The 105408-nt window shown below is 38.4% G+C and overlaps 1 protein-coding gene across 1 annotated transcript; it reads right to left on the bottom strand.

The window, feature by feature from the left end:
- Positions 1–41791: 41791 nt before the first annotated feature.
- LOC145984475 (uncharacterized) lies at positions 41792–96101 on the bottom strand. The gene is made up of 4 exons (XM_083118134.1): positions 95758–96101; positions 74337–74448; positions 57908–58036; positions 41792–42640 (listed from the first exon to the last, which is right to left on the bottom strand). Exons 1-4 carry the CDS (start codon positions 96078–96080, stop codon positions 42626–42628), a joined length of 579 nt encoding a protein of 192 aa, XP_082974260.1. The 5' UTR covers positions 96081–96101; the 3' UTR covers positions 41792–42625.
- Between the last annotated feature and the right edge of the window lie 9307 nt (positions 96102–105408).

Consider the following 105408-nt stretch of genomic DNA (forward strand, 5'->3'; position numbering starts at 1 on the left):
GGTAATTTCAAGACTGGTTAACTTTGAAATGTGCCTGGCACTTGAGAAACTCAAGTCGTGCTGTAAGGTCAATACTGCAGGTTGCGTGCCAACAGTTGTTCAGTTCATTTGAGTTGTGCAAGGCCACGCGGTTATTAACACGGTGCCGGGTCGACACATCCAGCTTGTCGTGTACATAGAAGATTAATGCTACATGAAAAGCCTGTGCGGACACGCATTTGCGATAAATTATTGCTTCTATAGATCAACGTAGTAGATTATTAACTTTACGACCCGTCATAGTTTGTTAGATACCTACCTTTTTTTTAAAGTGTATAGTTTTATTAAGTATATAGTTTTTGATTTGAGCCCCAAGAAATTATATATAAATACCAAAACCAAAAATAGTAACACACTAAATATACTCTAAGTATACAAAGTATACACACTAAATATACAAAGCACACTGCTGAACCCAACTGATATTTTTATTAAGTATATAGTATTTGATTAGAGCTCCAAGAAATTATATATAAATACCAAAACCAAAAATGAAAAATCAGAAATATTGTAATCATTGCAATAAAAATATATCTAGCTCTAATTGGGCTAAGCACCAACGTAATTGTGATCCAGAATAACGCAAAATGCCCACTAAAATATGCTCAAAATGCCATAGAAAATTTAGCAAGGCATACTTCAATAGACATATAGGCTCTTGTTCTGCACAGGCATCAACATTGGGCATCAACATTGCCCCCACAGCCATCTATATCTGGTCTAAAAAGAAAGCTTGTTACATCCGATAATACTAGACCGGCAAAGCGACCACGCAATGCACCTATTCGTAGTAGTTTTGATGGTCAACTTAGTGATTACCGTTTTGTATCAGAGCCAAGATGTGATATTAAGAAATTTTTAAACAGTAAAAATCCTGATATGTTAGCTAATCTAAATGCACAAAATGGCTCTTGTAAGCTGTCTCTTAAATTGTATACTGAATATAAGAAACCAAACGGCACAAAATTTACACATCCCCACATAACAGAAACTGTGGCTGTGTATTCAAATACAAACTTAGACAAAATACAAAGCAGGTTGGTAGACCAATTGCTTGTCAAACACTCTGAGTTTGCTGCTAAGAAATCGGGTTGGAGTCTTTGCGGATCCCCACACAGGCTCTATGTTAATATTTCTGAATTCAGACCTTTACAAGGTTTTACATATCTGCTTTTAACTGACAATATCAAAAACAAAAAAGCCGTGATTAACATAGAAAATACCGACCAGAAATGCTTTTTGTGTTGTATTTTGGCTGCTTTGTTTCCAGTTTTAGATCATCCAGAGCGAATAAATCATTATAAACAGCATGAACATGATTTTGATGATGCTATGGATGGCTTAGAATATCCAATGCTTGTCAAGAATATCGATAAATTTGAAAAAGAGGCCTGAGATAGCAATGGCCGACCATTATCTATTAATGTGTTTATTTGTTCTGCTAGTCGTGGCGATTGCTTAATAGAGCCTCTTAGAATCAGCAACCTTAATGATGACTCTGCTGTCCCGATCGATCTGCTCTTAATTGATAGAGACGGTACATACCATTACACTCTGATACGCAATCTTCAGGCTTTAGTCAGAAAACAACTAGGCAAATCCAATAGAATATACAAGTTGTGTCGAAGATGTGTGACTGTATTTGATGGTAGAAAAATAATAAATGGTGTTGATGAAGAGAATGCCGAAATTGCTAAAAACAAGTTGGCTGAACATTTAAGATACTGTGGCAACCATAAACCTGTTCATATGGCTATGCCTAAACCAAACGAAAATGCCAAATTCAAAAAATTCGAAGCCTTGTTGCGGCACCCAGCATATAGAGTCCGTGATTTTGAATCAAATCTCAAACCCCTTGCATTCTGCAGCCAAATCCTGAAGAATCATCAAGTACACCGTATCAGCTACACGAACCTTCTAGTTTTTGTTATGTAGTTGTACAGGATGGTTGTTCGCGTTCCGGACCGTACAGGACCAAAACTGAATGTAGAACCTGTCCGGCTGTGAAGGACCAGAAATGAATGATGATCCGAACCGGTAGGATCTAAATGTAAGTGAAATTGTAGATAACCACTTACATCTCTCTGGTATGGATTGTGTCACTACAGGGCAAAGTTCACCGCGATCCTCTTGGTAGTTGTAAAGAAAACACAGGCACACACACTGATAACTATAACTATGTATTATAAGGTATATGCACATAACACTTGATTACACTTCCCATGCACTCCTCTCTAGGGAAAAACTGTTTACACGAAGCTGTAGCTGGTGTTACAACAACGCGCCACTAATGAAACGTAGCCACGTTAGGCTTACGTTATCAATAATTGTCCGCGACGGTTTCTGGCTGTGTCCCGAGTGGCCTCTCTACGCACACTGGCTGGAAGTAACTACCGCGCTAAGATGGCGGCAACTAGACACCGCGCTAAGATTGAATTAGCCAATGGGAGTGCAGGTTACTTAAGGCATTTGAAATACACAAATAAACAATTGAAGCTATATGCAATATAAAATATATAAAGAAAGAATAAACATGGTTACTTTTATAGATAAATCTCCAACATACTCCCCCCCGTTGGAATGTTCACATCCAACCTAACACTAGGGGATACATTGTCAATGTTTTAGCTCATGGAGCGTCTTCTTCCCAATGTGGTAAAGGCACAATTTTGCTTAATGCTCTCTTGTAGACTCCGTCTCTAGTACGAACGGTGACTACGCGCACTAGGTTATCCCTTCCCGGAAACACTTCTTGGATGACGCCGACTCTCCACGAGAGTGGTGGAAGATTGTCCTCCTTTAATAGCACTGGTGTGCCAGGCTTCAAATTCGACTGAACGGTTGTCCATTTCTGTCGCTGCTGCAGGCTATGCAGGTAGTCCTGAGACCACTTCCTCCATACTCGCTGCTGGAACTGCTGTATGCGCTGCCATCTGGATAATCTGTTGGCAGCCAGATCTGTAATGTTTGGTTCAGGAAATGAGGTTAGAGGACCTCCAATAAGAAAATGACCAGGGGTAATGTAGCTGAATTCATCATGAGAATCAGGGAGTGTGGAAAGAGGACGGGAGTTGAGGCAGGCCTCTATTTGGCATAGCAGAGTTACTAGTTCTTCGTATGTTAGCACGGCGTTTCCTGCTACTCTGCGAAGATGGTATTTCATAGACTTCACTGCACTTTCAAAAATCCCGCCAAATGATGGACTGCGTGGTGGAGAATACTTCCATTGGAAATTCTCTTCTGCTGCAAATCTGTTGATGTCCTTGTTGAACTCTTGTGATTGAAAGAGTTTACGTAATTCCCGCAATTCATTTTTAGCACCATGGAACGTGGTAGCATTGTCGCTAAAAATACTTGCACACTTTCCTCTTCTCGCGGTGAAGCGTAGTAGAGCTGCGATGAAGGCTTGTGATGTCAAGTCTGAGACAATCTCTAGATGAATTGCCCTTGTGGCAAGACAAGTGAAAACTGCAATGTAGCATTTTCTTGTGGATCTGCTTCTTGCGGCTCCGGTCTTGATGTGATATGGCCCTGCGTAATCAACGCCTACGTGATGGAATGCCTTGCTGGGTCTCACTCTACTGTAGGGTAACTGCCCCATCAGCTGCTGGGCGGCTGAAGCCTTCAAACGATAGCATATGTTGCACTGATGAATGATCTGTTTGACCACCTGTCGTATGCGAGGTATCCAGTATTTCTCACGAAGTGATGATATGAGAAGCTGTGGACCAGCATGCATAAGTCTCTTGTGTTCTGATGCTATCAGAATTTTCGCGAAATGACTCTTCGGATGAAGAATAATTTGCTGCTTGCTTTGGAATTCCAGTTCACTGTTTTCCAATCTTCCTCCGACACGAATTACTTTTTCATTGTCGAGAAATGGATGAAGGTTCCTCAAAATGCTTTTGTTGTGTACTTGCTGCTTGTCAGACAAATCTTTGATTTCCTGAGAGAAGAATGCACGTTGTGTTATCTTGATGCAGGCAAGTGTGGCGCCTTGAATTTCAAAGGTGGTAAGGTCTTCACTCCTTTTCTCTCTTGAGTTTCTGCAATTGCTGATGAACCTTTTGCAGAGTGACACTACTCTCAGCAGCTTGGATAAACTTGAATATCTAGATATGATTTCTTCTTCAGTTGTTACATGAGTGACCAATGTGGTAGCTGCTACCTTACGCTGCTCTGGAATAGTGTTGTCGTCTGGACGGAATGCTAAACTGGATGATGGCCACTGTGTCTCCTCTTCTTGGAGCCAGGTGGGTCCGTGCCACCAAAGCTGAAGTGATCTGATAGTTTTTGCATCGACTCCTCGTGAGATCAGATCTGCAGGATTGTCTTTTGACGGAACGTGCTTCCAATCACTGACTTGTGTAAATTCCTGTACAATTGCCACTCGGTTGGCAACAAAAGGTTTCCATTTACTGGCTGGTGACGCAGCCAAGCTAGGACGATTTTTGAGTCGGTCCATAGGTGAATGGTGTCTATACATAGACGCAGTATGGGCAATACTTTGTGTACCAGTTTGGCTAATAGAACTGCCGCACATAATTCCAAACGTGGAAGAGTGGTTCTCTTCACCGGAGCCACCTTGGACTTTGAACACAGTAAGTTCACACTTATGTGACCCTCTGAATCAATTGATCTTACGAAGAGAACACTGCCATAGTTTCTCTCTGATGCATCAGAGAAACCGTGAATTTGAACTTTATGGATGTCTCCTGGAGCCAAAACGAAGCGTGGTACTTTTACTTCGTTAATACATGTGAGCTGCGAATGAAGACGACGCCATGTTTTCTGCAAATCTATAGGAAGCGGATCATCCCATCCTACATTGTGGAGCCATAACTGCTGCAGGAATGACTTGTATGTTATCACCACTGGCGATATTAGTCCGATTGGATCGAACACTTGTGCAATTATGCTGGCAACTTGGCGCTTTGAGAAGATCTTCAACGAGCCTACATCCACTGTTGTGGCGACCTTGCTGTCCATGAGAAATTCGTCCGTGGATGGGCGCCATGAAATTCCCAATGTTTTTGTGCCTTCTGTGTCGAATTGCACTAGATCCTGTACTGCCTTCAATTCTTCTGGAATAGATTGCAACACTGCCTTGCTATTGGAGCACCATTTACGTAGATTGAATCCTCCCTTCTGGAGTAATTCTGTGAGACTTTCACGCAGCTTTATTGCACCTTCAATGCAATGATTTCCTCCCAGAAAATCGTCAACGTAGAAGTCATGTGTCAAGACATGAGTGGCTACTGTGAAATTTGATGATTCACCTTCTGCCAACTGCTTGAGGCATCTTGTGGCCAAGAATGAACTTGAAGTTAATCCATATGTGACTGTGTTCAAACTGTAAACGTGGATCGGTTCGTCACGTGATGCTCTCCATAAGATGCATTGAAGTGGTCTGTCTTCTGAATGCATGTTAATTTGCCTATACATTTTAGCCGTGTCTGCAGTCAATGCGATTTTGTGACTACGAAATCTGAGCAGGATTGAAAACAATTCTTCTTGTATCGTGGGACCAATCATCTGTATACTGTTCAACGATTCCCCCGTAGTTGTGGGCGAGCTTCCATCAAAAATCACTCTTAAACGTGTAGTTTTGCTTGATTCCTTGATCACACAGTGATGTGGAATGTAGTACCTTGTCTCCTTGTCTCTGGATACATCTTCCAATGTCCCAATTGGTTGCATGTGTTTGAGTTGTTGGTACTCGACCATGAATTCGGTGTACTCTCTTTTCAATTCCATGTTCCGATCAAGTCTTCTTTCTAATTGGTTAAATCGTGAAATCGCTGTTTGCAGAGAATCCCCAAGAACGGATCTGTCTTTCTTCAAGGGTAGCTGGACCGTGTATCGACCTTCTCGATCACGAGATGTAGTTTCCTGGAAATGTTTTTCACAGGCGATTTCTTCTGGCGAAGGCAACTTATCATGGAATTCCTCCAAATCCCAAAATCTCTGTAAATGGAAATTGACTGTATCTTCTGTGCGAACAAAGAATGACTTCGAAGGTCCGTTCGTAGATGGTGCATTGGGAATCCTTCCTGCTACAATCCACCCAAATTCAGTGTTTTGCAACGCTGGATAGTTTCCTGTTCTTGAAAGTTTTTCTGGCTTGAGAATCGTGTAGAACACATCTGCAGACAGAAGTAGGTCAATGTTGCCAGGTGTATGGAAGCTAGGATCTGCTAAATGTATGTCACTCGGAATTCCCCATGCGGAAGTTTCGAGCCTCTGCGCTGGCATCGAACCTGTGATGTTTGGCAAGATGGAACAAGATATATCCATGGTGAATCCACTTATGCTGGATTTAATCTGCGTCTCCATGGTGTGAAAGGCTTGCACTGTAGCTTCATTTATCCCTTGGATTGGAATTCGGCGTTTTTGTTTCTTGATGCGTAGCTGCTGAGCAAGATGCTCTGTCATAATATTACTCTGCGAGGCTCCATCCAAAAGTGCACGACATGGGAGCCACTCGCCGAATGCGTTCTTGATTTTTATGACTGCTGTGGCTAGGAGAACTTGCGAAGTTTCTCTGTTTTTGACAGAACAATATGTTGCTTTAGTCTGGGCATCATTATCCTGAAAACGAGTATCATCGCCTACTGCCGGTTTACTTCTGGATTTACTGGGCTGCTTCTGTGTTTGACGTTCTCTGCTGTTCTTATCTTCATGAAGAAGGGAATTATGTTTCTCGCTGCAATACTAGCAAGATCCTGCCTTGCATCCTGACCTAAATCCCTGGTGATCTGACTGTCCAAGACAATTGAAACAGATATGGTTTTCTCGAAGAAATTTGTACTTCTGAGCTATAGTAGCTGCTTTGAAAGAACTGCACGCAAACAGCGGATGCTTATTATTCTTCATAGTATCCTTGCAATACAGGCATGAAGGAGATACAGTAGAAACATACGATCTTGAAGGAGAAGGATGCGCAGGTTTGTGACTTTGTTGTTTGGTGTTGCCACTAAACTGTGGTTTTAATGTTGATCTTTCATTGGAAATTGGTTTGAATTTCTCTAAAGCCTTGGTTCTGTGCTCTAGAAATTGAAACAAACTGTCAAGAGTGGTGAATTCAGAATCATTCACTTCTAATTCAAAAGCCTTTCGTGTGGTGGCATCAAGCTGAGAAGTAAGATGTTGAACTAACACTATATCTGATAGTGAACTATCTCCTGCTAATAATTGTAACGCTGAGATGGAACTGATTGCTGTGTTTGTGAACGCTCGCAACTCTTCTGCGTTTTCTCTCGACACTGGTTTTATATGCAAAATATCATTGACGTGTGAAGCAGCTATGAGACGCTTGTTGTCAAAACGCTCTTGGAGTTGTTTCCACGCTACACCGTAGTTGGATGCTGTAATTGGTATGCTTTCAATGATCTGCAATGCCTCACCCTTCAGTGCGACACGTAAATACTGGAATTTCTGAATATCTGAAATATCCGAATTATCATGTATGAGCGAAGAAAATGTGTCTTTGAATGATACCCATTGGGTGTAATTTCCACTGAAATGTGGAAGTTCTATTAATGGCAACTTGACTTGAGACTTGCACGAAGCCCTGTGTTCATTTTCCGCGCCGTCTGTATTTGAATGATTTCCCTCAATTAATGTTAGCATCTGCGACTTGAGATCAAAATATGAAAGTTCGATTGTCTCTCGAACTGCCGTGTGTTCATCGTCTGTGGCTTCAAATTCAATGCAATCCTGAATTTCTTCTAGCTTGGGCCATAATGTGTTCAGTTGCTCCAGCCGAACCTTGATCTGTTGAACGTTCGGCGCCACTGGATCAACACTGCTAATATACGACTGCAATCTCGTTATTTGCCCCCTGTAGGCGGCACGTTGTTTTAGAAGAAGTGCTAAGTCTGCCATGCCTCAAGGTGGGAGGGACAAGCAATGCGTATTGAAATGAAAGGAAAAAGTGAGGAAATATTGAACCAAACACTGTTGTACTCACCGATCTGGCATTCACTGGACCATCTGGGCATCTGAAGCCCTGGTTAGGCTGCAACACTGCGGGTACTCGAACAGCTGATGCACGGTTGCTATAGTGATGTCACGTCTGCACGCGTGGGCTGCTATGCACCTCTCCGCGATACGTTTTTTCTCGCTAGGAGTTTCCCGCACGAAAACGAACGAAAAAGCCAGTCCCGCGGGGGAACAGAAAACTGCAGTCTAAAAATAACTCAGCGACACACCACCGGTGTATGACGTCATGTCACTGGTCGCCGACTGTTCCTCACACAGCGGGAGGGGAGAAGGGAGCGGAGTGTGTCACGTCGCTGACAAGCGAACAGCGCGAGCGTTCTCGGTCGGGGAAGTACCGGGCGTGTCCTTCAGCCACGTGGAAAATATCTCGCGCGCTACAACGAATGACGTAATGCTTTCAATAACTTGTCGCTACTGTACTTGAAAATAAAGCTTGCACAACACAATGTCACTAAAATCACTGATGGTAACGTACCTCATGTTCAATACAAAGGAGATCCGTCCCGGAGGACCAAAAATGTTCGCGTTCCGGACCGTACAGGACCAAAACTGAATGTAGAACCTGTCCGGCTGTGAAGGACCAGAAATGAATGATGATCCGAACCGGTAGGATCTAAATGTAAGTGAAATTGTAGATAACCACTTACATCTCTCTGGTATGGATTGTGTCACTACAGGGCAAAGTTCACCGCGATCCTCTTGGTAGTTGTAAAGAAAACACAGGCACACACACTGATAACTATAACTATGTATTATAAGGTATATGCACATAACACTTGATTACACTTCCCATGCACTCCTCTCTAGGGAAAAACTGTTTACACGAAGCTGTAGCTGGTGTTACAACAACGCGCCACTAATGAAACGTAGCCACGTTAGGCTTACGTTATCCATAATTGTCCGCGACGGTTTCTGGCTGTGTCCCGAGTGGCCTCTCTACGCACACTGGCTGGAAGTAACTACCGCGCTAAGATGGCGGCAACTAGACACCGCGCTAAGATTGAATTAGCCAATGGGAGTGCAGGTTACTTAAGGCATTTGAAATACACAAATAAACAATTGAAGCTATATGCAATATAAAATATATAAAGAAAGAATAAACATGGTTACTTTTATAGATAAATCTCCAACAATGGTGTTGTTAGTAAATCATGCTTATACAGTGAACCAGATGCTGTTAAAAAAATTGCACGTGAAATAGAAAATGAGTGCCGTCGCATAGCCGATGATATATTATTAAAATCAGAACCTATGCTACCTTTAACAGAGGATCAAATCGAAGATTTCAACAGAACAGAAAAATGCCCGGTATGCAATTCTATAATTTTCGGATATAAATATCAAGGTGCGTCATCATTGCCATACGGACGGTCGATATAAACAGGCTTTGTGTAGTAGTTGTAATATTAAGATCCAGAGACCAAAATTTTTCCCGATATTTTTCCACGGTGCATCTAATTATGATTTTCATCATCTGATCAGATACGAAGGGTTTGACAAGCAGGATTTAAATATTTTAGCAGAAAATGACGAAAAATATATAGCTATTAGCAAAATAATCAGTGTTAATGGCAGGCCCATATACCTAAGATTTCTAGATTCATATAGATTTCTGTCGGCTAGCATTGCCACTCTGGCCATTCAATTATCTGATGCCCAATTCAAAATTACGTCTGACACTTTTCCAAATTTGGACCTGAAATTGCTTAGGCGTAAGGGTGTATATCCATAGGATTATGTTACCGATTCTTCCAAATTTGACGAGCATGCTTTGCCACCGCAAGAAGCGTTCTACAGCAAACTTAGAGCTTCAGGAATTAGTGATGATGATTATCGCCATGCCCAGTTGATGTGGACCAACTTAAAATGCCAGACGCTTCGTGATTATCATCAATGCTATTTGGCACTTCATGTGACGCTCTTAGCCGATGTACTTGAAGCATTTAGAGCATCCACCCGGTCTATTTTTACAATGCTCCAGGCCTAGGATAGTCTGCGATGTTTCTATCGAACAATGTATACGAGGGGGCATAGTACAATGTTCTCAAAGATATGCCAGAGCCAACAACAAGTATGTTCCCGATTATGATCCTGCAAGACCATAAAATTATATACTTTATGTGGATGCCAATAGCCTGTATGGCATGATTTAAAAACTGCCATATGCAGGGCTTGAGTGGGTCGAAGATTTCAACATTGAGGATCTTCAAGACTTCGAAGACAGTGACTATGGCCTGTTCTTAGAGGTCGATCTGGCAATTCCTCATAATATGCACAGCCAGTTTTCTGATCTGCCGCCAATTGCTGAGTTCCAGTGTCCGCCTGGCTCTAAACAGAAGAAACTGATGATGACTCTAGAGCCAAAACAGGGTTATGACATATACGTACTACAAGAACCTCCAGTTCCTGATGCGTCATGGTGTTAAAATAACCAAGGTTGGCAAAGTCTTAAGGTTCAGGCACTCAAGATGGTTGAAGCCATATATTGATACAAATACCGAGCTTCGAACACGTGCGATAACACAATTTGATAAGACCTTGTTCAAATTGATGGTCAATTCGGTGTATGGTAAGACCATAGAAAATGTCAGAAAACATACTGATGTCAAGTTGGTTACTGGCCCCAAGCCAGAGCAAAAAATTGGTAGCAAAGCCTAATTTCAACTACAGAAGAATTTATGACGATAATCTGGCGCTTTTCAACATGAATAAAACAAAGATCAAGTTTGATAAGCATATTTATGTAGGGGCTGTAATATTAGAATTGGCCAAATTACACATGCTGGAGCTATATTACGATGTGCTGAAGCCTTTTTATGGTGATCGTATAAGACAGATGTATATGGACACGGATAGCTTTATCCTTGATATTCAGACAGATGATGTTTATAAAGATATAGCACAGCCTGCATTGCTTGAACATTTCGATACTAGCGAATTGCCTGGCCATCTGAATATTCAACCACACAACAAAACGTTGCCTGGCAACTTAAAAAACGAGACACTTGGCGATGTTATTGTAGCATTTGCTGGGTTAAGGGCCAAGATGTACAGCTTTGAAACATCCAGTGGTGCTGTCATTAAAAAAGCCAAGGGCGTTCGTAGAGTAACTGTAGACAAAGAGCTCAGATTTGAAGATTACGAAGATTGTCTCAAATCATGTAGCACAATCAGAACATCAGAATGCAGAATCCAAAGTGTGGATCACTTGTTGACCACAAATATTGTAAGAAAGGTTGTTCTGGACCCACATGACGATAAGAGATGTGTTTTATCATGTGGCATACATACTCTACCATGGGGTCATTGCGATTTGATAAGTGGAAATCTCTGCACAATCAAAGAGCATGGTTTGCAATAAATAAACATGCTAATGAACTTATTTGGGTTCAAAAAACAGGCTATTATGGACCTGCCAACACCAGCACTCTCTCCTGATATACAGTCTATGCTATCTAAACTAAGTTATTTTGTTAATTATTCATCTGAATAGCATACTTACAGATGTTGATGTTAATACAGGTAAAATATTGTACATATTTAACAATAACTTAAACCACTACCAGTTACCTGTAGGTGGTCAATTACAATTTATTACAACCCCCGAGGGCAATGTCAAGGTTTCAGTAGGCAGAAATATTTACAGAATTAAGCACTCAAACATGGTTTCTGGCACTGTATATACTGTCTCTGCCGGTGACTGTTTATATATTGAGGTCCTGGGACCTGGGACACTACGACAAGCTTATACCTCTTTTTATAGAATCAGATACTCTATAATAAATAACCGCTAAAAAACACAACGCCTAACGATATATTTGGCCATACAAGGCGCGAAGATCACAGAGACGAGATTCTGATGCTTGACGTCAGAGTCAAAAAATTAAGAAGCGATTTACAAGCTCTACAAACCACACTCAATGCCAGTCCTCAACTCGAGATTACCAATTTACAATCACAATGCATGGACCCTCTTCTTAAAATCGACTCAGAACTTAAATTGCTGCTTCAGAAATACACTGACTTGGCTACACTAGATAATTTTCAGAGTTTAGAGGAGGCCATAGCAGCTCTTCAAGCCAAATTTAAGACTCAGGCTACCAACTCTGAGCAACTAAAACAGCAACTAGAAGAGCAGGTTGGTAGTGTTCAGACACAGCTCCAAACAATTGTCAAAAGCATAAAGTCCCAAGATGATTTTGATCTAGTCATTTCTACTTTAAAAGAACAGATTTAATCACTACAGATACCTAACCTGGACCCCTTAAGCAATGCCATAGCCGAGGTCAAAGAAAAAATTGAGACACTACAAAATTTTATGAACAACCTACCATCTTTGGATGCTCTGAGTGCTATCACTCGTGGTGTTGCCAACATCAAGCTACAATTAGAGACATACGAGGATTTTGGCAAAATTCAGAGTACCATAAGCCATATTGAGGGTACCATAGCAGCAGTACGCAAAGATCTGACAAATGTACAAGAAACTCTGGAGTCCCGTTTACCTGGTATCGTAGACACCCTTGCCAGTGTCCAGCAACAGATCACCAAACTTGAAAATCTTAATACCGAATCTGAGCTATCACATTTTCATCACTTGATCGATGATATTCAAACAAAGCTTGAAATTTTACAACAATCAACACCTACTCAGGCAGACATAGCCCTGCTCCAAGATGCTATGCGTAGTGTGGCTGACGCTAGTGAATTAAATTATGTAAAATTGGCTCTTGAGTCTCTGCAGAATACGGTGTCCAATCTGCCTACATCACAGGAACTTAAAAATATTAAAAGAGCCGTACATTGCATATTGAAATCTGAGGACATCAAGAATCTTCAGACAGAGATCAAACAGCTTACTCAGACAGTGGCTCTTCCAACCAATCAGCATATTAACGAACTGCATGCTCTGTTTGAGGATATCAGAACCCAAGTCAATGATCTTACAGCCCAAAGTTCAAAATTAGCTGTTGTTGAAAATCTACAGCAAATTGTAGTCAACATCAAGCAACAGCAAGGGACCATGGAATCCAACCAAGCAAATGCTCTGTCTGTTTTTGCCACGCAGCTTCAAGAGATTGTGCAACAATACAAAAAACTTGATGTGGACATAAGAATCAAACCAGGCCACGACGGAATTGTTAGGACTATCAACGAGCATCTTGAATGTGTAATAAGTAGATTGCTTACAGCAGAAAAAGAAATAACTGGCCTAATCGAGAATCCTAAGCACACAGTAATCCTTGAATTGTACAGTGTCCCCAACAAAGAATACGAATCACCGTTTACACCAGGTGGCAAACTGTATATGTTGTCCCCTGCACAATTTTATTACCAGTTCTTCGTAAGGGGCACACTCAAACCGGTCAAGATCAAATACTGGTTACAACCACAGGCACACCACTACCCTACCTTGTCAATAGCCAATGCTGACAACTTACCAAAAATCACCAGTGTGGAGTTAGAGGATTTTACAGACCCCGATACACTGGAAACAGCCTATGCTGAAGATGATGGTTCTTTGGAGTTTGACATACAAATAGGGGATAAGCTGTATTTAAAAAATCCTGTAGTATCAGCTGCTGAACACCCCATAGTTGCAATATTCTTGTTTACGTACTATGTCTAGACAAACCATAGATGACGAGCTACACAGACCAGCCAGACGTAACTAAAAGCGACTGCCAGTGATTACAAAAGGCATAGACGATTTCTGGCAGGCTGACTTGGTTGAGATGGCAAGTGGACAGCTGAGAAACATAGACAAGATCAACAAGGGCTACAAATATCTACTTACTGTCATAGATACATTTTCGAAATATGCCTGGGCTGTGCCCCTCAAATCCAAGACTGGAGCATGTGTTACAGAAGCTTTTAGGACAATCATCAATCAGCGTGGCAGATTACCGCGCTATCTACAAACAGATAACGGTAAAGAATTCTATAATTTGGTGTTTCAACAATTTGTTAAGAGCCAGTCAATACGACATTACTCAAGTTACAGCGATCTCAAAGCCTCTATTGTAGAAAGATTCAACAGGACCCTAAAAAGTCATATGTATAAGCAATTTAGGCTTCAAGGTAATTATAAATGGGTTGGTATGATACCAGAACTTCTAAATCAATATAACAACTCGGTCCACACCACAATTAATAAGAGGCCATCTGACGTAACCAAATCTGACGAGCAGCGATTGATCAACACTGTTTACAATCCGAGATATCAGCCAACAACCAGAAGACCTAAATACAATGTAGGTGATCAAGTAAGGATTAGTAAATATAAACACTTATTCAAAAGAGGCTTTACTAGAAACTGGAGCACTGAATTATTTACAGTGGTTCAAGTTATACCTGGGACCCGTAACACATATATAATAAAAGACCATCACAACGAAATCCTCAAAGGCCAATTCTATGAAGAAGCACTTAGCAAAACTAAACAGCCTGACACATAACTCATAGAAAAAGTCATCCGCAAAAAAGGCAACAAGCTACTTTTCAAATGGCTAGGTCATCCGGAAAACAGCTGGATCAAAGCAGACAAAGTGATACTATGAACACCTGGGATGTTATAAAGCGACTACCCGAGCCCGAACAGCAGACTAAGAAAAATGGCAATCTGCTACCTGATAATATTCGTTGTCTTATTGTTGGGCCATCGGGTTGTGGTAAGACTACGCTACTGGTTGATAATTTTTTACTGGCACCTAACTGGTTAGACTGGAAAAACAGGCACTTGTACGTCTTTTCTAAGAGCTTAGAACAATTAAAATATCAGCAGCCTATTATTGATGCTATTAGTGAACTGGGTAAAAATATCAAAACTGTTACAGAGCAGACACCAAAATTTGATCACAGAGATTGTGTCGGTAGCTGCTCGGAACATATTAGATTATCCAATCACTCCCTTTCTAGTATTCATACACCTAGTCCTGTTCGTCCTCGAAGAATCGAAGCTAGTCAGGATCCAATTGAATTGGGCCTTCTTGCTCAAAAATATTTAAGCACACCTAAAGACAACAAAAGCGAGGTCTTCGGTTTATATGCTGACACAGAGCGTGACGGTAGCATCATACATAAAATTGGCAAATTTAGGGTAACGTTTATCGGCGATGATCGGATTGTATATTCAGAATCTCATTTTGGAGAAAGAGGCGGTTTTGTTAAGTATCCTTGAACACCTGGATTGTGGGAACTGATAACTCGTAAACAGCCTGACGACTATACAGATCAAGACTATGAGTACTACAAAGAAATACTAATAAAATCAGATGCCCTGTACCAAAACAACGACCCTACACAAAAAAGAGTCAAGTCTAGCAGTGGAGCAAAATACAACAACTTAATCAAGCCTATATGGACACAGATCAAGACAGGTATCGGGATCAAACAGTACAGCACCCTGCCTAAAGAATTCGTCTGGGTTGATGATGTAAGAAAACTAATAGATAGGCTGCTCGTCATAGCTGGCGAAGAAAATGCCGGTAACCACAATTTTTACAACGAAAAAGTCGGAATTATGGATATGATAGCCACCAAATTGTCTAATTTTATAGTCAACGACACTAAGGGCATTGGATATCTTATAAAAATTATTAATACTCTACCACCTAAATTTTGGAATATCTCTGAGGGTCGGGGGCTGGTTAATGACATCATAAACAAGCTGCCATTTGAGCTACACATACCAGGCTATCAGTATTGTGGTCCCGGTACCAAACTAGACCATAGACTAAACAGAGGGGACCCTGGTGTTAATCCCCTAGACTCTGCTTGTAGAGACCATGACGTAGCATACAACACACATACCAATCTTGACAAGCGACATGTGGCAGACCAAAAATTAGAAGAGTCTGCATTTGGTAGATTAGTGAGCAGAGATGCTTCTTTGGGTGAAAAAATAGCAGCGTTGGAGACCACCATAGCTATGAACACCAAACAAAAACTAGGGTGGGGGTTGTAACAGACTAAATAAACTGGCCCAGAAATAAGTGTTACGACTTAAATTTAAACCACTTAATTAAGCTATGTAATCCTAGAATATGTATATAATAAACCTACGATGAAGGCCAAGGGTGTTATGTATCAGATACCTTATGTAGGTCTTAAATCTCTTGGTTCTATCGATAATCTTCTAACCAAAAAGCAGCGCAAAAAGAAAAGCTCTTGTCTTGCCAAAGGCCATGGTATGAAGTTGTTACTTAGTACCCCCCAATTAAAAAAATTACAGCAATCCAGAAAAAAATCACATGTGGGTGGCTTTATATTTAGTATCCCGGCTATCTTAGCAGCACTCGGTGCAGTTGCCAGCTTAGCTGGGCGATCGGCTGCCATAGCAAAAACAGTAATAGATGCCAAGAAGAATAAGGCCGAATTAGCTGAACATAGGCCTCATAATCTGGCCATAGAAAAACAAGGCAAAAGTCTTAAAAGAGTCATAAATAAGTTTAAAAAAAACAAGCGCCGCTTACCATCCAAGATATTGAAGCTTTAATCGAACCACTGGGCATCAAAAATTTTAGAGGTGTATACATATCTGATTCTTTACCAGAACAACCGCTCAAAAACGAGTGTGGCATAGTCAATTTGGATAGCTACAAAAATCAGGGCACACACTGGATCTGCTATCTTAAATATTCAAACAACGAGGCCTTTGTGTTTGATTCGTTTGGAGGGATTCCACCTAATAATGTAGTAAAATATCTAAAATCTCATAATCTGTATTACAATGACGATCGTATTCAAAATTTTGAAGATATTAATTGTGGACATCTGTGTTTATCTGTTCTTAGACATCTGTCCCAAATAAATAAACCATCAATTGAAGATTTTAAAAAGGCCCTGTGGTATCTAAAACATCATGGGCATATTCCATGTGACCAGCCAGAATTCAATCTTAAAACTCAAACTACATGATGATATTATGTATCCCAAATCAATAGCTCTTACAGCATTCTACGGCATGTACTTGATCTCTAATATTACACACCATAAAAACACAATCACAGTAGGGGATCAAAAAATTGTCATCACTCCAGGGAAGTATAATATATCTACTTTAAATGCTCAGTTACCTAGTGGTGTTGTCTTAACTCAAAATTCGGCCACTCACAGAGTAAAGATTGTGTCTGCTACAGAGACAGTGTATCTGGGTACTATAGCCGAGCTATTAGGCTTCCAGAACAAGACACAAAAATTGAACCAGCCATCAAACACAATGATGTTAATATACCTAAATTCTTGGCCACGGAGACTCTGAATATTCATTGTAATGTGGCCGAGGGTATGATCACCAAATCGGATGGCATAGGCACTCACAAACAAACTGGCATCATCGCAACATTCAAAACTAACTCTGAATTCATGGAGCCAATCATCTACACTCCATCACCAACATTATATTTTCCTGTGTGCCATAATAGAATCGACTACATTGAGTTGGTGGTCACTAACGAAGAAGAAGAATTAGTTGATTTTGCCGGAGCCACAACAACCGCCATCATAGAGATTAATATATAAATAAAATACATACTAAGAAATGGATCATATCGAAAGCTAAGGAGCTACAGTCGTTCCCTCCGAACCGTAGGACCTTTGCCAATTTGAATCAGCCCAACCCAGAGATTGAGGTTGACCTTGACGTAGGGGATGGCTTTATACACCCCCACAGAGCAGACCTATATATCAAGTTTGATGTTGTCAAGCTCGACGGCAAGGGTTTTTCTGTTAACTCATAATCGAGATCCGAAAACATGGTGTTGTCATAAACAGAGTAGACTATCCTGGTATTACTTCTACAGCTTTGGCCACACTGAATTTATCCAAGACCGAGGCCTCGTACTACAAAATCGGTGGATTTGAGGCTGGCGATAAAATAATAACCAAGAGCCACACGGTACTGTTTCCGATGCGCCTGTTACCTGGATTCTTCTCAGATTACAAAGACTTTATGTGGAAGGGTGGTTTAAGAATCACATTTCGAAGAGCCGCCAATGATAATAATGCTTTGATGCGGTACAGTACATTAAACTGTATTGGGGCGGCTCTGCCTAATACCCTACCTGACGAAGGCAAATGTCTTATTCAGACTATGGAGCTAAGAATCCCGATTGTTGAATACGAAGCCAGTTATGCTCTTAAATACAAAACAGATATACTAAAAAATCCACAGGTGCCTTTACAATTTTATACATATCAATGCGTCCAGAAGCCTACTACTGGTAGCTATTACGAATTCGATGCTACGAATTCATTTTCTAGTATACAATATGAAATGCCAGATTTTGTGGTGGTGCTGTTTCAGACTGGTCGAGACAACAACCAGCAACAAAATTCAAGTAAGTTCGATAACTGCAATATCAAGAACATATATCTTAAAAACGGCAGAAACGAGGTGTTTCCTAGAGAAAATTATAATTTAGACATGTCCAAGGATGATTTTCTTAAATTATACGAGGCCTACACAGCATACAAAAGAGTCACTACTGGCAATACCGACATGTATTACTCACCCGATGAATTCAAAGCACAGAGACCAATGTTTGTCATCAACACCTCAAAACACAAGCAGGTTGTAGTTAATGACAGGACAAATATTAAAGTAAGCTGTGAATTCCACAATACACCACCTGCCGACACCATATGCAGTGTTATTCTTATAGGTCAGAAATCATATGTTTATGATATAAGAAACGAAAGAGTCACAGAGCAATTCTAGGAAGCCTCTGCATTGTCTTAGTACTAGATAAACAAGTTGGGCCTGGTGCCGAATTAAAATATTCGGGTTAACATATTAATACTCTGAACTGACTGTCAAGTATTTAAGCACACTTTACAGAGTATTATACTAAAGGCAATAAGCTCATATGAGCATCTTGGCTTAGTTTTAAGTGTGGCAAAAAAAATGCCAAGAGGGGCACATTTTTTACGATCCTATGGACAACAATCTGACAGATGCAGATTTTTGTACGTGTAGCCAAATCAATCTGAGGGGGGGTCTTACTTTTTACAGGCAATCCCCGAGGGCTTTTTACTAAAGTCTTGGATTAGACAGACTAGCACACTGTGAGCAATAGACTCATTTAGGCATCTTGACATAGTCTTAAGTGTGGCCAAACTAATCTGATTGAGGTTCGTACTTTTGTTGTCCCAGTAATATCGTATTTCATTCTACTCCAGTCTATGTGGTGAAAGTTGGCTTGTCGAACGCTAGGCGATTACCATGATGCGTACCTCAAGATCGACGTGACGCTCCTCGCCGACGCGTTTCAGGCGTTCGCGCGACCGCGATGGACATCTATGGCCTGGACCCCGCGGACTTCTATAGTCTCCCCGGATTGGCGTGGTTAACTATGCTCTTGTTTACGAATTTCGAGCTCGAGCTCCTTTCTGACAATAACATATTCCTGTTTGTGAAACGCGCCGTCCGGGGTGGCATGGTCCAGGTGTAGCAATGATTTGCGCGCGCCAACAACTACCACATGGCAACCGGGTACGACCCCTCCCAACCATCGCGCTACATCATGCACACGGACGTAAACAACTTGCACGGACATTCCATGATGCAGCGACTCCCCTCCGGAGTGTTTGAGAGGGTTGATCCTTCCGGTTTCGACGTCGAAGTTTTCTAAAATTCGAACGCTGGTTCTTTGCCGAGGTGGACCTCGAAATCTCCGAGAAGTTGCAGGATGTGTTTCGCGAACTCCCTCCTTCTCCGGAGTTCAAGTATCCACCGGGCTCGGATCAAACCAAGCTAATCATGGGCATGGTACCCAAGATGCATTACGTCCTGCATTACCTTAACCTCCGGTGGTTGATGCAGCAAGGAGTCACGGTCGGCAAGATCCATTAAGTCCTCACATTTGCGCATTCGCCATGGTTGAAGCCATACATCGATGCCAACACCGAGCACCGCACCACCGCTTCCTCTGAGCTTGGCCGTGATTTTTTTAAAGCTCATGAACAACACGGTGTTTCTGAAAACTATGGAGAATGTGTGGAAACGCGTAGACGTGAGGTTGATGAGGAACAAAGCACGGTGTCTTAAGCTTGGAGCGAGCCTGTACTTCAAGTCCAGAACCATTTACAAAGAGCAGTTGTCTTTGTTCCGCATGAACAAGGAAGACATATCTCTGAACAAGCCCATCTACGTTGGCGCCACGGTCCTACATTTAAGGAAACTGCATATGTTCCAGACATATTACAACATCCTTCACAAGCACTACGACCATAGAATTTCGCTGCTCTACACCGACACAGATAGTTTGGTTTACCACGTCCGGACGGTCGACGTCTTCGAGGACATCAAGACGATCTCATACTTGCTCGAGCTCTTCGGCACGTCGGACTATCCCCCAGCCAAATCGGTACGGCATCTCTGCCCGCAACAAGAAGGTGCCTCGTAAACTCAAGGACGAAAGAACGGTGACATGGTTCTCGAGTTTACCGGGCTTCGCGCCAAGGCTTAGGCGATCGGGGCTGAGAATTCTGTAACCAAGAAGGCTAAGGGCGTGAGCAGACAGGTGGTTGAGAAAGATCTTACAATCGAAGACTATGTTGAGTGCTTCCAAACCCAATCGCCCGTTCTGCGAGTGGAGCAGCGCGTCCAGAGTGTCGACCATGTACAGACCACCAGGGAGGTAAAAAAGGTTGTCCTGGTTGCGTGCGACGACAAGAGATGCATCCTCGAGTGTGCGATTCTCACTCTCCCGTGGACCCACTATCGCCTGAAAACCAGCAAGGCTTGCACTATATGTTCGTAGAGCGCACCTCTACACAACTACACCACACACCCATATACATTTACTGTATCATATCTGTGCAAAACTATAACGGGGGAATCGTAATTCGAAAAATCTGACGTCCCAATTTGTTATACAGAGGCACTGGGACATATGGCACTCGAATGCAAACGGGTGGAGGTTTGAGTTATATTTCGAGGGTTCCCCTCTCATTGTCAGTACACACCTTTTTTTTCTGTGAGCATCCTTGCAACATGCAATGTTGTTACAGTGCACTGCTCTGTCACCCGTTCGTTCTTCACATCGTACACAAAGGTCTTTACTGCGATGAGGATGACGCTACACAAGATGTCGGCGCGCAGGGCGTCGTGGAACTCGCACACAATCTTGATGTTGGTGCGATCGTTGACCACCACCGGCTTCCTCTTCGAAGTGTTGATGACGAACATGGGTCTCCGATCCTTGAATTAGCTGGGGGCGTAGTACACGTCCACGTCGGCGGCAATGTAGAGGTTGTAGTTCTCGCGTGGGAAAACTTCGTTGCGACCGTTTTTGACGTACGCGTTCTTCATTTTGCGTTGTCGAATTTGCTGGAATCTTTTCTTGGCTGTTATCACGTCCAGTCTGAAACAGCACAACCACAAAATCTGGCATGTCGTACTGTATGCTTTTGAACTGCGTGGTCACATCAAACTCGTAATGGCTGCCCGAAGCAGGTTTCTGCATGCACTGTTAAATGTAAAACTGATTAGGTAGTTGAGGATTTTCGAAAATGTCCGCTTTGTACTTGAGACCGTAGTTGGCCTCGTACTCCTCAGCCGCATCCTCATCTCCATGGTGCGGATGACGTACTTGCCTGCATCGGGTAGGGTGTTGGGCATAGCTGTACCGTTCGCGTTCAAGGTACTGTAACGCATCAGAGCGTCTTTGTCGTTGGCGGATCTGCTGAAAGTACCCCTAAAACCTCCCTTCTACTTGATGTTCTTGTAGTGGGAGAAGAAACCCGGCAGCAGACGCATGGGAAACAGCACCGTGTGACTCTTCGTCAAGATTTTACCTCTCTCTTCGAAACCGCCTACTTTCTAGTAAGCGGCGTCGACCTTGGAAATTTTCAGCGTCCCTATCGCTGTGGAAGTGATACTCGGATGGTCGATGCAGTCGATGACCGTGCCATTCTTCATAACTTCCACCTGCGAGAACAGGTGCGGTGCGAAGTTGTCCAGGAGGTTGACATTTGCGTTGGGAGGAAACGTATCCCCGCTGTCTCTCTTGACCACATCGAACTTGATGTACAGGTCTGCTCTGTGCGGATGCAGGAAGCCGTCCCCTACGGCCACGTCCATCTCGATTTCGCGATTGATTCGTTGAGGTTCGCAAGGGCGGTGCGACGGTCGGGAGGGAAGGATTGCAACTCGTAACTCTCGATTTGCTCCATGATGGTTATTTATTACACATTGATCTCCGCGACGGCGGTGGTCGTGGCTCCTGCAAAATCCACCACCTCGCCATTCTCGTTGGTCACCGCCAACGCTATGTTGTCTATGCGCTTGCGACACACGGGAAAATATATCGGAGACGACAGCGTGTAGATGATTGGCTCCATGAACTCCGAGTTAGGTTTGAACGAGGCGATGATCCCCGTCTGCTTGTGGCTGCTCGGGATGCCGTCCGAGGTTTTGGTGATCATGCCTTTCGCCACGTTACAGTGCACCTTCAGAGTCTCGATGGCTAGAAATTTAGGAATGTTGGTGCCGATGTGCTTGATGCAGGTTCGAGGTTGGTGCCGTTCTCGAATCCCAGAATTTCTCCGACAGAACCCAAGTCCACGGTTTCCGTGGCAGACACAAGTTCCATTATGTGGGTCACGGAGTTGTGGGTCACAGCAACACGCCTCTCGGCAACTGGATCTGTAAGGTAGACAGGTTTTACTGGCCGGGGGTTACGCTGCTTTTTTCGCTGCCAACCTTGATGGTGTTGTTATGCACCGTCACGTAGAGTATCAGGTACATGCTATACAATGCACGAAGAGCAATGGATTTTAGGATATAAGATGTCGTCGTGCAACGAGAGTTTCAGGACCGAAGTCTCACTGGTGAGATGGAACACTCCTATCGTGCTACAGGTGCCACAACGCTTTCTGGAAATCCTCGATCGTCGGGTTATTTATTCGAGACAGGAACACGAGCATGGTAACGTAGAGATGACCGCAGTTCACTTCGTCGAAACCTTGCATGCGTTCGTCGATGTAGTAGAGGTTGGAAGCACCGAGATACTTCACCAACCCAGCAGGTGGCACGCCCCCGAATGAATAAAAAACGAACGCGTTGCCGTTTGCTTGCTTGTGGTAGCAGATCCAATGCGTACTCGGATTTTCGTAACTGTCCAAATTAACTACGCCGCATTCTATTTTCTTCACAACAGACAGTAGAGAATCGGACATGAAAACTTCCCTGAAGTGCTTGATCCCAAACGGTTCAATGAGAGATTCAATGTCGAGGTTGGACAGCGGCTCTTCTTTTTTTTAAAACTTCTTCAGAGCTTCGAGGTTGTTCTCTCGCTTCCTACCCACACCTTTCCCCGTTTCCTCATGACCAGGTTGTGGATTTTCTGCTCTTCCAGTTCAGCCTTGTTCTTCTTTGCGTTGACGACCGTTGATGACTGTGTTGGTGATGGCGGCGCTTTCGCCGGCCAAGCTACCCACGGCGCCCAGAGTGGCCAGGATGGCCGGGATGCTGAATATGAAACATCCAGTCTACTTCTGGTTCCGCGAACGCTGCAACCACCTCAACTGGGGAGTGCTGAGCAGCAATTTCATACCATCGCCTTTGACTAAGCAGGAACATTCTTCTCCTTCTGTTTCTTGGTGAGCAATCCATCAAGAGCTCTGAGAGACCTGAGGTACGCGTAGGGCACCTGGTAGACGACACCCTTGGGTTTCATGGTGGTTATTTATATATTGCAGGAGAGGAAGATCAAGAAAGGTTCTCGCTTCGAACAACGCAAGGTGGTGACTGAGAATATCATCCTTCTCGCTGTTCGACGCGTACCTGTAGTTGGTAAACTTTCTTCTCCCCTGCATCAACTCGTCAAGTGACTCTGATCTGTCGTCCAGCTTTCGTCCGGCTGCTCGAAAGAGGGCCTCGGGATCGGCTCACCTCATTCCTCTTATTTCCCGGAGGTGATCCAAGAGGATCATTTCGCACGGCAGGCGAAATACTGTAGTTGTTTTGGCCAGCTTGACGAGTCCTTTGACGTCCTCGTGACCACCGTTGAAAGTGCGCTTGAATATCATACATAGCAGTTCGAGTGGTAGATCGGTAATGCGTGTCGTCATTTTCACGTGGTGTTGTACAATTATATTTATAATAATGAAAAAATAAAAACACTTTTTTACAACGTATGGCAATGAGGGGTTCAGCGGGAGACGTCAAATTTTCGATATTTCCGTTTTTTCCCAAAATAGTACGGCAAGGATTGCATGTCCTTGAAGAGTGATCTATTGTCGTGTATCGCTGCAAATGTGATCCATCCAGCGTCCATTGGGCTGACACAAGAAGCAAATTTCCGGAATAATTTCCCGTAAGAAGGCAACACTGCTTTCCTTCAACATTATTATTTTCTTCCCAATAAACATAAGTCTAATTTAAATGCTATTTTACTACATTTTTCTTTCACTTTGGTATATTGTCTTGGGCACAGAAGCTTGGCGAATACGAATTTGCACAAACTTTCGATTTTATTCTTCTTCTCCTCTTTCTCCTTCCTTTAACTTTTGTCATGGAAGGTGAACTGTAAAAATTTTACCTCCGCTAAAAGTCCTGCCACTCCAGAAAGAGGATATCATCTTTTGTTACGATTCTTTATGTACATCGTGTTACATTTGAAAAGAGCGTGCGTGAAAAGTTCCCGTCCGGAGAGGCTCCCGTCACTTTTTAAAAAAAAATGTGTGGACATTAATTACTTATAGAAATGTTACTCACTTGTTTGCAAGACTTTCATAACAATGCTCTTTTAGTTTTTTAATGGTTTTATGTAGTGTATAAATGCATTGAACTTTGTAACACGATAGCGAGGGCAAAATCAAATTCTGTTAATTTTACCCACATCGTATGTTTCATCCGTATGACTCTGTGCACTGTGTTGTAACGGTCTACGATATCCGCCAACAACCCAACACATTTGTAATTGCCTTGCAATGTGCTTTCAAAGTCCAGTCAAACCGTTCCACGACGCTTTCAGGTAGCTGTAGGTTGAGCAGTGCTTCATTTCATGCTGTTGGTTTGGTTTCTGAAAAGTAGAATAAAATAATTTATTTTCCTCTGTCTGCATGTAACGCGGTGTCCTGGCTTGCTCACTAACACGTTTCAACTCATCAGCAACCTGAGTGGCGGATTTTTTTTTTCAAAGGAATCGCCCAGCCGAATCACAAGCTCTTGAGGCAAATCTAATTGCCAGAGATCGTTGATGGCTTTCGTCATGCGTTTGTAGTGCTGTCGGTGAGGTCTGCGAAATTCGTCTACTATTGCCTGCCTAGATATTGAGGGACAGTTTACGCCTGAACAATATCACCAACGTGATTGGATTTTGTGAAGGCGTTTCGTCGATGCTATTTTGTATGAGAAGCTTGCCTCCGCTCTCGAAATCAAAAAGAGTCAACGATATATCCTCGAATATTTTACTGTCATATGAGAGTCATGAGTGGAACAGTGGCATCTATGTTTTAATGATTCCTATTGCTAACACAATCTTCACGTCCATCAAGAAACATGAAATATTATGAAACAAGAAGCCGATTTTTTTCCCGCCGTTTTGGAGTCATGACTTGTATGTCCCAGCATATTTTTTTATTGAGGAATCTGAATCTGAATCTGAAAAAGGTACAAAAAATGTGCAAAGATTTAGTTATTGCATCATAATTACAAGGTCCTCATGCAACTGTCGCATGTACGGAAATAGATACAATGTTCCCAAGAAACCTAAAAAATGGGGACAACACAACACAGAACATATATCTCAGAAGAGCGTCGCCATCGTCTGAAGATGTTGGAAGCGTGCTTCTGGATCGGTGAAAGTTCGTAGATGATCTAAACCATCCACCAATAGTTGTGGCGCACTGAAGGTGTCGGAGTTCCATAGTTGGCAGCGTGCACCAACGCCGATTATTTCGAAGTTCAAATGAACGAGATCAATTTTAGTCCACTTAAAATGAACTTGGTTTAAAGATTTGCATTGGACCAACGAAAAACCACGTTCACGAGATTCCGTTCAACTGATGCGAGATTAATTTGTAAGGCTATACCTGATTGGTTAGCTAAAACAAATTACAATCAACAGCCGCATAGAGTAGTGTGATGTCTTAAAGTATCACCATGTAGGAGAAGAAAGAAATTCGGCCTGCAAACTTATCTGAATTTGAGAGATGTACTAATCACCCTTGTTGACGAGTACAAGGATGTAGTAGAGTGTAAAAAAATATAAAAAAAGAACTGACGGCACAACACACAAGGAGAAGGAGAAAGCATGGAACGTTCTTTTCCGAGACTTTATATCTCACGAAATGCATTCGATCTTAATGCTACTGATGTCTGTGCTAAGTATTTGAATTTTTCATTTCCTAATTCTTATATGGCATATGTACACTATCTGGCCATTCGTCACCGGACACCCCATCAGGTGGCATCATGGTGTGGTCGTGCTTCTCCTGGTATGGTCTTGGTCCTCTTGTGTTAGTGCGTGGAAACATGAATGCAGATGCATACCATACGATCCTGGACAATTCTGCGCTACCGACATTGTGGGCACAATTCGGTAGTGGTCCTTATCTGTTTCAGCACGACAATGCCCCATGTCATACGGCAGGTGTGATCAACACGTGGTTCGAGGATATGGGTGTGCAAAAACTTGATTGGCCCGCCCAAAGTCCTGATCTCAACCCTATTGAGCATCTTTGGGACGAGTTGGAGCGCCGGTTGAGAGCCAGGCCACACCGCCCAAAAAACACTAAAGAGTTGTTTGCCGCTTTGCAAGAGGAATAGAGCAGGATTCCCGTCGAAACCTATCGCAATTTGGTGGACAGTCTTCCTCAGAGGGTTGCGGCTGTACTTGCTGCGAAAGGTGGCCCCACACGATACTGACGGACGCCTGAAACCGGATTTAGGTACTCGTTCCAGGTGTCCGGTGACGAATGGCCAGATAGTGTATATTGTCGTGTCGTGTAAATAGCCAGTAACATGTATTTTCGTAAATTTGTACAATCATATTTCCAACACCATGAAGCAATATCGTTACAGTGCTCTGTTCTAATTGACCCTGAACTTGCACGTAATATATGACATTTATATATATTTTGTGTTCTGGGGGTAGAAAGTATTTGTATTTAGAAACATTACGACTTTGCAACACATAACCACAAATTATTATTATTATTATTATTATTATTATGGTAGTTTTTACACAGTTCTCGAATTATCAGCATTGTACTCCCAACATATCTTGCGTTTGCACGCCCTCGGTATCACTTTCCGCTCTTTTTATATTCAAAACAACTACCTGCAGTCGAAGCGTCAGGATCGTGAACCAGGATCAGACAAAAAAAAAACGGTGGCGAATGCCCGATCAGAAGATAAACTCGCTTTGATGTTCCTAGATTACGATCAAGTGTTAAACCGTCTTTGTGCAATGGAATTTTCGAGTGATCATTTCCTGATCCGAGTTTAAATTTTGATCTTCGTTCGTGCACACGGCCATGAGAAGTCGACGGACGTTCCGAAGAACTTCTGGTGTGTTCCCAGGAGCGAGTGACGTTGATGTGTTTGCAGGAGTCGAAGATCTCGCTGTTGATCGGTGATTGGCTGGCAGCTGGAAAGGTGATGGTCACTGCGGCGTTGGAACCTCAGGCCCTTGTGACCGAGTAATGGAATTGAATGGGGCAGTAGATTTTGGTCGCTGCGTCGCTGTAACCTCGGGCCCCATTGACCGAGGAATAGAATTGGATGGCGCAGAAGGCGATGATTGTTCTTCTTCTTCTGTCTTCTGTCGTCGAAATTGTAGAGAACGATGGGTAGGATGTTTTTGGCGATGCATCGAATCGATTTTCCGGTACAAGGGATAACCGTTTTAGTTGGCGGTATGATGACGAAAAAAATTTCACATAAAGCTGGAATTTGCGGAGAACGTCGTGGGCATTCGCGAATTGAATGTTCTCCGGCACACTTGACACAACGCGGTTTGGCTTCGCAGAAAGTCTGCCCGTGGCCGAACCTCTGACATTTGTAGCATTGCAGGATTTCTTGCGGTCTGAGTTTTTCTACTCTTATCTTGAAGCGCATTAGAGTGTCCAAGCGTAAACTTTCCGGAGCAAGGCGATTGCCGGTGTCTCCGGGTGGAAGGTCACCGCGGCGAACTGTAATTTCTTGCCTAGTGTGCCATACATTAGTGCGCGCCGAAGCGTAAGATATTCTTCTTTTGTCGAACAGGAAACTTTCATGCAGTTTCCCTTATACAAAAAAAATGGTAATCTTCGAATCAGAGGAGGAATCCTCTGTGCTAGAGCTTTACCGTTGACGTTGTAGATCAAAATCTTTGCGGGTTTTTCCCATCGTCGAACAGGAACAGTATTCTGTCCCGAACCTTGAAATAGTTGTAGAGTCGGACGTGCGCGACGAACCTCTTGACGAAGTTGTAGCCGTTTCGAACGATTCCCTGCGTCTCTTCTGTAACATGGGGTGCGTCGAATGACAAACTTCCTCTCCGGAACTTAGGCAGGGAATCGAAACAAGAAGCTTGTTCCATTATTACTTTATAAACAGTGTACATTAGTCAAAGTAGCATATTTGACATTTCAGTATGTAAATCATACAAAACCACAAATAATTTACTGTGTAGATCTAAGTCACATTTATAGCATATCATTGTTGTTTTTCTTGCACTGGTCACACCTGCTTTGCTTTTCTCCTCTGCTTTTCTCCAACAAGATGCCCCTGGTTGTTATGGCTTAACTTCAATTTGCACTTAGAAAATTTAACCTGTCAGTACTACTTCTTTTTGCCTAATGTTCACCATCAATTTTGAGATTTTCTCGTCTAGTGGCTTTACTGATCGGTTCGATTCCCAAATATGTGGATACCAGTGTTAAAATACTATGATATAGAATGTGATTCTTAAATTTATTTAGGATTTCCAAACTTCAGTGCGTAAAAATCACATAGTGACTTAGATAGAACCTGACGTAGGGATAAGGCAAAAAATCCGTCCGGATCCCAAGTTCTGGAATAACTTTCCTATTTTCGGGATCCCGAAGAATCAGAAATTTCGAAAGATTATGTATTAAAATTCCAAATTCTCTAAGTTTTCTGCAGAAAAATTCTCGGAAATTTCTTTGAAATGGCAGTTTTCATTCCAGAGAAGAGGAAAAGAAGAAGTTATATGTAGAATATTAATGATTTTCACAGCGTTGTGAAATCCTGAATATTTTCTATCCCGAGTCCCACCAATGTCGAACATTTCTTATTGCCGAATGTTGCGAATTTTGTTTTATTCCTCAACCTGATCAAAACTCCCGCGTCATACAAAGCATTTGTGATATTTCTGAGATCAGATCTCAGGACTAACTTAAGTGCCAACATTTTCAGCGTTATAAATATTGTTTTTCTTAAAATTGCAATTAAATCAGGAATAACTTGTGTTGAACTAGAGAATCCCAGAAGTTTCCCCAAATCACTTTTCATTGCGAAATGAATTGATGGTGGTATAGTACCGATAACGTTGTGTTTATGTATTCTAAGAAAGAAAGAAATGAATTGGAATAAGAGCACGGTATCAGAATCATCTCTACTAAACGCGAAAGTAATATCCAAACTTCCTGTTATCTTGATGAATCTTCTTATTTTTCTGTTTCTTCTGAGGTAACATGTTTGATTGATTTTTTTTTATTTAGCGTCGCTTTTCTACCACTTTTGGCTAATATCAACGATGATGATGATGAGTGGTTATAATATGAAATAATTTTAAAAGGGACATTCACAAAGAACACCCATATCCAGGCCAGGGTTCAAACCCGGGACCACTGACGTCGTAGCGCGCTGTGCTAACCACTCTGTCAGGGAGGTCGAAAGTGATCGAAATATACTGGAATTCAGTTGTGCAGGTTCTCATAGATTTATTAAACATTTAGAAAGCAGATATCAATTGGTGGACAGATATTCTCTTAGGTACAAACATCATCCAAAAATCTATGACAAATTCCGAGAGAGAGAATCAATTCTTAAGCACAGAGTACATATTTCTGCTTCAGCTGACTGTGGAGTAGCTGCTCAGGCATTAACATTTTAAGCGTCACTGTACACTTATGGATGATGAGTGGAAAATGTTACACGTAAGCCTTAGTTTTGTCAATCGTTGGCACCGCTCATACTGGCCATACAATGGCAGGCAAACAACCTAAGTGATACATTTCATGAATGAGACATAAATCTTGAGTATCTTTTAACAGACAGTCATCAAACATGATCAGTAGCAATTGCAGGTATAGAGGTTTGGACCTTTTCTTCTTAAGCTCTTAGAAAACTTCTATTGTTGATTTTTCCAATGACATCATCAACTATCCAAATGCCCCAAACATTCATACAGTGTAGGAACGTGAAAGTGATGATGTCTGAAACGATGGAGTCTAGATTTTCTGACTGCGAAGCATCGGCTCGTTAATTGATTGTAAAGAGTTTAAATCCTAAATTCAAAGCAAGTTAAGTCTAATATTTTCTCTCCAGTATAAATTTCATTCTGCTAGCAATAATTGATTTTATTAGAAAGTACATCATGAATTTTTTGAAGAAAATTGAAGCAATTCATAATTTCAACCAATAGGTGTCAAACAAAATCCCTAGTACTTCATATTCCTTATTTAATTTTAAAATGTAATTGCTCATTCACTCACTTTTTCCAAACAGGAGCTATCTCCTTTCTATAATTTTAATTTATATGATTATACTTACTTACATTACATTATGATGAATACATATGCATATGGTTTAGTCAGGTCTCCCCGATGGGCATGTTGCCCAATTGTTCAGATCTCACTTTAAACTGTAGGTTCAGTCCTTATAGGCCTAACAAGATATAAACTGTATTTTAAAAATTACTTTGATTTACAGTCAGTAGTGGAATGATACATGTCAAAATCAGTTTAACAAATCTTAAACTGTAGTTTTTATCTTCGATTTATGCTATCGTCAAACTCGGACAAGTTCCAATTTCATTATTTGAGTGTGTAAACATTTTCAGTAGCAGCCAATAGAGCAGCGCGTTACTTGATGAAATGCAACCTAGTATAAAAGCTGAGATCACCAATAAGAGTGTATCAACCGAATATTCATCTTAGTGCAGTAACAAAAATGATTGCAGACTCGCACACAGAAAATCCATCTATTCCAAGGTATGAAATTGTCCACGAGATGAGGATCCACTGTTGTGCTGGGAATTAAAAAAAAACCTAATAAAAACCTGCAAACAGTAAGTAGAAAATACTTTGACGTATTTAGAGAAAGAATATTCAGTGTTGCTTGGCAGGAATGCGACAAAAGAAGTAGATTTCTCCCAAAAGTGCTTCAAAAACTTCTATTTCTGCATTGATAAGTTATTTCAAGTACATAATGTAGTCCTGTAAGTAATAAGAAATGTGATTTTGAAGAATTCTATTTTCTAAAAATTTCATTGGGTTTATTCAATGTTCTTAATATACTAATGATTATTTCTGCAGTGGGGTTAGATTTCTAAGAATTTATTTTCTCAGCTTTGATTTTAATTGCACTAGGGAATTATAAGAAATGTTATTTTGAAGAACTGTTTAATTTCTAATGTTATCAATTTTCATTTGGTTTATTTATTTCTCATAATATGCGAAGAACTGCTTCTGCATTAATATTAGATTTTTAAGAATAAATTGTTTTACTTTTGTAGCACAATATTTAGAATCAGTTAAATCTATATCGGTTAAAATGTATCGACGACTACAGCGGAATCTGTACTGTTTTGTTTCGTCATATCACTACAAAGAGGTATAGTAATATTATCGGATTCAGTGGGAGCCACAGAAGAAAATGCTCCAAAAAGTGATGACTAGGTATTTTGAAAAGTGATGACATCACTATATCCCAAGAAACAAAAAATTATGAGCAATATAAAATAGAATACTGCAATAACATCATTTTTCAGACAGACTAAGCATAAGGTAAAAGTTTAACACAAATAGTAAGATAATCTATTTGAAACTGAAATGTGCGGTCTCTGAAAATAGACATCTTGATTACATACGAATAGCTTTCATATATACAAGAAGTATTAACGGCGATACCAGTTTCGGCCCCTCTGTAGATCTGGTTAGGGGCTATGTGCTTAATCGAGTCTGATAATTCTAGGGTGTTCTGGAAAATGCACAAAAGCCGCAAAATGCTATTTCCTGTGTTCTGGAATCTACAAATCATATCTCAAAACATTGTCTTCACCACATAAGTCAGTATTTGGTTGTAATGGTGTAAACATGCAGTAATCATAATCAAACAAACATTTTCTTGTTCAAATTATGATGCATTTAAGTCGACTTAGGTGCTTATACCTGAAATGGTTTATTGGCTTAGGTGTTTCAGTGCAGTGAACCCCGGCCACTTGGAGTAGACTGCGCACTTGGGCACAGTCTCTTGATTTATACTATGCCCTTGCGAATGACATAAGTCATCCAGCCTGCTTCAAACAAAACAACAAAACAAATGTAATTTCGGGTTGTGCTAGAATCATGTGTGATTTGAATCAGATTCGCAAACCAACATTTCTAATAGAGAAAAACTTTATAACACCATTAAGCCTTGTTTCCATGATTATGAAAAACTAAATATGCTGACCAAGGCAGTAATTTATTTTATTAAAAAAATATACTAAACGTAACGTTTCAACCTTCTAGCAAGGTCTTCATCAGACTCTGTATCAAGTACAAAAGTAACAAGATACACAAAAAGGGCATTATATATACACAAACATTACTCCCTCCAGACTATTAGAAAGTTGTTAGGAACTTTCTAGCAGGTGGCTTTCACTTTTCAACTGTACTTTCACCTAAAAGGCTAAACATAATTACTTTCATATAGAATGTGAAGAGATATTCATATAGAATATCTCACGCTCTTTTTCCTTCATTTTTCTCCCTTCTCCTCTCCCCTTTCTCTCTTGTCCTTTCCACTCTTTCTAACACCTTCTTCCATTCGTTGTTTAACCTAAGGAGTAATAAGGAGTATGGAGAAGACCACAGAAAAGATATGCAAAGTGCTTAGGAAAGCGGGAATTAAAACTTACAGGAAGGGAGAGAGAAGCATCTTAAGAATAGCGAAGAATGCAAGCAAGAAAAAGGAGAACAGAGAAGAGGAAGAGGAAGGGATTATCTACGAAGTGAAATGTAAAGAATGTCAGAGTGTGTACATAGGAGAAACGAAAAAGAGGCTGAAAGACAGATTGAAACAACATAGGGATGATGTACGACTTAAAAGAGAGAAATGAAATATTTAAACACACGAGAGAAACAGGACATGACATAGAGTGGGATGAGGCTAAGCAGATAGGAAGGGAGAATAGAATGCTAGTGAGAAAATGGAAGGAAGCCAACGAAATAGAGAAGAAAGGTGAAGAAGACATAATGAACTGGAATGGGGGACTGAAGTTAAACAAAGAATGGAAGAAGATGTTAGAAAGAGTGGAAAGGACAAGAGAGAAAGAGGAGAGGAGAAGGGAGAAAAATGAAGGAAAAAGAGCGTGAGATATTCTATATGAATATCTTTTCACATTCTATATGAAAGTAATTATGTTTAGCCTTTTAGGTGAAAGTAGAGTTGGAAAGTGAAAGCCACCTGCTAGAAAGTTCCTAACAACTTTCTAATAGTCTGGAGGGAGTAATGTTTGTGTATATATAATGCCCTTTTTGTGTATCTTGTTACTTTTGTACTTGATACAGAGTCTGATGAAGACCTTGCTAGAAGATTGAAACGTTACGTTTAGTTTATGTTTTTAATAAAATAAATTACTGCCTTGGTCAGCATATTTAGTTTTTCAGAAAACTTTGTGTTGCATTGGCATTAGCAAACCTTAGCAAAGTTTATCTTGAAGCATACATGTATAATAATAATATAACCCCTATTCATGCTTAAGCTACTTTACGACGCAAATGATTCCGACTGCATTTTCTATATGTTCTTTATTTCTGTCCCGGGTTCGATACCTGGTGGAGGCACATTGCACAGTGGTTCGGATCCCACTTTAAACTGTAGGTCCAGTCCCGATTATCCTTACTGTGCAGTGCATAAAGTGGACTTAAAATACCAACTCAGTCAATCAATCAATCAATCCATATTTCTGTTTCCAATCGTAAGTTAATGATCCCCTCCAATCATAGTTTCTACTGGTGCATCTTTGAATCGATAGTGTATTCACAGTACACAAAACAGTTCATCCAAATAAGGAAACACAACAGAAATTGAAGCAAGATGCATGAAAGAGTTGCCACATTGCCGAAATCGTTGTTGAGAGAAGATTTGTGAAGAAAAGAGGAAATATGTTTTACTGAATACTGGAACTTTGGCAGCTACAACCGTTGTTTGAATTTGTTGCCTCCATGATGACAGTAGAACTAAAAAGCTTCCTTTCGTCACCTAAAGTTGATCCTGATAAACAGAAATATCGTCTCAAGATGTAGAGATATTTTCTGGAATCGGATGGACAAAGAATAAATATTTGTCGAAGGTGTTTCTTGAAGACATTCGTACACCCGATAGTTTTGTGTGCTGGTCTTCAGACAATTGACAAGTACCAAACTACTCCTGGAAACAAATGGCCAAAAGAAAAACTGGATGAAGTAAAATCTCGCATATAGTTCTTTCCAAGCTATCAAAGTCATTATACTAGAAATAAAATGAAATACTTTCCTTCTCACTTAACACAATCCAAAATGTATTTCCTTCATACAGAATAATTATACATAATAACCCGTCGAAAGAGCTATGTAACCGTACACATAGAACCCTGCCATGAAGGCACATTTAGGGGATGTCAGGGTAGGGCCCCACACGGTCTCTATCTCGGCCATTTTGGAGGTGATGTGATCAGCACCACGCTCCAGGGTTGCCTCCAGGTTCCCATTGATTTGAGGCTGGGTGAGCCTCGGAGCCGCTTTATGAGGGGACACGTCCGGAAAAATTGCGACCTTAGATCACCCAGCCCGGAAATAGAACCCGGGTCTCCCGCGTGGCAGTCAGACGCCATACTGACCAGACCACCGCGGCTACTACAGAGCTATTTACAGTAATGTATTTCGATAAATCAAAATTAACTTCAAACAACCAAAAGCAGATGACTGCAATACTTGCAACACATTTAGAAATAAAATTTAAGTAGAAGATCTTTGATTTGCTTTATTTTACTTCACTTTTTGTGCCACTTTCGGCTAATTTTCGAAGATGGAGATGAGTGATGAGATGATGAAATTGATGAATGGACACTCACAAACATCCACGCCTAGGCCAGGATTCGAATCCGGGACCCCTAGCGCCGTAGCGCGATGTGCTAACCACTTTTTTTTTTTTTTAAAAAAAAGGAAAGTGCCTAAGTGGAAGCTTCCCCCATCATACGTCATTCACTCATATCATTTCTCTCAATTCTAGGACTTTTCAGGACAGTCAATCACAAACATCCATGTCCGAGCCGGGATTCGAACCCAGGATCCCTGGCGTCGTAGCTCGATGTTCTAACCACTCCGCCACGGAGGCCGGCTTAAGTAGAAGAAAATGACGATCTCAGACGTGAACTGATTAAAGAAAGAGATACTTGTCAAACTTGGGCTGACGAGGCTTAGATCTATGGTGAAAAAGATTAGACACCCAGAAATCCCAGTAGAGTACAAATATCAAATATTTCACATTTGATCTCCAACAGTGTTTACCTACTCCAGATATAAATACTTCTGTAGCATTTTACAAGATACTCCTATGGACCTATAATTTAACTATACATGATAATGGAACTGGTCAGTCAACGCATGTGGCATTAAGGTATTCCTGGTCTTGGAGCTAATCATATTGAATCCTTCATTTACAAACACCTGAAGAATCTTCCACATGAAGTTGATCATGTTTTGTGTCCCGATACCTGCAGGCACAGAATCGAAATTGAAACGTTTCTGCTATGTTCCTAACGCTACTTTCTCAAATGTCGACAATCGCAACCTTCGACATCGGTCAAGCAAAATCATTTCCTTGAATTTTCAGCTCTTATGAAGATACTGTTGGTGTTGAGAAAGAAGACTGAATATGGAACACCTTTCAAATGGCTTGATGTGCGATGATTACGATATCATTCAAAGGATTTTGGAACTCTTCACTTCAAACATTCTCTTAACAGAAACAGTCAGTTTCAAGCCATGTATATTAAACGAGGAGGCATACATGCCAATCACATCACTCCTCATGCCATAACAGACAAGCCTGTGCCTATTAGTAAAGACAAAACTAAATACTTTCTTTGCTACATAAACTCCTCCAATGTTCCTTCCGTTCTAATAATGATCATAAAGATTTCAAATGTGTGGATATCGGTTTGGTTTGAGTTGGTGTTTTAAGTCCACTTTGTACACAGTAAGGCTAAGCGAGACTGGACCTTCAGTTTAAAGTGGGATCCAAACCACTATGTGCCTCCACCGGGTATCGAACCCGGAACCCCTAGATTACAAGGCAACGACGATACCAATGCGCCATCGGGAAGGCAAATGTGTGGATATTAACCCTGATTTGATAGAAATTGAAAAGGAAGAAATGAAATAAATGTAATGCTTCGCTAAAATGAACTATTCTTAACGTGAACTAACATATTAGTTATTTTTTTTAAAATTAATTCACTAAAACATATGTCTCAGAGTCTTCCACGAATCTCATTTGCTATAATGGGAGAATTTTGCACCACTATTTTGTACGGGTTGCGTAGATCATAAGGCAATATATTGTGTGCAGTGTTAACTATTTTATTGGTAAAAAATGATTGTTCTCTGACTCGACAAACATGTAGCAACACTTGAAGTAACCAACGATTTCTTCAATTACAGTATTTCATACTAATGTTCATATTAGTTTTATAGAGTAGAATTTTGTTTTCTCTTTACATTATGCAACAAAGGTTTTTTAATGTCTGTAGTAAAAATCAACTCTTTAAGGGGTCCCCTTTACCTCCCCCCGCCAACCTTGCAACTCAGGGGGCCCTTATCGCCGTCACTGAGCAGAAGCCTACAAAACCTACCTTCTTTACTAAACATCAGGATTTTCCTGCAACTGATATCGATTCTGCCAATCACAGAGTGGTTTAAATAGGATAATTACTTCGCAGCAGACGAGTTGCTAGAAACTTTTTTGTTATAAATTTAGATTGTTCCAGATGAATTTTTAAAAGACAACTTCCTTGCGTTTCAAAATACACAGCGAAATACTTTATAATGCAGTACATAGAACAATCGTGGACACTTCTGGATTGTATGAACCCCATTGACTTTCAATGGGATCGTCACAACCCAGAGGTTTCCTGCTTTCCAATGGAATTATGACAGCTGCAAAAGGTTGAGAAGTACTAAGGTGTCTGTATTTAATAAAGCCACATGCACGTGTGCCCTAGACTAGGAAACTCAACCTTTCTCCAGGTCCTAAGAATTATCTCGGTGGCCCTGTACACGCACATATACTGTATATTATATGTGTGTGGGGGTGGGGGGTGTATATCACCTGTGTACACTGTAACGTGCCATAAACGCACGAATGTGAAGGTATGGATGCAAACTTCCCACCAGGATTAGCCATTAGGTGACCATGACTTTGGAACATTGGAATAGTGCATTTACTTTGAATTCAATCACCGAACATTCCTAATTTAACACAAGAAAAAAAAAAAGGAATTGCGACGACAGGCACGCTGATCTCAGTACAACCACTTCGTTGGATGAGTTGTCGATTTATAAATGCTCACAATATCTGGTCTGACATTAATGATTTCATTTGAGTACTTTGTTTCACAAACCCTCTATCGATTAACAACAGTGAAATTGAGTTACTTCTTATATTCGTACAATGAGAACAGCTTGCTTACAATATAGACTTAGAAAAATTGTACAACGTAACATCGTTTGCTTCAATTTCCGGAAGACAAATACTGCTTCTAAGCTTCCACTCCAGAAAGTTGAACAAGCCCCAATAAATAAACAAATAGTAAAAGTTGAAGCGTTTCCTTAAGATTTTAATTTAAATCCAAGGATATCAGCATTTCTATGATGGTATGTCTACCCTCATGTTACACTAAAGCAGTTGATTGTCATGTCGACAAATGATTTAAGATGAGTAGGTAAGTATTTTGCCCAATATAGCGTTTATTGTAAAACCTGTAGTATATGAAGTAAAATTTAGAAGACTTCTAAAAAATATTTCAGTTTTACTTTTGTATTGTCTAAACATTGTTCCATACCATATTTCCTACTTAAGTTTCACTTTATATATCTTCAAAGTATTCAAAATATGAAGCATTGATTGTAAGAAATTTGTGTCACATTTGTTTTCATAATTACAACACCATTAGGCCTTGTTTCCATGATATGAAAAACTATAAATATGCTGATCAAGGCAGTAATTTATTTTATTAAAAAAAAATATAAACTAAACGTAACGTTTCAACCTTCTAGCAAGGTCTTCTTCAGACTCTGTATCAAGTACAAAAGTAACAAGATACAAAAAACAGGGCATATATACACAAACATTACTCCCCTCCAGACTATTAGAAAGTTATTCTGGAACATTCTAGCAGGTGGCTTTCCCATGTCAACTGTACTTTCACCTAAAAGGCTAAACATATTTACTTCCATATAGAATGCTTTGGACTCTTTATCTCACGCTCTTTTTCCTTCATTCTTCTTCCTTCTTCTCTCCTCTTTCTCTCTTGTCCTTTCCACTCTTTCCAACACCATCTTCCATTCTTTGTTTAACTTCAGTCCCCCATTCCAGTTCATTGTGTCTTCTTCACCTTTCTTCTCTATTTCCTTGGCTTCCTTCCATTTTCTCACTAGCATGCTCTTCTCCCTTCCTATCTGCTTAGCCTCATCCCACTCTATGTCATGTCCTGTTTCTCTCGTGTGTTTAAATATCGCTTTTCTCTCTCTCTTAAGTCGTACATCATCCCTATGTTGTTTCAACCTGTCTTTCAGCCTCTTTTTCGTTTCTCCTATATACACATTCTGACATTCTTTACATTTCACTTCGTAGATAATCCCTTCCTCTTCCTCTTCTCTGTTTTCCTTTTTCTTGTTTGCATTCTTTGCTATTCTTAAGATGCTTCTCCCTCCCTTCCTGTAAGTTTTAATGCTCGCTTTCCAAAGCACTTTGCATATCCATAGGCTATTTATTTTGCCTTCTTTTCCAATTTCTTGTCCTCTCTTCCTTTTCATCACAGCTGAAAAAGAATGGCTATGAGAAGGAGGATAGACTGGACATAAACAGAAGAAGGAAGAAAAGTGGCAGGGGAGAATTGGATGAGAAAGAAAATGAGGAAGAGATAGAGAAGAGAGGAGGTTTGGAATAAGGAATATGGGGAAGACCACAGAAAAGATATGCAAAGTGCTTAGGAAAGCGGGCATTACAACTTACAGGAAGGGAGGGAGAAGCATCTTAAGAATAGCGAAGAATGCATACAAAAAAAAAGGAAAACAGATAAGATTTAGAGGAAGGGATTATCTACGAAGTGAAATGTAAAGAATGTCAGAGTGTGTACATAGGAGAAACGAAAAAGAGGCTGAAAGACAGGTTGAAACAACATAGGGATGATGTACGACTTAAGAGAGAGAGAAAAGCGATATTTAAACACACGAGAGAAACAGTGGGATGAGGCTAAGCAGATAGGAAGGGAGAAGAGGATGCTAGTGAGAAAATGGAAGGAGGCCAAGGAAATAGAGTAGAAAGGTGAAGAAGACACAATGAACTGGAATGGGGGACTGAAGTTAAACAAAGAATGGAAGAAGGTGTTAGAAAGAGTGGAAATAACAAGAGAAAAAGAGGAGAGAAGAAGGGAGAAGAATGAAGGAAAAAGAGCGTGAGATAAAGAGTCCAAAGCATTCTAGATGGAAGTAAATATGTTTAGCCTTTTAGGTGAAAGTACAGTTGACATGGGAAAGTCACCTGCTAGAAAGTTCCAGAATAACTTTCTAATAGTCTGGAGGGGAGTAATGTTTGTGTATATATATCATCCTGTTTTTGTACGTTGTTACATTTGTACTTGGTGCAGAGTCTGAAGAAGTCCTTGCTAGAAGGTTTAAACGTTACGTTTAGTTTATGTTTTATAATAAAATAAATTACTGCCTTGGTCAGCATATTGAGTTGTTTTCCTAACAATAGTTATTCCTATAATATTTATGATAGAGCCTAACATGTCGACAATAATGTCGATAAATGTTACGTAAAGCATGAAGAAAATTTGCTTTTTGCAGAAATACCCATTTTGCAAGTCAAATAGAATAATTTATCAGCTTAAGCAAAATACACTGCTTTAATAATGCAATAGCACTGTTACAAACGTGGTTATTTGAGTGCATGAATATTTGTATCATCGCGGTCTTATCATATTTGACGAATGGGCTGATTTTTCTAAAAACATATGTTCATAGAAATAATGGGTTTCTCAAATAAACGATTCATTTGTAATTGCAAATTACAAGTATCCGCTTATCAGAGTAAACAACTATGCCACTTAAAGAAGAAAATATGGCATTTTTAAGCATAGTGCAATAACAAGGATTGTATTGGAATCAATCAACGTTGGAACCGAGTTATAGTAGCTTAATTACTCGTAAAAATTACTTTCTTCGAGTAACGGTAACTGTTACCAGATTAGAGAATGGTGTAACTCAAGTTAAGCGTTACTTCGTAACACGTTATTATTAAGGTTAGTAACGTGTTAATTTTTCTGCACTTGTGTTATTGAAACGTTATCAAAATTACAAGAGTAATTGTAACAGTATTTCAGGCCTCCCCGATGGCGCAATGGTAGGAAGCGTCGTCGCCTTGTAATCAAGGAGTCACGAGTTCGATACCCGGTGGAGGCACCTAGTAGTTCGGATCGCACTTTAAACTGTAGGTAAAGTCCGGATTAGCCTTACTGTGCATAAATTGGACTGAAAACCCCAACTCAATCAATCAATCAATGTAACGGTATTTCTTTACTTTACTTACGTTAACTTAATTAATTCAGACTTGAGGATTTATTTGTAAGATGAAACATACGTTTTTTTAACCGTAAAATGAGCTTACTGTATGATGGTAACTGTAACGTTTAACTTTTGGAAGTAATGTAATGAACTAATGCATTATTTTTTTCAGATGGTTATCCAACTTTGACTGTAACCAGTTACTTTCTGTAGCTGAAACCTTTTTCAGGCATGGAACTAATATTTACTTTTAGAGTTACTTTTATGTATATTTCAACAGCTAAGAACAAAATTTTAATGTTCATATATGCATTTGTTTCCAGCACTTCTTTTGCATCATGTATTTTTATTTTCAAATATAGATGTTTACTTTGAATGTTATACCTCTACACATTCATATTTAAATGTATGACGTTTATTGTAACTTAAAGGAGGAAACTGAAGAAATGAATGGTCCGCTTTCACTCCGTACATGGAACATGTTACAAGTTATAGATAATCTAGACTAATGTTACTCAGTTAACTGAATTGTATTTCAAAAATATATATATACCTGTAACTGAACTACGTTCTGAACGAAATAACCGTACAAAGCAACTATCCGAAGTATGATTGGAATAAGAAATAATAACTATTTAAATTATTTTTAAAAATGGTCAATGTTATCACCTTACTACGCATGCAATGCTTTTTCACTTAATAGCTATAATACAAACAAGAGTATACTTTATTAGAAATTCTAATTTTATACAGATAATTATCACATGTTCAGACTTCGATGTCAAACACCGTGATAATTTATAAATTATACTGGGTATGCCAACTAAACTGCAGACTTAGAAGTAGTCGCTGTGTGCAAAATAGTACACTTATTAATGCAAAAGATAATTTTGATGCTCCACGAAACATGTTCATTGATAATTTATTAGATTTGCATACATTTCATGGTTATTGGCTGGAAAAATGTTTCAAATATATTCGTGTAGGTATTTCCACTTTCATCTTTACAGACCTTATGCTTGTTTCCAGTGAAGTCTTAGGGGAAGAATAGTTAATACTGTATGTTTATGGCACGGTTTTAGGTGGCTAGGTTCCCTTGGAACAATGGACGAGCATGCTGTTGTGGGTGACTTGTTTTCAATATTTGAACAAATTATGAAAGTTGCATTCATGTGGGTGCCTGTTCTCTTATGCTCTCCAGTCTATCACTAACAAAACTGTTCAAATCAGGCCATTTATATATCTATCGACGTCCACATGGACGGAAACACAAGCTCTCCACCAACAATATTAATATTGCACGAATGTCCTGTTTCACTTCGTAGAGAAGCTAAAGAATGTTTAGAAACTTTCGGAACACGAAAACAACACGCACACATTTTGAATCTTAGAGCCTTTTTCTAGTAGAGCCAACTCAATGTAATTTCGAGACAAGGCAGATGCAACATTTCTCTTTATAACAAACATAAAACAACATTTCCTTGGAATATATTTATCGTGGCTGGACAAAAATTAACAAAATTGCATCTTTTTATAGTTTAGACTTGAAGCAGGTTCTCCTGTCGATTGTGTGCATTCTTCTTGGTGTTCATTGCAGAAGTTCCTGAAAATACAATAAATCATCAATATAAATCACTTATAACCTAATAATCGTACTCATTAAAATAATGTGAACTGTTGCTTATATGTTCTATTATAGTAGTCCACAAGGTAAATGTTACAAAAAATGTTACTTTCAGAAGATACGACTTGCTCACATGGGCGAATATTAGCACTTCATATTATATTAGAGTAGAGGTTAATATACAACTGGCAGAACTCTACGAAATGTGTCATGATATGCCAGAAAGAAATGATTAATTATATATTTCTAATATATTTAAATACGTTCTGCCCTCAAAAGTAATGTTTATAATGCAGTGACCATTTTGATTCCTTACTTTATTTGTCTGTTAGTTATTGAGGTTTCAGTCAGTTTTGGTTACAGCGCAAACAGAAGCAGGAGTGATAACTTTTCTGTCTGTCCAATGTCCATTAAATTCCAAACCTTACTGAATTAATATTCAGTGTTACTTCAAAGGACGACAAACAACTAATCGGGACGGTCTTCTCCTCATAAAATTTGCATGAAAAGTTTCATCCAAGGGCTCCTCGCATCTAGTTGAAGCCCTTGGATGGATATATATATATATATATATATAGGGTGTCCATAAAGTATATCCCTACCCTGGGTATTGTGAGAACGGCTGTAAATAGGAAGAAATGGCGAAACACGTATTCCATGATGTTCAGCGGGAAAAGTTTTGAGGCCAAACAATCCCTACCCGGGCTGGCGTCGACTCAATTTTTTCAAATAGCAAGGGGGTCGAAGAATATGTCGTTTGAAAGGTGTTATCATAACCCCACCCCATTTGCCTTCAGTTGACATTGCACATGTAACTACGTGCCTCCTTCACCATTTGAATTGAGTTCCGATTGTGCATGTCGGTCCTTGCCCTCCTGGTAGCAATTTCAGGGGGCGCGATGATATGCGGTTTTGTGTACGGTTTTGTCATCTCTTGGGGGAGGTGCACATATTTGTAGACACTGCTGGGATATCCCCGAATCATGCTACATTGTAGGAACTTTTTCCAGCTCAGACTGTTGACTACGATTACTACTGTAGGAGTTGGAGTCCTGTCCAAAGCTGGTCATGTTCCACATTTGATTTCACGCCATTGTCAATTGGAGCTACGTAGAGACCCAGGATTTGCTGTATAATTGTTGTTATGATAACACCTTTCAAAGGACATATTCTTCGATCCCCTTGCTATTTCAAAAAATTGAGTCGACGCCAGCCTACCCCCTAGTGGGGGGGCCGGGTAGGGAATGTTTGACCTCAAAACGTTTCCCCCTGAACATCATGGAATACGTGTTTCGCCATTTCTTTCTATTTAAAGCCGTTCTCACATTACACAGGGTGGGGTGAGACTTTATGGACACCCTGTATGTATGTATGTATATATATATGTATGTATGTATAAATGTTACATGTTTGAAGCCCATATTGCTTTCAGTCTGCTTTGCACGTTCCGTCGTTTAATTTTTTCCACATCATTTATTCCAATTTGTTACGAATTTCAGGCGTGTAATAAGTTCAGAAATAATTAAACTAAAATAGAAAAAATGCTTTAAAATGACCCAGCTTCATGATAATAGGGCAGCTACATCCAATAACATTGGATTATTTTATATTTTGCATATAATTCCAATATGGATTGAAGATATTTGCCTTTTCTTATTATATTTTTATTTACAATAAATTCAAATCTTGAGAATGCTGGGGAAGTTCGGAAGTATATAACAATACTCAGTAGTAAAACTAAATATATATAACAAGAACAGAAGTATAATAAAAAAATAAAGAAAAAGAAACAATATCAGAGATGTCAACAATTGGATGACGAAGAAAATAGTGCACGAACAAAGTATTTGTCGGATCAATAGTGGAGTTTCAAGGAACAATTTCATATGAACAACACTACTCACTACTCCATTCAGGCTCGAGCCATGTTGGACACAAAGTTTCCTGGTCGATGGATAGGACGTGGAGGACCCGTTTCTTGGCCAGCTCGTTCACCCGATCTCACGTCGCCTGATTTCTGCCTTTGGGGACTACTTAAAGAAAAGTGCTACCACGAAGTTCCAACAACGCCAGAAAACATGAGGCAACGAATTATTGATTCTTGTGACTCTATCACTCCTGACATTTTGGGACGAACAGTGTGGAGTTTCAGACACCATGTTTTGAAATGCATTGAAGAGAACGGTCATCATTTTGAACATTTGATCCTTTAAACATATAATTGTGTACTTCAAATGATAACTAATTTGTAGTAACATACTTAATTTTGTTGTGCATATGAAATTGTTCCTTGAAACCAAAGAGTTGGAACAAATTAATATTATTTATTGTTACACAAGAACATAAATTGCAAACAATTTTCTTTTGCCGAATTCTTTGCACACATTTTTTTAATAAAATTCGTTTATGCAATGTTCTCAACGGAAACCAAAACCGTTATTACATAAAGGGTACAAAATGAATCTGAAACTACCAAATGTTTATAAATATTCGAAGTTTGCATTTTTTTTACAATTTTTTTCAAACAAAAAGTTCTTCTTTTTCAACACGGAATCCAAATATGTAAAACGAATGGGGGTGTTCTATTTGAAATTTCAAATTTACCCCCCACCCCCCTAAGGTGTGGGTGGCGGCCACGAAATTTTTGCGGCATTGACTTACCCCCTCAATAGTATCAAACTTTTATTCTGTGCAATTTTTCGATTGGATGCATTCTGCATGCGATATTCCATACTATCATTATAAATGGACCACCCGGTATATCTTTATCTGTGATAAAACTCTTAATTACAATAAGAGGATGGTGTTTCAGTTTCTTGAACTGGTATCTTTCAAGGCGGGGCAAGGCACACGGGCAGACAACATTCTTATAGAACCGCTTTAGGCAAGCATTGTCATCTCACTCTCGTTTCCTAAAAGTTAAGGACCACATGTCGAGCAGAGTGCGTCCTTCGGACACAGTGGAGATGATGGTGAGAGCTATTTTTGATTATGTTGGTTTTTGTACTGTTTTGCTTAGGTTTTTTTTTTATGAAGTGATTTTGTATTAAGTGTAAAAGTGTTCGTGTGGTTTCATGTTCGATTGTTAGGTGGTAGTTAATGGAAACGTAATTTAATCTGATGGCAGTGAATTTTAACATTTTGTGAAAGAACATACCTGTTAAGTGGATGTTCTAGGTCAAGTAGTAGACACACTCACATAGAAGAGGAGGACATAATGTGTGTAAATATTAAGATTGATTGATTTGCTTTTTTTACTTCGCTTTTTGTTCCACTTTTGGCTAATTTGCGAAGATGGGGATGAGTGATGACATGATGAAATTGATGAATGAACACTCACCAAAATCCATGCCCAGACCGGGAATCGAACCCGGGACCCCTGGCGTAGTAGCGCGATGTGCTAACCACTCCGCCACGGGGGCCGGCTGTAAATATTAAGAGTAGGGGAATACTTTGTCAAAGTAGACTTATTAACAAATACTTAAATATAACGCGACAAATATATAATGACAATATTATCATTGGGGAAACAAATAATCGACAGCAAACTAATAATTAGTGCATAATCATTAGTGCATATAGATATAAAAATAAGAAGAAAATTTCTTTCAAAAACAAAGCAAGAAAAGTTCGTGTTTTTCATATCCATAATCCAATTTTATTTATAATATCTCAGTGAATAACGATATATCCAATTAGAAAAATTGTTTCCGATTTGAATATGCATTTTATCTTTTCAATTCTTTATATTTTCATTGAAATGAAAACGCCAATTAAATATGCCACTGCATACAATCGGCGGCTAAGACTATCCATAGGCAAACTACCGATCGCTAATATTAAAGTAATATGTAATTAAATATAACAACAGCACTTGAAGCATCGAATTCTTCATATACTTAAATGGGAGAACATTTGTCTGTCGCAAGTGCATGGACACAACTTACGTGTTGCCATCTGCAAATAGAGTAGCTTTACCTGAACAGCCCAATTTTAGATGAAAAGCTAAGAGGGAAATTTTATCCAAAATGTCAAATTGCAGGACATTAAAGATACAAGGCTAATATTTTACTTTCAATTTTTAAAAATATAACTACTGACTTCTTTTTTTAACAAATAAGCATGTACAATGTAGGTAGAATGAACCAATAATTTTAAATGTAAATTTGTTTTGAAAAAATAAACTATAAAATTTACTCTAGTAACACAGCTTGTTATAACCTAATCTTAAATAGTATCGTGCAAATTGTCGATTTCTTAATTTCTTTAGATGGGTAGACAAATTCAAAGTAATAATCCTATTCCTTTCATATTACCTTCTAATTCCGTTAAACATAGGTCCTGTACATTTTACCCATATGTTACATATGTTTACAAACATTTTTCGACAGGAATAGTAATAATTATTTTTTTACTTAAGAAATCCCAAAATATTAAACAAGAAGGACCCCTACCCCCAACACATATTTTCCAATTCGAACACTATTGTATATTGTATTGTGAGACAGTCCAGGTCTTGGACTAAGCATACGCTGCTGAGATCAACCGTAGTATCACAGAGAGCAGTTGACACAACTTCCTTTGCGCGACTAGCATTGTAACTTCGAGAAACACTAAAAATAAATCAGGTAGATGTTATTTCCCTCGCCTGGACTTTCTGGAGTGCACGACATGGAAGAAATCCAACACGTGTCAAGGATACAACAGTAACAGTTAAAGATAAAAAAGGAAAAAGACAACTAATTGTATTAATATTAATTAATTTACTGATTGTTAGATGAAGCTGATGAAGGGGAAAACACAAATCCACACCCATTCTCAGGCCAGGTGTGCGAGTCGTTCGTGACTTAGCACCCCTTTTATTTAATTCTAGCATATACAATAAGACATGTGCAAGTGGATACGCAATCAACTTTAATCCATAGACCAACGCATATTTTAGGAAATGCAGACGATATCAGAATAATATGATGTACAGAGCAAGCAGTAAGTAACAAGAATATACAAACATCTCAACGAAGCTTTAAAAAAATGGGATTACATATAAACAGATACATAAAAAAGTAATTCTACAGCTAGAAAAAGAAACGAAAAAGAATTCCAATTAAATCTACTTCGCTTTTGGTGCCACTTTTTGGCTAATTGGATGAGTAATGATTTGATGAAATTGATGAATGGACAATCACAAACATCCATGCCCATGCCAGGATTCGAACCCGGGACCTCTGGCGGGTCTCTTTAGACAATGTGTATTTAAGTATTTAAATACATTAATAACGAAAAAAAAGAAGAGAAAGAAATACGAAGAAAATTGCAATTCGAAAATAAAGCATACTAAATCTTACTAGTAATTATGAAAAGTAAAGATGTGCTCAAAACTGCAAAGCTGAGAATGTATCAGGGGCGGCACCAGAAATTTTCGACCGGGTGGGCAGAAGCTGTATATTGATAGATTAGGGTGGGCAGGTATAAATGTAAATAAATATTATATATGCATGTAAGACACATATATGTACGACATGCATGCATATGTATCCCCTTCTCTGTTACACTCCCGAATTCCCTTCTGTTTTCCCTTTCCTTTTCATGTTTTCTGTTTTACTCCCTAATGCCTTCTTATATCTTTCTTTCTCAGCTTGTTACCTCTTTCTCCATTTCACTTTCTCTCGTTCCATTCTTCAAATGTTTCTCTTAACTGCCACGCACACACTCATCACATGTATGTGTGTGTGTGTTTCGTATCTTCCCTCTTCCTTTTCTAATCTATTCTCGCATCTTGTTCTACTTCTTTGTTTCCGATGGACACAATTACTTCAAGGAAGTATTTGTGTGCGCGCAGCCATACATTCTAATCACATTTTGTCCTTCAAGTGGAAAAATACAAGGCACATACCTACTCCATTTTATATATTAGGCGACACTGATAGAAATTGTGATGGTAGACAATGTTGAAGGATTAAATTACTTTTTCGTAATTTAAATCCATGTTCCTGATCATATTATTTTCATCATATGAGATTTTGACTGAAACTTGGGGGTTAATGATCACTCTTCTTGGCTTACAAGCTTATTACAACTGACAAATGTATGTGAATGTTTGCAATACCGGCTATCGGGTGCCAAAACTTGGGGGCAAGGACAGTTTACTTCTTTGGTAACGTTAAGAGGCCATACTGCGGGTGCAACAAGTAGCAAAATGTGGCGGGGGATCTTCCCCCCTTGTTCCTCCTAATCGCCGCCATCGGATATTTGTATTAAAAGTTATGTCTTATTGGGAATGTAAACACACACACACGGAAAACCCAATTCTTTGTTCATTCTGCATAAAGTATCCCCAGGCATATGAAAGGCTATTTTGACAAAATATCGCCCAAAAGTAATAGTCAAGTAACATTGAAAAATCTGTTAGCTAAGTTGTTATTCTGTTTCTGAAGTGAGTCTTCGTTAATCATGCGGGAGAAGTGATGCACGTAGGGTTAGATGAACACATGCACTGAGGTAACAAATGGTTTACATTTTGTAGAATGTGATTTTGGACACAAGGATTTCATCGAAATTGATCACTATACCGGTAACTTTTCGAAAGCGCTCAAATGTCAACCTCTATCCTGAGCAGTATACCCTGGAAACTTTAATCTTGCAAGAGAACGAGTCTCTGGCGCCTGGACCCACAGTCTAAATAATAATTTGTGGGGGGTTGCATTTTCAATGTCTGCGTGTATTTGTTTCCCCCCCCCTCCCCTTCGTCACTTTCATCTAATCACCATTGAACCTCATTGTCGCCATTAGCCAAAATTAGCAGAAAAGTGACTTCACATAAAACAAATCAGTCGAATCAACAACAACTTACTCTTCCAAAAGTGGAGATTCTTTAGTTCATACCACTTCGAAAGTTGAGGTGGTAGTTTCAATTTCACATTGTTTCATTCTTGGATCAAGGTAGCTAACTCCGTGAACAATAATGTTGTTTTCCGAAAGTCTCAAATATTTGTCTCTGGCAATATACCCTCTTAAATGAACTCATCTTCTATTGTCATAATATAACACGTTCCCTGCGAAATCTTTCTGTATATATTTTTTCTCCAATGGCGTAACATTGTCGCCTTATAACGAAGAGGTTCATCTACTGCCCCCTCTTCTGGTGGAAGCACAATTCACACTGGTTCAGAGTCCACTTTAAACTATAGGTTTAGTCCCGATTAGCCTATCTGAGCATCAAAGTCGACAAATAGACAAAATTTTCTTATGGATACTTCGTGACATACCTTTTCTTTTTTACTTCATCTGCATCTAAAGATTCTGTTGACCTTTTCGGCTAAACCTCTGATGCTTCTAAAGTTTAAACCATTCTCATCGTGACTGATTAGTTCTCTGACGCCCTCAAAACAAAGCTTTCCTTCTTCTTTTAATTCTACGTAAGTTAATCACAAGAAAAATCGCATGATTACATAACTGACAGGCAAAATTTATGTGTGGAACTAGGATTTCTAAATAGAATTAGCCACCCTTTATCAATTCAATAATTCTGTTGCTTTTTCCAAGCCCATAACTGTTACATCAAAATTAATATACCTCGGTATTATAGTGGTTATTGTGATTGCTTCTTATTAGTAGAACGAATTTCAATGTAGACCTAATTAAAAAGTCGAAATAATTTATTGTGTTCCTGGAGGAAGCAACGCTGAGGTTTTAATTTGTTTATTTAGAGATTACTTTAATCATACGCAGGCCGGGAATTATATATATGTGAAGATCCGGAGCTTACAACAACAAGACCCCGCCCCAATCCCCTCCATAGTTTCAGTTATATCTTTTCGCCAAGCTACATGAGGTGGTTACTTATAGCCTACGTTTTTCTACATTTTTCAACACATCCAAAGTACCTAATTTTTTCTATATGTGGTACTTTTCAAAGCAGTTTTTTCCCCAGTGAAGGCCCGGAGCTGCAGCCCTCAAGCTCACCCTAAATCGTGATCTCATTTTGACCATACCCTGCATAATGTTGCGCCTCCTAAGCCCACTAGCTGCTTCTAATCATAGAAGTATTCAATTGGTCACCGTTTTCTTGTTACAAGAACTCTAGTAATTCCTTACTGCTTTCTAATCACAAAGTTAAATCAGCTTTTTATGGGATGATGATATATGAACATTTCCTGTATAGATAATATTCGTTAGTAAAATATACATGTAATGAACACCTGAATACACTTATTTATTGCAACATTAACATATCTCTAAGTATGTGTACTTAGTGAATTTGATTGGGTGGGCAATCGGGTGGGCACAGGAATTCTTGGGTGGGCGCTTGCCCACCCGTGCCCACCCCTGTCGCCGTCCCTGGAATGTATAAAACAATGATTATACTAGTAGGCTACTGATATTGGGATGTGAAACGTGGACACTAACACAAAGTAACTAAAACAAACGCATTTGAGAGAGAAATGTTGAAAAAAATATTTGGACAAGTAAAAGAAATAAATAAATAAAATGCAGTATGGAACTTTATCAAAAGTACGAGGACATAACTATTGCATCAGATATCAAAATTAGAAAATTTCAATAGGCAGACACGTAATCCGAATAGACACAACAAGGATCCCAAGGAAAATCATAAAGGAAAGGTGTTTAAAAAATCGGCCGTTTGGGAGAACATGATACGGATGGGAAGACAGCATACGCGAAGCAGCGAAAAAAGTCCTAAGAACGGATAATTGGAAAGAGGTAAAATAAAGAAGAATAGAGAACTGAAGGAGGCTAAGGCTGTTTCTATTTTGTTTTTTAACGTATATTTTTCTACCTCTTGGGTTAATGTCGACAACGAGGGTGAAAGGTGAACAGATAAAATGAATTGTCGGACAAGCACATCTTTAGATTGACCAGGATTCGGAACTAGAACTTCTGGCCTTGCAGCACGTGACACTGACTACTACAGTCGTTTTAATTCATTAATGAGAATGAGAAATTCACCATGTTCGTACTTTGCATACGAATAGTCACCTGCAATAAAAATGGGATCTTCTCCCTGCAATGCGTTGTGTGTGTTGTCTAACTGCACGGCGATATGTCAACTTCAATAGCAGTAGGAATTAGCTATCGCAGTGGACTTGGGCAATACATATAGTAACTCAATGCATGGATGCGGGTATTTCAGGATATTTGTTCCCCATTATTATTGCCGGTGACTGTACATCAGGTACAGGTGATTCAAGTTCTCAAAGGAAACAAGATGCATTCATTTTTAACTGTTTTCGAATTTTAGATTATCTACAAATTCACATGAGGGTTTGTTGGCATTGGTTTTGGTATGAATTGGAGCAACTTGTAACAAAAAATCCAACACATGTGTTAAATTAGTGTCGCTATGTATAACACTAACGCATTTCCATAATAGAAAAATCTGCACTTGCGCAAAACCAAGGAGCACAATTATGAACACAATATGCCTTTCTTGAGAAATGGGCCTGATGTATGGGGTGAAATCTGAGGTTATTAAAAATTAAATCTAAATGGATGAATAAAAACCTCACTATACAAGATTAAGCAAAGGTAGAGGAAAGTGCTTAATAATGGAATAAGTTTGTAGTATGGAATAGTACGATATATTTACTGTATGGCGCTGTAACCCCGTGTGTTGTGTAACCTAGTTTAATGAACTGGTTGTATAGTACTGTAGGCTATAGCTATTCAGCTTGTTGTGAAACATGTGCGGAACAGGCGCGAGACAATCCTTTGTGTTATTTGCAGTTGGTGGATTATCGGAAATAAGTTGTTTTTATGTTGTTTCTTGTCCTAATGTAATATAAATCTAATGAGGGTTATTTTGATAGATAGGCGGGAATTTGTATTGTGAGATTTCAATAACTCTGTAGTTGGTTAGGTCCGACTTTTGTGTATATGAAAACAAAGATGGTCAGGTTCATAATAGAGAATGCTATGGGAGATTGCAACATGGAATAGTGTTCCATGTAAAGAGTCTTACCATTATTTTCATTATCTCCTTACAAATGAGTAAGAGAAGAAAGGTACGGAAAGAATAAAATATGATGGCCTCAAATCAAGACGAGAGAAATAATAAATAGGTGCCAAAAATTTCATAACGTCGCCACAAAAGCTATAATTTAATTGCATCGAACCGGACACCACAGGAAGCGGAATTGCGAAAGCTGGAAAGGAAACCACGTTTTTTCACCCGAGTTGGAGGAACGATTGGTGCAGTATCACTTTATGGATAACAAAAGATTTTGGTTGCTACTCTGGAACACCCCTCACTCCTGTCCCATCTACATTTGATGCTTGTTCTCCAACCTCTGTCCACGATGGCGCAGTTGTAGAGTCGTCGCCTTGTAATCAAGGGGTTCCGGATTCGATACCCAGTGGAGGCACATAATTGTTCGGATCCCACTTTAAACTGTAGGTCCAGTACCGATTAGCCTTACTGTGCACAAAGTGGACTTAGAACACCAACTCAATCAAACGATCTTGATCCAACGTCTGCCCACCATGATATCGCTTCAACGTTACCTACATCTATTACATCTGGCAAAGAAAAACTCACTCAAATGTTTCTCCAGTGCCAATGGTACAACTAGAAGTTGTTTTGAAAATTTCGGGGGTTCAACTCCCCTCCCCTCCGTAAATCCTGTAGATATAATTAGTATTGTAGATTTTTAGAAGCAGGATACTTCCTAGTTACTTTACTTGTATTTGCCTCAGAGTTATGGATTTTTACTAGTATTCTATGTTACAAGCTCTTTCTTCTTCATTTCCTGTGGTATTCCATATTTGAAGTACTTTTTCTTTGGATAGAATTTTGAAACTGATTTCAATTGACTTTTTCTTGCTGTTGTGATTTTAAGGTAACTGAAAGGTGGATACTGTAAGAAACATATGAAAGTGTAACATATATTTTTGGCAGTACTTAAATTCTCTATAGTTAGCTGAATTTGCAAAAAACAAGGATTGATTGGTATTGCATAATTAGGTACTTTCCTCTACCATTCAAACATTACAGCATATAATATTGAAAGGTTCTCTTCTGTTTACCTGAATATTTCCAGTTTTCAGTTATGATCTTCAAGAAATCTGTGAACTCGGATATTTCGTTAAGAAATGACCGCTTGAGCATGGTTAAGAGTCCCTTGCTGGTAATTTTTCCGTTGAAGAATTCATATTTTATATTTCCGTAAGGTATTGAACGAGGAGAAACACTGTATTTACAGCCCTTGCGTGAGGGATTTGCGCGTGGCATTCATCCTTCCAATAAAATGAAAATGCAACTTCGCAGAGATTGCGAGCGTGTTATAACCCTAAAGCCATATAACAACATAACAAATGACTGAGCGTCGGCATGGTTCGTCACGCAATTCGTATATGATTCATATTTGTTAAAATCCATGCTTAACAAAGCACTAGCATAGACCAATCATTAGTGGCGTGCACCCCTTTTTTTGGTTTCAGACTTTTAAACCAAATTAACAACTTTAAATATAGATATGCAAATCCTACTCTTAATTACGAATTTGGAAACGATTGAAGCTGTTGGTGTGAAGTTTCATTTAAGAATGTATTGTGGAATCATTTGACATTTTGTTAATAACAACGATCTGATGCTTCTGAGTACAGTCACGGACACTTCAGGATCGTTACTATCTGTATTGACTTTAAATAGCGCCTTTATAACCCATACGTTTCCATGACTGTACATAACCAATTAAGAGGTACATGAGTAGCTGCTCGAGCTGTCATATTTTCGTGTGAATAAAGTTCGAATAAATAACCAGCGTATAATTTCAGGAACAGTGGAGCAAGTGCTCCAAGAGCACGTGTCTCATCACTTAGTTCCTCTCTCGCATAGTTTTCCACATGATAAATTGACTTCTTTAAGACCTAGCTGATAATCAAAACGTAATAAGATCTAACTATAACAGTAAAAGCAAAAGATTCCTCAGCATCTCAAAAGCTTACGTGCAATATTTAACTTGTAGCTCCAATTCACGAGCACTATTTAACAGGTAGGTGTCAGCCCAATGGCCGATCGCGTTAAGTGGTCGCTTTTCTTCCCACCGATGTTCCCGGGTTCCAGTCTCGGACTGAGCATGGATGTTCTTTGTGAATGTCTCTGCATCAGTTACATCGAATCATCACTCGTCCTTATCGTCGCGATTAGCCAAATGTGACGCAAATGAGGTTAAATAACAAAAACGCAAATACTAAACAGTAGGCATATCTATATCAAGAGCTCTCGCTTAAGGAGCAGGCGGTTCTGGGTTCAAAACTGGGTGTCTAAACCAAAATTGAATCGTTTAATTCAGAAACCCTATATCTTCAAAAATAACGTTTGTGAGAAAATAGCAGAAACATGTGCTATTGTTCCACATAATATTTGAGCGTAGTAAAAAAATTGGTCAAATTGAAGTCCCATTGCCTCAACATTCTTTCTTGGCTTTTGAGAGTTTCCGATATTTAATAGTTGGGAAATAATTATTATTCTAATTTTCACATAGGGGGTTTCTGCAAGAAACCACATTCGGACATTTGTTTTGCGCGATAATCTGCGCAATTAAATGATGCTCATTTGTCCTCACTTGGTTTTTGGAGGAGAAAAATCGAAACGGATCACAAATAAGACTTGTTCTTTTTTATTCATGAAATAGATGGCATCGAGAGTAAAGAAAATGAAAAAAAGAAGTTGAAAACAGAAATATATTGTTCTCTTCAGAATAATTTGAGCGAAACTTCAGGGGAACAAAAGAAAGAAATCTTCCACGTTAAAAGATAAAAATTCACATTTGCAAAGAACAACAGGAGTTGCTCAACGGTCCTAAACTTCCTCATAGTCCAAGTTCAGGCATTCAGCATCTGTTGCTGGCCACAGCAGAATGTTGTCGTAGAAGCTCTCATATCCGTACATGTAATCCAGAAACTAACGAATATAGTCTAGATTAGTAAACTTTTGCTGAGAGTACTAAGCAAAGTGAACGTTGAGGAATTGAGCCCACCGACGAACTGATGAGCTACAACTTTTCCCTTATTTCTCTTGCTGAAGGAGAAGTGCTTGAAGGATGGTGTCTTGAAAGGTAGTTGTTGTTCCTTTGGTATACCTCTTTCATAGCAGTTGGTTCTTTTCTTATGTAGGTGAGGCCATCACTTCTTCAAAGAACGGATTTCGTCGCCTTGAACACTGTGAATGGAGAAATTCCCATACTCGGCTTGCATTAGAAATCACATCAACATATTCTCCAACGAGTAAATTCGGTCTGTTTTTCTCAAAGCGCGTTCGAAGGAACCAAAATCACAGACGTAAGGTAGGAATGAATTAATTTATTGACAACCGATTGACTCATTTCGTTCCATCACACAAATTTTTGTTAACAGCACGAACGATTAATTTTATTGAGATAAAGAAAAGGTTTGTGTACTTACCTTGGCATACTTTTAAACATTTCTATCAAAATTTGTACGATTACGGAACATTTTTTGTAACGAATATGTGCATATTCAGTATTTGATATACACACCCTCGTAGAATTCTGTTGGTACTTGTCACACCCTTCTTGTAAGCATGCTCCAATAATTTCCTTTCTCTGGATTAGAATCTTTCTCTACAGTCACATTTTTCTGTGAATGCCTCCTAAAATACAATCTCGGAAGAACTTAAACTGGTCTTATTTGCAACTAAAATTCCAGATTTGATGCCTGGCCTATATATGGATGTTTCCTTTTGAATATCCCTTCATCATTTTCATCTAATGAGCATTTATCCTTATCGTCACTATTAGTAAGAATTAGCAGGAAAGCAACTTAAAATGCAAGTACAAAATACAAATGGTGCTGTTTGCATTACATATTCTCTATTACTAATCTCCTAATGGTCAAAGGACACGATGTTCCTTCCATCCAAAACTGTCACAAAGAGTGACGATTCTCTCCTCTCAAATTTGTCTTGCATACATTGCCTGTACTTTTAATCACGCTCACGTAATACATGTTGTAATAAACGTATGCCAGATTTGTCACCCAAATCTCAATAACAGATGGAATGTAAGCTTTTAACAAAGGAGCATCAAGTTCATAGCTATTCCAATTCACAAAGCAGGTCTCCCCGATGGCGCAGTGGTAGCGTCGTCCCCTTGTAATCAAGGGGTACCGGGTTCGATACCTGATGGAGGCACATAGTGGTTCGGATCTAACTTTAAACTGTAGTTCCAGTCCCGATTAGCCTTACTGTGCATAAAGTGGACTTAAAACACCAAATCAATCAATCAAATCCAATTCACAAAGCATTTACAAGGGGAGACTTACTTCTTTTCTCACCATTTCCACCTAATGGTCTATGTAATATACCTTATCTAACAGTGGAGGCGATTAGGGGGTCATGAAAGGCAGTTGCCCCCAACTTTTTGTCCTGGCACTATGACCTTGTCTACCAAGAAAAATAAGTGTCCTTGCACCCCAGATTTGGCACCCAATCGCCACTACTGCTGTCTAATATTTAATTTCAGTTCAATATAAATGGAACACTCACTACGCAAAAATACAGGAAACTACACCAAAAATACAAAAATAGATTTGTAATGAACGGATATCATATTCTCTACTAGTTCTAGAGTTTGAATACGGCATTCCCAGTCGGAATTCTAAGATACACTACAATAATAATAATAATGATAATAATATAATTAATAATATAATTTTGCATAAGGTTTCATTGCACACACAACTAAAAACAGAGTTGATATTCCACTCCTTGTGATCATACCTCATACCTTTAAGAAAATACTAGCTCCTAAATGTCTATGCTGGTTTGTAACATACAGATTCCCTTTCTCGTTTAAAAGCGTAAGGGTGAAAAAAGTCGTAGCTTCTTACAAAATAAAAAATAATTATGCAGAAATAAAAAAATGCAAAAAAAATATGCAAAAAATAATTGTACAGAATTCATTAGAAATATTTTAAAAGACAACATTTTTTTGTTATTTTTACACGTATCTCCTGTATCTCAATCAGATGCATTTCTCATGCATCTTTAAAGAAGATGTATGGACAATGTTGAGATGGACCTCAAGTTAAATTGCCAGCGACGGCCAAAATTAGATGGATCCTACTTGGAATAGAGGCAGATTAAAATTATTCGTTGATACGGAAACAAACGTTTCCTGTTTAGAAATGATAGAGGGTTAGTTTTCTAAACAGAATTTGTGGTACCGTTTAACTGTGCATTATTGAAACTTATAATGTAATTTTTACCTCATCTGAGTCATCCAGCATATCTGAGCTGAGCCTTGCAACTGTGCCATTTGCGACTGAAGTGCCTTTTTTGGGAGGGAAAGTATCCGACATGTGTGTTGAGTTTACTGTCAGTGTTGCTGGCTCCAACTGAAAAGAGAAAGATGGAAAACTGTGACGTAATGTTATTAATGTTATAATATATAATGCATATAAATCATAAATCGCCAAGAATTAGAATTAGAAATTTGTTTGAAGTTCACTTAATGTGCAGATAAGCTAAACGGGACTGATCCTACAGTTTTAAGATGCACCCAAACCACTATGTGTCTCGACCGGGTGTCGAAGACTTGATTACAAGGCGACGACGTAACCAGTACGTAATTGGGGAGGCCATAAATTAAGAAATCACTAAAGTGATGTAAATACTATTTCAAGTTGCTATCCTGAAATAAATTTAAATAAGCAAAATATAAGCTAAATTTGCATACCAATACCCAGTGCTTGAAGTGAAAGAAAATAGTATAGCTTAGTTAATCCAATTAACGGTGTTATGATTATGAATGTACATAAGTGTATTTTGGTTTAAATATATCTATGGTTTATTGCAATACCAAAATCCAGAAGGAAAGTTTTTGCGGATACTTTATTTGTCCTTTTACTAGATGTGCAACTCAATAGAACAATGACTTCGTGGAGAGAATAGAATTTATAGTGTAGAGAATTTTCTTTCCGAGCGGAAAGTTTTTGTTTTAAACAATCTAATTCAACGTCAAGAAACGTCAAGGTTGGTTGGCAACGTAAAGAAGACATCCTCATTTGGTTCTCAATATCGAAAAACGTGAATAATACATTACACCAATTTTCTAAAACCAAATTAACCTTTAAGTTATGAACGTTGGATTTCCCTCCAATATTTTTATTTTGTCCGAATTCTATAATTTGATTCTCATTTTGTTTGAACATGTAGGCCTGTCTGAAATAGTACATACATAAAATGGACACTCGTACAAAAATCAAGAACAGAGAGATGCTCAATGGCAGAAACATCGATTGCATGTTTCAGCATTACATTTCTTATATTGGGAAAAGTGCGATATTTACATTTTAAATAATTTGTTACAAAATTTAAATGCAGCATTCATCTTTCTCTCTCTCACCCATTCAAAGAACGTTGGTGGAAAACCAAATCTGTTTGAAACACTTTGAGTTAGTCAAAATAATTAATCCTGAATTCCTCTCACACTTTTGTCGTCTCGCAAAACAATTTTGTAGCATCTGTGAAATTTCCCTAAATGACTGTAATGAACTCCAGACCGTGAAAAAAGTGAATTCGTAAATTTCATCATACATTTTAAATACATCCTATTTCGGCTATTTCGGCCTCCCCGATGGCGCAGTGGTAGCGTCGATACCCGATGGAGGTACAATTGGTTCGGATCCCACTTTAAACTGTAGGTCCAGTCCCGATTAGCCTTACTGTGCATAAAGTGGACTTAAAACAACAAATCAATCAAAATCAATATTTCGGCTATTTGCCTCTCATCGATTGCCTCAAATGTACTTTAATTTTTAAAAGGTGTGAGAAACACTGCTTGCAGGCTAACGAAGTTCTGGCATCTGAAAAATCAATTTTTTCAATGTTGCGGACGATCTAAATTGTGCCGATATTTTAAAATATCTGTCTAAACCATAATTTCGGATAGAAAGAAAATTAACCCTCAGAAATGTTAGGATATCTGTTCTAGTTTGGCTATAAAACTTTTAATAGGGTGCATTGTTTATGATGGGAGTAGGCGCTACAGTGAAAGTTTAAATCGGAACATTGAACGAATACGGATGACATATAAGCATTTAATTAACAATATGCAATTTTATTTATACATTAGTCTTTGTTAGCCAGCAATAACGGTTGGTTATTGGTTAACCTTGAACTGATATATGGTGTCATGTTTCCAGTAGTCAATAATTGCACTTAGGAAATTAAAATCTTTGAGTAGTTACTTCTGCATTTGTAATTTCGATATTTGAAAGAAGAGTTTCTTGATAGAGATACGGGTATTAAATTACCATGAAGGGGGTTTGGGACAAAAATTAGCGTGCGTTTGCAAAGGTCTTCAAGGAAAATCCTAGGCACCGTCGTTAATTCCCATTTAGCTATATGGGACCTTACACACCGAAGTGACAAGAGACATGGGACACGTGTCCCTTGAAAAGAACCAATCAATTGTAACATTCACGTTGCAGTGACTTTACACGCTGCATAAATCAGCAGTCAATTGGTCGGTCTTCAAGTGGCACGCGATACTTGTAGCTTGTTACTTCAATATGAAGTCGTCCTTTGTGTACATCTGTAGCAGAACCCCAAACGTATTTTCTAATATTCCCATTTAGGACTGCTATTCCATTATTGGAGCATTGTTTTGTGACAAGGCATGTAAGCGAGTTATTAGGGATTGTTTTCGGTTACTGCTCGTAACTGACAAGACAATATTCAATCTTCTTGTGTCACTTTCACTCATGAAAATATCGTATCTTGCCTCTGACGTGTGCCTCAATGTACAGTTTATCGTTAGTAATGCCCTCGAAGAAAACGTAGAATAGATTCTGAATTATTTATTTGATTTTAGTAAGTACAGCATATTCATGTACAGTCACCGGCAATAAAAATTGGACACCATGATCTTGAAATACTCGCTGCCCTGCAATGCGTTATGTGTGTTGCCTAACTCTACGGCGGTGGTAGAAGTTGCCATTGAAAATTTGCTATTAAAATTCACTTTTAGCCATCACACTTAACACACTTTGTGACCACAATCTAAGCTTTTTCTGGCATTGTTAGTGTCAACGTCAAAGGTTTTCCCGTATCTTGTGTTAGACGAAATCTTCTGGGGAGGAGTCTGTTGCCGTTGTTAGAGCATCGACAGCATCGGCCGTTAATCCATTATCCAGTAGAACTTCTTCCAAGAAATCTGGAAGATCATGACGAATGACTACCTTACAGGTGCAGGGCCTGCAGCAAATTCTATTGGTGGTCCCGAATTCCGATGGGAGGGAAAGAACCAGAAAGAAATTGAAATCATCTCTGATTTTACAGAGAATCTTAAGTCGATTTCTTGAGTAGACAAATGTTGGCGTGTGGGCGACTAGTTGAGACACTTCCTCAGCGAGTAATGCACAAGATGTCAGACGAATATCGGCCGGATGAAGTTTCCAGGACAATATTGCATATCATCTCTTGTCTGTACCTCATAGGGGGTAGAGTATCAAAAGTTGTGTGGGGTCGTTCCCTCTCCCCTCACCCTTCATCGGACGACTCCTTGCGTCGTTTCGCCCGGTGCGGGCGCCGAAGAATGAGACATCCATCTCAATCAAATCCTAGGCTGGGAGCCACCCTCCAGGGTTCAAAAATATAGTCAGACTATAAATATGCATTTATATGCTTTCAGGCCCATTCCATAGCAATACAAGCGACATATTTCGTATGCCACTTCACGACGAACCAATAAAATGCAAGCTTACGTCGCTACTGTGTAATATATTGCAATTGATTGGTTCCTTCTCAAGTGACGTGTGCTGTGTTTTTCTTGTCACATTAATGTAAAAGTGGACTTAACGCATGTAATTTTGAGATTTCATATTCTAAAGAAAATAAAGAAAGCACTGTTAAATTCCTCTTTGAAAGTATTTTTGTGTCCACAATAAGAATTATGCATGTGACATTTAGTTTCCATGTTCTTGGCAAAGTTCAGGTAATTGTCAGAACCTCTAGCAAATTCATTTTTAAATTCCTGTGTTTGTAAAAGTACATAGTATCTTGTTCTTTATTTGAACATAGCTTACAGTGTGATCACAGTAAATGTCATTCTGTATGAAAGACGCAAACTTTCTCATTGATAGAAGTCTCCTTAACACGATAGCCTATTCCTTCCATTGGGAGGACATACCCCCTTCCAGACTGCACGCACCGAACCTAATTATAGACCTCCCAAATTTTCAGGCTATTAAAAATTAAAAATTTACAAGTTAAGGATATTTTTTATAATCTCCTGCGACATAAGGAACAACTTAAAAAGTTCTGGATGTTTTTTCAACGAGATGGACAACTTTTTGATTCTTTTCCCCCTCCAACTTAAGTCCCAAGTTCGATTATACCCTCCCCTCCCAAAATAATGATAAAAAAGGTAAAGTGTTCCCCTGTGCTTAGCACCACGCCATGAAAGCGTATAGGGGGTCTGGGGGTAACGCCCCACACTTTCTTGATCCGGTCGTGAGTGGGGGTGATGTGATCAGCATCACGCCCCTGACCGCCTTTACCCCCGAGGGTTTCCCCCAGGTACCCATGTTATTCGACGCTGGGTGGGCGCCGGAGCCGCTTCCAACGTTAGAAAATTTCCCGGATTTGAACCGGCCGGGGATCGAACCCGGGACCTTTAGCATGGTAGTCAGACGCGTTACCGACTTTTTTTTTTTTTTATTACATTTTGCAATTTATTACATTACATTTGCAATTTACATTTCAACTCATTGGGCAAGTAAACATTACAGTAAGAAAATTAGCATACAATCTATTTCTTTTACAGTCAGGTATCCTGTGGTATTCTTGATGGAGGTAATTTACAAATTGTATATTAAAATCTGGTTGCCGATATGTCGATAGGAAATAGGCATAGTGTCCCAGGAGCCATTGTACACTTTTACGTTTTGTTTTTGGGTAATATTCAAAAGCTGGATATAAAAGAATATCTACAGAGATGTTATACACTGATGTTCGACAAATAGTACTCACAAGTTTCCTTATATAAAGCCATGATGTTTCTATTATTTGGCATTCACTCAGTCTATGGACTAAACTATCAGATACATTACATTTGGCACACATTGGCGTATTTATTAATTTAAGATCATAGAGTCTCTCTCCAGTGATTAATTTTTGGTGGACAATTATATACCATGCTGATCGGATTCGTGATGTAAGATGGTGAGCCTGAATATTATTCCATATTTCTCTCCACTTCATTCTGGGATTTTGCTCAATAATTTTACATGTTGGTTGTTCTAATTTACATAGTCTGCGATATATTTCCGATGTCACTGGTATTGTTAATATCGGAGATTGTAATAGGGCATAACTAATATCCACTATTGTTGACTTAAAATACCATAAAGTGTCTACCAGTCTAGTAATATCAATAGGAGCCTCTAGTGAAATATAGTCCAAAGCGCTTCTCAAAACTTTACTTGTGAGGCTGAGTGGATGCTGAATCAATGTCTGCGTGTCAGCTTGAATACGTAAGGCCTGGCATTTGAGTTCTATATTCACAAGATTCATTCCTCCCTCGGCCAAAGGCAAACAAAGTAATACATGTTTCACCCTCAATATCTGACCATTCCAAATAAACCAATTTACTGCACTCTTAAGTTTATTTATATCTAACTTCCGTAGTGGGAGGATTTTTGCCATGTACCATACCTTTGACAGTGCATAGACATGTACAAAGGTCACCCTTGACTGTAAACTAAGGCTGCGAAATTTATTTGTTTGTAATATCGCTTTAACCCCAGTTAATACTCTATCATAATTTAATTGGATCATACTTTGGATAGAGTGCGTATATATTATACCTAGTATACGTATCATTTGTACAACCTTAAAATTACCTCGCTGCGAGTGAGAATGAACCAAATTTAAATTCAAAATTGACGATTTTTCTTGGTTTATTTTTAATCCCGACCATTTTCCAAATTTCTGTAATACTTGACATGTTTCATCAATATCAGACTGTTCATTTATTAATACAGTAACATCGTCAGCATACGCTAACACCTTAATGGTAGTAGAGTGTATGTTAATTCCTTGAACTTTTCGGCCTATTTCAGACAGAATGGGTCTCAGTGCAATACAAAACGCTAACATCGACAAAGGATCTCCTTGCCTTACACCTTTATAAATATAGAGTTCTTTTGTCAGAAAACCATTTATTTGAATTTTTGCTGTTGCATGACTATAAAGACTTTTAAATACTGAAAGAAAATGTCCACGTATACCGTAGCCCTGCAAAACGTTAAATAGATATTCATGATTTATCGAGTCAAAAGCACGTTCAAAGTCTAATGCTAATATAGCATTTTCAGAGTTTTTGTTCTGTAGTCTATAACATGTAATTATTTCACGCATCGTTTGTAAAACATTTGTGATTTTCTTATTTAAACCAAAAACATATTGATCCTCTCCTACTAATTTGTCGACATAAGGCATAAGTCTGCCAAGCATACATCGCGCCAATATTTTATAATCCGTACAAAGGAGGGTGATGAGTCTATAATGACCAGCTTCGCTTGGTTTTGGACATTTTGGGATTAGAATTATAATACCCGTATTGGAAGATTTACCCATTTGATACTTGCTAAACACTGCATTTATCCAATCCGTTATTGTTTGACCCATCAATTTCCAAAAGGTTTGATAAAACTTATTGGGTATCCCATCCCAACCAGGAGCTGAAAATGATTGCCCTACCTTAACCGCTCGAAACACTTCCTCACTCGTATATTCTTTGTTTAAGTTTTCACTTTCTTCATCTGTAAAAACCTCTGATTCGGATGCCAAATCATCCATTAAAGCTCCATTATGTGACGCTGGTTGGGAATATTGTTGCTCAAAATAATTATAAATGCAATTACGTATTTCAGGGGCTGAATTGATCTTTGTTCCCCCATTATCAAGTATTTCACTAATACATTGTCTTTTAGCATTTTTTCTTTCATGAATTACATGGCTGATAGAGCCGACCTCATCGTTGTCAAAATGAGGAAGTCTACTACGAATTTTGACCCCTTGACGCCTTTCTGCAGTCATTTTTAACAATACAGCTTGTATACGTTTGACTTCAGTTTGCACTTTTTTCCCGTCTGTTGCTTGCTGAATTTGTTCACGCAATACCCTGTAGTAAAAATTATATTTATTTGTCCACTCTCTCGACCGTTCCTTACAGTAACTGATACAAAATCTTTTTATACCCGGTTTGAGAATCTCCTCCCACCAGCGGATTATATCTATCCTCCTCAGACGGTGTGTTATCCATCTCAACCATTGGTCATTAAATGCTTGTTGGAAATTTTTCTCATTAAGAATTGAAGCATTTAATTTCCAACAACCGTACCCTCTCGGGACTATTGGGATGTCCACATTTATCATCATAATGACGCAACTGTGATCTGAAAAACATGTAGGTGTTATACTGATGGACTTTACGTTCTGACGTAATGTGGGTGTGACATAAAATCTATCCAAACGGGATGCACAATTGTCACGTATATACGTGAAACCCCTCTGCCCAAAACATTTGTCACTCCAGACATCTGTGAAGTTAGAGCCAGTTACTAATTTTTGCAATGAATTCGACGTGTTAAATCCAGGTCTTTGATCCTGCGGATACAATACACAATTGAAATCTCCCCCACATATTATGTGTTCTCTCCTACCCTGCATTTCAACAGCAACTTCCTGCGCAAAAAACTCATCCCTTTGTTTTCTACACTGTGACCCGGATGGAGCATATATGTTATATATCCATACATTTGCAACTTTTGCTGATATGATTCTATTATTAGGATGACATACCACATTTGTGAGGGGAACCGTATTACGTGTTAACAAAGCTGTTCCTGTCGATTGGAAATTTGCATTATTATGAACTCTTATCGTTGGGGAAAAATTGAAATTCATTTGTCCACATTCTTGGAGAAAGACAATATCTAATGATGCTTGTATAATAAAGTCCTCTAACGCCGCCTGTTTTGTAAGTGATTTCATTTTGTTTATATTTATTGTAGCAAAACGAAGGGTCGTCATCATAAATACTATGAACAAAATTTTTGGGATTGGGTATTCCCAATACTTATACTTCCACCTTTGCCCCATCTAAGAGTAATAATTCTTACACTATTTTTATACGCCCCTAATGTTATACACCAAAAATTAACAAACACACTAACAATATTATTTTTGTAGGGGGGAGGAAATACCCCTTCCCTTTGTATAGCTTAATCCATAAATATCTACCACCACGCAATACAATATCATTAACTTTCTGACAGTCCATATAAAAATATTCATTCCAAATAATACTATTTTCTAATCTTAAAGTGATTACCTGTATCCAGTATTCACAAACTTTCATGGCCTATCGGACTTGGATCAATAACCATGTCTTGGACATTTGTTTTTACATGTCGCAATGATCGTCTTTTCGTCCGATTGCTGCCTGACACTTTCCTTATACTCTTTGGTCGTTTTTGTGAGCCGGAAACCGAACGACCCGTACTACTTTGGACACTTCCACTTTCACTATCCGTTTCCGAATCTTTTTCCTGTTCAGCTTCTTGTCTGAAGTCCTTTTGCTTGGTCTGATTCTGCTTCCTCTCCTTGTTGCTCCGTAGCACTTCATCACTCGATTCCTCTTGCACTTTAGTTATGTCTTCTTGTCGTCTTAGTGGTCCACCCTTCTTCTGCTCCATAGTATCCAGGGACATTTCTTCACTTTGTCGCGTAAGTTGAACATTTAACACAGGTTCTTTTGGTTGATCTTGCATATTTTCTTCAGTTCCTTCCGTGGGCAAAGTTTGTTGATCATTCTTGTGAATATTTTTCTCTTCCTGTATATGTTTTCCCTGTTGAAGCCCTTCTATCACAGTCAGTTGTGCTGATTCTTGACTCACATTTATATCTTCGTGTGTAGATGTAGACGGTGCAATTGCTTCGCTATAGGACCGAACTGCACGACCCATGACTTTGAACACTGTTGGTTTCCGTAAGGTACAATTAAACCGCATGTGATCACTACTACCACACCATTCACAAGTCGGGATTTGACCATTATATACTACATGTGCCGTATATTGGCCTATTTTCACAAAGGAGGGAATTGGCTTCTTAATTGCCATCAAAACCTGACGCACCCCATTATACACTTTATACCTAAATTTGTCACTCCAAGTTTCTGCTTTCAATTCATCGATTGTCCCATATTCACTCAGTTTTTCACGAATTTGTCGTTCTGGCACTTCCAAAGGAAGATTAAACACTCGAACCGGCTTCACAATTCGATTCGCATCACTCAGTTTCACTTGTGTCACAGCTCCACTACTATAATAAAAATTCACTTCACCACTATTTTCTTCTAATATTTTTCTCATTTTTCCCGGACGCACTAATTTCAAAAATACACATTTAATCGTCGTGGGAATTTGTATGGCTGCAATTTCATCCACACTCAGTTTGAATTTATCATGAATAAATTCATGTACTTCCAAAGGACTAGGTTTCAAAGTTCCCGTTTCAAAACTGATTTGTATCGTATTTTCGCGATCCATTCTATATTTTACTTTTGTCCAATTCTTCACTAGCACAGTTCAACAGCACACCCTCTCCCACACGTACGTACCGATATCGCGCTGAACTTTCACTTTTCCTCAAAGCACAGAGCTCGTACAGCACGACCTACCTGTTCCGCGCTAGGCGCGAGACTGACCAGCCGACTGAGCCACCGCGGCCACCATATAGGCCCCAAATATTCTCGTGCAAAACGAGAGATATCACTTTGTGATATCAGTTCACGATTATTTGTATTTTTGTATCTATCGTTCCAGTAGTTTGAGATATCGAGAAGTGTCCAGAATGGATGGACGCACGTAAACAGAGTGGTATATAGAACATCTCTAGGGGAGGGCGATAAGCAACTACCCGTAAAGCATTGACATTTAATAGTAGTACAGGAGTAAAAATTTAGACAACGAAAAGGAGAGGTGTAGAAACCAGAATTCACCACTTCACTTTACAAACATAATCTTGAACGAAACCATTCATCTTTTTAAACATCTTGTAATGAAAGGCTCCCAGGGTTCAATTGTCACAGAGGATATTGTGAAGTGGTTCAAATTCCGCTCTAAAGAGTCTGAGTAAAAAATTGACTCATAACAAAAGATTGAAAAAATAATTTTCAGTTATTGCAACTCGTGAAGCAAGGAAAATAATAGGTAATGAATGCGAAAAGTAATTAAAAGAAGTAGAGGGACTTTTATTATAGCGTCTCATTCCAGAGAATAATGGGGATCAAAACCAGTCACTCCCACAATAAATCAATGGGTGATGTAACTTATTCATCATTCATCCTCAATGATGAGAGCACTCGTCATTGACATGACAAGTCAAATGCTTGGCAGTGCCAAAGGCACAACTAAAACAAAATAGCTTAACAACTAGAAAAGACAATGGTCACTCATTGCGTTTTATGAACCTTCGAACCTGAATCATGGCTGGGTTAGGATAATTACCTGTCTATCTAAAGAGTGATGATTCATTCAAAGTAACGTCGAATAGAATAAAACTCTCCAGGCTTCGTTGCTCGTTGACCAGAACTCGCCTCACTTTCCCTCAAGTCCTTTCTCCAAGCTCCTTTCTCTCCTCAATCCAAAACCAAAGTCATTCCCCTCTCAGTCTGTCTCACCTCTATATCACCCAGGCCATGGAGACCTTCCTCCATGCCGAATCGTGATTTTTACTACCTCTATTGCAAACAGCTGACTCCATAAACCTGATGGAACTTCCTATATCCTGAATACATCAGGAAGTTTGCATAGCACAACACTGCATTATTCACATACCACAGGGGTTGAGACAACTGAAGTAAACAAGTGAATGCCCTGGTCAACGTGAAGCATCCGGAGAGAGTTTAAATAAAATATAATCTTATAGATTAATACGATAATGCATTAGAAAATTGACTGATATTACTACGCTTTAGTAACATGATTCATACTAATTTCTTTTCTTTGCCATTCTGTTACCTTTCTACGTGCTCATCCCCAAAGGGATGACCCTTTGTGAAGACATCCAAATGTCAACCTGTCTTCCACGTAGTACAATTGCATGTAATAGACTAACGTTACTCCGTCGTCTGGAATCATAGCCAGTGTAATCCTCTGTGGGAATTGTGTGCTGCCCATATGTGTTTGTGATTGTCATCGCATCTTTTCATCATTCATCACCATCTTCGCAATTAGCCAAAAGTGACAGACGCACGAAATAAATCAATTCATTCATTTATAAACAAAGCTTAAATTATGTCAGGACTCTCCGTAGTGAGAATGTGAGTCAGTCTGCTACTCAGCGCTCAATGAGGTGGTTTACGATCATCATTAACCATAAATAGGCTTAACATATTGCGATATTTAAAAAATGATAATGGAGAGATAATTAAAACCAAATACCCTCCCCCTATTTTGGAACGGTCTGTACAGCAAACACAGAAGATAAAAATGAAGAAAACAAGATGGAAAGATACATATACATTCCTTCGACATTCTTTCTCACCTCCCCAGATAGCAGACCACCAGGACACAAAACTGAGAATGTGTGCGGTTATACACTATGAATTGTACACTGAGGACATTACACCATTTACGAATTTTGGGGAAGGCGGAAATTCTTGTGTATTTATACTGAAGTGAGCAATGTAGAGACCTGTTTAAGGCTTAATAAAAACAAAACGGCACCGGGGCTCACCCAGCCCCAAATTAAATGTTACCTGGGGAAGGCATCCGGAGGGTGGTGCTGATCACATCACCTCCAAAATGGCTGAGATCGAGAATGTGTGGGGCATAAATGTGGCACGGTGCTATTTGCATGGGAAACTATACCTTTTTACCTTTACGTCCGCGTGATGTCATGCATCGCGATAACGGAACAGTGAAAAGAGTCAGCTGTGAGGAGCTCTCCTTCCTTCCCTCCTTCCCCCAAAAAAGTTTGGGTCTTGCAATCTACAAATGTGCTGACTGGAAGGGAAGTACTCCGAAGTTGGCCAGCGATTTCTTTCTTTGGTATGGGAATAATTTTCAACAGAACCAACGATTGCTTACTTCATTACGAAAATTACCAAGAGGATTTCGCCAGCTTTCCGATTGTGATGTGCTGCGAAGTCAGAAGTTCAAATATCGGTTAACAGGGCCGAAATGCGACTGCCAAGAGGTCGGTGGCAATATTCCTCAACAGACCCCCCCCCCTAAATCTTGTTTGCAATGACCTTGTATTACAGTAAAGGCTAAATTAGGATACGCATTTTCTTTTAATTAAAAGTTGATACATGTACGGAATTCAAGAGAGTATTATTACAAACATTGTTAAGAAAAAGTGTCAAATTGTTTCACTAAAGTTGAAAGTACAGCCAATTTAACCCGAAGAAATAAAATTTAAATATATTTTCAAAATCTTAAAACTGTCAGGAAGAATAAAGTAAAATTTTATCACAATTTTTTATCCTTTTAGGCCTGAAGGCATTGTACTGTACAAATTCGCAACGTGCATAATTACATAAAAAAATATTTTCTGGTATCATTTTTTGCTCTCCCTTAATTCCCAATTGTTGTGTACAACAAAACCTCTAAAATTAATTCTGAACTGGAACTCTATAAGAATGATATATTTAATAATGTAATTTACATATCCACTGGGTGGGAAATAATTAGTCTATCCCTTGTTGGGATGTATAATTCACAACCAGAGGTTGGGATGGTTTGAAACAGGGGTGGAATCATCCTAATCTGATCCCCCTTTCAAATTCCACCAGGAATTAAAATGGATACATGTAGACCTATATTTGTTCACAAATTCCATTAAATCCCTAATGAATGCAGAACGAGGCCCAAGATTTTCATATATTTCGGAATTATCCGTTTTTAAATTTATCAAACATCTTCAAAAATTAAGAAACAATAATCATAAATATTCCAGTAAGAATCAGGAAATTCATGTGTGCTGTTCTAAAATGGAATTTTCCATGCCCCCACATTGTTAATCTTGTGCCCCCCCAAGAAAAATGTTCCTCCGCCGCTTCTGCTTATTGGAAGTGCTTGTGCAGTTGTTAACATTCAAACAAGGAGTGAAATCTTCTATATTAATCTAGAAGTTAATCTATGAGAACAATTGCCCATACAAAGCGGATTTTATTTTATATGTGACAGCACTGTGCTCGACCCTCACTTATTATTGACGAGAGCCACTGAAAATGTGAAACGATGACCCCACGCCAGAGACTGAGTAAGCGGACAGTTGCACGGTACCAAGCGTCTAGATCGAGACGCTGTGTCAAGGTCGTAGTTTTTACGTTACAACTTTTCTATTTTTGGCTAGAATTTCGATTTTTTTTTATATTGTTCCTAACACATGTATTTAACAGAAATGTTTTTTTGCATTTTTTTGTCTTCATTAAAATGGAGGGGAAAAGGCGGGAAAAGGGACTTCTCTATTGCGTCTCTTTTCAAGGTCAAATTTTTGCCGACAAAGGAAGACCGGCTTTGTTGTTCTAAAGCAATGCTTTTCATTCCCTCCTGTTAACTGCATTCGAAGGAAGCTTGTTTATCAGTATCCGATGTCAAAATGAAAGTTTTCCGTGAGGGCGCAAGCAGGGGGTGGGTGGGTGGAGGGAGGGGGAAGACTGGTTGTTGAATCTGCGTTGTGAATATGGAATTTCGAACCGCGCTGAAGGAAACCTTTGTTTTTTTAGAACAAATGTCCACAAGTTGCAACAGGGGTTACCCTGCATTGTCTAAAAATAGAATTTCAATCAGCTGCAAGAATCGGCGCTCATTTTTCACTGCATTCTAGCTTTTCGTCCGTGAATGTTGTGCGTAGGTGTCGTTTTGTGCCCAAGTGCGAGGACATTTTTTGGGTGAAGTGACAATTTTTTAAATAATTTTTGGGGGTTTTCTCCCTTCCCCCTCCATATATACGCCAAATTTGCATAAATCTTGCATTTTGTGCATTTTGACATTCTTTTCGGGGGGGAAACACCATTTTTTTAAGAAAAGTATTTTTGAGGGGGATTTCCCCCCTTTCTCCCTCCATATGTACGCCGAATGTGCATAAATTATATATCGTCTGAATCTGTGATTCATTCTGCGTACAATGGTATATCTTTCATATCTCTAGGGCAGTTAGTTTCTGAGCTGTAGTCAATTCAATGTAACTCTGCATTTCGCTCAATTCCGAAGCTTGAGACAGTGGTGTACAAGCCTTTCGTTTCAGGGGTACAACTCGCGTTAGATTGGTCATACGGCAATGGTGCAAATATTTTTCTGTTTCTTACATGCCAGCGATAATTTCTATGTGCATTTTGAACTTTTCATATCCTTTATTTGAGGGGGGCGGGGGGGAGAAACCCCATTTTTTAAAAAAAAAGTATTTTCAGGGTTATTTCCCCCTTTCCCTCTCCATATATACGCCGAATGTGCATGAATTATATATCGTCTGAATTTGTGATTCATTCTGCGTACAACGGTATATCGTTCATATCTCCAGGGCAAATAGTCTCTGAGCTAAAGTCATTTCAAGGTACCGCTGCATTTTGAAGCTTGAATCAGTGGCGTGCCGACCATTCCTTTTGGGGGTACAACTCAAGTTACATTGGTCATATGATAATAATGCAAATATTTTTGTGTTCCTTACATGTCAGCGATCATTTCCATGTGCATGTCGACACTGTCATGTACTTTTCTCTTGAGGGGAGGGTGGGGGAACCAATTTTTTTCCCGAAATTTTGGAATTTTGAGAGTCAGCCCCCTCCCCTCGCCACATATACGCCGAATTTGCTTAAATTTTATATAGTCTGAATCTCTGGTTCATTCCACGTACAACGGTATATCACTCATCTTTCTAGGGCAATTAGCCTCCGATCTACACTCTCTTAATTGAAACTCTGCATTTTGCTCAAAATCAGCTTGGGCATCAATGGGGTTACATGTGAAAATGGCCTTGGGCACCAAAAGGTTAATCACAGAATAATTGAACGACGTAACTTGCCTTCATCCTTCGGATCAGACTCATAAACTGGCGTAATTTGTGTGACAATAATAATCTTGACTATTCACTGTTTCGAGCTTTGACTTTCAAAACTATCTATATTGTTTTTTGAAAGGAGCCACTGAAGTAATGCATTTCCCTGATTTCATAAAGGTCTCTGCCTGAACAACACAAACCCAGATGGCAAGAAAAGATAAGCTTACAGACTGGCGGGTGAAACCTCCCCCCCCCCCCCGCTGCGCTGCGAGGGGCACCTCAGATGCGAGAACTGCACGAGGAGGGTTGTGTGTTGAAAAACGACACCAGCGCTACAGTCGGGAAATCCTCAAACTTTCAGAACGCGAGGAAACCAAATCCTTGTATTTATTGTTATAAAATTATCTAAGGTGCACAATATTTTACCTAAATGGTATAATGGTTTAAAACTCTTCAAACGCCCCATTTAAAGCTGCTTTCACATCCAATTAATGCTGCATTTCCAATTTTTTGTACGGCAAACTAGAATCCCAAATTGATTTTTTATTCATTACATCACTTCGTGTATCCTTCTAGAAAAGCATTGCAGAGTATCACCGAAATTGGAAGCATATGTTGGGAGTTTTTTTCAATAGAATAAGAAGCAGTTTTCAGCTGTTGAGAGAAACATCCAGCCCAGGCTTAAGAGAAAACCACCCTTGTAAGGGACTGATTGAAAAACGAGCTGAAATTCCTACAGCTTGCACCATATTCTAAAACATAACCTTTGTATTGCCTCCTTATTTTCACCATTACCTGATTTGTGTGCCAATCACGATGTGCAATTTTATCTATAATATAAATACAATGGTTTAAATCATTTTGAAGTTTAAATCATTTTGCGCTATCAACTTCAGGCAACACTTCTGAATGTTACCTTGTATAAGCATCACAAAGACATGTTTTACACAAACATGTTTTAATGGCTTGGTCTGCTATTTAAGAACTTGAATGACTTGCGGGAAATGCTTTAACAGTTTTTATATTGCAAGATAATTCTGGCAAGGAAAAACTAGTGCACTTTCGTGCGTCTTAGTTTCAGCATTTAAAACAACCTAACAAGGCAGTCAACGTAAAATTGACATTCAGCGCGTTTGTTCAGAGTATATTGTCAGAAAATACCTGGACAAATTACATAATTAACAATGTAAGAATTGTTATGACTTGAGGATTGAGGACATGACACTTCTCTATATTGTGTGTAAATCTTGTCGAAAGTTTGTAAGGACATCATATTCATGTCCTCTTGGGGGTTGGGCAATTCCGGCCAACACTATCTGAGAACATCTTTGATATCTAACATTGATAATTAATATGTGCTGAAAGCTCTATTCCTCTTCTACTTGTCCCCTTTGGAAATCATCACGCAATATCCAGTGAAGAGTTCCATTCTGTTTTAGTGTTGTAAGTCCCTTTATACAAATGCTCCTCCTGTAACCATGATGCATAATAATAATTTACAAAAATTATTTAAAAATGAAAATGGAATTAATCCACACAAACAAACCAAAATTACACCACCATAGAAATATGCTAAACATGAATCTTGAATGCAGATGAAGAATAATAGCAGTTTACCTCATCATCACTAGACGATTCAGCCAAATCCAAGCCGAGTTGATCCGCAACGTCAGTCAGATCTGGTTCTCTTTCCGATTGACTTAGTCTCGAATACTGGTAAGTAGGAAGACTGTAAGAAAGAAGAAATTATGTTTCAAATTATTATTGTAACTGCTAATAAAATATCATTAAAGTCAACTCTAAATTCAATGATAAATGGTAATAAACTAAACTAAGCCTTGTAATGAAGAGGTACTGGTTTGATTTCCAGCGGAAGCACACAGCACAGCATTTCGTATTCCATGCTAAACTACATAAACTGCAATTTTCAATCATTTCTGCAGGGACTAGGAAAGATGGGAGCAAGCGAAATAGTCAGCACGTTAGGGAAACGCGTCGGAGTCCTTCACATATTCCCTCTGCATAACGTTGTTAGAAATACGTAATATAAAGTTATATAGGGATCAACTTTCAACTTGGAGAAGAGATGAAGTGCCATTATTTCTCATATTGTTTTATTATAAATATTGTTATTGGTGTTCCAAGCATTGCAAACATTCTGATAGCAAGGTGTCTATGAATTCAAGTCTTTTCCTTGATATATTCTGTTTGCCACATGAAATTTATATTATTTTTTTTATTTGTATATATTTATTTGTTTGTATCTGTGCGATAAAAATCTAGCTAAAATATATGTGTACGTTTTTCCACATCAGCGGATAAATGCATACACAGTCCGACAATTAGGTAATGAGACGGTAGTTATCAAATGAGAATGAAAGAAAATATTTTAACGTTACTTTTTTATTTCTCAAAGTACACCCCTGTGGCACGGTAGGCCAACGATTGAGACGACATCTGTAAGTCTTCATGTGATATGACAGGAAGATTCGACCTCACAACCTGTAGGATATTCCCATGTTCATATACGTAATGATTCACTTTCAGGAACAAGAAATAGTAACAGGAAGGTGGATCTTCCGAGTAGAGAGGATGATTCAACACACTTTTCTCGGGCTAGGAATACACGGACAACCACTGCACTCTGTCACCGAGTATTACCGTGGAGCAGGAACCAACTGTCCAGTTCCCGATACTATTGTCCGACAAGGACAATTCTCCTTCTTAATCATGCAGAGCACCACGATAGCAACAGACAATTACCGTTTCACTCTCTAGAATAAGTACGTGATGAATACTTCCATTACTGTCATAAAGAACACAATATTATTTTCACCCTGGGCTTTCGGGGTCGCATTTTCTTTACTCTTGATAAATTTCGCGACTTCCATTTCTCACTTTGTTGTTTCCTAGAAGGACCGTTGCGAAAATTCTCCGTTCCATTTGCCACAACGATGGGATTCAGGAAACGTTTTCAGGACATATTTCATGAAATTTGATGCTCACTCTATTTTCCATAACGATTTCGTGACAACACTCTTACACTCCCTTCACGACATAGCATCATAATTCCCAGCATGTCCATCGCAAGTTCATGAGGTTTTTCCAAATTGTAGATTATGGACCACACTACACCATGTGTGCAGTACTGTCGGTTGCAGTACTGCACACATGGGACAACCTAAAATAAGCCTCGTTATTTATTGTCGGAATGTCTATTATGAGTGACTTGCATATAATTTAAGATTACATTTATCCGAATTAAATTGAATTGGCTTGATTTATTTCACTTCGCTTTTCTGAAACTATGACTACTCGCGAAGATTAGATTTATCCGAGTTCACAAAAATATTGTAAGATAATACTGTAATTAAATAATTAGTATAATAAATAAAATCGACATTTTAAAACAAAGAATAAAGAGAAAATAACAATTTGTCGCAAATGTATAATAATACTTAAATTCATATTTCAAGATCACACTAGCAAGTGAACAGAGAGTTTGGGGAAGATTTTCAAAGAAAATGTCAAACTGTAATACGAGGACATTTCAAATATCGTCGTAAACTCAACACTAGTCAATAAACACATTGAAATGTAAATAGTCCAGTTTTGAACTGATTTTCCGGTAGTTTTGTCTTTCCTTAACAAGTAGTTCATCATCTTCACATAATGATTACTGGGAAATCATCCTATTTGTTTGATAAGTCACAGTTGAACTTGAGTAATTTATGGCATTTATTTTTTATGACTGAGGTGATATCCATTTAATGACATCTCATAACCACGATAAGTGGAGAGATGAATAAAACATTTTTGCATATTGCAGTTGAAACGTGTTATAAATATGCCGTGCACATGAGGGAAACACAGAGCTACGCTTACTAACTGCAATATGCTTCATAGATACCAATCACAAGCTGAAATATCGAATTTGTCCTTGTTTGTTCATTGAAGGAATTAGGTTTTATATTATACCAAATGTTATCTTCTAGATTCCGGAGTTTCATGAATGGTACAATGGAAATAGCGAATGTTTCAATAAATAATTATTGCATTGGTTGATTGATTTGGTGTTTTAAGTTCACTTCATGCACAGGAAGGCTAATCGGGACTGGACCTATAGTTGAAAGTGGAATCCGAGTCACTTGTGCCTCCACCAGGTATCGAACCCGGGACCCCTTGATTGCAAGGCGACGACGCTATTATTGCATTGGTCTCCTTGGCCATATTATTCCGTATTTGCACCTTCCACCTCTTGAGGTTGAGTCGATCGGACCTGTGAAGGAAGTACTCAACGAATCAACTATGCAGGGATGATCGGTTGTCCAAAGAAAAATAACTGATCATTTGCCTTTCTATGAATGTATTTTTCATCTCTCTGGGGACAAATGTAGCACTTCTGTCAGGAGATGTAACAATTACTGCGTTGCAAACTTTTCATCCACCATAGTCAGTACGACTTTGCAAGAAACACTTAAATCTTTCTTAATATCGGCACAAAAAATATGTGGGACTTAGGCACTGTATCTGCTCCCCAATGTTTTTCGATTCTTCTCTCCCCAGTCAGTAACCAACATTTATTTATTTATTTATTTATTACTAAACACAACAGGCGAATGCCCAATTACAGTGTTCTACATTTCTTATTTATCTTTACACTCAGTATATCAGATCTTTACCACCATGTACAATATATATAAGATACAGATATAATATATTATAAATTACATAAAATATGGAAATAAAATAAGCAAGGATAAATCAAGGATAGAAGTTATTTACATTAAAGAAATATATTAATTATGTGTGTAATAAATGACCTGTAAATAATTGACACACTAGAAAGTACGTACATATATGTAATTGAGTATAAACTACGAAAGAAATATATATTTACAAATATTGCGTTTATGTTTACATTGTTGACATTTATTCTTCCATTCCTTGAATAACATTTTTGAATGTCCCAATAGGCATGTGAAATATGTCTAATTTTGGTTCCCTTTCGGAACATCTGTTGTACAGTTCACACATTCTCCTGATAGGTGATTTATTTATAATGTTCGATCTTCTGTTACTACAGTAAAAGAGGCCCCCTTTGGATCGTGTCTTGGAGATAGGAACACGTATGTGTATTTGTTCTAGAAGATGTTGCACTTGAATATTATTGTTCATGATTTTGTATAAGAAACAGAGCAATTGCATCTTCCTTCTTTTGCTGAGAGAAGGCAGGTTGTGGTGTTTACAGAGGGAAGTGTATGATTCATATCGGGGATATATGCCTGTTTCTTTATAAGTGGCGTACCTTACGAATTTAGACTGCAGCATTTCTATTTTATGCGTGTACTTTTTGTCCTGAGGAGCCCATATTTCTGCTGCATATTCTACTTTGCTTCGGACTAAAGCGTTAAATATTATTTTCATTATTTCTTTGTTCATAAACTCTTTACTCATTCTAATTGCGTACCCTAGGTTCCTGTGTGCCTCATTTACGACCCTTTCAACATGTGTTGCAAATGTAAGTTTTGAATCAAATGTAACTCCAAGATCTCTCATCTCGTTAACCCTTTTAATTTTTGTGTTATTTATTTTGTAATCGAATTCAATTTGCTTTCTGTTGCGCGAGTATGTCATCGTGCAGCATTTTTCTATGTTCAGATTAAGATCATTTATTTCGCACCACTTTGTTACTGTATTGATTTCACTTTGTAAGGATTTGCAGTCATCAATATTACAAATAGTCTTACCGAATTTCAAGTCATCGGCGTATAAGAGTCTGAATGAGTCACACAGGTACTTTGGTAAGTCATTGATTAGAATTAAAAATAACAGAGGTCCGAGATTCGAACCCTGGGGGACTCCTGAGAAAACTGCGAACTCTTCTGTTAAAATTCCATTATAAGATACGTTTTGCTTACGGTCTTTTAGATAAGAAGCAAAGAAATTTAGTGCTGGTTTGGAGAGGTCGTAACACGAGAGTTTACTCAACAAGATATCGTGGTTTACTCTATCGAAGGCTTTGGATATATCTGTATAGATGACATCTACTTGCTTTCTTTCTTCTAGATTAGTTGCTACGAAATGACTTAGGAGGGATAGGTTCGTGACAGTGGATCTACCCGGCACGAAGCCATGTTGGTTGGCAGATATTACTGGGGATATGTGTGACAACAATCTTTGATAAATAATACTTTCGAAAACTTTTGCGGGCGCAGACAATAAAGATATGGGCCTATGCTCTTCAATGTTACCGGTGCCACTATTTTTGGGTACGGGACGCACTGTAGATGTTTTCCATTTCCTGGGAAATACAGATGTGGTTAGGGAAAGATTGAATATTTTCATTAAGGGTAGGGCTAATAAGCTTGCACAACCTTTTAACACGTAGGGCGGAATGCCGTCAGGGCCACAAGATTTCTGCATTGGGCATTTCATAGAATTCACATAGGTGGGTGTTGGCTATCGAGCTCTGAAATATATGTGAACCTATAAAAAAACCTATGAAATTTACGTTATGATTTTTCAAATTTTGCAACAATTTTGATTTTGTCCTTGAACAAATGAATGGGTTGTTTCGAGAGAGAGGCAGGCTCCAGAAACATGCAGTCTGCAATATACGGTAATTTTAGTTTTATACATATTGACGCAAGCAGTGAGGTGGTGTAACTTTTTCAAAAGTGTTACCGGCCATCAGACGTTATCATCTGCACCCTACCCCCCCCCCAAATATGCCTTTCATCTAGATTCTTGTTCATTTCGTTCTTTTTTTTTTTCAATCCACTCAGTGATTTAGCCACAATCACTCCTACAAAGAACTACCACTCATGAGAGAGTTACCGCGAAAATCCAGTGAATAGTAGTCGAGCCTTGTCAACAAGAGAAAGGAAAACAGAGAATGCAAACAAGAAAAAGGAAAACAGAGAAGAGGAAGGGATTATCTACGAAGTAAAATGTAAAGAATGTCAGAGTGTGTGCTTAGGAGAAACGAAAAAGAGACTGAAAGACAGGTTGAAACAACATAGGGATGATGTGCGACTTAAGAGATAGAGAAATGCGATATTTAAACACACGAGAGAAACAGGACATGATATAGAGAGGGATGAGGCTAAGCAGATAGGAAGGGAGAAGAGAATGCTAGTGAGAAAATGGAAGGAAGCCAAGGAAATAGAGAAGAAATGTGAAGAAGACACAATGGACTGGAATGGGGGACTGATGTTAAAGAAAGAATGGAAGAAGGTGTTAGAAAGAGTGGAAAGGACAAGAGAGAAAGAGGAGAGGAGAAGGAAGAAAAATGAAGGAAAAAGAGCGTGAGTTATAAAGCCCAACCACATTCTATATGGAAGTAAATATGTTTAGCCTTTTAGGTGAAAGTATAGTTGACAAGTGTAGGCCACCTGCTAGAAAGTTCCAGAACAACTTTCTAATAGTCTGGAGGGAGTAATGTTTGTGTATATATGCCCTGTTTTTGTATCTTGTTACTTTTGTACTTGATACAGAGTCTGAAGACCTTGCTAGAAGGTTGAAACGTTACGTTTAATTTATGTTTTTTTAATAAAATAAATTACTGCCTTGATCAGCATATTTATATTTTTTCATAATCATGGAAACAAGGCTTATTGGTGTTATAATTGAAAATGTTAGTGACAGTGAACTACCATTCGGAAGCCATTTTAACATGTATAGAAAATATCGTGGGACTCGCGGTAGTGGTGTAATGATATGTGTTAGCACAAAATGGGTACGCAAAGTACGCAATGACCTAAAGCGGAACTGTGAGTTACTGTGGGTTTAGGTTGCAGTATCCAATGCAAATAATCTTCTCCTTGGTTCGTACTATAGACCGAATAGAAATAGTCCACTCTACCTTCTCGAAGAATGTCGAGATTCATTATTTGCAGCAATTGCCTTGGGGGACGTTGCGCTTTTCGGAGACTTCAACCTGTCTCTTGAGTGCCAAGACCCTGGTCACAGAATCGGGAAGTGTGCAAATGACTTATGGTTCATTGAAACTTTCATTTCTGGTTTAAAGCTAAGGCAGCATAATTTATTCAACACCAGGAAGGACAGTAATGTAGATTATGTTGTGTCCACATTGAACAATATAAACATTACGCCGCGTAAGAACCTCCTCAGTTCTGACCACGATAGTTTGGACGTGTCCATTTCCATCCCCCCCTACTAAAAGAGGTCATGGCCCCTCGATACAGAAGAAGCGCCACCTGTGGAACCGGGCGCAGTGGGAGGAGATAAGACGTACCCTCGACTCTTTCCTCTGGGGTCTTTTGGAAGATGGAACAGTCGACGATGCAGGTGATCTACTTACAGCTGCCATTCATGCAACGGTGAATGACCTTGTCCCTTGGAAAAGAATAGCATCTCGCCAATTTCAAGTTAGTTCGACTCCGAAGTGTGCGATGTACTGGCTAACAAGAATCGAGCCTGGCAAGTTTGGAAGGACTTCCCGAGTGAGCACACTTACAATACTTTCGCTGTTCTTCGACGGCACTCAAAGTACCTACGCCGAAACGAATACAAAGAATACATAAACAATATCAATGCAACAATGCAGGAAAATCCAAAGAACTTCTTCCGTCTAATAAACTCGAGAAGATACAACAGCAGAATTCCTCTTGAAATTACCACAATACAGAAAGTGCGAAAGGTGACCGAAGGGCTGAACTCTTAAATGCTTATTTCCACGGTAACTTCTGTCCGCCTGCTCTCCTTGCAACGTTGCCAAACGTAAGATCAGTCTGTTCTTCCTCTCTAACAAAGCTTGCCACTACAACCGATGAAGTGAAAAGTCTCTTGTCGTCTCTACCAGCTCACCGTGCCCTAGCGCCGGACAATATGAACACCATGTTGCTGAACAAAACTGGGGAATCCCTTTCTTATCCCCTCTGCATTCTTCTGAATAGATGTTTCTCGGAGGGCGTCTTTCCTCAAGCTTGGAAGCAAGGTAACATCACTCCCATTCACAAAAAACGCAACAAAAACCTTGCTTCTTCCTAGACCAATCTCGTTACTCTCTCCTCTGTCCATCATTTGTGAAAAAATCATCAAAGACAGGCTATATAAATTTGTTTCTCCGTACCTAAGCCCAAATCAACATGGTTTCCTTTCTGGTAGTTCCTGTCTTACGAACCTGTCTGTTTTTCTCTGACATGCTATGAAATGTATTTCAAAAAATTCACAACTGGACGTAATATATTTCGATCTTGCCAAAGCATTTGATACTGTCAGTCATCGTCTTTTGATTCACAAATTATGCAATACGCGTAGATTCAACATTCATGGTAACTTTTTTAACTTGCTCACAGATTACCTTAACGATCGCCAACAACGTGTAGTCCTTCCAGGAACTCTATCTAACTTTCTTCCCGTTCTTTCTGGAGTACCACAGGGCAGTGTTCTAGGACCCCTCTTGTTCATATTATTCGTCGATGGCCTTACCGACCATCTCACAGCCGCCTCTAGTAATTACCTTCTTTTCGCAGATGACTGTAAGATTTTCAGAGAAATCTCCACTTCCAACGATACTCATCTTCTCCAGAATGACATAACAACGTTTTTTCATGGTGCCTGACATGGAAACTTACATTAAATCCTGAGAAATGTACTACTCTCACCATCTCTCTCCAAAAGAACCTGCCGGACTCTGTGGCCGAGTGGTTAGCATATCGCGCTGCGACGCCAAGGGTCCCAGGTTCGAATCCCGCTGGGCTTGGTTGTTTGTGAATGTCCATTCATCAATTTCATCATTTCATCACTCATCCCCATCTTCGCAAATTAGCCAAGAGGCACAGTACGCGAAGTAAAATAAACTAAATCAATCAATCAATCAATCAAATCAAAAAGAACCTGTTAAAGTCATCTTACTCCATCTTTGGCAATAACATCAAAGCAGTATCCTCTCATAAAGACCTAGGCATTGTTTTCGACCAAAAACTCACATTTGAACAACATATTAAAAGCACGACAAAAAAAGCTATGCGTCTCTTAGCTTTACTGTATCGTTTCACCGAAATTAGTGACATCTCAGCCCTCACCTTGTACTTCAAATCATTCATTTCCCCAATAATAGAATACTGAACCGCGGTGGCTCGGAGTTCCGTGGAAGCCTTCAGAGAGAGCGGACGCGGAAACTAGTTGCTCCGTGAAGGTCAGTGAAAAGTTGACTTCAGGAAACAACGAGCAGGAGTGCCGTGTGTGTGTTGCTTGTGGCGTTTGGTGCAGTTGGCTGGCGAGTAAGTAGAATTGGAAAAGTACTTTAGATTAGTAAAAAGATGAATATCATTAGACAAAATACCATCCAGATACGTTTTCCGTTCGGTGCACCGAGGCCGTCGGCGCGAGAAATTCATGACTTTATACATGGACAATTTCAACTCCACGTAGATGAGATCTTGGGAATACAAATACCTACGCATTTTCGATGTGTTTTCGTAAAATGTATCAGAGAAGCAATAATGACGCGAATATTAGAGAAATGTTGTCTGGAAATAAACTTTTGTTATGATAACGGTGAAACTGTAAAAGTGCTCTTGAGTGATGCGGGGAGGGAAACAAAAGCGGTAAGAGTGTTTAACTTACCACTAGAATTAGATGATGACTGTGTTAAAGAAAAAATGATGGAATTTTGGAAGGTGGAATGTATAGACAAAGTAACGTGGTCTGATAACTTTAAATATCAAGTTTATAACGGTGTGAGAATAGTGAAAATGGAACTAAAAAAAACCGATTCCGTCGTTCATTACAGTAAAATCTCATCAGTGCCATGTGATATACGACGGACAGCCGAGAACATGTAGGGCGTGTGGAAAAGAAGGACACGATAGCTGGCAATGTGATAGTCGTCAGATAACAACGCTTCGTGTGAATAAAAACCGAGAGAGAAATTCTAGTGATATAATAGTGGACAAGGGGAGTTCCTCGAACGTGAACAATCAGTTTCAACCAGATAATAATCAAAACAAGTCGGAAGGTCTACAAAAGGTAATAAATGAACAAAAGAAAGATAAGGGGATAAAGAATGTGCCAAGTGACACCCGCCCGGTGGAAATGTTACCACCGGTAAATACGGCGACCACAAAGGAAGAACACAAGCAGAAAATCTTATCGATGGACCCAAAACAACCGGGAACTTCCCACCTAGACAAACAAGAGGAAAAAGAAGTGAAGAAATGCAGGATTCCCAGATGCAGGACGAAGGGAACTCAGTTGATCTTCCCCCCATCCTAGCGGCAAAGGACAACGTTCCAAAAGAGGAGGACAAGGGACCATCGAAAGACTGTGAGCTGGAAAGTGAATTGAATACAGAAGAAGAAAGTGACGAAAGTGCCACTTCAGTGTCAAAGTGGAAGAAATCTCAGCATATGGGTGCAACAAAACGGACGAAAAATACTTCGAAAGGTAGCGAGAACACAGTAGCAAAGAGGAGATCAGTGAGAGAGGTAGGAGGTATGAATAGAGTAATGAACAGAAGAAGTAAACCCTAAAAAGGGAAATTTCATTTGATATTGCATTTGTTATTTGTATAATTTTTTTTCAAAGTTATGAGGGACGATCGTAAAGTACTCTTAACTGTGTGCTACATTATTCATTTATTAATGGTATATACCACTAGAATATGTACTATATGTAATATTCTCGCCTGTAAAATGTTAGAAGAATTTGTACGGGTACACTCCATAGACATATTGTTTTTGCAGGAAGTTTGTATGTGTGACTTTCCATCAATATACGGTTACGAAGCCATAGTTAATACTGGTATCAATGACCGTGGGACAGCAACACTTGTTAGAAAGGGCCTAACCATTAATAATGTAAAAAAGTTAGTAGATGGGAGAGGCATTAGCTTTCAAAGTACCAACTATACATTTGTAAATATTTATGCCCCATCAGGTAATCAAAATAGACAGTTACGTGAACAATTTTATAATCAGGACATATTATATTTGCTACCGTTAAAGAATCTAAAATAATACTTGGGTGAGATTTTAATCAGGTATTGACTCCCAGCGATTGTTTAGGAGCTTATCAAAAGAGTCCAGCACTTGCAACATTAATTGAAGAATTGCATTTGAAAGATATTTGGTTACAGAAGAGACAGGATATAATATTTACATATTTTAATATTAAATCTGAATCGAGAATCGATAGGTTATATACAAATACAGATCAAATAACAAATATGACATCCATCGAAGCATGGCCAGCGACCTTTACTGATCATATGGCAGTGAAAATGGCACTAAACCTGGAAGATACTAAACTAGTCAGGGATCCTTCATATTGGAAGCTAAATATACAGTTATTAGAGCTTCCACATATCAATGAAATATTTGCACAAAAATGGGTCGAATTGTGTAAAAAACAAAAGCATTACAGTAATCATAATGACTGGTGGGTTCGAAATGTAAAACCAAAATTAGAAACTTTTTTCTGCTGGTATGGAAAAGAAAATGCAAAATACAGAAACAGATTGATCAACTTTTATTACCAGTGTTTACACGAGGCATGTCAAGGGAGAGATGTCACCAAAAATTACCAAGCCATACAGCAGTATAAATCCAAAATCTTAACACTCCAGAGGCAAAAAATGGAAGGCATAACAATAAGAACCAATTCCAAGAATTTAATTCAAGGTGAAAGAACTTCGATGTATCACTATGTACAGATGCAAAAACAACAAAAAACACTCATGATAAACAATCTTGTGGATTCAGGTGGAGAATCGCATGTCAGTCAGCAAGGAATCATGCAAACATTTTATGACTATTATGGGGAGCTTTATCAGACCGGGGAGGGGGAATCAGAAGCAAGAGAGACAATACTGAAATCGCTAAATAATGGTTTGCAAGAAGAGGATAGACAACTTTTAGATATTGAAGTAACAATAGAAGAAGTATATGAAGCGTTACGAAAAAGCAACCTTAAAGGAGCACCTGGAAAAGATGGTTTTGGTTACAAGTTTTATTTGCAGTTTTTTGAGATTATAAAATATGAACTAATCAAAATCATACAAGATGCCTTTAAAAATGGAAAAGTTTTACAAAATGAAGGCATCATCATATTGATATCGAAAAAATCACACGCAAAACAAGTAGACGACTACAGACCAATAACATTACTAAATTGTGACTATAAATTAATGGCAAAGATCTTAGCAAATATGTTAAAGTTAATTTTACCACGGATACTCAGCGAGAAACAAACATGCTTTGGCAAGAAGCATAACATATTCAGTGCAGTTGGTGGGATTCGCGATCTGATATCCTATTATTATTGCAGAAACTTGATGCATGTGTGCTTGCTTTTGATTTAAAAAAAGCGTTTGATTTAGTGTCGCACGACTACCTGTTTGAGGTGCTAAATGCATATGGATTCAGTGATAAATTTATTCATATTTTGAAAGGTTTCTATCAACAGGCAACATCTCGGATAATGGTCAATGGATTCCTGTCGTCCCCAATAAATATAACAAGATCAATTCGGCAAGGATGTCCACTAAGTATGCTCTTGTTTGCTTAAACCCTGGATCCTTTCCTGCAATATACCAGGAAAACTACTCCCGAGGAGATACACGCCTTTAAAGAAAACAAAATCTTTGCTTTCGCAGATGATCTATCTGCTTGTATCACCACAAACGATCAAATGCAAAAAATGATGGCAGCGATACATATATACTGCCGTGTTAGTGGGGCCAAAATAAATATGGAAAAGAAAAGGCGCTACCCTTTGGCACATGGGCTTAAAAATATCCAGATATAGGGATACCATATGTACAGGAAATTAAAATATTAGGAATAATTTTTCGCAAGGACGAAGAACAAATGTCAGATTCCAATTGGCAAAAGATAGCGAGAGACATTCGCATACAATGTTATCAAATGCGCAGTAGACAGTGAACATGATACAACGGGTGTGGTTTTTGCAAACATATATGTTTAGTAAATTAAACTATACGGCCCAAGCGATCCCAATCAATCAAAAATGCCTCAGAATAATGAATTCAGCAATTGGTTGGTTTATGTGGTATGGACATTTTTTTCGAATACCACTATCCAATCTATGGCAAATGAAACTAAAATGAGGATTGGAGCTCACAAATATTGAGATCAAATGCAAATTCCTATTCCTGGCACGATCCTATACGCTATATGGTATTAAAGATTCCATTACATCATTATGGATACAGTTATGGACGGAGGAATTTGCACCCCAAAATCCACCAGATCTACGTAGATTGCAAAAAGGACCGTTATATCTCCGAAGTTTGATGCAAGAATTCAGTTATGTGGTGCTTCCGCCAAAAGGTGAAGATGTAAAACTCTCTCAATATACACTGTTTCACAAACAGTTGCAGATACCGACTCACCGCATTGAAAAACATTTTCCCAATAACAGATGGCAAAATATTTGGAAAAATTTAAATAAGAAATTTCTGGATACATCAGTGTATAGTGTTTGGTACAATGTAATACATGATATTATTCCAACTAATGAACGCTTACATAATATCAATAGACTAACAACTAATAAATGCCACATATGTGGAGAGATAGACACCACTGAACATAGAATAGTAACATGTAATAGAGTACAGGGAATTTGGAAATGCCTAACGACATATCTAGGAAAATTTTTTGTCGAACAGCACCCCAGTACTTTCAACCGTCGATGTGTACAAGACCAGATTTCAAATATTTTCCAGAAAAGAAAAACAATGCAGTAATTTGGTTAATAGCTAATACAATATATTATGTATTTTGTAAAAAGTATGAAACCAATAGCATTTTGTTCACACAGTATTTAAAAAGAACTAGATGGAAAATGTTACAATATCCAAAAATGTATGAGTATTTTGGAAACTACCTCAGTGTTGTTTAGACAACAATAATTGTATACTTGTGGTGTGAAAGTGTAAACTGGTATTTAATATATGAAGAAATGTATATTTGTATTACAGGTATACAACTGCATGTTTACGCCAAAAATCTTGTATCAGATAGAGAAAATGGAACTCTTACTATATTACTTACTATGTTAAAAATTCTATACAATACTTTTAACAGAATTTATGTAAGGAAGCAGATCTATTTTGTATATATGCTGATAAAATAAAAGTTTGTTAAAAAAGAAAAAAGTCTGTAACGCGTCTGACTACCATGCTCAAGGTCCCGGGTTCGATCCCCGGCCGGTTCAAATCCGGGAACTTTTCTAACGTTGGAAGCGGCCCCGACGCCCACCCAGCGTCGAATAAATGGGTACCTGGGGGAAACCCTGGGGGGTAAAGGCGGTCAGGGGCGTGATGCTGATCACATCACCCCCACTCATGATCGGAACAAGAAAGTGTGGGGCGTTAACCCCACACCCCCTATACGCCTTCATGGCGTGGTGCTAAGCACAGGGGAGAACTTTACCTTCTTTACCTTGTTAATAATAGAATACTGCTCTCCCGTTTGGTCCATGACATGTCTCACTCAGATCTCCAGAATCGATTCTGTTCCTAACTTTTTCCTTGCTATAGTTCGTTACAGGGTTCCCTCATTACGCATTTTTTCAACACCACATCTCCTGTCCTTTCTAAACTTACAGACTCCCTATCAGCGCCGTTCACTAAATGATTTTAGGTATCTTTACAAAATTGTCAATGGCAAAATCCGTTGCAACACGCTCCTCCAGGAATCCCACTTTCGTGTGCCTGCGCACAACACGCAACACAAATCTATTTTACACAAAAAAAAGCCTAGACTGGAAATTCAAAAAAGATCGCTCTTCCACAGACTTCCCACTCAATATAACGACCTCCCATCAAGTGCTGATGTATTATCCACAGAGTATGCCTTTCGGTCAACCATCAGAACATATGTTGCTAAATAATATTTAATTGTGCTATCTTAACTTATTTATATTAATATTTTGTCTTATTTTGTTATTTTTATTTTTCTTCTTTTTGGTTCTTTTCATTGTTACTGATTTCAGTGTAAAATAGCAACGTGCTGTATATGAAATTTTCTCAATAAATAAATAAGGTGATGGAAAACAGAAAATTTTGTTAAAAAGCACTCATAACCTGGAAAATTCAGGGGAATTAAATGATTTTTACTTGCCAGGATTCGTAACCGAAATGGATTTCCCAGCAATCTTCCTTTGGGGATAACATTAAATGTAAAAAACGTTCTCCTATATTATTTTTATCTAACTAACTAACTAACTAACTCTAGCCTTCTTAAACCCGAAGGTTTATGGCTGCAGCAACACAGGCCCTCCATCTGTACATATTTTGAACAAGATCTATATACTCTTTTCCATCCCTACCATCCTTTAGGTCCATCTCAACGTTGTCCCTCCATCTTCGTCTTGGCCTCCCTACAGGTCTCTTACCATCATGTTTCCCAACAAGAATCCTGTGAACTCCTCTTTCCTCTCCCATTCGTGCTACATGGCCTGCCCACCTAAGTCTTCTTGATTTAATTATTCTAATAATATCTGAACATGAATACAAATTATGTAGTTCTAAATTATGTAACCTTCTCCACTCACCTGTCTCCTCATCCCCTTTTAGGTCCAAATATTTTCCTAAGGATCTTATTTTCAAATACCCTCAATTTATGTTCCTCTTTCAATGTAAGGGACCAAGTTTCACACCCATATAATACTACAGGCAAAATTACTGTTTTGTATATTTTAACTTTTAGTTTCTTAGATATTAAACGAGAAGACAAAAGTTTATGAAGAGAGAAGTAACATGCATTTCCCGAATTAAGCCTACTTTTTATTTCCTCTTTAATATAATTTTCATTTGTTAATATTACTCCTAAGTATTTGAATTTGGAAACTGGATCAAACGAGTTGTTATCAATAATTAGATTTTGATTATTACCTAACACTTGGTTTCGGCCTGTAAGCATATATTTAGTTTTTTCTTTGTTAACTTCTAAACCTATCTCTTTAGCAGTTTTGAAAAATATTTTAGCATTATTCTTAATTGTATTTATATCATCCCCTAATAAGTATACATCATCTGCATATGCTAACAACTGAGTCATACCACTTCATTTTAGTCCTTCTTTAGTTTCTTTTACCTTCCTAACAGCATATTCTAAGGCAAAATTAAAGAGCAATTGAGATAATGCATCTGCTTGTTTTAAACCATCATGAATTGTAAATTTGTCAGACACCTTAATACCCACACGAATTTTACTTTCTGTTTCACTGGTGCATACTTTTATCATACTAACAAGCTTCTTAGGTATTCCAAACTCGACTAATATATTATATAATTTATCTCTTTTGACCGAATCATATGCTTTTTTGAAATCAATGAATAGCTGAAGGACATTTTTATTATATTCCCACTTTTTTCAAGTGTCTGTCTGATGTGAAAAATTTGATCTGTAGTTGATCTGTTACGTTCAAATCCACATCGATAATCACCTATAATTTCATTAGCATATGGGGTTAGTCTTGTTAAAAGAATGTTAGATAATATTTTATATGTTGTATATTATTTTTCATCTATTTTCAGAAATATTCAATAAACTCGATTCATTTGATTGACTTGCAACGTTGAAATATGTGAATATTTGTTTCACTCTCTGACAGAAATAAATGTCAGCGTCAACTGCAAATATTTGTCACCTGGTTGCATACATATGGGTTAGAAAATTTCGTTCTTCAAGAATTCGTAGCATCGAAATGAGCAAGTGCATATGAATATTTATTGTCTATAAAGAAGCAGAAGTCAACAAAATACTACATATATTATCTCTCTCTCTCTCTCTCTCTCTCTCTCTCTCTGTGTGTGTGTGTGTATGTGTGTGTTACAGCATTACAGCACATGTTGTGCCCTCCAGACAAAATATCTAGATCCATTTGATCTAGCCCCCCTTTCTAAAAAAAATCCTTGGCAGTGGCTAAGCGTGGTGTCGATGGAAGAGTAGGCACAGGTGTGAACGTGGAGAAGGGGCGTGAGTCATGTTGTTATTGCTGTGTTTTTTCTTTTTTGAAGCAGCAATGTTTTATATGTTAAAATATTTCAGATATAGCCCCTACTAAATAAAGTTACCATATTTCCTCAATCTTATTATAAAAATTATTAGACACATTACATACATGTAAATTATGGGTGATGAACGGTGATATGACCTCCGTACAAATTTATCCCGCGACTGTCGGCGTCTCACGGACGAGCAGGACCATATACTAACTTTCATATATTCCCTATAAGTTAAAATCAAAGTTGATTACAGACTGTTCTTTAAAAACATTGTATTTTATTTAACGCAATAAAAAAGAAATCACCTGTAAAAGCATATTCTGGAACCGTATGTTCTTATTAATGTTACAGCAGTGGAGGATTACTCGCAAGGCCCGAATGAGCTATGCACATCAGTGTAGCCTCTGGTATCTTTCTGTTCGTGGTTACGAGAGAGAACTGTTACAAATATCAGACATACTGAAGTAACAAGAATATACGTACAATGACTTCATAATGTCTTTTGAGCCATAGAACTTTATTATTAAAGTAAAATATATATGGTTCAGAAGAGCAACGTAACAGTGTTTTATGATATTTTACGGTGAGTTGCCGTTCCTGTTTGGAAATGAACGTTATTGGAAGTCTATTCGCCCTAGTAGGAAGCTCCGTGAGGTCGGCCTCATCTTGCCCATTACAGGTATGCGTACCCCTGAAATTATACTTCTCCGCATGAATCTCCCAAGATGTTATGGGAAATCGAGTACCAGGCAGGTATGAAAATTTGCTATAATTATCATAAGACCAAGAATTTCAGTTTTCTTGTATTAAGCGTCGTTTAATGGAAATATAAGATAAAATAATCCGTAGCTAATAGACAATATTAGGGTAGGCCCGGCCCCCGCGACTCTTATGGCGCTTCGCCACTGATCCTTGGACGGGCGTGGTCAAGCCCACAAGTTTGTAACCCAAGTCATGTTGTAACTTGATTATCATGGAACGTGTGCAATGAAAATGGCGTGAAATAAGATAGAGTAATAAAAGCATACAAATGCGTTTATGACACAGTGCCGTTTTTAACTCTGCTGAATTGGATTGATTTGGTTTATTTTACCTCGCTTAGCTCTTCTAAATAGTAACGTGAAATCAATATATTTGTGATGTATGTTGGGTTCGTTTTGTAGATGAGGCTAGTGTCAGCCACTATTCCTCTTGTTTCAGTCTAGTAATTGAAACAAATATAGGCTACTGCAGCTCTCGCGACCGTAAATACCTATTTTGTGTCCTATAGATCGAATTTGTTTACATTTTTTTTGTTGGTGCTAAATACCCCTTCACAGCCCACGAGTCTTTTAAATACTCTCAAAGCATTTTTGTATTTTGCGACTTTACAGAATCATGTAAACGGAAAAAGTACTTAAGCATACTTCTTTCTTTACCTGTTACCTGTAATAATAAAGGCCCGGATAGTTATGTACTTAAAATACCTAAAATATGCATGCAAATATGCAACAAAAAGATGCAAAATATGCAAATAAGTATGTACTTTGGAAATACAACTTACTTTTTAAAATATTTTCTTTCAGTTACCACAAAAACCTTACATATATTCGTTCTTTTTTTCAGATCACATGATTTAGCACGTAACAAGTGAAAACGTTGCATTTATAAATTCCTCCACACACACTCTTGTTTACTTTACACTGCTGTTTTATAAAAGAAAGAAAAATTACATTTTTTACAGATGATGGTTTCACTTGATTGCAACATGATACCTCAAATTTTTAACCTTGAAACTATTTTTATTTTTGGCAACAGAGAAAATCGCTCATTTTCACAACATACAATTGGACAATATTTTAAGACAACAATATCTGACACATCATGCATGTTCACGATCATCTATAGACTGTCCATTGCATTCATGTCCTTTCTTTCTCAAAAAGAGTAGTCGTTTAGTGCTTAGAGGATGAGGAAAGAGGTCTTATCTCCTTCTTTTGTAAAAGAAAGTGGAGAATAAACAGCAATGACGGAAGTGAATAGGAAGTTATTTGATCAAGGAGACAATACGCCCAACACACAGATGTAAAATATATTTATTGTAACACCATTAAACCTTGTTTCCATGATATGAAAAACTCAATATGCTGACCAAGGCAGACATTTATTTTATTATAAAACATAAATTACACGTAACGTTTCAACCTTCTAGCACGAAAGAATGTGAAAAAGAAGGCAAAATAAATAGTCTGTGGAAGCAGCTGCAAAATAATGGCTACGAGAAGGAGGATAGACTGGACATAAACAGAAGAAGGTAGAAAAGTGGCAGGGGAGAAGAGGAAGAGCAAGAGAAAGATAATATTTGGAAATATATTATAAATACCTCTTGGGCTGCCCCCAGGTGACCATTCCTTAGGGGCTGCGTGAGATCCAGAGCCGTTTTATGCACTGACATTATCGGAAACATTGCCAGCTGAGATCACTCAGAGAGATTATCTTAAGCAGGCCTCCGTGGTGGAAAGATTAAGAATTCAGATTTGGTTTTGGTTTTGGTTTGAGTTGGTGTTTTAAGTCCACTTTGTGCACAGTAAGGCTAATCGGGACTGGACCTACAGTTTAAAGAGGAATCCGAATCACTATGTGCTTCCACCGGGTATCGAACCAGGAACCCCTAAGAATTCAGATGTCCAGGGTTAGAGTCATCAGTAAGGAAAAGTGTTTCATTGTGTTCCTTCATCTATTTCATCCTCATAATCGTTATTAATCTAGTAAGGTCGAATATCAACGTTAAATAAGATTTAAAAAAAGACAAAAAAACAGAGATTTCATCAACTTGCTCCTCGCCAGGACATATTTGTATTTTTTGTAGCCTCGATTTTCCTCCAATTTCGACAAATCGCGACGATGAGGATGAGTGATGCCATGATGAAATTTATGAAGGGACATTCACAAGGAACACCCGGGGCCTCCCCGATGGCGCAGTGGTAGCGCCGCCGCCTTGTAATCAAGTGGTCCCGGGTTCGATACCCGGTGGAGGCACAAGTGGTTCGGATCCCACTTTAAACTGTAGGTCCAGTCCCGATTAGCCTTACTGTGTATAAAGTGGACTTAAAGCACCAACTCAACTCAACAAGGAACACCCATGCCCAGGCTGGGGTTTGAATCCATATGGATATATTACTGAATTATATTTCCCATTCTACTGGCAATATTTATATAATGCGTAATATGCGACATAATTCGTTACATAATGTGCGATTTGCGACATAATTACAGGGTACGCATCATATGTATGGTTTCTTACAGGCGTACATCCTCTGTATTCAATTGAATTAATTAACTTTTTTTTCAGAATTTGTTATTTCCTTTATTCATTGCAGGCAGTAACGTCTGTATTAGAATTAGAACTTGTATTTAGAGAGATACAATGAGTTTATCTCTCATATACATGTATGTATGTATGAGGTGTGTGTGAAAATGTGTGGCTTTCCAGGATGTATGGAGACAGAAGTAGTAATTAATGTAAAGACTGTCAATCGTGTTTTTCAATGGCAGAAACTTCATGAGCTCCCCTCCTACATGCATATATATATATATATATATAAACATAAATTGTAAGTATCTTGTAATACAATATATATGGACTTACATTCTGAAATCTAGTATGATGACTTCGTGGCTAACTCAATTAATGTAAAACAAAAACAATGCACCGTTAAAATGGAATTTCAAACTCAGTAATTTTTTTTTTTGTATTTTTCTTAACGTCGCTTTTTACCTATTTAAATAAATCGCGGTATGAGGGGAAATTATGACTTTGTGGAGTAGGTGAGGACACAAAAACAATGAAACGTCCACGTTTTAGCCAAGGTTCGAACCTAGGGCGCCTTGACTTGTAATGTGCTGCGCTATCACTCTACCATGAAGTTTATCCTGAGCAATAAATGAAATCAAACTGTATGCAAGTGTTGAAAGACAACACAATAAACTAAATATTTTTTTAGAACCAAAGTGAATAAAAATTGTTTGCAGAAAATGGGAAAAATTATATATCGATAATCAAGTAATCGTTCTGAACCTTTTCAGTTTCCAAAGGATTCAATATTACAGTATTTTTTCCATTTGATCTCCTACAATAAGTTCCAGAGGTACTTTATTGTATGTGCTTCTGTTTCAAAATTATTTTTGTTGAAAATAGGTTTAATATTGCAGACCACAACTGGTAACTTAACGTGATCAAACTTTAAACTTTATATACTGATAAAGGTGGAAATAATGCTTGAATGTACGAAGTTAATTGTAAGTAATGTGTACTGTTCTTTTAAATTTAAATCGAAACAATTAATCATTTCGAAGATGCGAAGGGGGTATTAAGCAAAGGAATAGCAAAAAGTTGGCAACGTTTGTTATTAAAGCACAATATGTAGACGCAAATATATTTATATTTTTACCTACATTCCTTACATTACCTATATTGCTACCTACGTTTTCTTGTAATCTGAACCTCCACATTACAGGTGAGGATGTGGAGCTACGTGAGTATGAGGAGTAACTAAGGTGAACAATATTTTCATAACAATTGTATCGTTTAAAGAAATGTTGTTTGAGTTTTCTTGCAGGAAGAAAAATTTAATCTTTGTGCATCCAAGATTTCGCATGTTACAGATTTTGAAGAAGATACATACGATTCCAAGAAAGCGTCAATTGTTGTTTGCTCTAAAGTAAAACGCATGTTCTGATATAATATTTTTACATTCCTAAAAATTTACTCTAAAATTATAACAGTGTATTAAATATTACTTAAGTTATTATTTCTTTTAAATAATACATTTTAATAAGCATGAATATGATTCTTCATGTGGCAGGTCTTCGTATGACCAGTCTTCAGAAAGTTTGATATTGGTCAAATTATTGTAATAACTGTCAAGTCATTTTATGTGATATGTAATAAAGTATGAAAATATTATTTACATTATCTAGACGTACGTGTGTCAATAATTGCGGATGATCAATAATTATAAGCCTTAACTTTAAGCTAGGATGATACAATACCTGATATTAATATGTTTGTACTTTCTCCAGAAAAACACCGTCATAGAAGCAACAAACCCAAGCATGATGACGAGGATTAAAGAAACAACTGCATTTGCAGCCCCGCTATGTCCACTGTGATCGGTGAGTAGAACGTCTCGTTTCGGTTCAGACGTGTTCAATTCAGAAACAGTCGTCGTGTTTTTGTGGAAAGTTGGCGTGTCCGTGGATGTACGTTGGCTCATGTCCTTCTTATCTGATCTTGCATCTGAGCTTGACAGCCTGGCTTGTTCCGACACATCGATATTCACACTGTACACGAAAATCAACAAAACTTCCGCCATGACACTTGCAGACCCATGCCCACCTGCAGAGCCATCTGACGAGATGTTCCCGCAGGAGATCGATAGCGCGCTTCAACGTCCAACTCCTCCAAGCACGGCTTTTGTTTCCATCGACCGGCGCTTCCATTCCTTGGCGCATTCATCTACGCTTATCGTCACGTCATTTCGTATGAGGGCCGTAAGATGTTTTGGTTAAAGAGCATGATGGATGCGTCAGCCCTTAGGGCTACTTGAATCGTTTTCTGACTACGGGGGCAAACATCTTACCAATAGTTAAACCTATCGACAAATTAAAACACTATAGATCTCAGTAAATTGTTTAATATTGAGAAGATGAGCTAATTAACAATTTTAAAAAAGCACAGACCTATAATATAAAATTCGCCACCAATACGATAGAAATTCAGCTATAGAATCTGAACACTCGACAAAAAAGGGATAAACTACAGATTAATACACTTAATACCAGCGGCGCCTAAAGATCAAATTTTTACCCGGCCGTGGTAGATTTTTGGCTCCCCGCTTTTCTTCCACAACTGATCCCCTTAATCTCCACTCCCAATAAAACCTTGATCATGTTATATATTTGCTGCTTTTAATAAGAAAAATAATAGCCTTATTTTTAAATTCTTTAAGAATTACTGCTAAATAATACGTTAATTGTAGGTATGTATTGGGTTGATGCATATGTTCGTAGCGCTTTCTTTACCGTAGAAAAAGTATTTTTATTTGATACAAATTTGAGATGAACAAAAGACATAAATTAATCAGTAATAAATTTTCCTTCATTGTCTATGACTGTCTACCAACGCTGAGGCAGTTTCTCCATTCAACGCCTGAAGAAATCAGCTGATTCGGGGTTAAAAGCGTCGTCAAGCCAATTTTGAAGAGCATTTTCGTCACCAAAGGATGTTGCTTGGAGACTGATGGATTGAGAACTGAAAAGATAGCAATCCGGGCGCAAGATAGGGGGGGGGGGAGTAAGAAGGTTGTGAAATATCTACACAACCAAGCTCCTGGATAGCAGCTTTTGTCATGTTAGAGGAGTGTGGGTGTGTATTATCGTGTAGCAGCACTTGATCCTCTCTTCCTGGCCTACTCGCTGATTTGGTTGTTTTCATTTACGGTATCTGAACCTTACCCATGGAATGTTGGTTGAGTGGTCACAGTTCATCACATTTGCTAATTCTCGAGTCGACTGATGTGGATCCTCGTGGATTAAAGCGTTTGAACTGTCTTCATTAAAGCCCGGTGGTCTTCCTGAACGTGGAGAAACGCTTAAGCCAAATATGCCCTCTTTGTAATGACAAAACAATTTTCTAGCCTGCTTTCCCCGTTGGCATTCTCCCCGTACAAGGGACAAATGTTTCGAGTCGCCTCCGCTGACTTTACCCCTATGTTAAACTCAGACAGAAGAAAATGTCGGAAATGCTTATTTTTCCCACTGAACACTTATTGTTCTTTAGCCCATAAAACAACGTCTTTCTTTAAATCTGTAAAATTCAATGCGTATTCACAAGCACAACAATGCCACTCCAATTGATGAACATTAAACGATAAACAAACTCCTAACACCGCAGTGTTGCCATACCAAACACAAACGCTACAAACTTATGCATCAACCCAATATCTATTTAATACATACATAATATTACCAAAATAACAGTAATCTCTTGGCTTAAATTGCTACATGATTTTGCAAATTATTTATTATGTTATGTAGCAGTGAATTCAAAAATGTCTTTCTTGGAAGGGTGGTAGCGCCTAGCGTAAGACAAAGACGTATATAGACGTAAGACAAAGTCTATATTTAGCTGTGCTTCTGGAGTATCTAAAATTTTACTTCAATGAGTACTTCTTTATGTATGCGTGCCAAATGTTTTTACTTGATGAATGATGAAAATCACTTCTATTTTCTTTCCATCTATTATCTATTTTTTATACATCGTCTTCATCTTTCCTACATCTTTCTGTTATATTTCTACTTTCACTATGTTTATTTTCGAAACTCGTTTTTTTCCATATCGTGTTATTGAAATATCTCGTTTGTAACAACTATTTTTGAAACAAATACAAATACTTACATGATCAAAATTAAGATTTTGGCGATCCTCCTAGGGCAGCGCTCCAGACAGTCGCCCGGCCCTAAATCCGCCCGTGCTTAATACACTTACTTCAGGTTCCAGAAACTAAGGTCTCTCTGGCCAGTGTAAAGCAGTTTCCAGATCGTAATACGTGATAGAGAGACTGATATGAGTGCCTTACAAAAAGGTCAGCCCTTATATTCAAGTGAAAAAAAAAGTGTATATTGTGAATTTCAAATTCGGCGCACAAACTTTAGGAATTTGAATTATTTTACCGTATTAAGTCCCAAGCTTATGTAAGTGAATTATAATTATAAAATAAAGTAACACTTTTTTATTTTCATGTTACACCATTAGGTAGATGAGACACATTTTGAACAGGCCTTCTTCAGTTGGGCCGGTAGCTAAATGAGGCAAACTACAAATTCATATTTATCCTCCATTTGGAGAAACTCAAGAAAAGATAAGACTTTCTCGGCATAATGAGGAAATATTGAGATTAAATGTATGTGAGAACAAGAAAAATCGACAAGACATTCTTTTGAGCTGTTCAGACTTGAAATTTGTGTTTGCTATTATTAGTTACATTTCCTAACTTTCCTGTAAAGACAAGTGTATTCATTTGTGGATGATCTTAAAAGATTTTTAAAAACAACTAATTATGTGATAATTTATGATGTTTTGGAACAACGTGATTAACATCTACAGTCACGGACATTGCTGGGTTGTAACGACCCTATTGAATAAGCACTGAAGCAAGCCCTCGATGTCTGACCATCAAGCGCCTTGTGACTAGACAACCCAACCAGCATTACAATTCTGCGGCTTGTATATCAATCCCGGGTATACATCTTGGGGAATTGAGCAGTGATGCCAAAGAGAAATACGAGGTGAAGACTGTCGGACGTAATGTCTCGTGTTCTCGACATGGAATAATACTCGGTCCACGTTACGTTCCATTATTTAATGTTGTTTGGGAACGAACCTGACGGACTGGGTTTATATTTTCACTCCTTGCATTACACTAAGTTCTATATTTTACAATTGTATTAATGGTTTGAACGAAAATAATACCTAGACACATAATAACACACGTTCACACCACTCTTGTCACACATACACGTGAAAACACACACCCAAAGCTAAGTTTTAACTTCCAAGTCAATGCCCAAATAACAGTAAACGGAGAAGCATGATGTGCGAAACATGGGATATTACACAGAAAGAATGCGTCTATTTTTGATATACGTAGTTTCTATCAATAGACAATGAAACAATTATAAGTGAAATTAAGATGCATTTGCTTTTTCAGGTGTTGGGGAAGGAAACAGACTGACTGTAAAAAAGAATATGTAGTGTTATTGATAGTGTGTTGGTTAGCGTGCAGAGCTTTCATCAGCTAGGCCTGGGTTTGATTCCCACCATGGGCAAAAAAAATATTATTTTCTATAACTCCATTAAGCCTTGTTTCCATGATTATGAAAAACTAAATATGCTGACCAAGGCAGTAATTTATTTTATTAAAAACATAAACTAACGTAACGTTTCAACCTTCTAGCAAGGTCTTCTTCAGACTCTGTATCAAGTACAAAAGTCTTTTGTACTTGATACAGAGTCTGAAGAAGACCTTGCTAGAAGGTTGAAACGTTACGTTAGTTTATGTTTTTAATAAAATAAATTACTGCCTTGGTCAGCATATTTAGTTTTTCATTATTTTCTAGCAGTGAACAAGTATATTATATTGTTTTCTAGGCATTTTGACGAAAGGATACACATCAAATTTAATATTTTAATCTGTCCTTTCATTCTTCTAATAGGTCTCTATCACAAGGGATATAGAGATTCTCTATATTGGCGAAGGATATATTCCAAATGGTTCCGTTAACTCCGATTCTCCAGTCCCTTCCACCCACTTGTCTTCTTTATTTACTTTCTGCATATCTACTCACGAAATACCATTAATCTAACGAAACACACAGATATAGTTAGAACAAGAAACTCACTTCGCATGGAAGGTACCAGGCTCGACTTCTGGATTTTTTTGCGAGGGTGATTATTTCTGTGTGTGTATTTATCATCTTCATCTAAAAAAATTCCTTACTATTCCCGTGATTAACCTAGGGAGAGACCAAAGCTACTCAAATAACAAAAGTCCAGAAAATGCAAGACACACCTGTCAAGGCATGTTATACCTTGGAAATTAGCAATCTGAAAATATACTTTCGGTTTAGTCGACTACTTGCAAAAACGTTTCGTGTTGGTTACCGTGTCGGACTAGCATGCGAGCAACCTGAGTTTGAGCCCAGTGGAAGGTAGATTCTTTATTGTCTAATTTCAGCCAACCTTATTTATAAAACTGAGGTTTCTTCAAAACCTTTTGAATTACAAGCCACTTCGTATGTTGGTAATCTGAAAGCAGCAAAGATGAAAATTTGTTGTTCCGAGGCGACAATGTATTTGTGTATGTGTTGAAATAAACACAGTCGTTTATTAGCGAAAAGCATGCAACCACGTTATCATTGATTGAGTTAGTGTTTTCAGTCCACTTTATGCACTTTAAATTTAAAGTTAGGTGAAAACAAATGTCACAGTTGTTTTCCTGGTGAAATTCTAGCCCATTTTGATATGTCGCACGACCCCCTTCCCATTTAAATTTCTGAAGTTGAATTCAAGATGGCTGCCGACCATGCGGGTGACGTCAATGTGGTTCCCCCTTGACCTGATAACGATTGGTCATCGCCATTTTCACGTCCCATGCCGCAGTGGCCTTGTACTGGGGGTGTTAAGTGACTTATTGAGCCACCCTGTATATCATGTACGTACCTATAATCCACTGTATCGCTCGATGCTTTGTAGCAGGGAAAAAATGAAATTCCGGAAAAATTATTAATTTCGGAGTAATACACTGAACTGATTATCGACTTATATGTGCTATCATTTTTTGGAGTACCGGCCAGTCTTATTTTGCCTTTCCACAGTGTGTCATCCTGTGTGCTATTGTATCTTCTGATAAACACTGCTCACAATTAGGGTCTGTACTAAACCCCAGCCGATGTCGTTTTGCTTTATTATCAATTAGTTCGTGAACAACTTGGTACGATTGACTGCATTGTCTATTGGATAAATGTTTTGCTGAAATACTGGTAAAGATTCTGTTCCAATTATATTGTGGGTGTTTCTTCACTATGTGCGGCGTATCCATATTTTGAGTTAAGATTATACAAATCTTTCACTGTTAGCTGATTATAGTCTATTTTCTTTATAAGTCCATATAAATATTCCATTATAGCTTCTTGATATACTTTTTGGGAAGTGGGAATTTTGATCTCATTCACTGGTGCTTCTAATGGAATATCTCTTATATATGTATACCCTGGAATGTCCTCGACATTTTCTTTAGATTGAATCATTGAAAAATACCGATGATTAAACAAAGCTTTTGTTTTTTTACCAACATCCACCAAACTCATTCCTCCTTGCTGTTCTTGTGAGCTAAGTGTCTGCTGATTCACTCGAAAAACTTTTCCTGCCCAAAGGAACCGGTTTAAACTTTTCTTTATTTTATTCGTGCTATGTTACGATTATCACATGGCCAAATTTGGGCTCCATACCACAGTTTTGATAAGATATATACATTTGCTATTTTGACTCGCGTACATAAAGTGAAGGGTCGTTGTATAAATTTGTGTATGGTATAATTAATATTCTGATATATATTATCATAACTAAGTTTTATGCTTTTTGTAGTGTAATTTGTAAAAAACACTCCTAGGATTTTAACTTGATCCACTTTTTTAAATGTCACGTCAGGTGGCTGTTCATGTTGTTTTCCTAATGTTAAGTAACACGTTTTAGTCATATTCACTAAGGCACCAGATTCTATTTCATTGTCGTATATATTCCATCAAGTTCTTAATCGCTGCCTGATTATGACATATGACTGTGACATCGTCGATATAAGCTCCAATCGTAAATTCCGTTCCTGTATTGTTATCATTTATTTATTTGGTTGGGAGTCTTGAGATTTTATTATTTCATCTCGTAATAGTGTCAATAAATGGTATATTTTTTTTTCACCAACTACTCCATATTGATATGGTGTAGCCAGTTTTGTCAACATCAACTTTAATCGATTTGCTACACATCTAGTCAGTATTTTATAGTCTGTTAAATAATGTTATTGGTCTGTAATCTTTCATCTCCTTGGGTTGACTATTTTTTGGTATTAAAATTATTAATCCTGTTGTCTCATAATTTACTAAATTATTTTTGTTTAATACTGTATTAACCCATTTTGTTAAAGTATTACCCATTGTTGGCCATAAAACTTTATATGCATTAGTCGCTATTCCATCTTCCCCAGGTGCTGTTCCCCGTACTCCCTGTACTATTGCTTTATACACTTCTTCATTTGTGTATGGTTGGTTTAATCCAACCATTTCTTCTGATTGGAGGATTGGTATGTATTTGTCTAAATATTGACTATCCTTCTCATTATTTTGATATGCGTTTGAATATTTATTTTCCAAATATTTATACACTATTTGTTGTATTTTATTCCCCTCATTATTGCCTACTCCATGATTATCCTGCAGTTCTGTTATCAGACTCTGTTTTTGTCGCTGATATATATTTGTTACGTGAACTAATTTATTTCTTCTTCAATGTCTATGTTGAGGAGCGCACTGTGTATACGTATTCCTTCTACTTTGTTGCCTGTAGGCGCAGTAGTTGTGCTTTTACTTTTTTAATTTTCGTTTGCGTGTCACTGTCGTTTTTCTTTTTCTTATATAGGTCATGTAATACTGCATAATGGAAATTAAATTTATTATACCATTCGTGTTGTTTTTTCCCAGGAGTATTTATTGTTTACAATATCTTGAAAATTTGGTTTAAAAATTTCTGTCCACCATCTATTAATATTTTGTTCATATAATGATCTCTTAGTCCATTTTTCCCACTGTTTGTCAAAGCCAAATCTAAAATCTTCTTCAATTAAATGTGATGTATTCATTTTCCAAGTTCCCCTCCCTATTCTAGTTAACCTTACCGGTGATTTCATTGTTGTAATTACAGCATGGTGATCACTAAAAACCACCGGTTCCATATGAACAGAGGTAATATTTGATTTTAGTTCACTTGAAACATATCCAATATCTATTCTCGAGGCACTAGTTGCAGTAACGTACGTGTATCCGAGTTCATTGCCTCTTTTTTCTTGCCACACGTCCTTTAACTACAAATTGTGTACCAATTTTTGCAAAGCATTTGAAAAATTATAACCCGGTGTTTGATCCACATTACATAATACACAATTAAAATCCCCTGCTAAATACATTGAACCTGCACTACCTGCAATGTATTGTGGTACTGTAAATGTATAAAAAAAATACTTATTTCGTTCCGGTATCTTGATCCCGACGGGGCATAAACGTTAATTAATGTCAAGGTTCCCAATTTCCCCATGATTAATCTTCCACTGGATTCTTTTTGTACTTGGATAAATGATAGTCCTAAAACTGCAGTTCCTGTACCACTTGAATTATAATTATTATATTCTATGTAATTTTGATTACATTCTAGCGAATTTCGGCCTACTTCTTGCAACATCGCAACATCTATACTTTTTTGATGCAAGAAACTACGTAGTGATTTTAACTTTGTTTCATTTTGTATATTATTTATATTTATATTTGCAACTCGTATTACTGATGTTTCCATATTCCTATATAATACTATTAATAGTATTAAAATAATCCACACTTTTGTATAATACATATTTTCCATATAAATAAATTACTCTAAGTACTATGCTCTTGAGCTGCCTTTTCGCTTTCTTTACTTCGATTACCATTCCCCATCTTCACTACTGGAGAATTTAATCCAATAATTGGAGCACTATTTGAAAAGTTATTTCCTAATCGTCTGGTAGAACGCCGTTTTGCTATAGACTTTTTTGTTTTTGTTTTTCGTTTAAGCTTAGTTTCACTTACCTTCATTTGATTACTATTCTCACTCCCACAAGTGGAAATGAGATCACTGTCTTCTTCTGATTCTTGTTTGTCACTCAGTGATTTAGTGGCGGATGCAGTTTCCTCTGGTGATAAGGTAGTGGGGGGAGGGATGTGTCCATGAATTCTCACTCTTCATTAATTCGCTTGATTCTTTTTCTTCCTTCGAGTGTTATTTATCTTGGGGTTCTGTCGTTTTTTTTTATTTGCTTCCTCTTCTTGTGTTCTTCCTATTTGTTTTCCCATCTCATTATTACTGGTTGGCTTCATTTGTGAGGTAACCTCATTTTTCTTCTGATTTGATGCACTAGCTAATCCCTCTGAGCTTACTATGTCGGTCTCATTGGGCAAAGCTGCCTTACTGTAGGTTGCCTTGACTTTCGGTGGGACCCGTAGGGTAGTCATTTGCCGCTGTTACAACTGTATCTTGAATCTTCATCCGAACCACAGAACTCACACGTTGGAGTTTGTCCCGTATATATCACGTGTGCCTTATATTTGCCAATAGTTGCAAATGATGGTATTGGCTTCTTTAATAACATTTTTACCATACGTACGCCACTGGGCACAGGGTAACGAAACTTTTCAGTCCACATTTCTTCTGTCACTTCATCCACTGTTCCATATTCACTGAATTTCCCGTGCACTTGTCTTAATTCAACTTCCATAGCTAAATTAAATACACGTACGTATTTCACTATTCGACTTGCGTCGCTAATTTTTACTTTCACTACGTTCCCATTATCATACTTAAATTCTAATTCACCTAGGTACTGTTCTAGCAATTTTAACATAGTACGTTGTCGCACTAATTTCAAATAAACACCTCGCGCAGTTGTCGGTATTTGTATTGCTAAAATTTCATCAATACTAAGTTTAAACTGACTGTAAATGAACTCATGCACGTCCATTGCACTGGGTTTTTCTGCTCCATATGCGAAATTTATCAAAATGGTATTTTCACCTTCCATTGCTATCCTTTTTGTTCTTATTAACTATTGTCAAATACTATTACCGATCAGAGTCCTATTTTCCACTTGGCTCAACACTCGCACTCGGTTTTACGCGTCACGCGTTATCTAAGCCCGCACGACTGCCTAGCTTCGACCTGCCCCTCCCGTGGCCAAGCACGGACTGTTGTCTTATCACATAACCAAATCATGTGCTTTCTTTTTTAAAATCAGTGAATACATGATGGACATTTTGACAGTAGCCGAATTGGAAATAAATTAC

Source organism: Lepisma saccharinum, chromosome 2, assembly GCF_977018435.1.
Source record: "Lepisma saccharinum chromosome 2, izLepSacc3.1, whole genome shotgun sequence".
In the NCBI taxonomy this organism is placed as follows: Eukaryota; Metazoa; Arthropoda; class Insecta; order Zygentoma; family Lepismatidae; genus Lepisma; species Lepisma saccharinum.

Bases quoted from the DNA above. Each gene is read 5' to 3' on its own strand.
- LOC145984475 (XM_083118134.1), bottom strand. From the start codon at position 96,080: ATGGCGGAAGTTTTGTTGATTTTCGTGTACAGTGTGAATATCGATGTG. The intron at 74,449-95,757 runs GTATTGTATCAT...TCTTTCTTACAG, and splicing joins TACAAACATATTAATATCAG to TCTTCCTACTTACCAGTATT. The intron at 58,037-74,336 runs GTAAACTGCTAT...TTCTCTTTTCAG, and splicing joins AATCGTCTAGTGATGATGAG to TTGGAGCCAGCAACACTGAC.